General features: G+C 45.1%; 1 protein-coding gene across 1 annotated transcript; it reads right to left on the reverse strand.

Annotated features, from left to right (window-relative positions):
• Nucleotides 1–38,026: 38,026 nt before the first annotated feature.
• Nucleotides 38,027–111,547, reverse strand: LOC115086005 (zinc finger protein 850-like). The gene is given in 4 exon segments (XM_029592586.1): nt 38,027–42,636; nt 61,137–61,277; nt 104,904–107,288; nt 109,124–111,547. Coding segments are annotated over 4 exon segments (4,980 nt in total). The 5' UTR covers nt 109,158–111,547; the 3' UTR covers nt 38,027–40,216.
• Nucleotides 111,548–144,179: the final 32,632 nt, after the last annotated feature.

Below are 144,179 nucleotides of genomic sequence, written 5' to 3' on the forward strand. Positions count from 1 at the left end.
CAATGGATGATTTTAATAATAGGTTACAAATTTTTACTAATAGGTCTGAAATTTCATTTTTTAGTTCCTTTAGAACCCTGGGGTGTATACCATCCAGTCCAGGTGATTTACTACTCTTCAGTTTATCAATAAGGCCTTCCACATCTTCTAGGTTCACCGTGATTTGGTTCAGTCCATCTGAATCATCACCCATGAAAACCTCCGGAACGGGTATCTCCCCAACATACTCTTTAGTAAACACTTCTTAGTCCAGATTTTCTTGTTGTTAAGAGAAACCTAATGAGTAGGGTCAGGTCCTTCCTCGCTATATTTCATGGCAATTCACTGATTTAACTAATATAATCCTGCAGTTGCCACCTCTAATGAAAGGTGCAGGTGATGGATCTGTGAGTTTGAAAAATTAACAAGCGGACTGACCCTGGCCATAGGAGATATCAAAGCATTATTAGCTCGACTCCATGGAGTTGATGTAGATGCATTGTTTCGACAAGCTAGAATGAGGGAAATCACGTTAGCTAATTCAGAATATGATGGCAATCCTTTTAATCACTTCCGTCACAAGCCCTACGTCAAAGCTTCTCTACTCAGAGAGATTTATCAACCCTTATGTCACGTGCATGGGATGGTAAGTCTGACAGGCTGCATGTGCAAGCGATGCAGGAGGAATGGTTTCGGCAAATGGAACATCCATTTGATCAGCCTGGTATGTTACCTTTGTTTTACCCAGCATTATGGAAAACTTTACCAAAAGGAGTACGGCAAAGGTTAGATCATGTGGTAGGACTGGAAAGTAAGATGTGGCCAGAAATGTTTCTCAATATCTGTCATTACAGTGATCTGTATGTCAGAGAGAATGAAAAAGGAGCTGAAGATTTGGCTAAAATCCAAACTAAATTATGTTCTATGCAGATAGAAGAGCTAAGTAAACGAAAAGAGGGAGAGAAAAATAAGGTGTCTTGGACAGCAGGAGTTAAAGTCTGTTCAGATAAGGAATTTGATCCAGAAATAGGATATGGACATGATGGGTGTAATGCGTGGTATCCCCAGAATCAATTAATAGGTGCAGTGATTACACCTAGAGGAAATAATATCCGTGGCAGAGGGATGGTAAGAGGTAGAAGAGGGATAGGTGGAAGAGGCATGTATGGGTGTCCCTCACAAGAAGTTGGTATTGGATCTGATAGACGAGCAGGCATAGATTGTTGGTATTGTGGGAAATGTGGATATTTCGCAAATGAATGCAAAGCTAATCCTGACAGAAATCCCCCATATAACAGACCTGGTGGTAGAGGAAGACGAGGATTTCCTCATTGGGATCCTGCCAACGAGATCCAGAGGTATAGAGCAGGAAATGGGTATGCACAATGACTCCTAGGAATGGTGCAAATTTGGGCAGGAACAGAAGACCCCATGTTGACAGTATATATTAATAAGCAACCTTATACCTTTTTATTAGACTCTGGGGCTACTACTTCAGTGCTAACTACACTTCCAAAGGGAGTTGAATTGTCAGATGAAACATTTTCATTTTTCATTTTTTTCATTTTTATTAATATTTTTTGATTGCCTTTCACAAAAGGTCAAGGCGATTCACAGTGAAAACATACACAAGGAGAGAGTGAGAGAGACGGTGCAGGAGATTTCAACTTGCCGTTCCAGCTGAGGGAATCCCGGGGCGAGCGGTGGCCTGGCAGCCCGACGGTAATTTTACCCAGCTGAGACTCCAGTGACATCAGGGGGTGGATCCGGAGTGAAACAGGAAGCCCTACAAAATCGGGCGGTGTGCGGCGCATCACCAAAGCCGCGCATGCGCCTAAGAGGCGCGCGCTCTTAGGCTTTGCCTGGCTTCGCCTGAATTCTTCTGGGACATACCAATTTGACAAATAACTCTTTAAGGTACTGTGTTTCCTTTCTCTTTCTGACCTTTCACGGACCATCTTTGTGTGATATTAATTTTTGCCAATACAGAAGAGGAGAAGAGGGGTGACCTTTGTATATTTGTTTCTTAATATATATTATGCCTCCTAAGAGGAAAGGGAAAGTGAGGATTTTTCCCTCCCTCCCCTTACCCTCACCTATACAATCAGAGATCACCCGATTCATGTCCTCGCCTGCATTCGATAAGGCAGGTACCGAGGATCCTGGTGCGCTAGATAGTCAGGGAGGACTGTCTATGCCTACAGAGGAGGGCCTCCCTTAGTCCTCATGTAGGACTGCCACCTGTGCAGCGAAACGGTGAAGGGAGTAAAGGAGAAGCTCCTGTTAAGGTCAGCTGTCCTAGCCTTGATGCGGAAACGTTTGCAATCCGCAATATAGGCTTCGATACACAGGTAGCGCTGGGTGATCAAGGAGCAGAAGGAGGAATAGCCCCACTGTCTCCTTATAAAGAGTCATCTGGCCAACGGGTCACCCCCTATCCTGCCCGTACGTCCTGCAGTGGTTACTGTAGACAATCTATGGGAGATGATGGCTGGAGTGTTGGAAAAGAGAAAAGGGTTAGAGGCTAAAGTGGATGGGATAAGTACTGGGAATCAAAAAGAACTTTATCAAACTCAAAAGCAAATTAAAGACTCATTGGAGAAGATTAAGATATTGGAAATAAATGAAAAGAAACATCAAGAATTTCATTTAGCAGTGGCCAAAGATAGAGATAACATTACACGTAGGATTGAAAGCCTAGAAAACAATGCTAAACATTTACATTTAAGGCTTCTGAAGTTCCCCAGGATAATTGGAGAAGGACATTTAATGACCTTAAAAAAGTTTCTTATTGAAAACCTTGGTATTGAAGATCAGTCTCTTACAGTAATCAACTGCTATTTTCTCCCTAAACCCAGAAATGAAGTATTGCAAAGATCTGAACAAATGTTTCAGGGCAATTTAACAAATTTTTTAGAGGATTCTAACGCTCAGGTGATTGATTGAGGCACTTTGCTGGCAACATTTTCTTCCTCGAATGATATTAGTCAGGTCATGAGAAAGTACTTCAGCAAATACCCCATCAATCACCTGGGGAAAGCGATCAAAGTTTTTCCAGACTTATCCTCATCCACACAGGTAAGGCGAAAAGCCTTTTTGGGCTTTCGCCAAAATGTCATTGTGTTAGATTTTTCCTTTCCTTTGAGATTTCCCTGCAAATGTTTAATAAAAAAAGCAAGATGAATTATTTATTTTCTTTCTACCCGAACATTTAAAAAATTTCCTAGAACAGAAAAAATTAACACCTTCATCTCCCTTGCCTAAAGATTAAAACAAAATAGGAATTGCAGGTTTTTGTATTGGATATGTATTATTAGAAGATGTTTTCCTATAATATCTCCCTTAATTTTCAGATATCACACATTCCTCTCATGTTGTTTTGAAATGACAATTGGCTAGACATTATATTAATTAATCATGATTAATTCTTGCAAATTTGGTTTAAATTTCTTGAATGTCAACCATTGTATTTTTTTTCTTTTGAATTTTTGTAAATCATAAATATGTGATTTATTGAAAATCTATAAAGTATTAAAAAAAAATACACAAAATAATTTTGAAACTTACCACATAAAAAAAAAGACATACCATAAATTTCATAGAAACAATGGTTAAAGACATTTGTCAGTATCTGCAAGTATTACTCGTATTCACCATCACAAAGATCAAACTTACTCTTTTAAACAATGATCATTGGCTTCTAAATGAAGAAGTGTATAATTCAGTACGCATATAGTTATATTTAACACGTATCAAAAGCACGATTGAAGCAAAAATTCTTTCAAAGAAGGTCTGAATTTTTTCAAGTTATCAAGGGTTCGAAGTTCAAGTGGAAGAAGATTCCAGACTGCTGGAGCAGCTACCGAAAAGGATGTGTCTCTGGTGGAAGATAAATGCGCTAGACGAACAGAGGGTACTTCAAGCAGACGAAGTTGAGAAGATCTTATACCTTGCGTGGGCTTATAAATGCGAAGTAAAGCATTAGCTCACGTTGGAAAATCTGGACTAAGAAGTTTATAAAATAGCCATGACTATCTTTAATCAATTCGTTCAGGGACAGGTAGCCAATTTAGACTTGATAAAACAGGAGAAATATGATCATACCATTTGGTATTTGACAGCAAACGAGCAGCTGTATTAAGAAGTAGCTGAAGCGAATGAAGTAGAATTTTGGGTATGCCTATTAAAAGTCTATTATGGCAGTCTAAATGAGGGAACAATATCGCTCGTATCACCGTGTGAAAATCATTTACAAACAATAAATGCCGAAGACTAGAAATTAAGCGAAGTTTAAAAAATCCAGATTTTACAATTGCTTTAACTTGAACTATAGGATTTGAAGGGCAGAATAAGCTGGGAGGACAGCCAAGACTACTGTACAGTTAAAAGGAAGAGTAGTGATGAGTCAGTTTTTGTATGCCCTGGATTGTCCAGTACATTTGTTAGGAAAGGATTTGTTACAAGCCCTAGAAATAGAACTTTCATTTGCAACAACCTCCTCAGCAGTGTATTTAGCCTGACAGTATGTTTATCAGACACAACAGACAGGAACAGTTCCCACACGTGCCCGCATCGGTCTGAGCAACTGAAAAAGACCCTTATGGTAAGGTGCGGAGTGTAGACTTAGTGGAAATCCAATTAAAACCAGGATGCATGTGTCCCAGGCATAGTCAATATCCTTTAGCCCAAGAATCACAGGAAGGAATTAAACCGGAAATTGCATCCCTTCTTCAGCATGGTATAATAGAGCCTAGTGGTTCACTTTACAATACTCCTTTATTCCCAGTTTTGAAACCTTCAGGGAAGTGGCGATTAGTGCAAGACTTGCATGCACTTAATGAAATGGTGTTAGCCAAATATCCTAATAAGAACATAAGGACATAAGTGAGACTGCACCTTGAATACTGTGTACAATTCTGGTCGCCGCATCTCAAAAAAGATATAGTTGTGATGGAGAAAGGTACAAGGAAGGGCAACCAAAATGATAAAGGGGATGGAACAGCTCCCCTATGAGGAAAGACTAAAGAGGTTAGGACTTTTCAGCTTGGAGAAGAGAGTGCTGAGGGGGGGGGGGGGGGATATGATAGAGGTGTTTAAAATCATGAGAGGTCTAGAACGGGTAAATGTGAATCGGTTATATACTCTTTCGGATAATAGAAAGACTAGGCACTCCATGAAGTTAGCATGTGGCACATTTAAAACTAATCGGAGAAAGTTCTTTTTCACTCAATGCACAATTAAACTCTGGAATTTGTTGCCAGAGGATGTGGTTAGTGCAGTTAGTATAGCTGTGTTTAAAAAAGGATTGGATAAGTTCTTGGAGGAGAAGTCCATTACCTGTTATTAATTAAGTTGACTTAGAAAATAGCCACTGCTATTACTAGCATCAGTAACATGGAATAGACTTAGTTTTTGGGTACTTGCCAGGTTCTTATGGCCTGGATTGGCCACTGGTGGAAACAGACTGCTGGGCTTGATGGATCCTTGGTCTGACACAGTATGGCATGTTCTTAAATGGCTTCTCTCCTGTGTGGATTCTCTGATAGCACTTGAAGCTTCATTTCTGACTGAAACCTACCACACTCACTACATGTAAATGGTTTCACTCCAGTGTGGATTTTCTGGTGGATGATGAGGCTATACTTCTGCATAAAGCTTTTACAACACTCAATAGATATAAACTGGGTTTCTTCTTTGGGGATTTTCTTCTGTTGTGAAATGTCTACCTTCATACTGAAGCTTTTATTCAGACTGAATACAAGACAATGGTCTCTTACCAGTAAGTTTGTTCTGTCTCCTAAAAATTCTTTCCATTCACAGAAGTTTTCATTGCATTCATTACTTGAAATTGCTCTCCCTCCTGCTTGGCATTTTAGCTGTTCTGTTAATAATCTTTCCCAGAGAGCTGAGGGGGGAGACACTAGCCAAAATCACCAGTACACATGAATAATTCTTCTTCTCTTTGTGTTGTTTGGTTTAGTATTAGGTCTTGCTTGTGAGTGATGTTTTCTCCACTTTCAGACCATGAAAATGTTCTCTCTTCTGTCTCCACTTTCTGATGCTTTAAAAAAGAGAACTCAGAGCTGTAAAATTCCCCATCTTGAGGGCAATGAGAGGGTCTCTGTCCTGTGTGTGTTCTTTGGTGTATTACTAAGGATTCCCTGCTAGAAAACCTTTTCTTGCATTCAATACAAGTGAAAGTGTTCCCTTGAGTGTGCATTTTCTGGTGTAATTTCAGGGTTAACTTATGTTTGAAACATTTTCCACACTGAGAGCATGGAAAAGGTCGCTTGTGGGTTTTCTGGTGCAATACAAAATGGCATTTCCTTTCAAAGGTTTTCACACAGGTGTCACAGTGAAAGGATCTCTTCCCTTTCTCCTCTATTTGCTGGAGGTCAGAAGTCATTTGATTACTGTTTTTACTTTGGAAGGCTCTCTCTGCTCTCAGGTCTCTCTGGTACTCAGGGAATCCTCCCAGTGCATTTCCTGCAGGGTCTCACTGCTTCTTCTCCAATTCCTGCTGACTTTAGCTACCGTCTCCCCCCTCAGCCCTCTGGGAAAGATTCTCACAGACATTTCCTGATTGTCTTTGTGTAAGTGCCAGTACCATAGGGTGTTCTTCTCGATTCTCCTCCCTCTTCTCTTTCTGTACGACCTCATTGTCTGCTGGATATAAAAAGAAGAAATTAAACATGTGTCAGTGACAATGGAGTGGGATCACACTTCTTGAAGGATCATGCAATGACTGCATGGGATGTCTGCTATTAAAGAATTCTGTGACGTAGCAGAAGCTTTAGGAGACACCTGTGAAAACTCCTGTGTGATGTCTTTATAGAGCTCCTGTGGTTTATTTCATTTATTCATATATTTATAAAACTTATACCCAGCCTCCTCCAATGCAATTGTTCAGCGTGGATTACAAAGATACCAGCACATTCAGTTACAAATAAAACAACATAGCATAAAATAAATAAATTAAAAACATCTTTACACAATAAACTTTTCAAACACTCTTAAGTCACCCTCCATCCTGAACTCAGCTGGAAGAGCAGGAGGAAGTAAAGGCTCTCTTATGTGTTAGTGGCAATCAGTACTCACGAGCAGAGGGAACAGAAGCATCCCTGTCCCTTCAGCCCTCAATGATATCAGTGGCTCATAACATCCTAACTTAGAAGACATCAAACCCTTTATTTCTGAATATCACCATCAGTTTCAACTAAGAGCGACTCTGCACAGGAAGCCAGTGAAGATATTTTAATACAGGAGTTCTGATCATACCTTCCACTGTCACTAATGATGTGACATTTTTATCTGAGCAGCAATAAACCTGCTGTAATGCAGGAACGCTGGAGATCACACAGGTCCCTCCTTTAGGATACCTGTGGGTCTGGTTCCTCTGGGCTTATCCACTATTTATTCTTTGAAAAACATTTATTATTATCCACTTATAGTGGACCTGCAAAAGTAAGTGAGTTACAATAATAAATTAAAATAATAAACCACATTTAATATACATACAATAGCACATCTACATCTAAAGCACGGATCACTTAATAATCTCTTGAATCCCTAACATTTCCATCTTCTCTATTACATTATGTAAATAAAATTGTTTTCCAACCTTGCATCAGTCTGTACAAATTTATTTTCTTTTTATTGAAAGAAAGTGATCTCAGGTATCAGCAGAGAGGGGAGTTCCCTCTTTGGAGGTTGCCGGGTGCAAGATCCAGGGCTGCTGTGAGTTCTTCCTTGAACGCCTGTACCAACCATGGTGACTCTCCACCCCCCTCTCTGACATCACCGCTGATGTCATCTTGAAGGACCATCTGCCTCAATAAAACCTCGAGGCCTACATCACGAGCCATCGGCGCACTGCCAAAGCCGCACAGGCTAAAGGGGTGCATATGGCTTGCCTTGATGGGGATAGGGAAATATTAACATCTTCTCCTGCTCCAGCAATTATTCAAGGCCCAATGGACAACCATTTGTTAGACTCTGTGCTTGTCTGTGTGTATGTGGACCCTGCAGCCACGGTGAAATGGAACGACCCACAGGGCGGAGCCCCACTGAGGCTCACCATCAGGTAGGCAAGGTCTCGGCTGCAGGATGAGATACAGCAGGCATGTGAGATGAGAGAGAGCCCCAATAGGTGGGCCAGGGAACGCCAGCCCAGAGGCAAATGGTGAAGTAGATGGCAATACCTGAGGAGCGGGGATACCAAGGTAGGTAGTCACTGTGATGTCTGTGGTCTGTGGAACAAGTATGCCAGCAAGGCAATGGTGGAGTCACGGTAATGGTCTATGGAGCGGGGTACACCATAGGAAGTCCTCAGTGCTGTCATGGTAATGGTGCGCAAAGCGGGGTACACTGGAGATGGTCCTCAGCAATATCCGGACCCGGACGAAATTAAAGTACAGAATAATCATGGAGAACACGGTTGAGGGCACAAACCATGTGGAAAATGTTCCGTGTGTGAACAATCTTTCGATGGGGACAGGTTACCTGTGTTTGCTAGAGGCCAGTTTAGATTGACATCAGCCACTACTTGTGAGTCGAGAGGTGTTATATATGGTTTGTGGTGTCCTTGCCCGTTGTTATATATCGATAAAAACTGGTTTAAAACATTTCTAGAAAACAGAGGATATAGAGTCAAAATTCACAATACAGAATCCCAATATCGCCCTTCCAACCGAGGGGTGCCACAAGGTTCATCGCTTTCACCTACACTCTTTAATGTCTACCTGCTTCCCCTATGTCAACTACTCAGAAAACTAAGCCTGAAACACTTCCTTTTCGCAGACGACGTACAGATCGTGATCCCCATAAAAGAATCAATCTCAAAAACAATGGAATACTGGGATAGTTGCTTATTAGATATCAAACATCTCCTCACCAGCCTAAACCTCGTCCTCAATGCTTTGAAAACGGAACTCCTGCTCATATCACCAGAAAACAACAACACACATCCAAACCCACCAGCCCTCCTTCAAACAACCCACGTAAGAGACTTAGGAGCCCGCTTAGACAACCAGCTTAACCTCAAACCATTCATTAACCAGACCACCAAAGATTGCTTCCACAAATTACATATTCTGAAAAGAATTAAACCACTTTTCCACGCTCAGGACTTTAGAACAATCTTGCAAGCAATAATCTTTTCCAAACTAGATTATTGCAACTCACTACTACTAGGCCTCCCAGCTTCTTATACCAAGCCTCTACAAATGGTTCAGAACACAGCAGCCAGAGTCCTTACAAACTCCAGGAAAATCAATCACATCTCACCTATCCTCAAAGACCTTCATTGGTTACCGATCCACTACAGAATCATGTACAAATCCATCAATATCATCTACAAGGCTATCAACCAACACACTCAACTCGACCTACAAATACCACTTAAAAAACACACATCCGCCAGACCCATCAGGGAATACTACAAAGAGTCACTCCAAATTCCACATGCCAAAACCTACCATCATAAATCATTGAGTCTCAGAGCCTTTTCTTCAGCAGGTCCAACACTATGGAACTCTATCCCACCTGACTTGAGACAAGAACCATGCACTCTAACATTTAGGAAAAGACTAAAAACTTGGCTTTTCAAAAAAGCATTCCCAGGCCCTGATTAAAACCTCCACCCTTCAGCACAAATGTATTCAAAAATTGGATCAAAATAAGAATCCACCAACTACAAACTTATACTCAGCACAATATTATCATCATTCACAACTGTGTCATATTTATTCACTTGGGTGTCATATTTATTCACTTGGTTATATTTATTTACTGCATCATATTTATCCACAGTCATATTTACTCACGTTGTCTCATTTACTCACAACTATGTTACTTGATGCAACTGGCTGATATTTTCTCACTTTGCTATACAACTATGTTACTTGATGCAACTGGCTGATTTGTAAATATCTCTTTGTTCAATTTCTCCCCCTTTCCTGATCCTAGTTAATTTTCCCTGTTTTATTGTAACTTTCTCACATCCTTATTATTGTTTTACTGTATTTAAAGTTTCAATTGGGAAATTTGTTTATTATGTTATGCTTTACCCTACACACATTGTTAGCTGTAAACCGGGTTGATGTGATATTAGTCATGAAACTCGATATAACAAAAATAATAAATAAAATAAAATAAATAAAGAGAAGTCTGAAGACGAGGATGATTGAACATCGTAGCGCGTTAGCAAGGGGCAGATTGGAGGCGCCGATAGTACAGCACTGTTTAGAAAAACACCATACCTTTGCCATGTTGAAATTTGCAGTGATTGAAAAACCCATCCAAGCAATCGAGGTGGGAATTTCGACAATTATCTTACCCAGAGAGAGCAGAAATGGATATATTTTTTTGATTCAGTAATTCCTAAAGGTCTGAACAAAGAAATTGACTGGTCAGTGTTTCAATAGATATGACACTAAATGTGACACAGTTCATAGTATTTTTTCTTTCCACATAGATACATTGTTAGTAGGAGAGCCTTACGACAAATACAATTGGACGCATTGTGATCTGGGAAGTGTAGTCTGTTGTGCAACATTGGACTACTAAGCTTCCGGTGAAGTGGGTGGTCACTGGTTTTTTAAACCCTTTAATGATAGCGGTTAGAACGCTAGAGGCGTTCAGACGCCATGGTGAGGTCTTGAGAGATGTGTGACTCGTCCCAGTAAGTTTATTCATTTGTTAGAATTCTGTTGCGTTTGAAGTTATATTCATATTTAGCCACCAAGACACGTCACTTTGGTTATGGTGATATTAAGCTTTAATATGATGCTTTTGGGTGTGTGGTTTTTAATGTTTTTTATGATCTCTGAACAAGTTGTTCCAGCATTTACAGAACAGAATATTGAACCTAATAGTTTCCCCTGAAGAAGACTTTTTGCTAGTCGAAACATGGCCCATGTCGGGTTGGGCATTTGAATGATCTTACGGCTAAGTATATTTTATTAATTAAAGGTTAACATTAAGCTGTTAAGCCGGGTTGGGTATTAACATACCCTTTAGTAGATGCTATATTAAATAATAAATATATAAAAAATAGGTTTTGGAATTTAAATAGTATTAAAATTTAAAAGTTGCCATTAGAGACGTAGAGACACTAAATGATTAAAACATCGATACTCTGAAGGCTGACTACTGCCTGGGGCCCTGTAAGGGCGAGAGACAGCAGATTAAATCTTTCATTGAGTATTTACCTATGATATTGTCTCGAGTCTGGTTGTAAGTTGTTTTTGAGTGAATAGTATATTGCTATTTCCCAAACATAAGAACATGCCATACTGGGCCAGACCAAGGGTCCATCAAGCCCAGTATCCTGTTTCCAACAGTGGCCAATCCAGGCCATAAGAACCTGGCAAGTACCCAAAAACTAAGTCCATTTCATGTTACCGTTGCTAGTAATAGCAGTGGCTATTTTCTGGTCCGGGAAGACCTCAGGAGCAGAGGTAATGAAGGAATCCAGGCGAAGGCCCTCTGAGGAGCGGATAGCCTGAGAGACGGAAGGGGGCCCCCGAGGAGCGGGTACCCTGGAAGTCTCACGCCACGGAAGCAGGAACTGGAACAATGTCCAAAGAGAGCAGGAATCAGGATGAACTCGTTGCCAAATCATAGGTGCTCTGGTGCAGTGGGTTTAAATACCGAAGTTGAATGATGTCATCTGAAGGGACGCCCTTGAGGTTCACGCCATGACGTGGTTAAAGCTGGCCTGGGAGCACACGCGCTTAGGGAATCCCGGGGTCAAGATGGTGGTTGGCAGCATCCGTGCTGCCTCGGAACGGCCAGAAACGGAGGGAGGAGGGATGACGTAGACTGGCAGAGGCCACGGGTTCCCTTAATGGAGCCAAGGCTGGAAAGAAGGAGATGAGCAACAGGGGTCACAGGCGCCAGCGACCGCGGGGCGTAACAGTACCCCCCTTCTTAGGGCCCCCCCCCCCAGAGGTTTGGGTTTCCTAGGATGAGACTTGTGGAACTGCTTGATCAGTTCCTTATCGAGAATATTTACTGCGGCCTCCCAGCTATTCTCTTCGGGCTCAAAGACCTCCCAGGAGATCATGTATTCCCATCGTCTCCCACACTTTCGCACATCCAGGACATCCTGAACTTGATAAATGATGTCTTTTTCTTCAGGTGGTTTTTTGGAGAACTCTGAGAGGATGAGAGGTTTCAACAATGAAACGTGGAAGGCGTTATGGATCTTGAGCAATGCAGGGAGGCACAGGCTGTACATCACTAGTCCTAGGCGACGTAGTATCGAGAGAGGCCCGATGTATCTGGAAGCAAAGCGAGCGGAAGGCAGCTTCAGGCGAATGAAGTGGGTGCTAAGCCATACCGTGTCACCGGAATTGAATTAAGGGGCTGCTAGATGATGGACATCATAGCATTTCTTCGTCCTCTGGGCAGCTAATTGTAGAAGTCATTTAGTGTCTTCCCAGAGTTGATGCAATTCCTGGGTGGTGGCCTGCGCCGCGGGTAATGAAACTGACCGAGGTAGCAGAAGTGGAGGCAGAGGTTGATGTCCGTACACAATTTGGAAGGGTGAAGTCCCAGAGGATGCGGATACGTGAGACTTTAGAACAAACTCCGCCCAAGGGAGCAACTTGGACCAATCATTTTGTCGTGAATTGACGTATGCTTGAAGAAATTGCTTCAGGGTCCGATTTGTCCTTTCTGTCTGCCCATTGGCCTGCAGGTGATAGGCTGATGTGAGATCCAAGGAGATATCAAATTTCTTGCATAAAGCCCTCCAGAACCTGGCCATGAATTGCACTCCTTGGTCTGAAAGTATATGCCTTGGGAGCCCATGAAGGCAGAAAATGTGGTGGATGAATAATCTTGCCAACTCCAGGGTGGATGGAAGGCCAGGTTAGAGCCACAAAGTAAGCCATTTTTGAAAAGCAGTCCACTGTAACCCAAATGGTGTTCTTGCCACAGGAGGATGGAAGGTCCACTGTGAAGTCCGTGGCTATGTGCATCCACGGTTCACTGGGTGCGGGAAGTGGTTTTAGGAGTCCCCAGGGATGGCCTGTCAGTGGTTTCTGCCGAGTACAGGTGGGTCACGACTCCACGTATGCTTGAGCATCCTTCTTCATGGTTGACCACCAGTAGAACATCTGGAGTGTAGAAAGAGTTCTAGCTTGACCCGGATGGCCTGCCAGCAGGGAATTGTGTGCCCATCGGAGGACTTTTCTGCGAAGTGGACGGGGAACCACCGTCTTCTCAGATGGTACAGTGAACGTGGCGGAGACAAGAACCTTGGTAGGATCAATGATGTAACGCGGGATGTCTGGAGCAGAGGTATGAAGGAATCCAAGCGAAGGCCCTCCGAGGAGCAGATAGCCTGAGAGATGGAAGGGGGCCCCCTGCGGAGCCCCCCATTGTACCTGAAGACTGGAGGATAGCAAATGTAACCCCAATATTTAAAAAGGGCTCCAGGGGCGATCCGGGAAACTACAGACCGGTTAGCCTGACTTCAGTGCCAGGAAAAATAGTGGAAAGTGTTATAAACATCAAAATCACAGAACATATAGAAAGACATGGTTTAATGGAACAAAGTCAGCATGGCTTTACCCAGGGCAAGTCTTGCCTCACAAATCTGCTTCACTTTTTTGAAGGAGTTAATAAACATGTGGATAAAGGTGAACCGGTAGATATAGTATACTTGGATTTTCAGAAGGCGTTTGACAAAGTTCCTCATGAAAGGCTTCTAGGAAAAGTAAAAAGTCATGGGATAGGTGGCGATGTCCTTTCGTGGATTGCAAACTGGCTAAAAGACAGGAAACAGAGAGTAGGATTAAATGGGCAATTTTCTCAGTGGAAGGGAGTGGACAGTGGAGTACCTCAGGGTTCTGTGTTGGGACCCTTACTGTTCAATATATTTATAAATGATCTGGAAAGAAATACGACGAGTGAGATAATCAAATTTGCAGATGACACAAAATTGTGCAGAGTAGTTAAATCACAAGCAGATTGTGATAAATTGCAGGAAGACCTTGTGAGACTGGAAAATTGGGCATCCAAATGGCAGATGAAATTTAATGTGGATAAGTGCAAGGTGATGAATATAGGGAAAAATAACCCATGCTATAATTACACGATGTTGGGTTCCATATTAGGTGCTACAACCCAAGAAAGAGATCTAGGTGTCATAACTCCAACATTACTTAACCTCCTCCAATCAACATTCTTCGCTAGTAATAGCATTAATAGCCAATCAACATTCTTCGCTAGTATTAGCATTAATAGCCACCTCTTATAATGTTATTATATATATATATATATATAATTATTTGATCTTCATTTTCCTTCTTACTCCTAGTTATTGATTCCCTGTTACATGTAACTGCTTTTCTGCACCATTGTTCAAATTGTAAAGTTTATTGCACCCCTGTTTCTTGTGAACCAGCATGATGGGACTACTGTCTTGAATGTTGGTATATAAAAAAACTTAAATAAATAAATAAATAGTGGATAACACATTGAAATCGTCGGTTCAGTGTGCTGCGGCAGTCAAAAAAGCAAACAGAATGTTGGGCATTCTTAGAAAGGGAATGGTGAATAAAGCAGAAAATGTCATAATGCCTCTGTATCGCTCCATGGTGAGACCGCACCTTGAATACTGTGTACAATTCTGGTCGCCGCATCTCAAAAAAGATATAATTGCGATGGAGAAGGTACAGAGAAGGGCTACCAAAATGATAAGGGGAATGGAACAACTCCCCTATGAGGAAAGACTAAAGAGGTTAGGACTTTTCAGCTTGGAGAAGAGACGACTGAGGGGGGATATGATAGAGGTGTTTAAAATCATGAGAGGTCTAGAACGGGTAGATGTGAATCGGTTATTTACTCTTTCGGATAGTAGAAGGACTAGGGGACACTCCATGAAGTTAGCATGGGGCACATTTAAAACTAATCGGAGAAAGTTCTTTTTTACTCAACGCACAATTAAACTCTGGAATTTGTTGCCAGAGAATGTGGTTCGTGCAGTTAGTATAGCTGTGTTTAAAAAAGGATTGGATAAGTTCTTGGAGGAGAAGTCCATTGCCTGCTATTAAGTTCACTTAGAGAGTGGCCACTGCCATTAGCAATGGTTACATGGAATAGACTTAGTTTTTGGGTACTAGCCAGGTTCTTATGGCCTGGATTGGCCACTGTTGGAAACAGGATGCTGGGCTTGATGGACCCTTGGTCTGACCCAGTATGGCATTTTCTTATGTTCTTATGTTCTTAAGTCTCACGCCACGGTAGCAGGAACCATAACGATGTCCAAAGGGAGCAGGAATCAGCAGGATGAACTCATTGCCAAGTCATAGGTGCTCTGGAGCAGTGGGTTTAAATACCGAAGTTGAATGACGTCATCTGAGGGTGTCGTCCCTGAGGTTCGCGCCATGATGTGGTTAAAGCTGGCCCAGGAGCGCTAGGGAATCCCGGGGTCAAGATAGTGGCCGGCAGCGTCCATGCTGCCTCGGAACGCCCAGGACTGGAGGGAGGAGGGATGACGCGGGTTGGCAGAGGCCACGAGTTCCCACAACAGAACCAAGGCTGGAAAGAAGGAGGTGAGCAACTGGGGTCGCAGGCATCGCACTGCAGGGCGTAACACCATGAACTTTGGATTGGTGAGTTGTGCACCACTGACTGCGCTGGAAACTCCTCAATGGGAGTTTCCTTGAGTCTTGCTGATAATAGACTTCCTCCCCAACCAGCAGCAACTCCATTACAAGTTGAGAGTTGGATCTTCCCCAAATTTTGAGACCTACTGAAGGGAATGATCCAAGCCTTGATCAACAGGCACTTGATTTTGTTATGCCTGTTGATATTGTGGGAATAGATAAATCTGGTTTTGAAGATCCCAAGGTTAAATTTATGGTATCATCTATGGACATAGGTAAAGATCAAACTAGTGTTACACTTGCTGATTTATGGAAATTGATCATGAAATTTGATGTGACTCAATCTATCTCTCAGTTTAAATTTTTTATGACTGAGACTAAATCTACTATCATTATACAAGAAAAGAAATTACAAGAGTTGGAAAAAACATCTGCTTTGAATGTACAAATTCCATTGTTGCTTAATGCTGAATCGACACATATTAAGGATAGTCTGTTATTACATAATGAGACTGAGGCGTTAGAAAATCTTGCTAGAGTTAAGAATCTGTGCGTAATGAATTCTCCATATACAAAATTAGTATCAGCATTTGAAATATTTAAAAAATATTTGCAAGAAGTTCTGTCCTTTTCAGAAGTTGATGTACCTTATATTTCTAAAATATTTTATTTGTCTAAGAGGAAAGGATCAGATCAGATAAATCAGCCTCCTACCTTAGAAAGTCCTGGCCTCCCAATATTTCTTGAGGAATCGGCAGATTTGATAAGTAATAGAGCTACTTTATCTTGCTCTGTACAAAAGGAAACAATTAAAGATTTTGGTGTTTTATAGATACTTGAAAAATAAGGATCTTTCCTTTTGCGGGAAAAAGATCTAATATTTCCTGATGTCTCTCGTCCTATGTAGCAGACACTTTCTTTCTTTAAAAAAAAGAAGTTTCTTGCCCTGGGAGCATCCTTCTTCCTCAAGTTTCCTTGTAGATGTTTTATAACTTTGAATTCAAATAAGTTTGTGTTTATTTATTTACATTTATATTCCGCTTTTCGTACCTTTTTTTCAGCGCTTCAAAGTGGATTGCATTCAGCTACTGGAGGTATTTCCCTATCCCCAGAGGGCTCACAATCTAAGTTTACTGTTTACTGATCCCTTACCCTTGGAAACTTTTATTCTTAATAAGAATGCAGAGAAAGGTTCAGAAGACCAGGGTTCATGAGTCATAGCTTGGAGGTAGCTGTGGGGAAGGTCTTCAGAAAGTTTTGATTACCCAGCTATATTCTCCTTTTCTTTTGATAACATTGTTATTGTGGTATAATTTTCTTATTACTCCCCAATTTATAAGGCATACGATTGCTGTATCGTGTTTATTTTTGTTAGCAAGACTAATACCTGTAAATTTTGTTCTTCAAAATTGTATTTCCTTTATCTTATTGTAATTAAATAAGAACTTTAATAAAGATATAATTAAATAATATTTAAAAAAAAGAACTATCAGCAGAGAGAGGAGCTCTTAGGGATGAGAGGACCAGAGGTGGGGAAAGGGGAGGGAGAACCAGGCATGGGGAAGGGAGATGGTAGGGAGGAGCAGGAAAAGGGTGAGGGAGAGGGACTGAGGAGCAGGAAAAGGGTGAGGGAGAGGGACTGAGGAGCAGGAAAAGGGTGAGGGAGAGGGACTGAGGAGCAGGAAAAGGGTGAGCAGAGGGACTGAGGGCCAGGAGAAGGGTGAGGAGAGGGACAGAGGTCAGGCCTCATGCACCTATTGATAAATCCAGGCCTGCTTGCACATCTCTGGTGTGGAGCTGACCCAGGGAAAAATGACTTTTAGTAAAACATCCCCTGTATTTAATAAAAACAGAGATAATGCAATCCTTACCTACAGAGCTCAGGATCTCATAATTCTCCTTCACATCCCTGTAAAGCTCCTTCTGTCCTTCATCTAAACTCCCCACTTCCTCCTGGGAGAAAAAGACAGAGAGGTCCTCAAACATCACCGGCACCTGAAACACAAACCTGAAACGCTCAGGGACACATGGAGGGGCTCAGCTGGCTTTAATCTCTTATCATTTTATCATGGAAGAGGGGACACCAGGACCCCTCATCCCCAGGAACTGCCAGACTTGTTCCCCTGGAGTCTGATTCCTCTCTGGACCTGAGGGTTTGCAAGTCTAACTATGAAAAGATTCTCTGATCCCAGAGACACAGAATATCAAACGCCTCTGCCTGGATAAATCAGTGAATAATAAAACCCAAGATCCAACAGAGCATTACCCAGAACCTCAGGAACATCTGATTCTGTCACATCAGGAGAAGTCACTATGCTCTCATCCTCCTGACTGCTCAGCTCCTAACCTTGGGTCATCTTTGATGCCGTTCCCTCCTTCTGCACATCCAAAATATTGCCAAAGTGCATTTATCCCTTCCTCTCTGAGCCTGCTCCCAAAACTCTCCTCCCCTCTCTTATCTCCTCCTGCTTAGACTTCTGTGACTTGCTCTTTGCTGGCCTCCCGCTGAATCGTTTTTCTTCCCTGCAATCTCTTCAACATTCAGCTGCATGTATTCTCTTTCTTTAACGTCGCTGTCATCATGGAACCCCTCTTCTCAAGTCACTACCTTAGCTCCCTCCACTTCCTAATACAGTTCAAGCTCCTCTTGCTCTCCTACAAATGCATTCACTCTGCAGCTCCTCCCTGCCTTTCTTCTCTTCTCTCTCCCTTCTACACTTTTTTTTTAAATTTTTTATTTATGCAATTTTAGATATATTACATCATATATCAATAGGAAATAAAGGATCCAAACATTAGCTTCATTAAATAGAAACATATACAAGCAATTTTCCCAGTGGATCTCTTAATATCAGGCAATATTGGACCAAGATTTAAGCATTTTATAGAGCTCATCACATAACACATATGTCATGAAAACAAACAGAAATTAAACCGCACACATAGGATCTACCCCTACTAATTTATTACAGCAATTCAAGCCTTCCCGTCTAAATAATCCCTTAGTTGTTCAGGTTCTACAAATATATATTTAGCCTCTTGATATTTCAAAAGACATTTACAGGGATATCTTAATGTCATACTAGCTCCTCTATTAATCACTTCATCTCTCATATGGAGAAATTTCCTCCTTCGCTCTTGTGTACTACGGACCAAGTCCGGATATATCCAAATATTTTGCCCATAGAATTGAACAGATCTATTTCTGAAAAAGAATTTTAAAACAAGATTTCTATCCTGTTCAAAAGCGAAGGATACCATCAATGTCCCTCTAGATTTAATTTCAATATGTGTAGATAGCTCAATCAATTCAGATACATTCATAGATGGTTGATCAGGTGTTTCCACTGGTTCTGACAACATTGACTTTTTTGAAACAAAAAACACTTTAGTGATAACCGGGGTAATTTCTTTTGGAATTTTTAAACAAACCTCCATATACTCTTTAAACATGTCCAGGGGTAACATTTTTTTTTTTACAACAAGGAAATTAACTATTCGAAGATTTAGAAAGTGTAATGAGTTCTCAATGTTTTCAAATCTCCTTTCTGAGATACCTTCAGTTTTTATCAAATTACCCTGAACCTTTTCAATTATTACAACTTTTTCTTCTAGTTTTCCTATTTTCTCTTGGTATTCACTTGCAGCTTTTTCAACCTTCAGCCCTCTTTTATTAAGTTCCAAAAATGCTTGTGTTAAAGTTGTAACTGCCGATTCAATAGAGGTCATAGCATTCCATAAAGACTCTAAAGTAACAACGGGTGGTTTCTGCAGTGAAAATGCCATTTTAGCTTGTAACTGTACCAAGTCCTGAAGTGTTGTAGTCTCCTCGTTGTTCCTTGCCGGACTGGCCGTTTGGGGGTTCGGTGTGGAGGTAACCACATCTCCCGTCACTCCTCCAACTTCTCCGGTCGTCGATGCCCCGTCCTCCTCATCCGCTTCAGGGTGCAGAGACTCTCTCCTCTCCGGGAAAGCTCACGATGTTTCACTCTGCTCCTCCCCCAGACGAGCTTTTGGGGGTGCCGGCGTCTCAGGTGCCCCCGGGCTCAGTGAGATCTCATCGGCCATGGACAGCGATCCAAGCTCCTGGGTCACCGTCCCAGTGGCCCTCGCCTCCGGTGTCCTCGGGGTAGGATCGAAGAATCTTTCAATCTGTGGCTGTTGTAATCCCTTCTACACTTACGCTGCTCCTCTTATCTGTTTCTGTCTCATTCCCTAATTGTTTTCTCTATTGTCCAGGAGCACACGAGGGCTCTGACTGTATCACTACTATGCTTATCACTTCTATAGTGCTCCTCAACATTTGCAGTGCTGGTATTGGAGGCGGGTTACTTTTCCATGGGCCACCCTGTAGAAGAGAGAGTTCAGTATGAGTATGCTTTTAACAAAACTGCTCAGGAGAGTTTACAATCTAATTAAAACAAACAGGCAGGCAAAGAAGGCTTGGGGAATTTCTTTTACTACAAAAATGATTAACAATTAATGAGATGCTAAGAGAGATAATCAGGGAGTAAGATTTAAAAGCAGCCCCAAAATATTGGGTTTTTTCAGAAGACTTAATCAGGCGAGAGAGGGAGTCTGATGCAGCAGCTCCGGAAGTCTATTCCAAGCACACGATGCAGTCAGGAGGAAAGCACGGAGTCGGGAATCGGGGGGAGAAGAGAAGGGCCCAGATAGGAGGGACTTGCATGGTGAGGAGGGTACAGGGAGAGATAAGAGAGGAGAGGCAGTGAGGAGCTGCAGAGGGAAGGCTCTTGTAGGTGAGTAAGAGGAGCTTGAACTGTAAGTGGGAAGGGATAGGAAGCCAATGTAGTGACTTGAGAAGAGGGGTTATCTGGGTGTAGTGACCGTGGAGAGAGAGGAGTCACGCAGCTGAATTTTGGATGGATTGTAGGGGAGAGAGACGGATCACTGGGAGACTTGTGAGGGGCAGGTTGCAGAGGTCTAAGCAGGAGGAGATGAGAGAGTGGATAGGGGTTCAGAAAGGAAGGGACAGATTTTGTGATGTTATAGAGAAAGAAATGGCTCATTTTACAGTGCTTTGGATGTGTGTAGAGAAGGACAGAGAGGAGTGGAAGATGACCCCAAGGTTATGGGCTGAGGGGACTGGGAGGATCACAGCGTTGTCCACGGAAATACAGAAATGAGGAAGAGTGGTAGTGGTGGGACATCTAGTGATGAAGTTCAGAGGCTTTGGTTGTACCTTTCTGTCCAATTTAGCTTACAGTAGCAGATCAATATACCCTACTAAACTAACTGCAAACATGTTTATGAGATTAGAGGCTGGCAGGCTGTAAAAAGAAGCCCGAGTCAGGATCTCCTAATTGGACAAGAATGCATATTTCTCCTTATCAGTAACAAGATGAACTGTGCCGGCTTGTAGAGACAACAGCAAGGCAGGCGATCTAACAAAGCCGTGAGGAAACAACAAAGAAGTAGATGCCCAAGAAAGTCTTTGCCAAATCTTTATTAGGTGGAGACGTGTAATGCTAGTAAAATTGTTTGTTTTAAGAACATAAGAACATAAGAAATTGCCATGCTGGGTCAGACCAAGGGTCCATCAAGCCCAGCATCCTGTTTCCAACAGAGGCCAAACCAGGCCACAAGAACCTGGCAATTACCCAAACACTAAGAAGATCCCATGCTACTGATGCAATTAATAGCAGTGGCTATTTTCTAAGTAAACTTGATTAATAGCAGGTAATGGACTTCTCCTCCAAGAACTTATCCAAACCTTTTTTGAACCCAGCTACACTAACTGCACTAACCACATCCTCTGGCAACAAATTCCAGAGCTTTATTGTGCGTTGAGTGAAAAAGAATTTTCTCCGATTAGTCTTAAATGTGCTACTTGCTAACTTCATGGAATGCCCCCTAGTCCTTCTATTATTCGAAAGTGAAAATAACCGAGTCACATCTACTCGTTCAAGACCTCTCATGATCTTAAAGACCTCTATTATATCCCCCCTCAGCCATCTTATCTCCAAGCTGAACAGCCCTAATCTCTTCAGCCTTTCCTCATAGGGAAGCTGTTCCATCCCCTTTATCATTTTGGTTGCCCTTCTCTGTACCTTCTCCATCGCAACTATATCTTTTTTGAGATGCGGCGACCAGAATTGTACACAGTATTCAAGGTGTGGTCTCACCATGGAGCGATATAGAGGCATTATGACATTTTCTGTTCTATTAACCATTCCCTTCCTAATAATTCCTAACATTCTATTTGCTTTTTTGACTGCTGCAGCACACTGAGCTGACGATTTTAAAGTATTATCCACTATGAGGCCTAGATCTTTTTCCTGGGTGGTAGCTCCTAATATGGAACCTAACATCGTGTAACTACAGCAACGGTTATTTTTCCCTATATGCAACACCTTGCACTTGTCCACATTAAATTTCATCTGCCATTTGGATGCCCAATCTTCAAGTCTTGCAAGGTCCTCCTGCAATGTAGCACAGTCTGCTTGTGATTTAACTACTCTGAATAATTTTGTATCATCTGCAAATTTGATAACCTCACTCATCGTATTCCTTTCCAGATCATTAATATATATATATTGAAAAGCACCGGTCCAAGTACAGATCCCTGAGGCACTCCACTGTTTACCCTTTTCCACTGAGAAAATTGACCATTTAATTCTACTCTCAGTTTCCTGTCTTTTAACCAGTTTGTAATCCATGAAAGGACATCGCCTCCTATCCCATGACTTTTTAGTTTTCGTAGAAGCCTCTCATGAGGGACTTTGTCAAACGCCTTCTGAAAATCCAAATACACTACATCTACCGGTTCACCTTTATCCACATGTTTATTAACCCCTTCAAAAAATTGAAGCAGATTTGTTAGGCAAGACTTCCCTTGGGTAAATCCATGTTGACTGTGTCCCATTAAACCATGTCTTTCTATATACTTTACAATTTTGTTCTTGAAAATAGTTTCCACTATTTTTCCCGGCACTGAAGTCAGGCTCACTGGTCTATAGTTACCTGGATCGCCCCTGGAGCCTTTTTTAAATATTGGGGTTACATTGGCCACCCTCCAGTCTTCAGGTACAATGGATGATTTTAATGATAGGCTACAAATTTTAACTAATAGATTAGAAATTTCATTTTTGAGTTCCTTCAGAACCCTAGGATGCATACCATCTGGTCCAGGTGATTTGCTACTCTTTAGTTTGTCAATCTGGCCTACTACATCTTCCAGGTTCACAGTGATTTCGTTCAGTTCGTCTGACTCATCACCCCTGAAAAGCATCTCCGGAACTGGTATCTCCCCAACATCCTCATTTGTAAATACGGAGGCAAAGAATTCATTTAGTCTTTCTGCAATGGCCTTATCTTCCCTAAGAGCCCCTTTAACCCCTCTGTCATCTAATGGTCCAACCGACTCCCTCACAGGTTTCTTTCTTTGGATATATTTTAAAAAGTTTTTATTATAAGTTTTTGCCTCTATGGCCAATTTCATTTCAAATTCTCTCTTCGCCTCTCTTGTAGAGACAACAGACATCAGGATCTGAGTTATATTTGTGCAATCAAATTTATTTATTTATTTATTTATTGAGAGATTTTTATATACCGCGGTACGTATAGTTATACATCACCTCGGTTTACAGTAAACATTAATTTTAGCAACAGGCTTTACATTAAACAGTTTATACAATAAGTAAACAGAAAAGTAAATATAAGTTAGCAACAGCTTTTACATATAACAGTTTATAGAGTAAGTAAACAATTCGCCGCTTGAGGCTTTACATAAATAATGTTTAAATAGACCAAAATATAACTACTGTAACTATAATCAACCATGTATGTTTAATTAAATAATTAAACGCGAGAGTAACTTAAGCCATTAAACTGTTGGAGGCAAAATTAAAGTCCAGTTCAAGTTGATTCACAGAAATTGCAAACATGGGAAGGATGGGGAAAGAGGAACTGTGGGCTTATGAGGGTGCAGCAAACATGGGGAGTGAGAAGAACATGACCAGAACATGGATCAGGTGAGCAATAATACAAGAAAACTGAATTTTAATGTTAGTCCTTGATCATTGATAGAAAGCCTGTTCAAACAACCATGTTTTGAGGTTTTGTTTGAATGCATGATATACATGCATGATATACTGCCTTTATGTATATACTGATATACATATAATGATATACTGCCTTTATGTAAAAACAATATGTCCTAACGTGTAGCCAGATGGACTCAGGACCAGTGGGTATAGTGCTCTCCTGTTAGCAGATGGGAGACAGAGTCAGACTTCAAAACTGACGTCACTCTACATATACCCGTGCAGGTAGCCTAGCTCTTCAGTATTTCTCCGCCTCCTTAGTGGATGCGGACACTATCCCACACACTAGAATAGTGTTAGCAACTACAACAAAGAAGAAAGAAAATGTACCTTTAAGAAGATCAAGCCCCGCTCTCCTGTGGTGAAACCTAAGGGTCCCTCCCCCAGTCGAGTGATTTCCGAGATCCCTCAGAGGCGAGCCTTGGTCCGGCAGCCTGTTCCCGGCATGGATTTATCCCCCAGTGTGGCTGAAAGGCAGCAGGTGCAGAATCAAGCACGGCGGTGAAGGTATTTCCCACTCCCCCCGCAGCTGGAGACCGCCCGGCACGCGACTGGTAAGCGCCAAGACCAGGTAAGGTAAAAGTCTTTTAAGTTTAAAGCTCCGGTCTCCAGAGCTCGAATAGCCGTACCAATTGTTTCTTCCGATGAGGTAGGGACACCGATTGGGTTGAGCAGCCCGACTTGGGCTAGGCCACGATCCGGTCAAGGGTCCACACATGTGGAGACCCTCGGAGGGCGCCATTTTGCAAGTGGGGTCGTCAGCTACATTCCCTCCTTGATCGGCGGTTCACGCAAGGCAGGCCAGGCAGCCGAGGCACCTAACTTGCACACGTCCATAAGAACACAAATAGAGTTGTGTGCACAACTTTATGATTTCCATGCACATAACTGAGCGCATCCACGTGCACAACTAGGCACAGCTGTACGCATGCTACTACACACACAAAACGATGGCACCGCCACCCAAGAAGGCCAAGGGACACCCCCTTTGCATAGCCTGCCACATAAGAGCTGCGCAGCCTGAATTGGAGTCCTGCCTGTGCCCACAGTGTGAAGAAACCCAGGGGGAACCGAAGCCCGGACCCCTACTGTTGGAGGGGTCTGAAACCACTGAGGATGGCTCCCCAGATATATGTATATCTGACTCGGTTTCCCCACAGGAGGGTACCTCTGGGGCCCCACTCCAACCCCTTAAAGGGGGGCAGGCCTTGGAAGCCCTATACTCTCTGGAACCTGCGGCCAAAGAACGCCTGCGTTTCCCAAAAGTTGACGCTATGGTCCGTGCAGTCTCAAAGCGAACAACGATCCCCGTTGAGGGAGGAGTGGCACTGAAGGACACGTGTCAGTGAATGACAGGGTTGTGCTCTGCTCCTACCCTACCTGAATCACACAACCCTTCTGCCCTTAGGAAGAAATGTGTTATTTATATAGAGATGTGGACTCTTCTTTAGTGATATTTAGAGAAATAAACCAGTCTGAATGTATGAAAATAATTTCTTTTATTTGGGTAAAAAAGGTGATAATCTATTAAAGCATTTGGATAACTTTATGAAGCATTACAGTGTTTAAATCTCATTGTAATCAAACAGTGCAGAGCTATGAGTGTAAATATTGCAACAATAGTGACTGCAACAATAGAAATTAGATAAACATCTACTAAAGACATTTCTCTTTGTAAAATAAATGCATTTCTAATAATTATCTTGCTAATACTTGCTAAAAAGGGTTCTTATATGTAGAAAAATAATCAAAAAAGCTTACCAATATCAATGAAGCTATTAGCCCGCTATTAACTGTCTCTCTCATATGGTCAGTCAGAGATTAATCCTGCCTTGCTCTCTTTCTTTGTTACCAGTGGTTTTTAATAAACAGAAAAGCCAGGTAGGGGCTAGCCTGCTCCTTCTTTTTCAAAAGGTTAACAATTTTCCCCCCTTCCTAAAACAGAGGGGTCTGAAGCTGGAAGGCTTCCTAGTTCAAGAAAATTGACTTCTTTGCCCCACCCCCGACAAGGATAGTCAGGAAGGGCTCTCATTTCTTTTCTAACCACGAGCAAAGATAAGAAATAAAAGTTCTGTTTTTTTATTTTTTCTTCTGAACTTCCAAGGACACAGGTGTCTGTATTTGGAAGCATTTCAAAAAGAGGCCCTCTTCTAGTGCAGGGCATATGAAAAGCAATTATGTTTTAATACTAATTTGGAATAACTGACTACACTGTTCATACATGATTATAAGCACATATTTTAATATATTTACTAACACACGCAGGACAGATGATTGGAGTCCATCCTTAAGCATGCCTTCAATGCAACAGCAATGACAATGCAGATTGCTTCCTGTTGCGCACTGGTGACATGTTCCTGTGTACTCCTCTCAAGAGACGCAAATACGTCCGGAGAAACGATGGAACTGGCGGCATCCTTCCTCACTGATGCAAGCTCAGATCTAGTGTGCACCTCAGCCTGAGGCATTACCTCAGTAGTAGCAGCCAGAAGACAACTATGGCTACGAAATGGGTCTGCGGACGTGACATCTAAAGCGAATCTCAAGAGAATGCCTTTAAAGGATCTCTCTTGTTCGGAAGCGAATTGGAGAAGTTAGCCAACACATGGGGCGAATCTCCAGTGCCCCGACTATCAGAAGATAGGAATAAAAGACCTCAGCGTTTCTCCCCCAGAAGGACCAAGGGCAGAGGATGGCAGCGCTTTAGACCCTACAGGAACACACAGTTCCAGGCACCTTGTCCCTCCAGAAGGCCCCAATCCTTTCAGAGCAGACACACCAAGAGAGGAGCAGGACCGGGGGCAGGCTCCAGCCATACCCCACAATGAGAAGAGGCCAGCCCATCCACAGGAAGAAGCCATAGGGGGTTGACTTACCCTCTTCTACCAAAGATGGGTCGAAATAACGTCGGACAAATGTGTCTTAAACATCATTCGAGAAGGATAGTCTCTGGAATTCCACAGCATCCCTCGAGACAAATTTATGAGATCTCCCTGCCACTCTCACTCCAAGAAACTGGCAGTAGAAACCACATTAACAAGACTACTCCGTCTGAAGGCAATAATTCCGGTGCCCACGCCCCAGCAAAACACTAGGCACTATTCCATCTATTTTATCATTCCCAAGAAGGAAAGTTCATCCCAACCCATCTTGGACCTCAAGAACATCAACCGTCACCTAAGAGTACCACACTTCCATATAGAAACCCTGCACTCCGTCATAATGGCAGTACAGCGGGGGGAGTTTTTAACCTCCCTGGACCTTTCCGAAGCCTACCTTCACATCCCAGTCCATCAAGACCACCAGCGCTTCCTGCGCTTTGTGATACTGAGTCACCATTACCAGTTCCGGGCGCTGCCCTTCGGCCTGGCAACCGCCCCCCAGGACCTTCACCAAAAGCTGCAACACTAAGGAAGGAAGGGATCCTAGTACATCCTTATCTAGACGATTGGTTGATCAGGGCAAAGTCCTCGGAGGAAAGCTAGCAGGTGACCAGCAGAGTCAAGAGCCTACTGCAGGATCTCGGATGGGTCATGAACACGGGCAAAAGCAGTCTTCAGCCCTCTCAGTCACTAGAGTACATGGGGGCCTGTTTCAACACCAAAGAGAACAAAGTATCCCCCCCCCCCCCCCCCCGAGGAAAAGGAAGTTCATGGAACAATTATGACGATTGATGACCAAGGCACGCCCCAAGGTATGGGACTATCTCTAATTCCTCGGCCTCATGGCATCAACTCTGGAAGTCGACCCATGGGCTAGGGCCCATATGCAACCGCTCCAGCGCTCCCTATTGTCACGCTGGAACCCACTGTCCCAGGACTACTCAATTCACCTCCAACTACCAGCATTGGTACGGGCTCAGCTCCAATGGTGACTACAAGAAGACCATCTAAGCAGAGGAGTAAGCCTATCCCCACTGAACTGGATCTTGCTCACCATGGATGCGAGCCTGCGAGGGTGGAGAGCACACTGTCAGGAACTGATGGCCCTAGGACAATGGAACAAGGAAGAGGCGGAATGGAACATAAACCGCCTGGAAGCTCGAGCAGTCAAACTAGCGTGCCTGCAGTTCAGCCACAGACTCCGGGGCGAGTCAATCAGAATAATGTCGGACAACGGTTGCTTACATCAACTACCAGGGAGGAACCAAGAGCCAACAAGTGTCTCTGGAAATAGACCCCCTCATGGCATGGGCGGAGATAAACCTACAAGAGATCTCAGCCTTCCACATCGCAGGAAAAGACAACGTCTTAGCAGACTACCTCAGCAGAGAGAGCCAAGACCTGGGGAAATGGACGCTGTTGACCACAGCCTTCCACCTGATAGCAAATCGCTGGGGCCTCCCAGTCATGGACCTACTGGCAACCCATTCCAATGCCCAAGTTCCCAGGCTCTTCAGCTGCAGACGAGAACCACAATCCCAGGAATCAATGTTCTTGTCCAGACCTGGCCATAAGAACAGTGGTCAATCCAGGGCATAAGAACCTGGCAAGTACCCAAAAACTAAGTCTATTCCATGTTACCGTTGCTAGTAATAGCAGTGGCTATTTTCTAAGTCAGCTCAATTAATAGCAGGTAATGGATTTTTCCTCCAAGAACTTATCCAATCCTTTTTTTAAACACAGCTCTACTAACTGCACTAACCACATCTTCTGGCAACAAATTCCAGAGTTTAATTGTGCGTTGAGTAAAAAAGATCTTTCTCCAATTAGTTTTAAATGTGCCACATGCTAACTTCATGGAGTGCCCCCTAGTCTTTCTATTATCCGAAAGAGTAAATAACCGATTCACATCTACCCATTCTAGACCTCTCATGATTTTAAACACCTCTATCATATCCCCCCCCTCAGCCATCTCTTCTCCAAGCTGAAAAGTCCTAACCTCTTTAGTCTTTCCTCATAGGGGAGCTGTTCCATTCCCCTTATCATTTTGGTAGCCCTTCTCTGTACCTTCTCCATCGCAATTATATATTTTTTGAGAAGTTGCAACCAGAATTGTACACAGTACAAGGTGCGGTCTCAGCATGGAGTGATACAGAGGCATTATGACATTTTCTGCTTTATTCACCATTCCCTTTCTAAGAATGCCCAACATTCTGTTTGCTGTTCTGACTGCTGCAGCACACTGAACCGATGATTTCAATGTGTTACCCACTATGACGCCTAGATCTCTTTCTTGGGTTGTAGCACCTAATATGGAACCTAACATTGTGTAACTATAGCATGGGTTATTTTTCCCTATATGCATCACCTTGCACTTATCCACATTAAATTTCATCTTCCATTTTGATGCCCAATTTTCCAGTCTCACAAGGACTTCCTGCAATTTATCACAATCTGCTTGTGATTTAACTACCCTGAACAATTTTGTATCATCTGCAAATTTGATTATCTCACTCGTCGTATTTCTTTCCAGATCATTTATAAATATATTGAAAAGTAAGGGTCCCAATACAGATCCCTAAGGCACTCCACTGCCCACTCCCTTCCACTGAGAAAATTGCCTATTTAATCCTACTCTCTGTTTCCTGTCTTTTAGCCAGTTTGCAATCCACGAAAGGACATCGCCACCTCTCCCATGACTTTTTACTTTTCCTAGAAGCCACAGGAAGAGCTACTGTATGTCTTTCCCCCATGGCTACTACTGGGCAGGGTCATCCGCAAGATAGAGCATCACAGAGACTAGTTCTGCTAGTAGCCCCGGACTGGCCAAGACGACCATGGTATGCAGACATGCGAAGACTACTGTGCCTACCTCCACACAGGGATCTTCTCCGGCAGGGTCCGATCCTCCATGAAGATCCATCTAAATTCTCTCTTACAGTCTGGCCCTTGAGAGGACTCGCCTGAAGAAGAACGGTTATTCTAAGGCAGTGATTGACACCCTGCTCCGAGTGTGCAAGGTCTCCACATCATTGTCTTACATACGGATATGGAGAGTATTCCCACGGACAGTCAAAATTCCCATGATCCTGGAGTTCCTGCAGGATGGTATGAAGAAGGGGTTGTCACTCAACTCCCTCAAGATTCAAGTGGCCGCGCTGGCCTGCTTCAGAGCCGAAGTGGACGGCATCAGACTATCAACCCATCTACATCTCCCTTGGTGGAAGGAGGATAACCAATGGGACAGTGCTATATCAGGGTACAAATTATATCGCAATGATAGGGAGGATCAACTTGGTGGGGGTGTGGCACTTTATGTCCGGGAGGGTATAGAGTCCAACAGGATAAAGATCATACAAGAGAGTAAATGCTCAGTAGAATCTATATGGGTAGAAATCCCATGTGTGTTGGCTAAAAGTATAGTGATAGGAGTATACTACCATCCACCGGGACAAAATGGTGAGACAGATGATGAAATGCTAAGAGAAATCAGGGAAGCAAACCAATTTGACAGTGCAATAATAATGGGAGATTTCAATTACCGTCAATAACAAGGGCAAACGAATAAGATTTAAATTATAGCCTAAGTGACGGTGTCATCAAGCCAGACATTGTGATTTTAACCCAAAACCCTCCTTGCGGTGAAGAAGAACTTCTGAGACTTCGTGTCCATCTTGAACTGGCAAATACTCCCATGTTAAAACTGTTCAGATGCCCCTGAGGAAGCTTGTTTTGCGAAACACCGGCCGTGTAGGGCTGTGTCCATACTGTGCATTGAGAGATTGCTTATCAATTCTTCTTCACATTGTCAACGGAGTTGATTGTCTATCAAAGACTGTTTTTGAAAGTCCTTCCGACTGACTTTTTAACTTTATGATAAAATCAAAAAATTTCTCAAAAATTCAAAAAAATATATTTTTTCAATTAATAAAATCAAGTTTTTCAGTGATGGTGAATGATTAGAGGACCGGTTGGGTTTTGGGTTAAAATCACAACGTCTGGCTTGATGACATCGTCACTTAGGCTATAATTTAAATCTTATTTGGTTGCCCTTGTTATTGACAGTTTTACCTATTGGGTTACTGTATTGACTCCTTTTGTTGTAAATTTTTAGATTTCAATTACCCCAATATTGACTGGGTAAATGTAACATCAGGACTTGCTAGAGACATAAAGATCCTGGATGTAATAAATGATTGCTTCATGGAGCAATTGGTTCAGGAACCAACAAGAGAGGGAGCTATTTTAGATTTAATTCTTAGTGGAATGCAGGATTTGGTGAGAGAGGTAACGGTGGTGGGGCCACTTGGCAACAGTGATCATAACAGCTCTAACACTAAATTTTAAAAAGGGAAACTTTGATAAAATGAGGAAAATAGTTAGAAAAAAACTGAAAGGTGCAGCTGCAAAGGTTAAAAGTGTTCAACAGGCTTGGACATTGTTTAAAAATACAATCCTAGAGGCGCAGTCCATATGTATTCCGCGCATTAAGAAAGGTGGAAGGAAGGCAAAATGATTACCGTCATGGTTAAAAGGTGAGGTGAAAGAGGCTATTTTAGCCAAAAAAAAACATCCTTCAAAAATTGGAAGAAGGATCCATCTGAAGAAAATAGGATACAACATAAGCATTGTCAAGGTAAGTGTAAAACATTGATAAGACAGGCGAAGAGAGAATTTGAAATGAAGTTGGCCATAGAGGCAAAAACTCATAATAAAAACTTTTTTAAATATATCCAAAACAAGAAACCTGTGAGGGAGTCGGTTGGACCATTAGATGACAGGGGGGTTAAAGGGGCTCTTAGGGAAGATAAAGCCATTGCAGAAAGACTAAATGAATTATTTGCCTCCGTGTTTACTAATGAGGATGTTGGGGAGATAGTCAGACGAACTGAACAAAATCATTGTGAACCTGGAAATCAATAGTATAGTCAGCCACAGAACGCACCCCTTGCCTAAGGTGCAAAAGTTCAGAGGCGGCTGTGGTCTGACGAGCAGGGTCATCAAAAGCCTGGCGGAAGTTAAGAACGAACTCTTGGAGGTTATGTAGAAGAGGGTCCAGCCGCTCCCACATGGGAGAAGCCCGGTCCAGTGCTTTACCGTCCAGTAACGAGAAAATATAAGCTACCTTGACGGAGTCCGAGGGGAACTGTGCTGGCAGCAGGATGAACCGGACGTAGCATTGGTTCAGGAAGCCTCGGCATGCTTTGGTGTCCCCAGCATAGCGAGTCGGAGCAGGCAACTGGGTTACCGACGTAGAGCTGAGAAAAGGAGCGGGAGGCGGAGCTGGGACTGGTTCCGGTGGTCGTGCCTCCAGGAGGGAAACCAGCTGTTCCACAGTGGCAGCAAGAGCGTCAATGCAATGCTGTTGTTGTTGGAGGCGTTGTATCATTCCCGGGATGGCCTGTAGACTGGGAGCCTCCGCCGGGTCCATGGCCTTGCAAACTGTTGTGACTAGGCTGCGGTAAGGCGGGACGTGGACCCTTGGGCCAGCCTGCAGGTAACACAGCGCAGACCGGGGGGCAGAGTCAAGACCTGGCACGGACACCCGGAGCCTGGAATTCCCCCGGGAGGAGCCCGTAGGAACCCAGGCCCTAGGTGGTAGAACAGACAAGATAGTCCAGAGAAAGCAAGTCCAAAGGAGGCCAGGAGAGAGGTCGAGTGGTGCAAGGAGGACTATCAGGAGCAAGCAGGTTGCGTGCTGGCAGGCAGTTCAGAGAATAGGGCGGAGTCAGAGCCAGTGGAGAAACGGAGGCTGGACTGCCGCGGAGCAAGGTAGCGGCGGGCGGCGGGTTAGCAGAGTAGGCCGCGAGGAACCCCGGGATCAGAGCCGGCGGCAGGCTGGCAGAGAAGTCCGTTAGGCAAACTGGGATCAAGGCAGCAGGCTAGCAGAGAAGTCCGTTAGGCAAACCGGGATCAAGGCAGCAGGCTAGCAGAGAAGTCCATTCGGCAAACCGGGATCAGGAACCAGGAAGACAATGAGACACAGCAAGCAGGAACAGGAAGCAACTAGTTAGCAAGGAACCTCGTTGCAAGGCGTCTATGGGAGGGCTGGACGCCGGTTAAATCGGGAGCAGGGCGTGACGTCAGCGGATGGGGCGGAGCCGGACCTCCGGTAGCTGAGCGCTCAAGAGAGCTCTCCTCGCGCGCGCGAGGCCAGATGGGGAAAGGCCTGTAATGGCGTCCTCCTCGTGGGAACTCCTCGGACGGAGACCCTGATGGGCCCGGAACCCAGCGGACTCCTGTGTGGGCAGAAGAGGCGGTAAGCGGGCCTGACCCCGAACATGAGAGGAGCGGTCGGGACCACAACAAAAGAAGCTATTTTAGCCAAAAAAAAAATCCTTCAAAAATTGGAAGAAGGATTCATCTGAAGAAAATAGGAAAAAGCATAAGCATTGTCAAGTTAAGTGTAAAAGATTGATAACACGGTCTAAAAGAGAATTTGAAATGAAGTTGGCAGTAGAGGCAAAAACGCATAATAAAAACTTTTAAAAATATATCTGAAGCAGGAAGCCTGCGAAGGAGTCAGTTGGACCATTAGATGACCAAGGGGTTAAAGTGGCTGTTAGGGAAGATAAGACCATTCTAGAAAGACTAAATGAATTCTTTGTTTCTGTGTTCACTAATGAGGATGTTGGGGAGATACTGGTTTCAGAGATGGCTTTCAAGGGTGATGAGTCAGATCAACTAAACCAACTAAACCAGTCAAATTTAGGATCCTCTATAAGCTTTTATCAATCACCCAAAAAGCCATTTTTAACATCTCTCTGCTGGACCTCTCTACCCCCCTGCAACTTCATACCTCAGCCCGACCTCAGAGATTAGCGCAGAGAGGCACTCTACAAGCACCCACAATCAAAACTTCTTTAAGTAAAAGAGCTCTTTCCTCCGCAGGTCACAAACAGTGGAATTTGCTCCCACCCGACCTTAGGCTTGAACAATGCCCGATTACTTACAAGAAGAGACTTAAGACTCTTCTGTTCAGACAAGCTTTCCCATAATCTACTCGTCCCCGCTACAACCTCCATGGACCATCTCTTCCCAGGCTTTTTTCCTACGTATATTTTTACCGCCTAGGCTTTCATTTTATGCATTTGATTTCCAATAAAGATGTAGTAACCACCTTTCCTCACCTCTCCCACCAGTCAACCTCCCCATCCCAGTTGGCCCACTACCCAAATAATCCAGTTCTTACTAGTTTGATACTTAGTTTTCCCCTTGCTTAAGTTGTATCCAAGTTATTTCCTCCTTGTTCATTGTAAGACAAATTTTTTACTGTCTGTTTTATGGTTGAAATGTAAACCGTAGTGATAAGTAACTCTGTTATTTGAACTTCGGTATAGAAAAGTTATAAATAAATAAATAAATAAATCACTGTGAACCTGTAAGATGTAGTGTGCCAGATTGACAAACTAAAGAGTAGGAAATCACCTGGACCGGAAGGTATGTACTTCAGGGTTCTGAAGGAAGTAAAAAATGAAATTTCAGATCTATTACTTAAAATTTGTAACCTATCATTAAAATTATCCATTTTTCCTTGAAGACTGTTCTGTGGCCAATGTAACCCCAAGATTTAAAAAGGGCTCCAGGCGTGATCCGGGAAACCATAGAATGGTGAGCCTGACTTCAGTGCTGGAAAAAATAGCGGAAACTATTCTAAAGATCAAAATCACAGAGCATATAGAAAGACATGTTTTAATGGAGCAGTCAGCATGGATTTACCCAAGGGAAGTCTTGCCTCACAAATTTGCTTCATTTTTTTGAAGGGGTTAGCAAACATGTAGATAAAGGTGAACTGGTAGCTGTAATGTTTTTGGATTTTCAGAAGGCATTTGACAAAGTTCCTTATGAGAGGCTTCTAAAGAAAACTAAAAAGTCATGGGATAAGAGGCGATGTCCTTTTGTGGATTACAAACTGGTTATAAAATAGGAAATAGAGAGTAGGATTAAATGGTCAATTTTCTCAGTGGAAAAGTGTAAACAGTGGAATGCCTCAGGGATGTTTACTTGAACTGGTGCTTTTCAATATATTTATAAATGATCTGGAAAGGAATATGGTAAGTGAGGTAATCAAATTTGCAGATGATACAAAATTATTTAGGGTAGTTAAATCACAAGCGGATTGTGATAAATTGCAGGAGGACCTTGCAAGACTGGATGATTGGGCATCCAAATGGCAGATGAAATATTATATGGACAAGTGCAAGATGATGCATATAAGAAAAAATAACCCATGCTGTAGTTACACGGAGTTAGATTTTACATTAGGAACTACCAACCAGGAAAAAGATCTAGACGTCATAATGGATAATACATTGAAATTGTTGGCTCAGTGTGCTGCGGCAGTCAAAAAGGCAAACAGAATGGTGAATAAAATGTCATAATGTATCTGAATTAGTCCATGGTGAGACCGCACTGTGAGTACTGTGTAAAATTCTGGTCGCTGCATCCAGTTGCACTGGAGAAGGTATAGAGAAGGGCAACCAAAATGATAAAGGGGATGGAACAGCTCCCCTATGAGGAAAGGCTAAAGAGTTTAGGGCTGTTCAGCTTGGAGAAGATACGGCTGAGGGGGGATTTGATAGAGGTCTTTAAAATCATGAGAGGCCTAAAACGGGTAAATATGAATCAGTTATTTACTGTTTCAGATAATAGAAGGACTAGGGGGCATTCCATGAAGTTAGCATGTGGCACATTTAAAACTAATTGGAGAAAATTCTTTTTCACTCAATGCACAATTAAGCTCTGGAATTTGAGGCCAGGGGATGTGGTTAAGACAGTTAGTGTAGCTGGGTTTAAAAAAAGGATTGGATAAGTTCTTGGAGAAGTCCATTAACTGCTATTAATCAAGTTGACTTAAGAAATAGCCTCTGCTATTACTGGCATCAGTAGCATGGGATCTACTTAGTGTTTCGGTACTTGCCAGGTACTTGTAGCCTGGATTGGCCACTGTTGGAAACAGGATGTTGGGCTTGATGGACCCTTGGTCGGACCCAGTATGGCAATTTCTTATGTTTTTATGTAATTTAGGAATCCTGCCGGGTACCTGTGACCTGGATTGGCCACTGTTGGAATCAGGATGCTGGGCTTGATGGACCTTTGGTCTGACCCAGTATGGCAATTTCTTATGTTCTTATCTTCTTATAGAGATCTTTAAGAACCCAAAGGTTTTTCTTACTCTAAATTTCACATCTCTGTCAGCTCCACCGTGTGCTGAGAGGTGAGAATATAGAGCTGCTTAATCCACAGGGGATAGAGAGAGGCACTGTTATGGAATGTGGACCCTTTGCCAGAGGTGATGTTGGCGCTACCTATGGGGATGAGCACCACAGGTCCCCACCATCAGGAAGCGAGCCAGACAGGAAACAGAGGCCTGCAGGAGCTTCGCCACTACCAGCCCTTGCGTGCCGGGGCTGGCTGTTCTTAGGCGGACCTCTGCATAGCTGGTCCTGGGAGAGTGGCCAGAAGAGACAGATGCCACAGAGTCCAGGGTGAATGAGAGGCAGGTCAAGCCCGGTCCGAGAGGACTGGGGCCGGGACCGGAGATGGACCAGCCTGGGTTAGGTGAAGGAGGCCGAAGGAGTAGTAATCAGGTCCAGTCCGAGGTCAGAGGTAAGCATCAGTAGGTGGTGGTCAGGGCCAGTCTGAGGTCAGAGAAGAGCCCAGAGAGGGCAAAAGCCGGAACCGGAAGAGAGGCTTGGGGACTGGAATCAGAGTGCCTGACTTTCTGACTACCTATTCAAAATAACACAAACTTGATTTTTGCCTTTCTATTTAAAATAAAACACACAAACTTGTTTGTTGCCTATTTAAAATAAAACACACAAAGGGGCGGATTTTAAGAGCCCTGCTCACGTAAATCCAGGCGGATTTACGCGAGCAGGGCCTTGCGCGCCGGTGCGCCTATTTTACATAGGCCTGCCGGCGCGCGCAGAGCCCCGGGACTCGCGTAAGTCCCGGGGTTTTCCGAGGGGGGCGTGTCGGGGACAGGGCCGATTGGCGTGGCGTTTTCGGGGCGGGACGCAGCGTTTCGGCCAAGGGCGGTTCGGGGGCGTGGCCGCGCCCTCCAGAACCGCCCCCGTGTTGCGTCTAGGCGCGCCAGTGGCCTGCTGGCGTGCGGGGATTTACTTCTCCCTCCGGGAGGCGTAAATCCCCCAAAAAGGTAGGGGGGGGTTAGGTAGAGGAAGGGAGGGGAAGGTGAGGGGAGGGCGATAGCGAATTCCCTCCGAGGCCGCTCCAATTTCGGAGCGGCCTCGGAGGGAACGGAGGTAGGCTGCGCGGCTCGGCGCGCGCCGGCTACAGGAAATCGGTAGCCTTGCGCGCGCCAATCCAGGATTTTAGCGGCTACGCACGTATCTACTAAAATCCAGCGTACTTTTGTTGGCGCCTGATGCGCCAACAAAAGTACGCGAAGGCGCGCTTTTTGAAAATCTACCCCAAACTTCTGTTTGTTGCCTGACTTTCTTACTACCTATTCAAAATAACACAAATTTGGGTTTGTTGCCTTTCTGACTGCCTATTTAAAATAAAACACATAAACTTCTGTTTGTTGCCTGACTTTCTGACTGCCTATTTAGAATAAAACACACAAACTTGTTTGTTGCCTAACTTTCTCACTATGTAAAATAACACAAACTTTGGATTGTTGCCTGACTTCTTATTACCTATTCAAAGTAACACAACTTTGGGTTTGTTGCCTTTCTATGTAAAATAAAACACAGAAACCTTTTTGTTGCCTGTCATTCTATTTAAAATAAAACACACAAACTTCTGTTTGATGCCTGACTTTCTGATTACCTATTTAAAACAAAATACACACACTAAATAATATGCCCCAATAGTTTCGTTCTCCCCAATAATTTTAAGTTATAAAAATTTCTCCAAGCAGTACTTACTGATTCTTTCCAGCTGCCAGCAAGGTGATCCTCTCCTCTCAGTACTCCCACTGGATTTAACAGACAATCCAGCTTTATAAGGACCTCTACAGTGTCTGGTAAGAACTGACTACATACTAAAATTCATGCACCTATGACACTTCCTGTTTATAGATGGTAGTGGGAAGGACAGGGGTTAGGAGCTCAGCTAGCACAGCTCTCTTCAACCTTCATGAGGCTCTCTCCTCACCTCCCCTGCTGTGACTGGAAGTATAGGGAGAACCGGTGGGCCCATTGCTCAGTTTCCCCCTCCTCATTGGCAGTAGCTCCCAGCTGCTCTAACTTCTCCACCTCTGTCAGCCCAGAAGAAAAAGTCCTCACTGTCACCTCCACTGTGCGCTGGGAGGTGAGCAGAGAGCTGCTTAATCCACAGGGGAAACAGAGAGGCAGTAAGGGTGGGAACAAGAGGGAAGGATGTTCCAGATTCAGACTGAGACTAGGATCACTCGCCTTATATTAGTGACTGACAGGGCTTGCACCAGTAACAAGGTTTACTTTAATACTCTTCTCTCTCTCTCACACACACACATTGAGTTAGAACACCTGAGTGCCAGGTAAAAGAAATAATGGATTTATTATTAGCTTATAGGAATAATTAGACAAAGGGGATTGGTACAAATAACACTAAAGGGCTGATTACAATAATCAGAGAAGGTAATCAATCAGAATATACATTAGATAATAGAAATGATAATAATATGGCCTGGCCTATCTCTTAGGTAAACAGTCCAGTACAGAGAAGTGCAGGCTGGCAGCGTCTCTTCTGCTTGCTTGGGTCAGTCCTTTTATCTTGTGCTTTGCTGCGTTACTGGACAGCCACGTAGGAAGAAACAACTTGAAAGTGGATTATGTCAGAGGTCACCAAAGCAATTGTACAGGGGTATTAGGTGTCAGGCACAGTCCTCTGCATCCCTGCATATTTGTAATTCAGGTTAAGCGGTTCTGAATTGGCCTGGCCCAGAACTGGTTCTCTATACGCCTCCGTTCATTCTCTCTGTAGCTTTCAGTTCAAGAGTGACATTCAAGCAAAATAATCCCATAACGGGGGCAGTCACAGGGAATGGAGGGGAGAGGGGGAGCATGGGCACATGGGAGAAACAGAGGAGGGAACAGGGCCTGGAGGAGGATAAGAGACAGAGGGGAGAGAGAAGGGCAGAGAGAGCAGATAAGGGAGATAAAACAGCAGAGGGAAGAGACAGTGGTGGCACAAGGAACAGACAGAAGAGTAAAAGAGGAGGCAAATTCAGGGGCTGAGGGGTAAATAAATGTAATTAGATGCAAATAAGGGGAGGCACCCAGTACACAAGCATGTAATCCTGGTTGGTGGAAAAGTTGGCAACCTTTGTCTAACCCGTCCAAAAAACCCCCAAACTCTGAGCTTACCCCTTCATTAGATGCCGACATGATTTCTGACACATATTTGTATATTTATAAAGCAGTTTCATATTTAACAATACCCATTGTTACAGGATTGTACTGAGATGGTAGTGGTGGGTTTCATAATGAATGATGAATTTATCTCAGGGGAGGGTCTAATGAACCTGACATCATTTTGGGAGAAAGAGTAAGGCTAACTTAGGGTATTCAATACTCTTGTACCAGCTCTACCCATAGCACAAAGCCCTTAATACCACACTGGCACCAACCTGCAAGGGTCAGAAGGTGGAAGTAGCCTCAAGCTGCTCTTGCATGGTCCTACGAGGGCTAGAAAAAGGTAGAGATGTGCATGCATTGGCCTGCATGGGCCAGAACGAGGAAGCAGCATGCGACTGCCCTCCCATCAGCCAACAAGGAGTAAAGCTGCAGCAGCATCAGATTAATGGGGCAGGAGAGATGGAGGAGACTGCTGGGTGAAAGTGGCCCTGGCCGAGTCTGATCTTAGTCTCTCCAATTCACTGCTAATCCCTCATAGCACTCACATTGTGTGAAAGGGAATTTCCTGCTGGAGTCCATGGGGAGTTCTATGCACAGGGAGCGTCTCGATACATCAGACCCGTGGCACTCAGTATAATTCAAACAATTTCTGTATCGCTCTGGCACATTTTCTTCGTCTTTGCAGCATTTGTTAAATGTCATCACGTGTCACCTGTGTGCATTTTTGGGAACGGGGAGAGGCGAGCGTTCCTAATGAAGCATCTTCTACATTTATTGCATGGGAATGGTCTCTCTCGGGGCAGGGTCTCCATATGAGTTTCTGCAGACCTTGATCAGAATGAACCTCCTTTGTAAGTCAGGGTTTATTGGGGATGATCTCAGGTCTCCCCTGCGTGAATTTTCATGTCTTCTGTGAGAATGTTTTATTATACTCATTATATGAATAAGGTCTCTCATCTGTTAAAACTTTCCTGTTTGAGATTAATGTAAACTTAGGAAGGAAGCTTTTCCTCCACTTAGGACTCCAGTGTGAACTTTCTGGTGTGGTGAGAGCACAGACTCCCTAATGTACATTTTCCACATTTGGTACATGAGAAGGGTCTCTCTCCTGTGTGGATTTTCGGGTGTTGGGACGTCTGCCGTAGTAAGGAAAGATTTTTCACACTCGCCGTGCATATTTTGCAAGTTTGGCGCATGCGCTGCTGTGAAAATCTACCCCTAAGTGTATGTTTAGCATGAAAGCTTTACCCACACTGAGGTCATGTAAATGGTTTCTAGGGGGGCAAATGGATTTTCTGGTGTTTTGAGAGATTTTGCTTCCTAATAAAGGACCTTCCATATTTAATCCATGAGAATGGCCTCTCTTATGTGTGAGTTTTCATGTGTGTTGTGTGATGACCCTTCTGCATGAAGCTTTTATTACATTCAATGCATGAGAATAGTCACTCCCCTGTGTGGCTTCTCGTGTGTCTTGTGAGGGATGCCTTCACAGGGAAGCTTTTATTACATTCAGTACATGAGAATGGTCGCTCCCCTGTGTGGATTCTCATGTGTCTTGTGAGGGATGCCTTCACAGGGAAGCTTTTATTACATTTAGTACATGAGAATGGTCCCTCCCCTGTGTGGATTCTCATGTGTTTTGTGAGGGTACCCTTCTCAGTGAAGCTTTTATTACATTCAGTACATGAGAATGGTCGCTCCCCTGTGTGGATTCTCATGTGTTTTGTGAGGGCACCCTTCTCCGGGAAGCTTTTATTACATTCAGTACATGAGAGTGGTCGCTCCCCTGTGTGGATTCTCATGTGTCTTCTGAGGGTACCCTTCTCAGGGAATCTTTTATTACATTCAGTACATGAGAATGGTCGCTCCCCGGTGTGGATTCTCATGTGTTGTGTGAGGTTAGCCTTCTGCGTGAAGCTTCTATTACATTCAGTACATGAGAATGGTCGCTCCCCTGTGTGGATTCTCATGTGTGTTGTGAGGGCACCCTTCACAGGGAAGCTTTTATTACATTCAGTACATGAGAATGGTTGCTCCCCTGTGTGGATTCTCATGTGTCTTGTGAGTGCACCCTTCTCAGGGAATCTTTTATTACATTCAGTACATGAGAATGGTTGCTCCCCTGTGTGGATTCTCATGTGTGTTGTGAGGGATGCCTTCACAGGGAAGCTTTTATTACATTCAGTACATGAGAATGGTCGCTCCCCTGTGTGGATTCTCATGTGTATTGTGAGGGTACCCTGTGCCATGAAGCTTTTATTACATTCAGTACATGAGAATGGTTGCTCCCCTGTGTGGATTCTCATGTGTTTTGTGAGGTAAACTTTCACAGGGAAACTTTTATTACATTCAGTACATGAGAATGGTCGCTCCCCTGTGTGGATTCTCATGTGTTTTGTGAGGGAACCCTTCTGGGTGAAGCTTTTATTACATTCACTACATGAGAATGGTTGCTCCCCTGTGTGGCTTCTCATGTGTGTTGTGAGGGCATCCTTCTTAGGGAATCTTTTATTACATTCAGTACATGAGAATGGTCGCATCCCTGTGTGGCTTCTCATGTGTACTGCGAGGGCACCCTTATCAGGGAATCTTTTATTACATTCAGTACATGAAAATGGTCGCTCCCCTGTGTGGATTCTCATGTGTTTTGTGAGTGCACCCTTCTCAGGGAATCTTTTATTACATTCAGTACATGAGAATGGTCGCTCCCCTGTGTGCATTCTCAGGTGTATTGTGAGGGTACCCTGTGCCATGAAGCTTTTATTACATTCAGTACATGAGAATGGTCGTTCCCCTGTGTGGATTCTCATGTGTTTTGTGAGGGAACCCTTCTGAGGGAAGCTTTTATTACATTCACTACATGAGAATGGTCGCTCCCCTGTGTGGATTCTCATGTGGCTTGTGAGCACACCCTTCTCATGGAAGCTTTTGTTACATTCCGTACATGAGAATGGTTTCTCACCGGCGCAGAGTTTCTGGTGGGGGGAGAAGTATTTGCTAATGTAACGTTTTCCACATTCAGTACAGGAGAATGGTCTCTCACCTGGGTGGATGCCCTGGTGTAACTTTAGCTTATCCTTACGAGGGAAGCTTTTCCCACATTCAGCGCAGGTAAATGGTTTTTTTCCAATATGGAGTTGATGGTGATGTGTGAGGTTTTTCTTCCTAATAAAACATTTTCCACATTTAGTGCAAGAGAAGGGTCTCCCTCCAGTGTGGATTTTGTGATGTAAGGTTAGGTTATACTTACTAATTAAACTTTGCCTCCAGTCACGGCAGAAGATGGTTTGCTCTGTTTTATGTATGTTTAGGTGCACTTCTAGATTTTTCTTCTGACTGAAGCTTTTCCCACATTTATTGCAAAGAAATAATGGTTGGAGTGGGTGGGATTTCTGGTGCAATATTAAATGTGATTCCTTACCAGAGCTTTTACCACAGGAGTCACCCGCTAAGGATTTCCTCCCTTTCTGCTCCCTCTGGTGAAGGTCAGAAGCCTTTTGATCACTGTTATTGCTCTGGAAGGGGCACTCTGTGCTCCAGTGTCTCTGCTGCTCAGGGATGACTTTGACCTCCATCTCACATGCAGTGACTCCCTCCCGTGAGTCTCCTGTCGGCTCTCCCTGCTTCTTCTCAGACTCCTGCTGACTATTCCTTGTGTTTCTCCTCTCAGTCCCCTGTGAAACATTCTCACAGACATTTCCTGATTCTCTTGGGATCAGTCCTTCTTCCATAGGATGTTCTTCTTGATTCTCCTCTTTTATGTGCTGTGTGACCTCATCACTTGCTGGTGATAGAAGAAGACATTAATCATGCATTAGTGACCATGCAAATGGATCTGGGTTTCTGATCCTATACTCATTGTTCTGGCAGTGTCACACAGTGACAGAGCAGTGCATTTCTGACCAACCACTGGTGACCATGAAAAACTTCTAACAATCAGGCCTATCCTGTAAAGTGCGGCCGCGTTTACCCTGCTCCTAAGCCGCTTTTAACTCACGTTTCGGCCGCGTTAGCCCTTCCTGCGATCCCGAATCCCCTTTAACCTACTCCTACCGCATCCTAAATTCCCCGGGCAACCCCTTCCACCCGCGGCATGTATATTGCATGCAAACGAGCAAATTAGCGCGATATTGCATGCAAACGAGCCAATTAGCTATTCCCCTAGCATCCCGTAACCCGCGCCCCGACTATCGCTACCTTTCCCTGCCGTTTTGTCGCGCATTTAACCTGCAAACTTACCGCCTACCCTGACCCAGGCGGTAGAGGCATGGGTAAGGGTAGGTGGCAAGCTTTCCCCCAGCCCCCGCTCACCTGCCCCGGCCGCGATCATGGGTGCCGGTCTCCGTGGCAGCCCCAGTCCTCTCCCCTCCTCCCGAAGCCAAAAAAAAGCGAAAAAAACGTTGCAGCCCCCTCCGGACATCGGAGGGGGGCTGCAACGTTTTTTTCGCTTTTTTTTTTTTGGCTTCGGGAGGAGGGGAGAGGACTGGGGCTGCCACGGAGACCGCTTTCCCCCATGCAAGTAAGTTGCTTCGCCGCTTCAGTTCTTCTCCCCCCTCCCGGAGCAGGGCGCGAAAAGCAGCCTTGCTCTGGGACGGGGGAAAATAGAAACTGAGCGGCGAAGCTAAAAAAAAACCAAAAGCAATTTTGGTTTTTTTTTTTCAAAATTGACAATTTTGTTTTTTTTTCAAAAGCGACTTACTTTTGGGATCTGTCAAGATCCCAAAAGTAAGTCGCTTTTGGACGCCGGCAAAACTTATCTTTTTTTGCAGCCATCAGCCATCAGCAGGAACACGATCTGGCTCCCGTAGCTCCTCCCAACAAGATGGCCGCCTGCACGGGGAAAGCGTACAATTGGCCGCTGAAGATGTGGCGTCACATCCCGTGACGCCAAACGTCGTGACGTCACGTCTTCAGCGGCCAATTGTACGCTTTCCCGTGCAGGCGGCCATCTTGTTGGGAGGAGCTACAGGAGCCAGATCGTGTTCCTGCTGATGGCTGCAAAAAAGATAAGTTTTGCCGGCGTCCAAAAGCGACTTACTTTTGGGATCTTGACAGATCCCAAAAGTAAGTCGCTTTTGAAAAAAAACAAAGTTTGCTCCCCTTTTTTTTTTTTTGCTTCGCCGCTGTCACCTCTTCTCCCCCCTCCCGGAGCAGGGCGCGAAAGCAGCCTTGCTCCGGGAGGAGGGAGAACAGACTGACAGCGGTCAGGTCGGGTCCGGGGTCCGGGTTGGGTCCGGGCTGGGGGAAAGCTTCGCCGCTGTCATCTCTCTCCCCTCCTCCCGAAGCAGGCCTTGCTCCGGGAGGGGGGGAGAAGCGCTGTCGGGTCAGATCAGATGGAAAAGTAAGTTGCTTCGCCACTGTCATCTCTCTCTCCACCTCCCGGAGCAAGGCCTGCTTCGGGAGGAGGGGAGAGAGATGACAGCGGCGAAGCAACTTATTTTTTGCATCCGATCGGACCAGACTTCCTGGTATCTGTCATTTCAAATGACATTTGAAATGACAGATACCAGCGTGGCGTGAAGCCTTAGGCCCGTGCACCCAGGATCCTGTATAGGCGCTCTATCCAGTATCCTGGGTTGCGCGGGACTAAGGCTTTTCGGACGCGGCTTACATTTACATATAATTAGGCTTCAGGATCGAGCGGTAGGTGAGCTGCACTGTGCGGGCGGTAACCGCGGGTGCCGTAGGCACTAACGCAGCTCTTCCTACCGCTCGGTACTGGATCACCCTGGATGAGGTTTACACCAAAAGCCTTATGAGATGAGCTCCTAAATACGTATAACCTAGAGGAGAGGAGAAAGGGGGAGATGGATAGAGACACTTACATACCTGAAAGGTAATAATGCTCAAGAAGTAAATGTCTTTTGAATGGAAAATAATTTGTAGAGCAAAGTTCCAAGGGGGGAGACTAGGAAGAATATCAAGAGATATTTTTTGGTCAGAGTGTGGTGGATGCCTGGAATTAGCTCTTGGAAGTGTTGGAGATGAAAACTGTAACAGAATATAAAAAATAACAGCAGGATAAACAGAAGAGAGAGAGAAGATGGAGAGAATGAGAGATAAGAGGTCAGGAACGTAGGCGAGCTTGCTGGAAACAGCAGATACTCCATAGATAAAACCTGAGAGGGAGAGAAGAGGGAGGAGAGTGGGGGGTAGGATAAGCTTAGAGGGGGAAGGATGAGAGTTACCACGGAGGGACAGGACTGAGATTGATATCCAGAGAAGGGCAGGTATGATGACAGTAAAGACAGTGAGATTCTCTTAGGGTGAGAGGAAGAAAACTTTGTAAAGCAATGGACAAGGCCGAAGACAGAATGGCCGAGGAGGTGGAGAATATGGGAGGCTGAGAGGGTACCTGATGTTCCCAATGGACAGAAGTGGGGAATGAGATTGGGTAGGGTTAGCAACAGGAAGGGGAAAGAGAATGGATCCATAGGTAGGGGAGAAGGGAAAAATGGCCATGGGACAGCTAGAAGTATGCAGACAAGCTGAAGCCTCCCTATTATATCAGTGCAAGGCTAAGTATGTCACGGGATAATGACAGTCATGAAGCAAGCTCAGACCTCTTGTATCCTGCTGTTCATATTCAGCTAATTGTAAAACAAGAATGCATGCGACCATATGTGCACATGGGGGCTAATGAGCAAAGATACGCTGGAGTTTTAAATCACGTGCACAAGTACGTGTGTATGATGTAAAATACTCCTAGCATGTGTACTCGAGCAGATGTAAAGCACATTCCTTCCTTAAGAATTTGTCGGCTTTAACGCTTGCAGGGAAGAGGATTTTAAACCCTGCTCAGGTTAAAGCCATTCCCAGTTTTACCCATTAGCCCACCAGTTTGCCCAGTCTCTCTCAGGGTCATCCAGACCCTTCTAGTTTTTCATCCTGCACTCCCCCCAGTTGAGCAAGACCCCTCACCCTATCGTGTTAGTCCTAAAAAGTGATTTCTGCAGACTTACACCTCATCAGGAGCAGCAGGAAATATACGCAGCTAACAGTGCGCCACGAGATGCGGCCGCCGGATTTACACACTTAACTGCTGGCCCTGCCCCTTTTTTGGCACGAGCAAGTAATTAGAATCTTTTGAAATTCATGTCGCTCACGTGTGGCCACGTATTCATCTTTTAGTGCGAGTAACGCTTTTAAAATTTGGCCCATTCAGTTCTGTATCCGGACAGGTGGGATCAGTAGTCCTGGGCCTGCTGCTGAGGGCTCAGTAAAGTCCCTTGAGAAACTTTGTGGATGCTCCCCAGCAAGTGCCTCATGTAAGACATCGGAGATAAATTCCTAGACTGCCTCGTAGGGGCCGGTCTCACATGAGAAGATCCAAACAACCAATCTCAGGTGCCAGCTCAGACACAGAGCAATGCTTGAGCTGGAGTCAGGAGAAAAGTCACAGACGACCTTCAGTAAAACAGCCCCTGTGACTGATAAAGATTCAGATAATGCAATCCTTACCCAGGGAGATCAGGGTCTCATAATTCTCCTTCATCACCTCCCTGTAAAGCTCCTTCTGCCCTTCATTTAAATACCCCCACTCCTCCTGGGAGAAAGAGACAGAGATGTCCTCAAACGTCACCGGCACCTGAAACACAAACCAGAAACAGTCAGTGACACGTGGAGGGGCTCAGCGTGCATTAGATCTCAGCTGGATTTATTCTCCTAACATTTTATCATGGAAAAGAGGACACCAGGACCCCTCTTCCCCAAGAAATGCCAGATATGTTTCCTCTGTGTTGCCCCTAGAATCAGTTTCCTCCCTAGACCCCAGGGTTTTCAAACTGAAAAATATTCTCAAATACCAGAGACAGAGAATATGAAATGTCATTACATGGATAAATCACATTATAATAAAAGGAAGCTAAAAGAGCATTATCCAGAACATCAGGTTCTATTCCATCAGGAGGACTCCCTGTGCTAAATCCTAACAGAGCAGGAAGAGTTTGGTGTCCTGGGCAGTGACATTTCTCCCATTGTGATGTACTAATTCTGTATTCAGGGGTGTTGCAAACCATGGGCACACAGGGATCGTGCCCCAAATCTCAAACAGCTGTTTGGTTTCCTTCTGTGCAGGGAAAAGGAAAGGAGAAATTACACTTACCTGATAATTTCCTTTCTTCTGCAATCAGGCAGGTCAATCCACACAAATGGGTTATGCACCTCTACCAGCAGGTGGAGACAGAGCAAAAGCTGATGGCACAGACCTATAGCCCTGTCCCGACATCAGCCTGCAAGTATTCTCTGGAAAAGCCAAACTGTGGACAAACTGATTATTCTTGAATATAACCACTTATGCTTCCAACCAAGTGAGAACACTGAGCTCAGTCGAGCTGGTCATGACACTTACCAGTCCTCAAACGAGTAACAGATATAACACTCGTCGTTTGTACCTAAAGGACAAACTGAAAGCAAGACGGCAGCCGAGGATGGACTGTGGATCAGCCTGCCTTCCTTAGAGGAAAGGAAATTTTTATTTTATTTTAATTTTATCAGGTAAGTAGAAATTCCTCCTTCCTGTTCACTCAGGCAGGCCAATCCACACCAGTGGGATGTACCAAACTGCCCAGGGACCCAGCAACATCGCATATGCCAAGGCCGGTGTCCTCCTGTGCCCAAAATTCAATAATGGACTATAGCTGCCCGCGCCGCTGGCTCAACCTGTTTACATCCACCATGGAGCATAGTTGACCAGACTTACTGAGAGAAATAATTACCTCCAAGTACTGCATCAGATGCCACTTGACAGCCAGAGCATGCAAGAGACGATATTCACTCTCCTCTGTATTCCTTTCCAGTGTGGCCAGGGAAATAAACAGAGTCAAATAAAATTCTGAAACCAATTTCAGCCAAAAGAAGGTAGAGTCCGAAGCTGTACCATCCTCAGAGTCACAGGCAGGAACGGCTCATGGCAAGAAAAAGACTGGAGCTCAGAAACTCGACGTGCTGAGCAGATTACCCCTAGAACAAACAGTCTTCAAGGTAAGTACCTTCAAGAAGAAGCTATGTTGCAGTTGAAAAGTAGGACTTGAAAGGAATCCACAATCAGATTAAGTTACCATAAGGACACTGGTAGCCACAAGGGAGGACGAAGATGCTTAACTTCCTTCAAGAACCGAGACACATCCGGATGGGGAGACAAAAACCAACGAAGAACTCGGCTCCTATTATAGGTGAGTGCTGCCACTTGAACCTTCAAGGAGTTAAGGTCCAAGCCTTTAAGCAATCTGTCCTGAAAAACTCCAAAATTAATCAAGATTTCCACTTTGGGAGGCTGAGAACCTTGCTCCTTACACAAGGCCTCGATAATTCACCCAACTCTCACATGAACTAGAGATATAGAAATTAAGATATATATATTTTTATTTTAGCCTGATGCACAGTGAAAGCACTGCAGCAGAATAACCATGCTTCAATAACTTGAGCCCTCTCAAGGGCCAAAGTGTAAAAGAAAATCGACCCGGATTGTCATGTAGAATGGGTCCCTACAGCCGTACATCCTTCCCGGGCGGTAGCCTAAGAGGTCTGCCCACCAGCAGCTACTGCAGATCGGTATACCACAGACATTGGGCCCAATCCGTAGCAGGGTTTCTATTGCAATCTTTCAAACAATCATCCCATTCAAATCCAACCCCAACAAAACAGGATCCTCTGTTTTGCCTGAGTCTCAGGATTTGAATGATGATAATTTTAGTATGTACGGTGTGAGTGGGGTCAATGATGGATATGTCCTTTATATTTATTTATAACTTTTATATACCAAGGTTCAATTAACAAGATTAATTATCACTTCGGTTTACATTACAACCAGCAAAAAATAACAGAGACAAGTCTTGTTTTACAATGAACAGGGTGGAATAACCTGGAAAAACATAAAATAGGTGCAGAAAGTATAGAGAATTGGGACTGTGAAACTTGGGCAAAAGCAGGGACATTAAATGGGGGGGGGGGGGAACTATAAAGGCAACACGTTGGATAGAGTCCTCATGATGTGGATAAGAGCCAAGGCTGAAGTGAGTCGTTATGGGAAGGCTTGTTCGAACAACAAAGTCTTAAGTCTCTTCTTAAAGGTGATTGGACATCGTTCCAGCCTCAGTTCAGGAGGGAGCAGGTTCCATTGCTTGGGGCCCGAGACGGATATAGCTCTCTTACTGAGGGAGGTCTTGGTGGTAGGTGCTTGAAGAGTGCCTCTCTGGGCCAGTCTAATTGGACGGACCGAGGTGTGGAGTTGCAGAGGTATTGTAAGATCTAGAGGAGTAATATTGTGAATGGCTTTGTGGATGACTGTTAGTAGTTTATGAAGGATTCTGAACTTAATTGGTAGCCAATGAAGATTCTTTAAAATTGGAGTTATATGATCCCTCTTATTGGATTTTGTAAGGATCCTGGCTGTGGCGTTCTGTAGAAGCTGGAGAGGTTTAAGTGAAATATCAGGCAGGCCGTGAAGTAGAGAGTTGCAATAGTCTATTTTGGAAAATATGATGGCTTGTAAAACTGACCTAAAATCATGGAAATGGAGGAGGGGTCCTAGTCGCTGAGTTGTTGATGAAGCCAGAGAAGTTCATTTGGCTGTCTATGATTACCCCGAGGTTTCTTACCTTGGGTGAGAAAGTAGGGGACATAGGCTGTTGAGTGATGTTTAGTGGTACGCTGCCATCTTGTGTGATTAGGATGTATTCTGTTTTTTCAGTGTTGAGTAACAAATTCAGCTTTGAAAGGAGGTTGTTAATGTGGGTGAGGCAAGCATTCCAGTAGAGAAGAGCTTTTTGCAGCGAATCAGTGATCGGTATCAGAATTTGAACATCATCAGCATACAGATAATGAGTAAGTTTCAGATCGGAGAGTAGATTGCAAAAGGGGTGAAGATAGATATTGAATAGTGTCGGGGATAAAGAAGAACCATGAGGGACTCCTAGGGAGGAGATGAAAGGGGGGGATTCTTTGCTGTTAATCTTGACTTTATAATGCCTATTTTGGAGGAAGGATTTGAACCAGTTTAGTAATGTAGTAACTAAACTACATTACTAAACTACATTTAGTAACAGTTTATATGTATTTTAAGTGGTGTAAAGAATTAAATGAGTAATATATTTGAGGTTTGTAAAATTTTCTAATAAATATACAGTGTGAAATAAATGATACATTATTGCTTTTTGTGAAATATTTAGTTGGAAGTGTTTCCTTAGGTTTTGAGATTAATTGGGTTTAGGAAACAAGATATACCTTCTGTTATTTATTTAATGTTTTTTTTATATCCCGGTGTTCATGTTGACATCATACCAGTTTACATAGAACTTATAACAAGAGAGAAAATACATTTAACAGAGGGAATGCAACCAGGTGGGGGAATAGAAGGGCTTAAGATAATAAGGCAACAAGTATTTACAGTATTAACATTTGGCATGCAACAAAAATTTACAGTATTTACAGTTGGTGGCTTCTATTCTTTTTTTTCTGGTATAAGGGTGAAAGGGGGTGAGAGGGAGGGAGTGGAAGGGCGGCAGGGCTTGGGGGGGTAGTGAGATTCTAGGTACTGCTATGGTAGAGGGAAAGCTTGCTTAAAGAGCCATGTTTTTAGCTTTTAATTGAATTTTTGCATACAGGTTTCAAGACGAAGGTCCAGGGGCATAGAATTCCAGAGGGTAGGTCCTGTTATAGAGAAGGCTCACTTTTTTGGATATCAGGCGATAGGTCCTGTGTGGGGGGATGCGTACGGTGCCTTTATAAGCTGCTCTAGTGGGGCGTGAAGGGACGTATAGGCGAAGGGAATTATCGAGCCAGTTCATATTGTCGTTGTGAATGGTTTTATGTATAGTACAGAGTGTCTTGTAGAGCAGCGATTCTCAACTAGTGTGTCGCGAGCTCCCGGTCTCTCCCGCTGCTCTTTCTGCCCTGCTGCCGTTGCCGCCGGGCTATCAGCACGTTCAAGCCCAGCAGGAACGGCAGCGATGGTAGAAGAAGCAGTGGCACCCGCGGCTGGCCTTTTCTTCTTCCTGCACCCACCCCCCCCCCCCCCCGTGACCCGGAACTGATATGCGGTGCGTGGGAAGGAGAAAGACCGTGCCGCGTGATAAAGTAGCAGCAGCAGCTGCAGCATCGGCCCCCGAGCAATTGAAGCAGCCGTTAATCGAGAAAGGAGACAGCAGCATGAGCCTCCCGCGGCCGATGGGATTCTTCTTTCTTGGCCTGCGGGGGCTGGAGGAGGAGGCTGCTGCAGCTACCATTTCTGCTTGGGGGGGGGGGGAGTAGAGGAAGTGAGTGAGAGAAAGAGAGAGAAGCAGCCAGCCAGCCTGTGTGTAAGTGAGAGAATGTATTTGATTGAGAGCATGTGTGTGATTGAGAGAAACTGGTCAGAGAGCTGATGTGTGTGTGTGTGTGTGAGAAAGCATGGGAGTAAGAAGCCTGGTGTTGCGGGGGGGGGTGTGTGAAAAAGCATGGGAGTGAGAAGCCTGATTATGTGAGAGAGAGCATGGGAGTGGGAAGCCTGTGTGTGTGTGCATGCACGAGCGAGAGACTGCTTGGTAAGGTGACTGTGTGTGTGAGAGAAAGAGACTGGTGTGTGTGAATGTGAGAGAAATAATGAGATTCAGGGAATGAGAAGCCTGTGCAGTGGAGAGCGAGCATGGAAATGAGAGAGAGACTGGTGTGTGTGTGTAACAGAGAGAAAGTGATTATGGGAATGAGAAGCCTGTGCATGTGAAGAGAGTGAGCATGGGAGTGAGAAACCTGGGTGTGTGTGAGACACAGCAAGGGAGTGAGAAGCCTGTATATCTGAAAGAGAACATGGGAATGGGAAGCTTGTGTGTGTGTATGCATGAGAGAGATCAGGTGACTGATGTGTGTTTGTGTGTGTCTGTGAGAGAAAAAAAGTGATTATGGGAATGAGAAGCCTGTGCATGTGGAGAGAACAAGCATGGGAGTGAGAGACTGGTGAGTGTGTGTGTGTGAGACAGAGAAAGTGATTATGAGAGTGAGAAGCCCGTATATGTAAGTAGAACACAGGAGTGGGAAGCCTGTGTGTGTGTGTATGGCATGAGAGAAACTGTTCAGGAAGGTGACTGGTGTGTGTGTCAAAGACTGGGAGATGATTGGTGTGTGAGAGACAGAAACTGGTCATGGGGGCATGACTGGTATGGTGCGTGTGTGAGAGACATGGGACTAAGGAAGAGGACCATGAGTATAGAGCTTAGCCTCTACTGCTGCTTCTGCTGTGTGCTATGGCCTGCATGGAAGAGGAGTAGGAGAGCTGCTGGAGGGGGTAAGTAAAGGTGGCTTTTTAAGTTTATTTTTCTTGATTGACTGCCATTTTAATTATTTAATATTATGTGATGTGTCTGCTTTTTTTGAAATATTTTATTGTGTTTGGAGAATTTTTAATAGTTTTTATGAGTTTTTAATTGTTGGATGTTATTCTGTTCATAGCTGTTTTGAAACATTTATTCTGCTTATTAGTGTAGTTTTACAATTATTTCTGTGTGGGGATCTATAGCTGCTTGCTAGTTCTGTTTTCCTAATAAGAGGTGTATTGGTTTTTAGAGCCTGATTTAATATTTGTAGTGTTGCCTTTTCATAGATAGGGTTGCTCCTGTTTGAGTGTATTCCATAATACAGGTGTAACTGTGTGCGGATTAGTTTATGTGCATTACTACAGATCCTGGGAGTATGTTAGGTCGGTTCTGTGTCTGGTACGGAGATGAGATATTTTACTAGCATGTAAGCGTTTTATCAGTCTTATTTGTTGTGTTTTCTCAAGAGGACATGCATTGGTGGTAAACTGCTGTCTTTTCATAAGTAGGGCTATTGAGCCTGGAAGTAGAAGGAGTTTGAGTTGCTGTTACTGCGATGACACCAGAACCAGAATATCTTTTTTGTAGGGTGAGTTGTATGGGGAATGTCGTAATTCTGCTTTACATCCATTATTGTGGGTCAGGGGGGTTCCCGTGGATGCAAATTGTGCTTTTACATCTAGCCCCTTGATGATTATGGGTCAGTGTGTCACGCATGTGAGAACCATCTGTCAGGTGTGTCCCGACAGAAAAAAGGTTGAGAACCACTGTTGTAGAGTATACGGTCAGGAATTGGGAGCCAGTGTAGTTCCTTAAGGGTCGGGGTGATGTGATCTGATTTGCGAGAGTTGGTTAGAATTCTGGCTGCTTCATTTTGAAGGATTTGTAATGGTTTAATGGTGGAGGCGGGGAGGCCAAGGAGTAATGAGTTGCAGTAGTTGATTTTTGTGAGGATCGTGGCTTGGAGGACAGTGCGAAAATCGTTGAAGTGGAGGAGGGGTTTTAGTTTTTTTAAAGACATGGAGTTTGAAAAAGGAGTCTTTTATGGTGGTATTGATACATTTTTTAAAGATAAGTTGGGTATCTATGGTAACTCCAAGGCTTCGTGTGTTTTGAAGGAAGGAGGTTGTAGTTGTGTGTGTGTGTGGGGGGGGGGGGGGGCGGTGTTCTTGTCAGGAGGGCGATTGGAGATGTTGTGTGGAGAGATGATGATGAGTTCAGTTTTTGTTGTGTTAAGGGCAAGTTGGAGGTTGGTGAGGAGGTGGTTTATTGTGTTAAGGCAGTTCTCCCAGATTTTAATAGGGATTCCTTGATGGGAATGAGAATCTGTACATCGTCCACGAAGATGAAGTGTGGGAGGCCGAGTTCTGTGAGGAGCTGGCAGAGAGGAAGAAGGTAAATGTTAAATAGGGTGGAGGGTAGAGAGGACCCTTGCGGGATGCCTTGGGTGAGTAGTTTGGGGGGAGGACTCTGAGTTTCCATTTTTGACTATGTAATGTCTGTTGTGTACTGTGTGGAATTTATTATCTTAGTGGTGAAGGGGAAGAGGTTATTGGCTATGCTGGTTGTAATGGTGGTCCAAGAGGAGAAGGCTACATCAGGGTTGGTGAGGTTTCATTTGTGGAGAGAGTTTGTGAGGGCAGCGATTAGGCCATCTTTATTGCAGGGTTTCCTAAATTGTATGCTATTGTTGTGCTTGGATGGGGTTGTAGAGGAGGTCTTTATGGATACGTGTGCTTTTATAAGTGAATGGTCGGACCAGAGAACGGGCGTGCAGCAAGGGGGCTGCTGGGCGAGAATAGAGGAGTTGAAGAGCAAGTCGAGTGAATGTCCTGCTTTGTGTGTTAGGGTGTTGATGAGTTGCTGAAAACCTAGACCTTTCAAGGAGTTGAGTACTGCATCGCAAGATGAGGAGGGATGGAGGTCGTCTACGTGGAGGTTAAAGTCTCCTAGGATGATAGTAGGGGTGTCTGTATTCAGGTTAACTAATGTATTCAATGAGTGGGGAGGGATTTTGTTCAAGTAGTTTGGGGAGGCGTATTCTAAGCATATTTGTAGCTCTCGGGATTTAAAGAGACCAATTTCTAGTTTGGGTGGGGAGTCCGTGCTTAAGTGTTTAATTTAAGATATTTTTCGGCAGCAAGTAGTAGGCCTCCGCCTTTTTTTTTGGGTCTTGGTATAGAGTAGAGGTCATATAGGTGGGTGGGAAGTTGGTTACATAGAAACATAGAAATGATGGCAGAAGAAGACCAAACGGCCCATCCAGTCTGCCCAGCAAGCTTCACACATTTTTTCTCTCATACTTATCTGTTTCTCTTAGCTCTTGGTTCTATTTCCCTTCCAAGGTCTCTTAGCTCTTGGTTCTATTTCCCTTCCACCCCCACCAATAATGTAGAGAGCAGTGATGGAGCTGCATCCAAGTGAAATATCTAGCTTGATTAGTTAGGGGTAGTAGGGGTAGTAACCGCCGCAATAAGCAAGCTACACCCATGCTTATTTGTTTTACCCAGACTATGTTATACAGCCCTTATTGGTTGTTTTTCTTCTCCCCTGCCGTTGAAGCAGGGAGCTATGCTGGATATGCGTGAAGTATCAGTTTTTCTTCTCCCCTGCCATTGAAGCAGAGAGCTATGCTGGATATGCATGAAGTATCAGTTTTTCTTCTCCCCTGCCGTTGAAGCAGAGAGCTATGCTGGAAATGCGTGATGTATCAGTCTTCTCCCCTGCCGTTGAAGCTATGCTGGATATGCGTGAAGCATCAGTTTTTCTTTTCCCATGCCGTTGAAGCAGAGAGCCATGCTGGATATGCATCGAAAGTGAAGTATCAGGCACATTTGGTTTGGGGTAGTAACCGCCGTAACAAGCCAGCTACTCCCCGCTTTGTGAGTGCGAACCCTTTTTTCTTCTCCCCTGCCGTTGAAGCAGAGAGCTCTGCTGGATGTGTGAAGTATCAGTTTTTCTTCTCCCTGCCGTTGAAGCAGAGAACTATGCTGTATATGCATTGAAAGTGAAGTATCAGGCTTATTTGGTTTGGGGTAGTAACCGTTAAGGTTAAGGAGGACTATGTCAGTAGGTTTTAACCAGGTTTCAGTGACTGCACAAATGTCGTGCTTACAGTCGATGAATAGGTCATTAAGGATGGGGGCTTTTTTATCAAGTGATTTTGAGTTGAATAGGATGATGGAGAGTGTGGTTAGGCTGAGTAGTTGTGTGAGAGGGGAGATTGTGATGGATATGAGGGATTTGCGTTGCGTAGTGGGAGTGTTGATGTGGAGCGGTATGTGTTGGAGAGTTCTTTGCTTGAGAATTGGAATGGGGTATGCTGCCATGGTTGTTTGCATGTGGGGGGAGGGGAAGGGGGTTACTTAAGATAAGTAGGGCGGGTAGGGGTAGAGCTTATTGGACAGGCTGTAGTGCGTGGGAAGTCTTTTACTGGTCATAACATCCTAGAATGGCAACTGCAGGAACAACAGTTGTTCCCTGCGAATGGGAATATGCAGAAATACCTGCAGCAGATCCAGAGACACGAAAATTCCCCCAATTGCACTGCCAGTAATACAGAGCGCAGGGTTTCCAAACAGAAATGAGTCACCCGCAAATGTCGATTGAATCCTTTGCAGGGAGAAATCGTAAAGGCCTCCGGAAGAAAACAAAAACAGACCAAAGTGTAGCCTTCTCTTATTACTTCCCAAAGGCCCGACATGATCTGGACCTACCTCTGAAGTCAGCGAGATAGATGTCCGTCTATCTCTGCCCCAGTAGGTGAGACTGCAGATCTTCACTGTGAAGATCAAGGTGCACTGTTCTGGAGTCCGCATTCTTCAGAGGCTTTCTGGGCCAAAAGTTCGAGACCTCTGAAAAGTCACTCCCCTATAAGGAGGAATACACCGGTAGTCTCTAGCGCAGCCTCTTGCCCCAAAGGGACATGCTGCCTGCTTGATATTCTCTGGCATGAGGGACCTGGGACTCCTCTGATCTAAATGCCATTTTCTCCAACTCACTGCCAATAAGAGAACCCTTAAAGGGTAGCGTCACAAGAGCGGACTTAGAAATTGTGTCCGCCGGTCTCTCGGGGAGGAGCCAAGATGGCGGCAAGACATTGATAAGACAGGCTAAGAGAGAATTTGAAAAGAAGTTGGCCGTAGAGGCAAAAACTCACAGTAAAAACTTTTTAAAATATATCCAAAGCAGAAAGCCTGTGAGGGAGTCAGTTGGACCGTTAGATGATCGAGGGATTAAAGGGGCACTTAGAGAAGATAAGGCCATCGCGGAAAGATTAAATGATTTCTTTGCTTCGGTGTTTACTGAAGAGGATGTTGGGGAGGTACCCCTAATGGAGAAGGTTTTCATGGGTAATGATTCAGATGGACTGAATCAAATCACGGTGAACCTAGAAGATGTGGTAGGCCTGATTGACAAACTGAAGAGTAGTAAATCACCTGGACTGGATGGTATACACCCCAGAGTTCTGAAGGAACTAAAAAAATGAAATTTCAGACCTATTAGTAAAAATTTGTAACCTATCATTAAAATCATCCATTGTACCTGAAGACTAGAAGATAGCAAATGTAACCCCAATATTTAAAAAGGGCTCCAGGGGCAATCCAGGAAACTACAGACCGGTCAATTTGAGTGAATGGTGCTGTTTGACGGCACTTGTTACAGACCCCGATCTGATCGTTGCAGAAGGCTGCAGAGTGAAATTCACTTGCGGTCTTACAGATGTTTGACGTGCTCACAACTCTTAGACCAACTATCAAACATAGGAATTAAAGGCACTGCTCTCAGTTGTGACGTGCTCACAACTCTTAGACCAACTATCAAACATAGGAATTAAAGGCACTGCTCTCAGTTGGTTTAAATCGTTCCTATCAAACAGGTTCTACAAGGTCAGAATAAACTATAAGGAATCTGAACCCATCCTATCAGACCAAGGCGTACCACAAGGTTCATCTCTCTCACCCACCCTGTTCAACATTTACCTCCTCCCCCTCTGCCATCTGCTATCAAATCTCAAGCTTACGCACTACCTCTATGCAGACGACATCCAGATCCTCATACCCATCACAGAATCTATTCAAAAAACCTTCTCCTTCTGGGAGGATTGTTTACAACCAATTAAACAACTCCTCTCCAACCTTAACTTGATTTTAAACTCCAGCAAAACAGAGATGCTACTTATCTCACAAGACCCACGTATCTACTCACCCAGCCTTTCGCAACCCTCCTCATTAAACATTTATCTCTCCTCAAACGTCAGGGATCTAGGAGCATGGCTTGACAATCAACTTAACTTAAAAAAAATTTATAAATACCACCACCAAGGACTGTTTCTATAAACTACAAGTCCTCAAAAAGTTAAAACCACTCCTTCACTTCAATGACTTTCGCCTCGTCCTACAATCCATTATTTTTTCAAAACTAGACTACTGCAACGCAATCCTACTTGGCCTCCCTGCCAACAGTATCAAGCCTCTACAGATGGTACAAAACGCCGCAGCCAGAATCCTAACTAACACTAATAAAAGAGAACATATTTCCCCCATTCTGAGCAACCTCCACTGGCTACCCATCAAACAGAGAATCCTTTTTAAAACCCTCACCATTATTCATAAAGCAATACACAACATCGCACCTATCTCACTCCAAACTCAACTTCGTCCACACCTATCCTCCAGACCCATCAGAAGCGCTTACAGAGGCACATTGTTCGCCCCTCCAGCAACATCATTACTAAGAAAAAGAGCACTTTCAACTGCAGGACCACACCATTGGAACGCTCTCCCCCCAGACCTACGCCTCGAACCCAGTCTACCAGAGTTAAAAAAAAAGTTAAAAACCTGGCTCTTCAGGCAAGCGTTCCAATCTCCAGAATGTAACTAAGCGCCTTATCCTGACTGAACTTGGGAATATTCTGTATTACAGTTAATAATATACAATTTTATCCAAAATTAAATTTCAATTTAATGTTACGTTTAATTTAAGTTCAACATGCTAATTGGCCTAATTTTATTTAATTTATGAAAATATTTAAGGATTTATTGTTATTGTTCTATGTTCTTTGTAAAAAAAAACCCGGTCTGACCTCCCAGACCAGGGCAATCCTTTCGTTTCATGTAAACCGGACTGATTTGTACTGTATACAGGAATTCCGGTATATAAAATTAAAAATAAACAAATAAATATACTTTTGAGACGATAACATTACAGACAATAGCCCTGCTTCAACTGATTGCCCCTGAGGCAGCTCTGTGAGAAAGAGCGAAACTCGGCCAGAGTCGGGCATCATCTAATAAAGGGCGTTTTCAACTACCGATTCTCTTTGTTTCTATTGGAACTAAAAAAATGAAATTTCAGACCTATTAGTAAAAATTTGTAACCTATCATTAAAATCATCCATTGTGCCTGAAGACTGGAGGATAGCAAATGTAACCCCAATATTTAAAAAGGGCTCCAGGGGCGATCCAGGAAACTACAGACCGGTTAGCCTGACTTCAGTGCCAGGAAAAATAGTGGAAAGTGTTCTAAACATCAAAATCACAGAACATATAGAAAGACATGGTTTAATGGAACAAAGTCAGCATGGCTTTACCCAGGGCAAGTCTTGCCTCACAAATCTGCTTCACTTTTTTGAAGGAGTTAATAAACATGTGGATAAAGGTGAACCGGTAGATATAGTATACTTGGATTTTCAGAAGGCGTTTGACAAAGTTCCTCATGAGAGGCTTCTAGGAAAAGTAAAAAGTCATGGGATAGGTGGCGATGTCCTTTCATGGATTACAAACTGGCTAAAAGACAGGAAACAGAGAGTAGGATTAAATGGGCAATTTTCTCAGTGGAAGGGAGTGGACAGTGGAGTGCCTCAGGGATCTGTATTGGGACCCTTACTGTTCAATATATTTATAAATGATCTGGAAAGAAATACGACGAGTGAGATAATCAAATTTGCAGATGACACAAAATTGTTCAGAGTAGTTAAATCACAAGCAGATTGTGATACATTACAGGAAGACCTTGTGAGACTGGAAAATTGGGCATCCAAATGGCAGATGAAATTTAATGTGGATAAGTGCAAGGTGATGCATATAGGGAAAAATAACCCGTGCTATAATTACACAATGTTGGGTTCCATATTAGGTGCTACAACCCAAGAAAGAGATCTAGGTGTCATAGTGGATAACACATTGAAATCATCGGCTCAGTGTGCTGCAGCAGTAAAAAAAGCAAACAGAATGTTGGGAATTATTAGAAAAGGAATGATGAATAAAACGGAAAATGTCATAATGCCTCTGTATCGCTCCATGGTGAGACCGCACCTTGAATACTGTGTACAATTCTGGTCGCCGCATTTCAAAAAAGATATAATTGCGATGGAGAAGGTACAGAGAAGGGCAACCACAATGATAAGGGGAGGGAGGTGGGGACCTCAGGGTGTAGAGAGTGAGCCAGTCCCCTGGCTATCAGGAGACCCAGAAACAGTGGGCTGAAACAGCCAGAGGTATCCAACCCCCAGTTCGCCCGGCTCGACCCAAGGGATGGCCCCGCCGCCAGAACCTGACACATCGGGGAGCTGCAGCACTTCTCAAACTTCCAGATCAGTCAGGATTGCAGGTTTGCACCTCTACCATCTGCTGGAGACAGAGAATACGGAGGGACTGCAGGCGGCAGTCTCGCTTATGTAGCAGTCCCTCGAGGGTTTGTCCTCTGCCTCCATCTGCTGGAGAACAGAGAATATGGAGGGACTGCAGGCGGCAGTCTCGCTTATGTAGCAGTGCCTCGAGGGTTTGTCCTCTGCCTCCATCTGCTGGAGAACAGAGAATATGGAGGGACTGCAGGTTTGCACCTCTACCATCTGCTGGAGACAGAGAATACAGAGGGACTGCAGGCGGCAGTCTCGCTTATGTAGCAGTGCCTCGAGGGTTTGTCCTCTGCCTCCATCTGCTGGTAGGGAGGTATAAACCCACTGGTCTGGCATGATCTGGGTAAGTCCAGGAAAGTTGCATCAACAGTATAAAGGCTTACTGGTTAAGGGTAGTAACCACTGCACCAGCAAGTTACCCCCATGCACTTTTCTCCTTTCTGGCCTACAAAAAACAAACTACACCCAGGAAAAGTTATCTGGGTTACTTTAGGGCAGAGATTTCTCCAATCAGACTAACTTTATCCAGGTATCACCAAACATCAAGTCTCTCCAGCTAAAGTTTACCCTATCCAGAGCACCTCCACCAGCTAAATATTCTACAAATAATGAGCTATGAGCAACCCCAACAAAGTTCGCAGGAGAGTAGGGGGAGAAATCTGTATCTCCAGTTATCTAAAGACAACTAGAAAGGTTACCCAGACAAGCCCTTCAAGTATCAACCTCTCAGTGTAAAAAGGCAAAGGTGCGAGGGGGAAGGTAAAGAGATTACAGGAAGCAGAAACTGAGAGGGTCCTTAAGAATGAGGAGCTGCTGCTGCTGCCTTATGAGGAGGAGAGAAGCATGAAGGAGAGCCTGAGCGGATGCAGAGAATAAGGAGCCCAAAGAATGGATTCAGTGACTGGCTGGGGGGATGGGAACAGAAAGCCCTGCAGCCATTCTCCTGCCCCTTCTCCAGAGCAGGATTTCCAGCCCCGGCTCCCTCCCTGCACGGTCCCTGGGGTGGGAGATGGGAGCAGTCCCAGGCTGCATCCCCTGCCCCCCTCCTGCCCCCCTCCTACCTGCTGAGCAGAAAGCCCTGCAGCCATTCTCCTGCCCCTTCTCCAGAGCAGGATTTCCAGCCCTGGCTCCCTCCCTGCACGCTCCCTGGGGTGGGGGATGGGATCAGTCCCAGGCTGCATCCCCTGCCCCCCTCCTGCCAGTCTCCTACTTGCTGAGCAGAAAGCCCTGCAGCCATTCTCCTGCCCCTTCTCCAGAGCAGGATTTCCAGCCCCGGCTCCCTCCCTGCACGCTCCCTGGGGTGGGGGATGGGATCAGTCCCAGGCTGCATCCCCTGCCCCCCTCCAGCCAGTCTCCTACCTGCTGAGCAGAAAGCCCTGCAGCCATTCTCCTGCCCCTTCTCCAGAGCAGGATTTCCAGCCCCGGCTCCCTCCCTGCACCGTCCCTCGGGTGGGGGCAGATTCAGGCTCTGCTGCTGTCTCAGGGTTTTCAGCTTCCGCTCTCAGCACCACGTTCTGTACAGGGAGCACCGCCCCCTTCCAGCAGGAAGTGACATCACCAAGGAAGAGGAAGTGGGAACTGCAGCCGCGGCACAAGGAGCTGTTAGAAACCGAAACTTGACGGTAGGAAAAGACCCCATGGCCCATCTAGTTGGGATGGACGCTGGGAAATGTAGTCCTGCACTGCCTTTACTGAGTTTTTTGGGAATTGTGGGAAATGTAGTCCTAGGGCGTGGGTTGTTGCAATTGGCTGATTAATAAAGCCAAGTCCTGTTCCCTTTATAAAAACCAAAATGGGTAACTCTGCAGCCTCTGAGAGACTGGGGGGGAGGGGAAAAGAAAGGAGGAGGGGAGAGCAGGGAGGTGGGAGAAGGAAGGAGGGAAAAGGGAGGGATTGTGGGGAGAGAGCAGGGTGAGGAGGCGCTGGAGGGAGGGAGACTGGGAAGGATCAGGGAGAGGATGTTATGGTTTAAGGGTGTTTGGTGGATTCTCAGGGGCGGCAGTGATGGTTTCTCCCAGGGGGAGAAGCCCCGAGGGGAACTGCAGCACCGGGCTAGACTCAATAGCACAGATCCAGGAAGTGCATTTTATTGTGCAGCTTGCAGAGTTCGCCAGAGATGGCGATAGTGAGCAGAATCCTGTAGAGCATTAGTCTCACCAGAGGTGGCAGCAGAGAGCAGATAACTGCAGCATCAGTCTCACCAGAGGTGGCAGCAGAGAGCAGATAACTGCAGCATTAGTCTAACCAGAGGTGGCAGCAGAGAGTAGATAACTGCAGCATCAGTCTCACCAGAGGTGGCAGCAGAGAGCAGATAACTGCAGCATCAGTCTCACCAGAGGTGGCAGCAGAGAGCAGATAACTGCAGCATCAGTCTCACCAGAGGTGGCAGCAGAGAGTAGATAACTGCAGCATTAGTCTAACCAGAGGTGGCAGCAGAGAGCAGATAACTGCAGCATCAGTCTCACCAGAGGTGGCAGCAGAGAGTAGATAACTGCAGCATTAGTCTAACCAGAGGTGGCAGCAGAGAGTAGATAACTGCAGCATCAGTCTCACCAGAGGTGGCAGCAGAGAGTAGATAACTGCAGCATTAGTCTCACCAGAGGTGGCAGCAGAGAGTAGATAACTGCAGCATCAGTCTCACCAGAGGTGGCAGCAGAGAGTAGATAACTGCAGCATTAGTCTCACCAGAGGTGGCAGCAGAGAAGGCAAAACGATTACCGGCATGGTTAAAAGGGGAGGTGAAAGAAGCTATTTTAGCCAAAAGATCTTCATTCAAAAATTGGAAGAAGGATCCAACAGAAGAAAATAGGATAAAGCATAAACATTGGCAAGTTAAATGTAAGACATTGATAAGACAGGCTAAGAGAGAATTTGAAAAGAAGTTGGCTGTAGAGGCAAAAACTCACAGTAAAAACTTTTTTAAATATATCCGAAGCAGAAAGCCTGTGAGGGAGTCAGTTGGACCGTTAGATGATCAAGGGGTTAAAGGGGCACTTAGAGAAGATAAGGCCATCGCGGAAAGATTAAATGATTTCTTTGCTTCGATGTTTACTGAAGAGGATGTTGGAGAGGTACCCGTAATGGAGAAGGTTTTCATGGGTAATGATTCAGATGGACTGAATCAAATCACGGTGAACCTAGAAGATGTGGTAGGCCTGATTGACAAACTGAAGAGTAGTAAATCACCTGGACCGGATGGTATACACCCCAGAGTTCTGAAGGAACTAAAAAATGAAATTTCAGACCTATTAGTAAAAATTTGTAACTTATCATTAAAATCATCCATTGTACCTGAAGACTGGAGGATAGCAAATGTAACCCCAATATTTAAAAAGGGCTCCAGGGGCGATCCGGGAAACTACAGACCGGTTAGCCTGACTTCAGTGCCAGGAAAAATAGTGGAAAGTGTTCTAAACATCAAAATCACAGAACATATAGAAAGACATGGTTTAATGGAACAAAGTCAGCATGGCTTTACCCAGGGCAAGTCTTGCCTCACAAATCTGCTTCACTTTTTGAAGGAGTTAATAAACATGTGGATAAAGGTGAACCGGTAGATATAGTATACTTGGATTTTCAGAAGGCGTTTGACAAAGTTCCTCATGAGAGGCTTCTAGGAAAAGTAAAAAGTCATGGGATAGGTGGCGATGTCCTTTCGTGGATTGCAAACTGGCTAAAAGACAGGAAACAGAGAGTAGGATTAAATGGGCAATTTTCTCAGTGGAAGGGAGTGGACAGTGGAGTACCTCAGGGTTCTGTGTTGGGACCCTTACTGTTCAATATATTTATAAATGATCTGGAAAGAAATACGACGAGTGAGATAATCAAATTTGCAGATGACACAAAATTGTGCAGAGTAGTTAAATCACAAGCAGATTCTGATAAATTGCAGGAAGACCTTGTGAGACTGGAAAATTGGGCATCCAAATGGCAGATGAAATTTAATGTGGATAAGTGCAAGGTGATGCATATAGGGAAAAATAATCCATGCTATAATTACACGATGTTGGGTTCCATATTAGGTGCTACAACCCAAGAAAGAGATCTAGGTGTCATAGTGGATAACACATTGAAATCGTCGGTTCAGTGTGCTGCGGCAGTCAAAAAAGCAAACAGAATGTTGGGAATTATTAGAAAAGGAATGATGAATAAAACGGAAAATGTCATAATGCCTCTGTATCTCTCCATGGTGAGACCGCACCTTGAATACTGTGTACAATTCTGGTCGCCGCATCTCAAAAAAGATATAATTGCGATGGAGAAGGTACAGAGAAGGGCTACCAAAATGATAAGGGGAATGGAACAACTCCCCTATGAGGAAAGACTAAAGAGGTTAGGACTTTTCAGCTTGGAGAAGAGACGACTGAGGGGGGATATGATAGAGGTGTTTAAAATCATGAGAGGTCTAGAACGGGTAGATGTGAATCGGTTATTTACTCTTTCGGATAGTAGAAGGACTAGGGGACACTCCATGAAGTTAGCATGGGGCACATTTAAAACTAATCGGAGAAAGTTCTTTTTTACTCAACGCACAATTAAACTCTGGAATTTGTTGCCAGAGAATGTGGTTCGTGCAGTTAGTATAGCTGTGTTTAAAAAAGGATTGGATAAGTTCTTGGAGGAGAAGTCCATTACCTGCTATTAAGTTCACTTAGAGAATAGCCACTGCCATTAGCAATGGTTACATGGAATAGACTTAGTTTTTGGGTACTTGCCAGGTTCTTATGGCCTGGATTGGCCACTGTTGGAAACAGGATGCTGGGCTTGATGGACCCTTGGTCTGACCCAGTATGGCATTTTCTTATGTTCTTATGTTCTTAGATAACTGCAGCAACAGTCTCACCAGAGGTGGCGGCAGAGAGTAGATAACTGCAGCATTAGTCTCACCAGAGGTGGCAGCAGAGAGTAGATAACTGCAGCATTAGTCTCACCAGAGGTGGCGGCAGAGAGTAGATAACTGCAGCATTAGTCTCACCAGAGGTGGCGGCAGAGAGTAGATAACTGCAGCATTAGTCTCACCAGAGGTGGCGGCAGAGAGCAGATAACTGCAGCATTAGTCTCACCAGAGGTGGCGGCAGAGAGTAGATAACTGCAGCAACAGTCTCACCAGAGGTGGCGGCAGAGAGTAGATAACTGCAGCATTAGTCTCACCAGAGGTGGCGGCAGAGAGCAGATAACTGCAGCATTAGTCTCACCAGAGGTGGCGGCAGAGAGTAGATAACTGCAGCATTAGTCTCACCAGAGGTGGCGGCAGAGAGTAGATAACTGCAGCATTAGTCTCACCAGAGGTGGCGGCAGAGAGCAGATAACTGCAGCATTAGTCTCACCAGAGGTGGCGGCAGAGAGTAGATAACTGCAGCATTAGTCTCACCAGAGGTGGCGGCAGAGAGTAGATAACTGCAGCATTAGTCTCACCAGAGGTGGGCGGCAGAGAGTAGATAACTGCAGCAACAGTCTCACCAGAGGTGGGCGGCAGAGAGTAGATAACTGCAGCAACAGTCCTCACCAGAGGTGGCGGCAGAGAGTAGATAACTGCAGCAACAGTCTCACCAGAGGTGGCGGCAGAGAGTAGATAACTGCAGCAACAGTCTCACCAGAGGTGGCGGCAGAGAGCAGATAACTGCAGCAACAGTCTCACCAGAGGTGGCGGCAGAGAGCAGATAACTGCAGCATTAGTCTCACCAGAGGTGGCGGCAGAGAGTAGATAACTGCAGCAACAGTCTCACCAGAGGTGGCGGCAGAGAGTAGATAACTGCAGCAACAGTCTCACCAGAGGTGGCGGCAGAGAGTAGATAACTGCAGCATTAGTCTCACCAAAGGGGGCGGCAGAGAGTAGATAACTGCAGCATTAGTCTCACCAGAGGGGGTGGCAGAGAGCAGATAACTGCAGCATTAGTCTCACCAGAGGTGGCGGCAGAGAGCAGATAACTGCAGCATTAGTCTCACCAGAGGTGGCGGCAGAGAGTAGATAACTGCAGCATTAGTCTCACCAGAGGTGGCGGCAGAGAGTAGATAACTGCAGAATTAGTCTCACCAGAGGTGGCGGCAGAGAGTAGATAACTGCAGCATTAGTCTCACCAGAGGTGGCGGCAGAGAGTAGATAACTGCAGCATTAGACTCACCAGAGGTGGTGGCGGCAGAGAGGAGATAACTGCAGCATTAGTCTCACCAGAGGTGGCGGCAGAGAGGAGATAACTGCAGCATTAGTCTCACCAGAGATGGCGGCAGAGAGCAGATAACTGCAGCATTAGTCTCACCAGAGGTGGCGGCAGAGAGCAGATAACTGCAGCATTAGTCTCACCAGAGGTGGCGGCAGAGAGCAGATAACTGCAGCAACAGTCTCACCAGAGGTGGCGGCAGAGAGGAGATAACTGCAGCAACAGTCTCACCAGAGGTGGCGGCAGAGAGGAGATAACTGCAGCATTAGTCTCACCAGAGGTGGCGGCAGAGAGGAGATAACTGCAGCATTAGTCTCACCAGAGGTGGCGGCAGAGAGGAGATAACTGCAGCATTAGTCTCACCAGAGGTGGCGGCAGAGAGGAGATAACTGCAGCATTAGTCTCACCAGAGGGGGGCGGCAGAGAGTAGATAACTGCAGCATTAGTCTCACCAGAGGTGGCGGCAGAGAGTAGATAACTGCAGCATTAGTCTCACCAGAGGTGGCGGCAGAGAGTAGATAACTGCAGCAACAGTCTCACCAGAGGTGGCGGCAGAGAGTAGATAACTGCAGCATTAGTCTCACCAGAGGTGGCGGCAGAGAGCAGATAACTGCAGCATTAGTCTCACCAGAGGTGGCGGCAGAGAGGAGATAACTGCAGCAACAGTCTCACCAGAGGTGGCAATAGAGAGTAGATAACTTTAGCAGCAGTCATAGAAACATAGAAACATAGAAATGACGGCAGAAGAAGGCCAAACGGCCCATCCAGTCTGCCCAGCAAGCTTCACACATTTTTTTCTCTCATACTTATCTGTTTCTCTTAGCTCTTGGTTCTATTTCCCTTCCACCCCCACCATTAATGTAGAGAGCAGTGATGGAGCTGCATCCAAGTGAAATATCTAGCTTGATTAGTTAGGGGTAGTAGGGGTAGTAACCGCCGGAATAAGCAAGCTACACCCATGCTTATTTGTTTTACCCAGACTATGTTGTACAGCCCTTGTTGGTTGTTTTTTCTTCTCCCCTGCCGTTGAAGCAGGGAGCTATGCTGGATATGCGTGAAGTATCAGTTTTTTTCTCCTCTGCCGTTGAAGCAGAGAGCTATGCTGGATATGCGTGAAGTATCAGTTTTTCTTCTCTCCTGCCGTTGAAGCAGAGAGCCATGCTGGATATGCATTGAAAGTGAAGTATCAGGCACATTTGGTTTGGGGTAGTAACCGCCGTAACAAGCCAGCTACTCCCCGCTTTGTGATTGCGAATCCTTTTTTCTTCTCCGCTGCCGTTGAAGCTATGTTGGATATGCGTGAAGCATCAGTTTTTCTTTTCCCCTGCTGTTGAAGCAGAGAGCTATGCTGGAAATGCTTGATGTATCAGTCTTTCTCCCATGCCGTTGAAGCAAAGAGCCATGCTGGATATGCACGGAAAGTGAAGTATCAGGCACATTTGGTTTGGGGTAGTAACCGCCGTAACAAGCCAGCTACTCCCCGCTTTGTGAGTGCGAACCCTTTTTTCTCCTCCCTTGCCGTTGAAGCAGAGAGCTCTGCTGGATGTATCAAGTATCAGTTATTCTTCTCCCCTGCCGTTGAAGCAGAGAACTATGCTGTATATGCATTGAAAGTGAAGTATCAGGCATATTTGGTTTGGGGTAGTAACCGCCGTAACAAGCCAGCTACTCCCCTCTTTGTGAGTGCAAATCCTTTTTTCACATTTCCTCTTGCTGTTGAAGCTTAGAGCGATGTTGGAGTCACAGTAAGCATGTGTATGTTTATTGAATAAGGGTATTGTGTCCAGGCAGTAGCCATCATTCTGGCGAGTCACCCACTCTTCATTGGCGGCCTCTTGACTTTATGGATCCACAGTGTTTATCCCACGCACCTTTGAAGTCTTTCACAGTTTTGGTCTTCACCACTTCCTCCGGAAGGGCATTCCAGGCATCCACCACCCTCTCCGTAAAGAAATACTTCCTGACATTGGTTCTGAATCTTCCTCCCTGGAGCCTCAAATCGTGACCCCTGGTTCTGCTGATTTTTTTCCTACGGAAAAGGTTTGTCGTTGTTTTTGGATCATTAAAACCTTTCAAGTATCTGAAAGTCTGTATCATATCACCTCTGCTCCTCCTTTCCTCCAGGGTGTACATATTTAGATTCTTCAATCTCTCCTCGTATGTCATCCGATGAAGATCCTCCACCTTCCTGGTCGCCCTTCTCTGTACCGCTTCCGTCTTGTCTTTTTGTAGATAAGGTCTCCAGAACTGAACACAGTACTCCAAGGTGAGGCCTCACCAAGGACCTGTACAAGGGAATAATCACTTCCCTTTTCTTACTCGATATTCCTCTCTCTATGCAGCCCAGCATTCTTCTGGCTTTTGCTATCGCCTTGTCGCATTGTTTCGCAGACTTCATATCATTAGACACTATCACCCCAAGGTCCCTCTCCTGCTCCATGCACATCAGCCTTTCCCCCCCATCGAATACAGTTCATTCGGATTTCCACTCCCCATATGCATGACTTTGCACTTCTTGGCATTGAATCTCAGCTGCCATATCTTCGACCACTCTTCGTTTCCTTAGATCCCGTCTCATTCTCTCCACTCCTTCCGGCGTGTCCACTCTGTTGCAGATCTTAGTGTCATCCGCAAAAAGACAAATCTTACCTTCTATCCCGTTCGCAATGTCGCTCACAAAGATATTGAACAGGACCGGCCCCAACACCGATCCTTGCGGTACACCACTTAAAACCGCTCTCTCTTCAGAGAAGGTTCCATTTACCATCACACATTGTCTTCTGTCCGTCAACCAATTTGCAATCCAGGTCACCACCTCGGCACTCACTCCCAAGCTTCTCGTTTTATTCACCAGTCTCCTGTGCAGAACCGTATCAAAAGCTTTGCTGAAATCCAAGTATATGATATCGAGCGCTCTTCCTTGATCCAATTCCTTGGTTACCCAGTCAAAAAAGTCAATCAGATTTGTCTGATAGGATCTTCCCCTGGTGAATCCATGCTGCCTCTGGTCCATCAATTCTCCAGACTGTAGATAGTTCACTATTCTCTGTTTCCGCAGTGACTCCATTACTTTTCCCACCACAGAAGTGAGGCTAACCGGTCTGTAGTTGCCAGCCTCCTCCCTGTTCCCACTCTTGTGAAGCGGGACCACCACTGCTCTTCTCCAATCACTCGGCACCACTCCCGTTTCTAGGGATCTATTGAACAGGTCACACAGCGGACCCGCCAGAACATCTCTGAGCTCCCTCAATATCCTTGGATGAATCCCATCAGGCCCCATGGCTTTGTCCACTTTCAGGTTCTTTAGTTCTTCCCACACATTTTCTACTGTAAAAGGATTTTCATCTATTCATCTATCCAGCATAGCTCCCTGCTTCAACAGCAGGGGAGAAGAAAAACAACCAATAAGGACTGTATAACATAGTCTGGGTAAAACAAATAAGCATGGGTGTAGCTTGCTTATTGCGGCGGTTACTACCCCTACTACCCCTAACTAATCAAGCTAGATATTTCAATGGTGGGGGTGGAAGGGAAATAGAACCAAGAGCTAAGTGAAACAGATAAGTATGAGAGAAAAAAATGTGTGAAGCTTGCTGGGCAGACTGGATAGGCCGTTTGGTCTTCTTCTGCCGTCATTTCTATGTTTCTATGTTTCTATATTCCACTTCCCTCCAGTTTCATGTTGTGTAGAGATGGTCCTTCTCCAGGGTCTTCTTTAGTGAACACAGAGCTGAAGTATTCGTTTAATATTTCTGCCATTTCTTCGTCTCTCTCCACACATTGATCATTACTACCTTTCAATTTCACTATACCACTTTGGACCTTTCTCTTTTCGCTGATGTATCTGAAAAATGTTTTGTCACCATTTTTTATCTCCTTGGCAATCCTCTCTTCCGCTTGACTTTTTGCCAACTTGATTAATTTCTTTGTCTCCCTCAGTTGATACAAATATTCTTCTTTGTGCTCCTCCCTTTGGGATCCTTTATATTTCTTGAATGCTGTTCTTTTAGCTTTAATTTTGTCAGCCACCTCCTTTGAGAACCAGATAGGTTTCAATTTTCTTTTGCTTTTCTTTACATTTCTAACATATAGAGCAGTCTCACCAGAGGTGGCAGCAGAGAGTAGATAACTGCAGCAACAGTCTCACCAGAGGTGGCAGCAGAGAGTAGATAACTGCAGCAACAGTCTCACCAGAGGTGGCGGCAGAGAGTAGATAACTGTAGCATTAGTCTCACCAGAGGTGGCAGCAGAGAGTAGATAACTGTAGCAACAGTCTCACCAGAGGTGGCAGCAGAGAGTAGATAACTAGCAACAGTCTCACCAGAGGTGGCAGCAGAGAATAGTAAACTGTAGCAGCAGTCTCACCATGCAGCAGCAGTCTCACCAGTGGTGGCGGCAGAGAGTAGATAACTGCAGCAACAGTCTCACCAGAGGTGGCGGCAGAGAGTAGATAACGGTAGCAACAGTTTCACCAGAGGTGGCGGCAGAGAGTAGATAACTGTAGCAGCAGTTTCACCAGAGGTGGCAGCAGAGAGTAGATAACTGTAGCAGCAGTCTCACCAGAGGTGGCAGCAGAGAGTAGATTCCTGCAGGCAACAGTCTCACCAGAGATGGCAGTAGGGAGCAGATTCCTACAGCAGCACTGAGGAGTCCTATTCCACAATGGTCATATAGGGAGCTCCGATGCAGATATTCAGTGAGTAGCTGTAGGTGAGACAGACTGGAGATGTTAGTAATTACTCACTCTCTTGTAGCTGTATTGATGGAGTTCCCAGCAGGTAGTAGAGATGGAAACAGGCACCAAGGTAGACACACACAGGCCCTCGAGGAGCGAGTACCTGGATACTGGATATGTACCTGGAATAAGCATAGGGCCCCCAAGGAGCAGGTACCCAAGTTAGAAGAACCCCGGAGGATAGAGAGAGCTTCTAGTGGCAGCGAGAAGCGGCAGAGTAGCTTACATCGAACGAATCACGTCCTTGCTAACTCAAAGTCAGTCAGCAAATAGGCAACCTAAATATCCGGGAAGTGTAATGTCGCGCCAACCTCAGCATAAGACGTGGGATGTGCACGCGCGTGTGCGTGCGCCATAGAAGGCCCTCAGGTGAATCATGGCGGGATGCCCCGCCACAGCCACTCCGGGGATTCCCGAGGGCGCGGCAAGAAGACGTCACGGCCGCCACTCTCCCGAGGCTGGTGGAGAAAGCAGCAACAGAGGTGAGGCATGTCGGGTGAAGCCGTCTGAGACCGATGGACGCAACAGTACCCCCCTTCCAAGGGCCTCTTCCAGACTCCCTACCTGGTCTTGGTTTCCAAGGATGTGAACGATGATACTGGTTCAGCATCTCTTTGTCCATGATATTAGCCGTAGGTTCCCACGAGTTATTTTCTGGTCCATAGCCTTCCCATGACAGGAGTTATTCCCAAACTCTGCCAGCCGGACATCCCAGTCGGACATCCGAAGCCCTCTGCCCGCGCTACCGGCGCTGACCCGCCGGGGTCCCGGGCAGACACGAGGGCTCCTCACCCCGGATAGCCAACCAGACGCCTGCATCCACCATCGAGTGAGGCGCACAGCTCCACGTCACTCGTGCGACCGGAGCTCCCTGACCCTTAAAAGTCAAGTCCCAGGTGCCCTGTGGCTGCCTCTTAGTGTGCCCCTTTGTGCTGCCCCAACTAACTTACTCCTAACCTCGAATCCCATCAACCCCGTGCTACCACAGCCAGACTCCCACACCGGCTTCCCCTTCCACTCCCCTCCACACGCAATATACCCCCCCCCCCTCCGCAACTACCTCCTCTATCTCCTCATCCCTTTCCCTTTTCAAAACCGGTCCCACTATCTATTTGCCGCTCAGCCCTACTCAAAGCTCAGCAAACACTTGCAGCTGTTTTCACAATCTACCCATACACCTCCACCTCCAATATGCAATACCACAACATACATATACTCCCTACAATCTATGGCACCGCTCATACCTTAAACCCATCCTCCCTACCACGATCTCCCCTCCTCTCACCCAAATCTTCAGTATCGCTGCCCTCTCACTCATCCTACTCAATGCACAGTCTCTAAGTAAAAAAACTCCCATACTTAATGATCTCCTTGATGAGAACCCGGACATCTGTGCAATAACAGAAACCTGGTTTAAGGAAACCAACACCGTACTTCTAAACCAGCTCCCCATCAGCTCATACAATATTTTCTCCATACCAAGGCCCAAAAAAAGAGGAGGAGGAATCCTACTATCCATGAAAAAAGAACTCAACATGACACACCAAGCTATCACCTCCCCGCCTAAACTTGAAATTGGCTTCTTTAAATCCCCATCTCTTCAAATCTGTTTAATATACGCCCCCCCCCCCCAGGAACTCTTGACAATAACCCATCCCCTGTTATTGAATATATTGCCAAAAACATATCCATAGACACCCCAGCAATCATTCTAGGTGATCTAAATCTACATGTTGACAGCACACCTCTAACTCCCTCATGCAACATCATACTCGTATCTTTGAACGCATTAGGATTCAAGCAGACCATCAACTCCCCAACATACAAAGTGGGTCATACCCTTTACCTAATTTTCACCAAATCCCAGATACAGGCGGACCCCCCAACTTGCATGCCCATCTCCTGGTCCAATCACTACCTTATAAGAATATCCTGCTCCATAAAGAAGCCTCCTAGCTATCCTACCTCAGGCAACACTATACACTACAGAAAAACATGTAAAAGAGAAGACCTCATCTCGGCCCTCTCTAACACGCTAGACAACCTAGATCTGTCGAATGCCAATGCTGCCCTATCATCATGGCACAACATTACAAATACTGTGGCCAACAAGATCTGCCCTTTATAATCAAGACAAATAAACTCACAGCATAACAAAAGAAAAAACCCCTGGTACACACTAGAACTAAAAGACATGAAACACAATCTTAGAAAAGTAGAAAAGGCCTGGCGCAAAGATCCGACCCCCACACTCCTTGCCCGATTCAAATCCTCTTTACATTGCTACAGGGAAAGGTTAAATAATGTCATCTTTTCTTCCATAATTCACCAATTTCAATATAATCCACGAGCCCTCTATGACTTCGTTGCTTCGCTAACCAAATCAGCACCCTCAGACATACCGGAGGAAGTAGCCAAAACCAAATGCAAGGAACTCGCAATACACTTCCAAGACAAAATCAATAAACTGCTTACACGATTCCACTCCTCCTCCTCCTCATCAAACCAATCCTCACAAGAAGCCTACCCAGCCCTTTCAAAAAACCCCTCCAAAGGCCTGAACTCCTTAGAATTCACCACTGCTCTGGAAATTGAATCTCTTCTTAAGAAAGCCAGAACTTCCTCCCACCCCTCAGACACAATCCCCACAAAACACCTCCTCTCCATCCCTAACATAATAGCCCAACCCATAGCCAACATTATAAATGCCTCCATCACTTCAGGCTTTGTACCCAATCCCCTCAAACAAGCAATAGTCAAGCCAATACTGAAAAAACCTAAGCTTGACCCCACCGATCTGTCTAATTACCGCCCCATCTCAAACCTCCTGTTCATCTAAAAAATTCTTGAAAAAACGATCAATAAGCAACTCACTGAATACCTTGATGACCATCACATCCTCTCTCCATCTCAGTACAGATTCCGTAAATTCCACAGCACGGAAACCCTCCTCCTTTCCTTGTCAGACCAACTCATTAAAGGCCTAGATAAAGGACAAGTGTATATCTTAGCCTTCTTAGACATATCCTCAGCTTTCAACACCATCAGTCACAATATCCTCCTGCAGCGACTTAATGAAATTGGAATAACAGGTGTTGCCCACAGCTGGTTCAAATCCTATCTCAGTAATCGAAACTTTAAAGTCAAAATCGGAAACCATGAGTCCAAAGCAATACCCCTTGACCAAGGAGTCCCACAAGGTTCCTCCCTGTTTTCCACCCTCTTCAGCATTTACATCCTACCGCTCTGTCACCTCCTATCCACCCTAAATCTTCCCCACTATATTTATGCAGACGATGTGCAGATACTTATTCCAATATCTGACACCCTTCCTAAAGCCATGAACATCTGGGAATCTACACTACTTTCAATCAACAAGCTCCTATCCAACATTCACTTTGCCCTTAACATGGCAAAAACTGAAATTATGCTTATCTCCTCACAAAGTTACCCCAATACCCTTCCCCTACTTCACTCCCTATGTCCACCAATCTCGTTCTCCCAGCAGGTATGAGATCTAGGGGTCATTCTAGACAATCATATCAACCTCAAGAAATTCATTAACAATACATTGAAAGAGTGTTTTTTTAAAATGCCCATCCTAAAGAAATTAAAACCTTTGCTCCACCCTCCCGACGTTCGTACAGTACTACAAACTACAACATTTTCTAGAATCGATTACTGTAACTTCTCCTAGGCTTACCCAAAAACTCCATCCACTCACTCTAATTTCTACAAAACACAGCTGCTCGGATCCTTACTAACACACACAGAAATGAACACATCTCACCCGTACTAAAGGAATTACACTGGCTCCCCATCGCATCTCGAATCCAATATAAGACCCTCTCTATCATACATAAGGTTCTTCACAATCCTGAGATGAATTGGTTCAATGATTCACTCATATTCCATGAGTCATCTAAACCAACCAGAAACCAATACCATTAGTACACCTTCCCCTAAAAGCACCAACCTTCCTTCCACAAGAGCACGTGCACTCTCCATAGCCGGTCCCACCTTATGGAACATATTGCCTGTAGATTTACGCCAGGAGGACTGCCATAAAACGTCCAAGCATAAACTGAAGACGTGGCTTTTCACACAAGCTTACACCTAATCCTACCCATTCTTGTCACCCAGCATCCGCCTCTGTTACATCCTCATGTTGATATTTATATACTTGAGACATTTTGTATATATTCTTGATACATGTGTAATAATCTCTATCTCCTAACTGCTCTTACCTAATCTCTAAGCTATACTCTGCACCATACCTCTCTCTATCCTATACCATACCATGCTCCATTCTGTACCTCACAACTTCAATCCACTTTCGCTACGGCAACTAATTGATAACTTCCCCCTAGTGTATTATAAGCAACCTTGTAAGTAATTTTAGTGCTGTATATATAGGTCCCTTTATATTTACTCTCCATGTTTGTCTCCCCATATATATACATATTTATATAATCATATAGACATATATATTGTTCTTGGCATTGTATGTATTTGTTCTTGGCATCGTATGTATTTGTTCTCCGGTTACCTGTCAAACACCACTTAAGCATAGTTTCTCGTTTATTGTAAACCGATGTGATATCCATAATGAATGTTGGTATATAAAAACCGTTAAATAATTAAATAAATACAGCGAGTATAGCATCGACTTTGTACTCAATGTCCTCTTCTCAACAGGAGGTTGATCTGGTGTCTTGGTGCTGAATTTGTTGAGAATGAGCGGTTTCAATAAGGAGACATAAAATGCGTTATGGATCTTCATTGGTGGGGGAAGTTTGAGACTGTAGGAGAGATTGCCCAGATGTCGGAGGATGGGAAATGGTCCGACATACCTTGGAGCGAAGCGAGCAGACGGCAATTTAAGTCTAAGGTGCTTGGTAGATAGCCAGACTTTATCACCAGGCCTTGTCGTGATGAGTGTCATAGTCTCTTTTAGCTCTTGAACCAGCTTTGATGAGCATCTCCTTGGTCTTCTTCTAAAGTTGTTGAATCTCATCGGCAGTGGCTTGAGCTGTCAGGGACGACACGAATAGTGGAAGCGGTAAAGGTGTGAAGGAAGTTGTCCATATACCACTTCGAATGGTGTTGATCCAGTAGATGTTGCTGGATGGGAGTTGATGGAAAACTCGGCCCATGGTAACAGTTCGGCCCAATCATTCTGACGAGATGACACATAGGTACAGAGGAACTGCTTAAGGGTACGGTTCATCCTTTCAGTTTGACCATTTGACTGAGGATGAAGTGTAGTCCAGAGTGATTTCAAACTTCTTACATAGGGCCTTCCAGACGTTCGCTGTGAATTGTAACCCCTCGATCTGAAACAATGTATTCCGGTATTCTGTGCAGTCGGAATATGTGGCTGATGAAAAGTTTCGCCAGTTCACTAGCAGATGGTAGGCCAGGAAGCGCCACAAAGTGAGCCATTTTAGAGAACCTGTCCACAGTTACCCAGATGGTATTGTTGCATAAGAACATAAGAATAAGCCATACTGGGTCAGACCAAGGGTCCGTCAAGCCCAGCATCCTGTTACCAACAGTGGCCAATCCAGACCATAAGAGCCTGCCAAGTACCCAAAAACTAAGTCTGTTCCACGTTACCGTTGCTAGTAATAGCGGTGGCAATTTTCTAAGTCAACTTAATTAATAGCAGGTAATGTTCTTCTCTTCCAAGAACTTATCCAATCCTTTTTTAAACACAGCTCTACTAACTGCACTAACCACATCCTCTGGCAACAAATTCCAGAGTTTAATTGTGCGTTGAGTAAAAAAGAACTTTCTCCGATTAGTTTTAAATGTGCCACATGCTAACTTCATGGAGTGCCCCCTAGTCTTTCTATTATCCGAAAGAGTAAATAACCGATTCACATCTACCCGTTCTAGACCTCTCATGATTTTAAACACCTCTATCATATCCCCCCTCAGCCGTCTCTTCACCAAGCTGAAAAGTCCTAACCTCTTTAGTCTTTCCTCATAGGGGAGTTGTTCCATTCCCCTTATCATTTTGGTAGCCCTTCTCTGTACCTTCTCCATTGTAATTATATCTTTTTTGAGATGCAGCGACCAGAATTGTACACAGTATTCAAGGTGCGGTCTCATCATGGAGCGATACAGAGGCATTTTGACATTAAGGACTGTTTTTCAGCGGGTAGTAGGAATGCACCTTCAGACAGCTTTATGATCTAAAAGGCAAATTTATTGATAGCAATACATGACAATATAAAAGAAGAAACAAGGAAAAGAGGAAGTCGTTGTTTCCTGGAGACGCAGGTCTGTGTCAACTGGGTAATCAGCTTGCTTCTCAGATGCGGAGCTCTTCGGCTGGAGTTTTTAAACTTTTTGCAATGTCCAATAGAAATACATTGATGCGCATCCTGGGTGTATTATCTTCTTCTAATATCCAATTATGAACGTAGCTTTATAGTCCAATCAAGTACCGTCTCTGGGGTGTTGGCTTCTTCCGGTATTGAGCTTGCCAAAGCACATGGTTGTGAAATATGTTGCCAGCAGAATCAGGAAATACATAGCTCAGGCCTAAGGCCTATATACATTCCCCCCCTTGAATCGTTCGGGAACGATTCACTAATGAAAGGCTGAGATTGTATTTCCTGTATTGAAATGGTCATAGCATCAATTTAGTATGACCCACCTTTTTGTACTGTTAAAAATGGCTTCCATAATCTTTATGGCGTTGAATCATTCTTTAATATAACTCACATCCACAATCACAATCACAATTGCTCACGCATACTCATTTTGTACTTTGTTTTATTGTCATTCAATCTCACATTCATTCTTCATTCAGGAATAGTTCTGGCCTTCTTCCAGTTGATCCAAGATTCTGTAGTGTGGTCCTATTAGCAGCATATAAATCAATTAATCCACTTAATGATTGATTATTGATTGTCAATGAATGGTTAGAATGGTTGAAGCAATAATCCATCATTCTACTCAGGGTTAATGCCACTGTCTTAGGTTGCCCACGGTACGCAATCCTAATGATTTGCTACCTGGTGCTTACCCGTCATCGTTAAGCATAACAGCCTGAGGAGATAACATTGCTGCTGTTAAATAAAAGACCTTCTGCTGTCTTCACCGATGATGATATCCTAGGCCATTAAAATAACAAACTTCATTCATTCTCACAATTAACCATTGCAAACTCACTTAGAAATGTAAGCCACTTTAAACTGTGTTTCCCGTCAATTAAACCAAATTCTGTGAAAATACAACCTTATCCTTAAGAAAATCTCACTCATTAGTTTCAGAAGGAGATTCAATCATGCTCATCATTAAATGTTGACGAACTGCAGCAACTTGAGAGTGTACTTCAGATTTATTTATTTATTTATTTATTTAACATTTTTATATACCGGCATTCGTAGGACACATCATGTCGGTTCACAATTAACTGAGAAAGGAAATTACATTGAACAAGGGGGGTTTAACTGGGAGAATTGGATAATAATTGGATAAAAGGAACAAGGTAAAAAGCGAAGAACGAGAGAAAAGAGAAAGCAAGCATGGATAACTTAATTGGGAAGATATGGGTTTAAAATTACATATTACATATGTGAACTTATTTACAACGTTGGGGGGAGGGGGGAGGGGAGAGGGAAAGGGGGGGAGAAAATATGCGAGAGGGGAGGTAAAGGTAAAGGAGAGATTGATATGGTAGAGAAGGCGGGGGGGGGGAGGCTGAAGAGGCTAAGAGGCGGGGGGGGGGGGGGGTGGGGGCGTGGAGGGGGGGAGTTAGGGGGAGCATGGGGTGTGCTGGAAGGGTTACCAGGGTGGGAAAGGTGGGAAGGGCTGTATGGAGAATGCAGGTTCCTGTATGCGTGGGAGGCCTAGGGTTGAGAGGAGTTGGGGTAGGCCTGTTTAAACAGCCATGTTTTTATTCCTTTTTTGAAGTGGCTCAGGGATGGTTCTAGTCGGAGTTTGGCCGGGAGGGAGTTCCAGAGGGAGGGGCCTGCGATAGAGAAGGCTCTTTCCCTGGTGGCGGTGAGGTGCCCAATTTTGAGTGAGGGGGTTTGGAGGGTGCCGGCGAGGGCGTTTCTGGTGGGGCGGTTCGATTGTCGGAATTGAGGCATATCTTCAAGCCAGGGGGAGCTGTTTTTGTATAGAGTGTTATGTAGGATGGTAAGTGTTTTGTATTGGGAACGGAATGCAATGGGGAGCCAGTGGAGATTTTGTAGTATGGGAGTGATATGATCGGATTTTCTTGTGTTTGTTAGGATACGTGCCATGGCATTTTGGAGGATTTGAAGAGGTTTAGAAGTAGAGGCTGGGAGGCCTAGGAAAAGGGCGTTGCAATAATCGAGTTTGGATAACATGGTGGTTTGCATGACGGTGCGGAAATCATGGGCGTGAAGGAGGGGCTTCAGTTTTTTGAGGGTTTGGAGTTTAAAGAAGCCTCCTTTTAGCAGTGATTTAATGTGGGATTTCAAATTTAGTTGGTTGTCTAGGTAAACTCCTAAGTCTCTGACGCTATGTGGTAGTGATTGAGCTTGTGAGGCGTTTTGGATCGTATGGTGGATCGAGTCGGAAGATTGATTTGTTAGGATAAGGATTTCAGTTTTGGAGGTGTTGAGTGCAAGGTGGAGATTGGAGAGGAGTGAGTTGATGGAGGTCAGACAAGTTTCCCAGTACTGCAGGGTTTCGTTGAGGGATTTTCGAATGGGAATCAAAATTTGTACGTCATCTGCGTATAGGAAGAATTTCAGTCCTAGTTTAGAGAGTAAGTGGCAGAGTGGGAGTAAGTAAATATTGAAGAGGGTGGATGATAGGGAGGAGCCTTGTGGGACGCCCTGCGTGAGGGGAATGTGAGCGGATTCGAAGTCATCGAGTTTGACTAAGTACATTCTATGATCTAGGTATGAGGAGAACCACGATAGGGCTGTGTTTGATATGCCTATCTCGGATAAGCGTGATACTAGGATTTGATGGTTCACAGTATCAAATGCGGCTGAGATATCTAGGAGGGCAAGGATGTAGGATTGGCTGTGGTCCATGCCCTTAAGGATGGTATCTGTTATGGCGAGTAGGAGTTTTTCGGTGCTTCGGTCTTGGCGGAAGCCATATTGGGAAGGGTGTAAAATATTGTTTTCTTCTAGGAATTCTGTGAGTTGGGTGTTGACCACCTTCTCCATGATTTTGGAGATAAAAGGTAGATTCGATATGGGTCTGTAGTTTGCAGGATCATTGTGGTCAAGGGTGGGTTTTTTTAGTAGGGGCTTTACAATAGCAAGCTTAAGGGGGTCGGGAACTTTGCCGGTGGTGATGGAGCAATTTATAATGTCTGCTATTGGTTTTGCAATGGCGGTAGGAATGGTAAGGAGGATTTTTGATGGGATGGTGTCTGCGGTGTGGGTGGCTGGCCGCATCTTTTTTAGTATGGATTCAATTTCCTTCAAGGAGGTGAGGTCAAGGGAGCTGAGGGTACCTCCATTGTGGAAAGGTAGTGGGTCTGTAGGGGCAGGGTTGGATGGGAGCCGAGTTAAGATTTTGGAGATTTTATTTTTAAAATAGTCGGCAAGCTTCTCACATTTCTCTAAGCTGTTTTCATCTTGGGGGGAGGGAAAGGGGGATTTTGTGAGATCTGAAACGAAGGAGAATAAGGCGTTGGGGTTGAAAGTGTAGTTATGGATTTTGGCTGCATAATAATCACGTTTGGCGAGGAGAATAGCTTGCCGGTATGTATGCAAAGTATGCTTGTAAGCCATATTGAGGGAGGGTGTGGGTTGTTTACGCCAGGTGCGTTCCTTGGATCGGAGCTCTTGCTTTAGTGTTCTTAGTTCATTTGTGTACCATGGTTTTTTTTTTTCAGTGCGTGTCGGTGTTATGGTTTTGTGGATGGTGGGGCAGAGGGCATTAGCGATGTCGGAGATGGACTTATCCCAGGACTGTAGAGCAGTATCTGGATTGGTGAGGTCGAGATATTCACTAATATTGTTGAATGCTAGGGAGAGTTGCTCAGAAGGACATGGTTTACGGAAGGAGATCGTTTTCTTTTTTAGTGGATTTGAGATCGGTGTGTTGGTGTTGATAGTAAGGTGGGCATTGATGAGAAAGTGGTCGGACCAGGGGATGGGGGTGGTGGTGGGTGCGTGTGGTACTATGATGTCTGTATTTACGAAAAGGAGGTCGAGTGTGTGACCAGCTTTGTGTGTAGGCTTGGAGATAAGTTGTCTGAAACCCAGGGCGTTTAAGGTGACGAGTAGGGTTTCACAGGCAGGCGTTGCGGGGAGGGTGTCAATATGGAGATTGAAGTCTCCGAGAATTACTGCGGGTATATCTGATTTTATGTTTTCAGTGATGTATTCGATGAAGGGGGATGGGTCCTGTTCGAGTATTCCAGGATGTAGAATTCCAGGATGTAGAATTCCAGGATGTAGAATTCCAGGATGTAGAATTTACCATAATATTGAGTCCTGGCTTTTCGGCATAGCAGAAGCAATAGTTAGAATTAATTAATAGAAGCAGAACCATGCTTGGGAGTACTATTGCTTATGTCTTAGCCTACCATACATTTGAGCGTTATAGGAATATAAACAAATGCTTCAAATCTAAATTAAGAATAGGATGTCGAAGGAGACATCCATATGGATGAAGGATAAGATATCTCTGTAACCAATGGGATGGTATCTACAAGCTCTACTAAATGTGATGTTTAAGAATAGGGAAATCAAATGAAAGTCATAATTCTGTCTTCAATTACCAAGAATAACTATATAAACATTTGGGGACTACATTAAACCTTTAAACTTACTAAATGTACTCGAATTGAAGAGGACATACTTGTCTGCGCAGCCTATTCACATGAGCTGCCCAAGAACGGTGTGAAGGCTGAACTGACAAACTATGCTGCAGCACATTGCGCCGGTCTGCCACTGGCTCGCAGACATCTGAACAAGTCTGGACTAGAAAGGGCAGAGTGTAGCAACTGGAGATGAATACAACGTGGAAAGTAACATTGAAATCATAGATGGTAAGTCAAACCAGTTATCTATGGGACCTAGGGATGAATGATCATCTTAATTAATCATATAATGGATATGAGAGAACTGGGAATAGCAGCAAAACTTTAGTGTTTTTAGGGTAATGTAATGTGTAACGTGTAGGTGTATGTAGATGTATGTAGATATCCAAATCATGGCATTTGCAGAATGGCATATGGGCTTGGCAATCAATTATTACTAGCATTCGACAAAACATAATGTGGTGTAATGCATAACAGTTAATCTTTGTGTAAAGAGATGACAATAATTGAGAATGGATCTAATCTGATCAGGGCAATATGATCACACAATCATGAGAACTGCATTAATGTAGAGTACAACAACATAAAGACAAAATATAATCAAGCAAGAGTAGTAAAGTTCAATGATGAGTGGAAGATGAATTCTGTGTTAAGGCTGAGACTTCCGTAGAAGGGATGGGAAGAATGGAGTGAGTCCCATAAATGTTGTTTTCAAGCTTTCAGTAAGGTGTAACAGCTTTTCATTCATCACGGCCTAATGGGGATATGTGCTTCTTTAATGGTTTCAGATACCTAATATGGTAAAGTAGCATAAAAGCAAATTAAGCATTTAAAAAAAGTCATCTGTGGTAAGCTAAACCACAAATAACACGTATTTCAGACATGACATTGAACATATGTTACACTAAACTGACACATACTCATCCATCCAACAAATATACATTCCTTGTCTTCATCACATAGGACAAACAACAGATAACATATAATTTGAGCTCGAAATTCATATCAAAATATGGACCAAAAGAAAAGTGGATCAAAAATCAAAAATCAAAAATGTGTAATAAAAGTTCAGAATTCTGTCCAAAAGGTAGAAGTCATTGAAGACCTGAAAAGTAAATACTAGCATACAATTGAAATATCAAATTAGCAAATATTGTACATGTAGATTTCCAACCAATAATATTAAATAAATTTAATCAATAATGTTCTGAGCTTATAGTCAATGTGTCATACCAAATAATTATAATAATTAGAACTCAAATATCAAATAATTAATTACTTAAATATGCTACATTTTAAACTAGAAACTATTTCTCCCCTTTTTTTTTTCTCTTCCGTTCACAGCACAGCCGGTGCTGGCAGAACAGATAAGCTGTACTCTGCAGGTTTGCAACACAGACAACTTCCCCTTTTTTTTGTTAAGATACAGTTTAACTCTTTAGCTAAAATGTCTTGTCAAACTCATAATTCTCTTCTCAGAATCATAATTCAGCAGCTCAGATTCTAAATTTTAACACTAGTATATGTTCTTGTCAGTACTCCAGTTCAGTATTAAAGGAATGTGAAGTCAGTAACGTAATAAAGGATCAGTATGTAAAGTTGAGAGCAAAGGGGATTTAAATTGGTGGGAGATGTATCTCGCTCCCCCCCTTGATCCCTCTTTTACCACAAACGTACAGTTTAGAGCAGAAAGGAAATAACATGTTGTAAGAGGAAAATATCGCAAGCGCTTGGTGATCACCTTAATAAAAATGCATTCACATTGAAAAGAGGAACTTACACTTAAAACTTAAAACTATACGGTACCATTTAAAAATTAACTTACTTATACTAAAAATCCTTATACTAAAAATATACCTGCAAACAATAACATAACTAAATCTTAATAACTTGAACAATAAGACCAGTAAATACATTAACATGGAAAGCCTAGCAACCCGTTATATCTGTCCACAAACCCATTAATTCTAGGGCGTTAAACGTCTGTGATGGCATTAAAAAAGTTCTTCAATCTGATAAAACTGACCACATGCAACTGATCCCAGTGCATGGCTGTTGTCCCTATTACAGAAGACAGGGAAGCACGTAATTAGTCAGCCAAAGTCTGTAGAGACATATCTATTTATTTTTGGATTTTATATACCGGAGGTTCCTGTATGCTACGTGTATCACTCCGGCTTACATGACAGACATCGGGAAGGCTGGCAAGGATTTACTAGTCTCTATGTACACAAATATCCTAGGTAAGCAAATTCTTATCTTAGCTTCTTTGTCCTGAAATGAATATTGCAGTAAAGCAAGCAATAGCTATAAAAATAAGGCTCAGAATAAGGAGATCATCCTAAAGGATGGTCGTGCTAAATGTGGTTCCATTTAAAACTGTGTTTCATATTAAGTTCACACTGTGTCCTGTCCAAGCTTCACTAGAGTGGCAATGTAAGGTCCTACATACGCTGATACCTTCTCTGATAGGTGTGAACTCACTGTATCTGGGGACATGCTCTCTAAAAACTCAGGTTTCCTGTAACGGAATACAAGGGCCCATGAAAGGCACTTCTTCCAGATGTTTTCTGCTTGTCCCATTACTTGGCGTAATCTGGTTTGAAACAGGCCATTATATTGTCTTACCAAATCATTTATTTCACGCCGACACTGTTTCTGTTTATTATGCCACTGTAATGTCAGTAGTGAAGCTACCTGGCCCAAAGTCATGCATCTGGTCATGCATTTGGAAGCATGGTTACGGCTTCCAGCACTCTGAACAGTGTTCAGTGCAATTGCAGTCAGGGATCCTTCTAGAGGACAGACTCTCTTTTGAGGGCATAAAGCAAGTGTCCATCCATGAAATGAATCAACCCAAATAGTGACATAAAAAATTGAATGATCTAATTTAGCAATTTTGGCTGCTGGAGGACCAGCGGCAGCTGAAGTCACAGTGACTAGTTCAATTTCCTCACTACTTTCTGTATTCTCATCGCTATCTGTAATCAAAATAGGCATAGGTCGGAGGCAGGGAATGGGTGACAGGTCAAAAGGTTCAGGAATTTCAGAAGGTGGTGACAATACTGGAGGAGGCGGTGTAGGAGGAGGTGAAGGAAGAGGAGTGGGAGGAGGTAATGGACGAGGGGGTGATGAATCTTCTGGCACAAGAATAGTACTCGGTGCAGAATCTACTGGCATTCCAGTGTCTGCTGAATTGTGCACATCTACAATTACTGGGCTTTCTACTGGGTCTACTAGCCATGTGCCGTATTCCTCAAATGCAGGAACAGCATCTTCAAAAAGGTCATCTTCAATTTCAACTGTACTGAGTTTGGGTGTGTTTGTGTGAACTGTGGGGCTTACTCGGGGTTCTCCTTCCCTTTCTGAAAGTACAGCAGGATCTGTATGTAAATTACCCACTGCAGTCACTGTTTCTTCAGGCACTAAACAATCACGAACATATAGTGAATCATATGGGGGTGGTGACACTTCTCTATCACCAGTAATAGCTACTAAATATGTTCCTGTCATAGCGAACCATCTGGACACTTGTATATGGTCCGCTAGCCTCTTATTGTCTTTTGCCCTTGGCTTGCTATACCTGTTCTTAAAATAGGCTATTAGCTGTATGAGCGTGGACGGGTCAAAGGAGCACCCTACTGGCCATTCTAGGGAACTATCCCTTGCTGCCCACGCAACCCACTTAGAGTGGCATTTGCGAATTAATTTCTCATTGGGCTTATGCAGAGCAATGACTCTGCTCAGGGGACATGACGGACAGACCTCCCCTGCTATCTTGGGACCTCTTAATATTGCAGACCAAAACTTCGACATATTTATTAATAATAAATTTCGTGTAGCCACTCTCTTATGAGAAAGAGTGGTTCAACCTTACCTTAATTGTAGTTTTCACCGTACCGTGAATTCACGCTTCCGGTGTGCTGTACTTCTTCAAACGCGAAGGTATTCACAGCGGGGCAGGGAGAGACAGCCTGCAGACAACTATCTAACTATCTAACTATCTAACTATCTAACTAAAGACCTATCTACTCCTTTCCGTTTGCCCGGGTTACCGGAATCCACAAGCTCCCGGGGCGGCGTCGCCGAAACAACCGGGATAGGGCCAGAAGGCAGCGTCAAGTCTGCCAACTGTTTTCGAACTTATTGGCGCACGAACGGAAAAAACATATGACTCACTCGTATAAGACAAGTTTTTTACTTACCTTTCCAGACAGCTCCACGTACGTATTCCGTGGAATGCTCGGTAAGCTTTTTATTTCTTGCGGTACGTATTCCCGCTTCGGGATCCACCTGACTAGTTCCTACTCCGTCCCTGTACGTGTTCCCTCGGGGGTTCCAGGCAACAAAAGCCCCAGGTGGTGTGTCGCAGTATTCAACTTGGGCTAATTGATTGGTACTGTACAAGATCTGCCAGATAGCAGTGCGCGCCAAGGTCTAGGAGATATAAGGTCTAGGAGATAATAAAAGTTATTGGACAGTTTTTTTTTCTTTTCTTTGAGAGTAAGACTTACTTCCTCAAACGTGGTTTCTGAAGTGCTTCAGGGCTCAAAAATCTCAAAGTAGATTCTGGATGCTTCAGGGTAGGTTCCCACTCCCGATCAACGGCACCCTTTCTTCCTTCGATGCTGGCAATGAGTATTCCTGAAGGTGTGCTGGTCCGCGATGCCCGCATTAGGCCATCCAACCATCCTCTGCTACCATTATGTTTTTCAGCGGGTAGTAGGAATGCACCTTCAGACAGCTTTATGATCTAAAAGGCAAATTTATTGATAGCAATACATGACAATATAAAAGAAGAAACAAGGAAAAGAGGAAGTCGTTGTTTCCTGGAGACGCAGGTCTGTGTCAACTGGGTAATCAGCTTGCTTCTCAGATGCGGAGCTCTTCGGCTGGAGTTTTTAAACTTTTTGCAATGTCCAATAGAAATACATTGATGCGCATCCTGGGTGTATTATCTTCTTCTAATATCCAATTATGAACGTAGCTTTATAGTCCAATCAAGTACCGTCTCTGGGGTGTTGGCTTCTTCCGGTATTGAGCTTGCCAAAGCACATGGTTGTGAAATATGTTGCCAGCAGAATCAGGAAATACATAGCTCAGGCCTAAGGCCTATATACAGGACATAAGAACATAAGAATATGCCATACTGGGTCAGATCAAGGGTCCATTGAGCCCAGCATCCTGTTTCCAACAGTGGCCAATCCAGGCCATAAGAATCTGGCAAGTACCCAAAAACTAAGTCTATTTCATGTTACCGGTGCTAGTAATAGCAGTGGCTATTTTCCAAGTCAACTTAATCAGTGTTTTATTCACCATTCCCTTTCTAATAATTCCCAACATTCTGTTTGTTTTTTTCACTGCCGCAGCGCACTGCACCGACGATTTCAATGTGTTATCCACTATGATGCCTGGATCTCTTTCTTGGGTGATAGCTCCTAATATGGAACCTGGCTCTTTAAACAAGCTTTCTATAAAAACAAAGAGAAGGAGAAAAACAATTGATTGATAAGGACACACCGAAGAAGCAGTTGTTGTTTTTTTTTAAAACCTACAAGTGCACTTTAATGTTAAATTTCAACCGCTTAAAAAATTTCCTACCAAACAGATAAGCTCAACTTTAACAAATAGCTTAGTGTACTATATTGTTACTGTACAATGATGGCACATGTTTAATTCAAAAAATATACCACTCATATTTTTTATCGTGCCTATATGTAAACCATTGTGTTGGTTATCTAACTTAACAACGGTATAGAAGAGTTTTTAAATAAATAAATAAATAAATACATAAATAACATTGTGTAACTATAGCATGGGTTATTTTTCCCTATATGCATCACCTTACACTTATCCACAATAAATTTCATCTGCCATTTCGATGCCCAATTTTCCAATCTCACAAGGACTTCCTGCAATTTATCACAATCCACATATGATTTAACAACTGTGAATAATTTTGTTCCTTCAGAACCCTGGGGGGTATACCATCCGGTCCAGGTGATTTACTACTCTTCAGTTTGTCAATCAGGCCTACCACATCTTCTAGGTTCTCCATGATTTGGTTCAGCCCATCTGAATCATTACCCATGAAAACCTTCTCCAGTACAGGTACCTCCCCAACATCTTCTTCAGTAAACATTGAAGCAAAGAAATCGTTTAATCTTTCCACAATGGCCTATCATCTCTAAGTGCCCCTTTAACCACTCGATCATCTAACAGTCCAACTGACTCCCTCAAAGGCTTTCTGCTTCAGATATATTTAAAAATGTTTTTACTGTGAGTTTTTGCCTCTATGGCCAACTTCTTTTCAAATTCTCTCTTAGCCTGTCTTAATGAATGTCTTACATTTAACTTGCCAACACTTATGCATTATCCTATTTTCTTCTGTTGGATCCTTCTTCCAATTTTTGAATGAAGATCTTTTGGCTAAAATAGCTTCTTTCACCTCCCCTTTTAACCATGCCGGTAATCGTTTTGCCTTCTTTCCACCTTTCTTAATGTGTGAAATACATCTGGACTGTGTTTCTAGAATGGTATTTTTTAACATTGACCATGCCTCTTGCACACCTTTTACCTTTGTAGCTGCTCCTTTCAGTTTTTTTCTAACTATTTTTCTCATTTTCTCAACGTTTCCCTTTTGAAGGTTTAGCACAAGAGCCATGAATTTACTTACTGTCCCCCTTCCAGTCATTAATTCAAATTTGATCATATTATGATCACTATTGCCATGCGGCCCCACCACCGTTACCTCTCTCACCAAATTCTGTGCTCCACTGAGAATTATATCTCTTGTCAGTTCCTGAACCAATTGCTCCATAAAACTGTCATTTATTCCATCCAGGAACTTTATCTCTCTAGCATGTACCAACGATACATTTACCCAGTGTTACGATCCCCCCTGTTGCTGCGCTACAGGAGGTATCTCACTTTTCCACTGGAGGCCGCTCCAAAGCCAGGGCATTGCCTGCGCTCTATGCAGGATGTGCTCCAGGGCCTGGGAGGCCTAGCTGTTCCTGAGGCCTGCCTGTGGTTTGCTTGTGCTCGCTTGGACTTCCTGGTTTGGCCACGCCCTTCTCTAGGGGCCGGCCTGCAGCTCTCCACTTCAGTTATAGGGCCAGCAAGGGGCGGTCCTGGTAAACTCCTCCCAGGGAGTTGCCTGCATACAGCAGTATAAAAGGACTTTCATTTCAGTTCATGCTTGCCTTCAGATTGGGTTCCACAGCTCCCTGTGGCTGTCCCGATCCAAGTCCTCCGTGACCCCGCTTGTCTTGATGGCTCCCTGTCCTGTTTCTGCATGTTACCTTGTTGTTTGTTCCAGATGTTCCTGATGCCTGTACCTGATTCAGTTCCTGATCCAGTTCCGGATGTTCCTGCCGTAAGCTGCCAGGAGTGCTGTAAGCTGCCAGGAGTGCCGTAGGCTGCCAGGAGTGCAACAGGCCTTCTGCTCTGGTCCCGCTCCCACGGCCATGGGACAGGGTGGTCCACGACCAGCCCATGGAGTCTGCCAGTGTCGATGGGCTGTGTAGGGCGCCCTGAGGGACAGTGCCATTACCATCTTTACCAGCCATTGCCTCTGTTGCCTCTGCCGGTTTCCCTGATGTTGGCTCCCGAAGTTGCCTGGTTGTTTGCCTATCCGGTTCCTGATGTTCCTGTCCGCTTCAGACTGCCAGGAGAGCAGTATCTCGCTTCAGACTGCCTGGAGAGCAGTATCCCGCTTCAGACTGCCAGGAGAGCTGTACCTCGCTTCAGATTGCCAGGAGAGCAGTATCTCGCTTCAGACTGCCTGGAGAGCAGTATCTCGCTTCAGACTGCCAGGAGAGCAGTATCTCGCTTCAAACTGCCAGGAGAGCAGTATCCCTCGCTCAGTCTGCCTGGAGAGCAACACCCCGCTTCTTCCCTGCACTCTCCCATTCTCAGCGTGGTCCGCGACCAGCCTTTCTGGGCTGTGTAGGGCGCGTATGGGACAGGGTGGTCCGCGACCAGCCCCTGAAGTCTGCCTGTGTTGGTGGGCTGTGTAGGGCGCCTGATGGACAGTGCCTATATCTCCGCTTCAGCCCTCGTCTATGATGTCTCTGCCTAAACCCTCGTCTATTATGTCTCTGCCTAAGCCCTCATCTGTGATGCCTCTGCCTAAGCCCTCGTCTATGATGTCTCTGCCAAAGCTCTCGTCTTGATGTCTCTGCTAAAGCCCTCGTCTATGATGTCTCTGCCTAAGCCCTCGTCTATGATGTCTCTGCTAAAGCCCTTGTCTATGATGCCTCTGCCTAAGCCCTCATCTGTGATGCCTCTGCCTAAGCCCTCGTCTATGATGTCTCTGCCAAAGCCCTCGTCTTGATGTCTCTGCCAAAGCCCTCATCTATGATGTCTTTGCACCAGCCCTTGTCTATGATGTCTTCAGTGTTCCATGGACTCTGTCTGCCCTTGTCCTCTGTCCAGCCTGCCGCCCCATGCCGTTACCCAGCGGCAGGTCCAAAAGGGCTTGGAACAGTCGGAGGACCGTTCATCAACCAACATTGCGTTGCTGGTTGCCATGGGCTTGCAGGTCCGGCTGAGGGTCAGACTCCGTTCCTTATCCCTGCTTCAGTACCTGCCCGGCTCACCTCCCACGGTGTGGCTTGGGGCTCCTCCCTGGGTCTCGCCGTGGCCCAAGGGCTCACCATCTGCTCCAGAGACGGCCATGCTCCTCACGCCTACAACAGTCCCCGAGGGCCTCCAAACCCTCGGCCTGTCGGCGGCGTGGTGGACGCGCCCGTAACACCCAGTGAATATTAGGGTAATTGAAATCTTCCATTATTACCACACTACCAATTTGGTTAGCTTCCCTAATTTCTCTTAGCATTTCACTGTCCGTCTCACCATCTTGACCAGGTGGACGGTAGTATACTCCTATCACTATAGATTCCCCAACACACAAGGGATTTCTACCCATAAAGATTCAATTGTGCATTTAGTTTCATGCAGGAGGTGTATCCTGTTGCACTCTATGCCATCCTGGACATAAAGTGCTACACCGCCTCCTGGGTGCTCCTCCCTATCATTGTGATATAATTTGTACCTCGGTGTATAGCAATGTCCCATTGGTTGTCCTCCTTCCACCATGTCTCTGAGATGTCTATTAAGTCTATGTCATCATTCACTGCTATACATTTTAATTCTCCCATCTTACTTCTTAGACTTCTGGCATTAGCATACAAACATTTCAAAGTTTGTTTTTTGTTTGTGTTTTCATTCTGCTTTTTAATTGATAGGGATGTTAGAATTTTTTTTACCTCAGGTGAGTTTTTAGTTACAGGTATTGGACTACTTTTCTTATTATAGGAACCTCTCTGTTGGGATGCCCTAATTCTAATGCATCATTAGTATCCTTTGAAGATACCTCTCTCCCAACCATGCACTGCTGAGCGACTGTCAGAGGTAGTGAGGGGAGGGGTTTTGGCAGGAATAAAGAGTAAATAGTCACTGCAGGGGAAGCGGCAGGTATTGAACGGTACAGCCCAAGCATGGGCCTCTACCCTCTGGCAGCATAGGAATCCCATTTTGCACAACTTGCAACAATTCACCAAACCATTTTTGAGGAGCCTGGTCGAATGGCTGCCATGGCTTCCGAGTTACTTCACCTCGCCAAGGCTCTAGAACCCTGACGGCGTATACCATAGAATTCTGGACGTTGGCCACAGAACTCAGCTGGAGAGAAGATACTCTTGATGCAAGCTTTCTCAAGGGCGTCTCCTCAAAAATCAAGGATGAGCTTGTTGCTCAGGATCTTCCCGCCTTCTTGGAAGAACCCATTGTGTTAACTGGGAAAATTGACCATCTTCAGCAGAGGACACGAGAAATCCGCTACCTCAAAGGAATATCACATTGGCACCTCTTTTCCAATGCCCACTGTTGCCTCTGACCCTTGCTCCCTCAACCTCTACTCTTCCCAAAAAGCCCATACAATTGGGCCGTAGCTGTTTGGCCCTAGAGGAGAGGCTCCATTGCCAGCAGCAGAGCCTTTACTTATACTGCGCTGGCCGGGGCCATCTGTTGGCTCAATGCCTAGGATCCTGTGGGGAGATGACTTTAGGCCTTACTGTTCCAGCTCCCCAACTACTACTTTCCATGACCCTGGAGTTCGGTTCCACATGCTTCTCCACACAAGCTTTTGTGGATTTGGGCTCAGGAAGGAAATTTATTCTGATGGAACTTATTGACCAACTCCTCATTTCCATAGTCCAGAAGACCTCCCCCTTGGTAATTTCTTCCATCTATGGAGTCCCTCTTCCAGGTCAAGTTGCCCTGACCATGGTACCAGTGACCTTACGTATTGGCCAGACCGATGCCTTGGAAAGGAAATGTATTAAATACAATAATGTCCGACTCCGGCCGAGTTTCGCCTTTTCGGCTGCATCAGGGAAGTGCATAAGATAACATATCTGATAGCAGAAGCACCAGATTATTTCCATGATTTAAGTCAGTTTTGTGTTTCTCCCGTCTTACCAAACTGTGTGGATCAGAGGCCAATGAGAAAGCTCCTTCTGAATTCTAAGCAGATGATGCTGAATTAGGCAGAATAAATAAAGAAATCCATAAGATCACTATCCCACTAACAGCAGGGATCCAAGAAGAGGACCAGTGACTGAAGCTGCAGAATAACCTTGATTAATCAACAGGAAGAGATTTTATGTGTTTGTCAAATTAACATTCTAATCATTCTAAGCAGCTGAGACTCACACCTTTATACAAATATGAATGGTGATATATTTGTAGAGTGTGCAATTATAAGCCCCTGATGCAGCCGAAAAGGCAAAACTCGGCCGGAGTCGGGCGTTATTGTATTTAATAAATTGTCTCTCCAAGGCATCGGTCTTGCTTTTGTTTTTTCACATCTGTGGCTACCCTAGACCGACTTCCATTTTGTTTTTGGGTCCTTACGTACTGGCCTCCTGCATCTGAAAAGAGGTAGCCTGCATTTGATCTCCCGGGCCATTCACCCCATTATCTTGGGCTACCGTGACTCCAACAGCATCATCCACACTTTGACTGAGCTACCCTACAACTCACCCACTGGGACTGTGAGTGATGGATTCATGGCTGGAGCATGTGGAACCTCCTCCGCCTATAACCGTGGCTACAACTCTTCTGGGGTTTCCTCCTCAGTATCTGAAATATGCAGATGGCCCCTTTATGGATGTTTTTACCCTTTGCCACTTCCTGAGACTCAGGCTATGTCTGATTTATATCCAGGAAAACTTGAAAAATGTATTTATCCATCCTTTATCTTCTCTGGATGGGGAAAGTTTCTTCTTCATTGTGAAGAACGATGGCTCCCTCAGTCCATGCATAGACTACCGCAGACTGAACACCATCACAAAGAAGGACTGGTTATCCACTACCACTAACCATAGAACTCTTCAACTGCATTTAAGCACTAAGATTTTCAAAAGGTTGGACCTCAGAGGTGCATACAACCTTATTTGTTTCAAAGCTGATGACGAGTGGAAAACTGCATTTAACACTTGTGACAGACACCAGGGGTATCTAGTTATGCCCTTTGGCCTTTGCAATGCTCCAGCAGTATTCCAGAAAAATGACCAATGAGATTTTTCATGACCTACTCTACACCTGTGTAGTCATGTATTTAGTCATATATTTACTGTATAACTTGTTACTTGTAAAGCATTGTGCTATGTTATTGTTTTCTGTAAACCGAGGTGATGTAGACCTTTACGTACCGCGGTATATAAAAATCTCAAATAAATAAAAATAAATAAATAGATGACATTCTGATCTTTTCATAAAACTAAATGCTCACTGCTGAGATATCCGCAGCATCCTGCAGTGCCTGCAAGAGAACAATCTATACGCGAAGATGGAACAATGTCTCTTTGAATAAGAGGAAATTCCTTTCCTGGGATACATTGTCTTTCGTGATTGATTCTATAAGGATCCTGACAAGATAAAGTCCATCAGGGACTGGCCCCATTGAGTGGGGCTTTGGGCTCTACAGAGATTCCTTGGATTTGCTAATTATTATCATCAGTTTATTCCAAACTACTCTTCAGTGGTGGCTCCCCTTACCTGCAAAGGCGCCAACACCAAAGACTGGGCATCTGAATCTTTAGATGCATTTCAGGATTTGATGAACGCTTTGGTAATCGAGCCCTTCCTACATAATTCAGATCCTGAGTGACCTTTCATCTTCGAAGTTGATGCCTCTACTCTAGTCGTGGGGGCGGTCCTGATCAATACACTCCAGAAGGGGTACTCCGTCATTGTTCCTTCTTCTCGAAGAAGTTCTCCTCTGTGGAACAGAATGACAGCAGCACAGATTGATAGCTTTTGGCTGTCAAAATAGCTACCAACACTGTGTTACAATATACATGGATCACAAAAACCTTGAACATCTACATCAAGCTCAGCAGCTAAATTCAAGGCAGGACCGCTGGTCTTTGTTCTTTGCTTGCTTCAACTTCAAACTGCAGTATCATCCAGCACTCAAGAATCAACAGGCAGGCACACTCTCTTGCTTCTTTCACATCCAGGATGTCCCAGAACCTCCCAGACACATCATAAATCCCATTGAGATACTCCTGGCTATCATGGCCACTGTCCCTCCAAGGAATATGGTTGTATTTTCCAGATAATGTGAGAAAGTGTTGAAATGACCCCGTGACTCCCATGTTGTAGGTCATGCTTGGCAGGCACAAACCCTTGAATTGCTTCAGCAACTCTACTGCTGGCCCCATATGAAGCAAAACATCAAGGCCTGACTCATGCCCTACTTGTGCACAGCAAAACAAAATGCTGCATGGCCAACCCTGGGTTCTCCTTCAGCTGTTATCAGCCCTTTCCACTTGGCAATTGTTATACAATGGCCTCAAAAGGCCTTGCATTCTGTTATACATCGGTGGTTTAGTGTGTCCTTGGGCCTCAGCCCGACCCAGGCCATCCTAGGACGAACCAAGGGTTGACAGTGGCTCCGCGTGGCAGGACACTCTACCCTCTGCCAGGCCGGCAAGCTCCCAAGGCCAAACATCTAGGGATGTTGGAAGGTGAATGGTCCTCAGACCATTCCGGGCCCTTTCGGACCTGCTGCGAGCAGCATGGAGCAGCAGGCCTGGCCTGAGGTTGAGGGCAGACGGGCCTTGACATGGAAACATGGAGTTGATGCGACAGCATCACATGGCACGAGGACACTTGGCAGACAACGTGACACTAGGCTGTGGATACAAGACACCAGGAACGATGCGGACAGCATCACAGACAAGACCCTTGACAAGGTTGATGCAGACGGCATCCAAGGCGAAGATACATGCCTGGGATGATGCAACGGCATCCGAGGCAAGACACATGGCTGGATAAGGAAGACGAAGACACATGGCATCGAAGCAAGACACAAGGCATGGACATTGGCACTGTCTCTCAGGGCGCCCTACTCAGGCCACCCGCGGGACTGAGTCGCGGACCACCCTATCCATTACGCGCCCTACACAGCCCCAAGGCTGGTCGCGGACCACGACGGGAGCGGGACAGCACAGGAAGACACATCAGGCTTCACGGCTCAGGAGCACAGGACAACCATCCACCGGCAGCCTAGTTCACCCAGGAACTACATCTAGGGGACCCCCGGCCTACCGGTACCAGAAGGCTCCAGAGCGAGGACGAGGCGGAATGCAGGAAGGAACATCAGGAAGGCAGGAACACCAGGACGAGGCGAAGAAACCTGGACATGGACCTCAGGCGAAGACGTGGACATGGCATGGCATGACGAGTCAAGAAGACATCACAGTGAGGAGCTCCACAGGATGAGAAGAAGACCTTACATGGGCCCTGGCAGGCAGGAGCCTCCAGGGTGAAAACTGACCACGATGCAAGGCCAAGCACAATGAACGGAGCAGCCCTTTATAGGCTGAAGCCAGGAATCAGTCATTAGGTGGGGCCCAGACACTTCCTGTGTCTGACCCTTTAAATCCTGTAGAGAGACGCGGCCGCGCTCCTAAGCAGGAGCAGAGCAGGGCTGTGCAGGTCCCTGGACAGCGGCCTGCACAGCGTCTGCACGTCGGCAGCGTCCGACGCTGCAGAGAAGGCAGGAGAGAGCCTGAACGCAGGCTCCAGCGTAAACAGCGGCTCCAGCCGCCACTCCAGCCCGGGTCTTTTGCGGCCTCCAGCCACGAAGGTGTAGATGACGTCGGGGGCGTCCCAGTCCCGAAGACAGCGGCGGCTCCGGCCGCGGAGGTGGAGGATAGCAACAGGAGGCCTCCGGGCCGCGTGGGCAGGCCGAGGGCGTCATCGATTGCTGAAAGGGTGAGTCAGCTTGCTCACGGAGGGGGGGGGACCCCGCGGGCAGCGTATTCATAACAGCAATAGTGACAATAACATGATCATATTTGAACTAATGACTGGAAAGGGGACAATATGTGAATCTACAGGTCTAACACTAAATTTTCAAAAGGGAAATTTTGATAAATTGAGGAAAATAGAAAAAAAAGTAAAGGTGCAGCTGCAAAGGATAAAAGTGAACAATAGATGTGGACATTGCTTAAAAATACCATCTTAGAAGTGCAGTCCCGATGTATTCTATGCATTAAAAAAGGTGGAAGGCAGGGAAAATGATTACCAGCATGGATAAAAGGTGAGGTGAAAGAGGCTATTTTAGCCAAAAAAAACATCCTTCAAAAATTGGAAGAAGGATTCATCTGAAGAAAATAGGAAAAAGCATAAGCATTGTCAAGTTAAGTGTAAAAGATTGATAACACAGTCTAAAAGAGAATTTGAAATGAAGTTGGCAATAGAGGCAAAAACGCATAATAAAAACTTTTAGAGAACCTTACCCAACATCATAAACACGTTATCAAAAATGGATTTAATAAGAAAACACTAACTTCCCAATCTTTCCTATTACCGTGTTATTAATGTCATTTGTTATATGTTTGCACTCTATTGGATTCAATTCTGCTACCCTGTACATTTTATATTGGAATAGATTTTGCTACTCTGTACATATTTTGCTGCTCAATTATCTCCCCCTTTCCTTTCCAAATCCTAGTTTTTACCACCCTTTTTTATTGTAACTGCTACACTCTCCCAACCTTGTTCTTGTTACTGTGGTTTGAGTTCTCTCTACTTTACACATATTGTTAAATGTAAACCGGTTTGATGTGATTCCTGTCATGAAAGCCGGTATAACAAAATAATAAATAAAATAAATAAAATAAAATAAAATATATCTGAAGCAGGAAGCCTGCGAAGGAGTCAATTGGACCATTAGATGACCAAGGGGTTAAAGTGGCTGTTAGGGAAGATAAGACCATTCTAGAAAGACTAAATGAATTCTTTGTTTCTGTGTTCACTAATGAGGATGTTGGGGAGATACTGGTTTCAGAGATGGCTTTCAAGGGTGATGAGTCAGATCAACTAAACCAAATCAACTAAATCAACTAAACCTGTCAAATTTAGGATCCTCTACAAGCTTTTATCAATCACCCAAGCCATTTTTAACATCTCTCCGCTGGACCTCTCCACCCCCCTGCAACTTCATACCTCAGCCCGACCTCAGAGATTAGCGCAGAGAGGCACTCTACAAGCACCCACAATCAAAACTTCTTTAAGTAAAAGAGTAGGGATGTGAATCGTTTTTGAACGATTAAAATTATCGTCAGATAATTTTAAAATCGTCCAAAATCGTTAGAGTGCACAATACAATACAAATGCTGGACCCCCAGGGACTTTTGGCCAGCTTGGGGGGGCCTCCTGACCCCCACAAGACTTGCCAAAGGTCCAGCGGGGGTCCGGGAGCGACCTCCTGCACGCGGGCCATATTGCCAATCTTCAAAATGGCGCCGGCGCTACCTTTGCCCTCACTATGTCATACGGGCAACGGTGCTGTATGACATAGTGAGGGCAAAGGTAGCTCCCGGACCCCCGCTGGACGTTTGGCAAGTCTTGTGGGGGTCAGGAGGCCCCCCCAAGCTGGCCAAAAGTCCCTGGGGGTCCGGGAGCGATCTCCTGCACGCGTGATGTTTGATACTTAGTTTTCCCCTTGCTTAAGTTGTATCCAAGTTATTTCCTCCTTGTTCATTGTAAGACAAATTTTTTACTGTCTGTTTTATGGTTGAAATGTAAACCGTAGTGATAAGTAACTCTGTTATTTGAACTTCGGTATAGAAAAGTTATAAATAAATAAATAAATCACTGTGAACCTGTAAGATGTAGTGTGCCAGATTGACAAACTAAAGAGTAGGAAATCACCTGGACCGGAAGGTATGTACTTCAGGGTTCTGAAGGAAGTAAAAAATGAAATTTCAGATCTATTACTTAAAATTTGTAACCTATCATTAAAAATATCCATTTTTCCTTGAAGACTGTTCTGTGGCCAATGTAACCCCAAGATTTAAAAAGGACTCCAGGCGTGATCCGGGAAACCATAGAATGGTGAGCCTGACTTCAGTGCTGGAAAAAATAGCGGAAACTATTCTAAAGATCAAAATCACAGAGCATATAGAAAGACATGTTTTAATGGAGCAGTCAGCATGGATTTACCCAAGGGAAGTCTTGCCTCACAAATTTGCTCATTTTTTTGAAGGGGTTAACAAACATGTGGATAAAGGAGAACTGGTAGCTGTAATGTTTTTGGATTTTCAGAAGGCATTTGACAAAGTTCCTTATGAGAGGCTTCTAAGAAAACTAAAATGTCATGGGATAGGAGGCGATGTCCTTTTGTGGATTACAAACTGGTTATAAAATAGGAAATAGAGAGTAGGATTAAATGGTCAATTTTCTCAGTGGAAAAGTGTAAACAGTGGAGTGCCTCAGGGATGTGTACTTGAACTGGTGCTTTTCAATATATTTATAAATGATCTGGAAAGGAATATGGTGAGTGAGGTAATCAAATTTGCAGATGATACAAAATTATTTAGGGTAGTTAAATCACAAGCGGATTGTGATAAATTGCAGGAGGACCTTGCGAGACTGGATGATTGGGTATCCAAATGGCAGATGAAATATTATTTGGACAAGTGCAAGATGATGCATATAAGAAAAAATAACCCATGCTGTAGTTACACGGAGTTAGATTTTACATTAGGAACTACCAACCAGGAAAAAGATCTAGACGTCATAATGGATAATACATTGAAATCGTTGGCTCAGTGTGCTGCGGCAGTCAAAAAGGCAAACAGAATGGTGAATAAAATGTCATAATGTATCTGAATTAGTCCATGGTGAGACCGCACTGTGAGTACTGTGTAAAATTCTGATCGCTGCATCCAGTTGCACTGGAGAAGGTACAGAGAAGGGCAACCAAAATGATAAAGGGGATGGAACAGCTCCCCTATGAGGAAAGGCTAAAGAGTTTAGCGCTGTTCAGCTTGGAGAAGATATGGCTGAGGGGGGATATGATAGAGGTCTTTAAAATCATGAGAGGTCTAGAACTGGTAAATGTGAATCAGTTATTTACTCTTTCAGATAATAGAAGGACAAGGGGGCACTCCATGAAGTTAGCATGTGGCACATTTAAAACTAATTGGAGAAAATTCTTTTTCACTCAATGCACAATTAAGCTCTGGAATTTGAGGCCAGGGGATGTGGTTAAGGCAGTTAGTGTAGCTGGGTTTAAAAAAAGGATTGGAGAAGTTCTTGGAGAAGTCCATTAACTGCTATTAATCAAGTTGACTTAAGAAATAACCTCTGCTATTACTGGCATCAGTAGCATGGGATCTACTTAGTGTTTGGGTACTTGCCAGGTACTTGTAGCCTGGATTGGTCACTGTTGGAATCAGGATGCTGGGCTTGATGGACCCTTGATCTGACCCAGTATGGCAATTTCTTATGTTCTTATGTAATTTAGGAATCCTGCAGGGTACCTGTGACCTGGATTGGCCACTGTTGGAATCAGGATGCTGGGCTTGATGGACCCTTGGTCTGACCCAGCATGGCAATTTCTTATGTTCTTATGTAATTTAGGAATCCTGCAGGGTACCTGTGACCTGGATTGGCCACTGTTGGAATCAGGATGCTGGGCTTGATGGACCTTTGATCTGACCCAGCATGGCAATTTCTTATGTTCTTAAGTAATTTAGGAATCCTGCCGGGTACCTGTGACCTGGATTGGCCACTGTTGGAATCAGGATGCTGGGCTTGATGGACCCTTGGTCTGACCCAGTATGGCAATTTCTTATGTTCTTATGTAATTTAGGAATCCTGCCGGGTACCTGTGACCTGGATTGGCCACTGTTGGAATCAGGATGCTGGGCTTGATGGACCCTTGATCTGACCCAGCATGGCAATTTCTTATGTTTTTATGTAATTTAGGAATCGTGCTGGATACCTGTGACCTGGATTGGCCACTGTTGGAAACAGGATGCTGAGCTTGATGGACCCTTGGTCTGACCCAGCATGGCAATTTCTTATGTTCTTATGTAATTTAGGAATCCTGCCGGGTACCTGTGACCTGGATTGGCCACTGTTGGAATCAGGATGCTGGGCTTGATGGACCCTTGATCTGACCCAGCATGGCAATTTCTTATGTTCTTATGTAATTTAGGAATCCTGCCGGGTACCTGTGACCTGGATTGGCCACTGTTGGAATCAGGATGCTGGGCTTGATGGACCCTTGGTCTGACCCAGTATGGCAATTTCTTATGTAATTTAGGAATCCTGCTGGGTACCTGTGACCTGGATTGGTCACTGTTGGAATCAGGATGCTGGGCTTGATGGACCCTTGATCTGACCCAGTATGGCAATTTCTTATGTTCTTATGTAATTTAGGAATCCTGCCGGGTACCTGTGGCCTGGATTGGCCACTGTTGGAATCAGGATGCTGGGCTTGATGGACCTTTGGTCTGACCCAGTATGGCAATTTCTTATGTTCTTATAGAGATCTTTAAGAACCCAAAGGTTTTTCTTACTCTAAATTTCACATCTCTGTCAGCTCCACCGTGTGCTGAGAGGTGAGAATATAGAGCTGCTTAATCCACAGGGGATAGAGAGAGGCACTGTTATGGAATGTGGACCCTTTGCCAGAGGTGATGTTGGCGCTACCTATGGGGATGAGCACCACAGGTCCCCACCATCAGGAAGCGAGCCAGACAGGAAACAGAGGCCTGCAGGAGCTTCGCCACTACCAGCCCTTGCGTGCCGGGGCTGGCTGTTCTTAGGCGGACCTCTGCATAGCTGGTCCTGGGAGAGTGGCCAGAAGAGACAGATGCCACAGAGTCCAGGGTGAATGAGAGGCAGGTCAAGCCCGGTCCGAGAGGACTGGGGCCGGGACCGGAGATGGACCAGCCTGGGTTAGGTGAAGGAGGCCGAAGGAGTAGTAATCAGGTCCAGTCCGAGGTCAGAGGTAAGCATCAGTAGGTGGTGGTCAGGGCCAGTCTGAGGTCAGAGAAGAGCCCAGAGAGGGCAAAAGCCGGAACCGGAAGAGAGGCTTGGGGACTGGAATCAGAGTGCCTGACTTTCTGACTACCTATTCAAAATAACACAAACTTGATTTTTGCCTTTCTATTTAAAATAAAACACACAAACTTGTTTGTTGCCTGATTTTCTATTTAAAATAAAACACACAAAGGGGCGGATTTTAAGAGCCCTGCTCACGTAAATCCGCCCGGATTTACGCGAGCAGGGCCTTGCGCGCCGGTGCGCCTATTTTACATAGGCCTGCCAGCGCGCGCAGAGCCCGGGGACTCGTGTAAGTCCCGGGGTTTTCCGAGGGGGGATGTCGGGGGCGTGGCCGATCGGCGCGGCGTTTTTGGGGCGGGACGCGGCGTTTCGGGGGTGGGCCCGGGGGCGTGGTTTCGGCCAGGGGCGGTCCGGGGGCATGGCCGCGCCATCCGGAACCGCCCCCGGGTTGCGTCTACGTGCGCCAGCGGCCTGCTGGCGCGCGGGGATTTACTACTCTCTCCGGGAGGCGTAAATCCCCCAACAAAGGTAGGGAGGGGTTAGGTAGAGGAAGGGAGGGGAAGGTGAGGGGAGGACGATAGCGAATTCCCTCCGAGGCCGCTCCGATTTCGGAGCGGCCTCGGAGGGAATGGAGGTAGGCTGCGCGGCTCGGCGCGCGCCGGCTACACGAAATCGGTAGCCTTGCGCGCGCCGATCCAGGATTTTAGCGGCTACGTGCGTATCTACTAAAATCCAGCGTACTTTTCTTGGCGCCTGATGCGCCAACAAAAGTACGCGAAGGCGCGCTTTTTGAAAATCTACCCCAAACTTTTGTTTGTTGCCTGACTTTCTTACTACCTATTCAAAATAACACAAATTTGGGTTTGTTGCCTTTCTGCCTATTTAAAATAAAACACATAAACTTCTGTTTGTTGCCTGACTTTCTGACTGCCTATTTAAAATAAAACTCACAAACTTCTGTTTGTTGCCTAACTTTCTCACTATGTAAAATAACACAAACTTTGGATTGTTGCCTGACTTACCTATTCAAAGTAACACAACTTTGGGTTTGTTGCCTTTCTATGTAAAATAAAACACAGAAACTTTTTTGTTGCCTGACATTCTATTTAAAATAAAACACACAAACATCTGTTTGATGCCTGACTTTCTGATTACCAATTTAAAACAAAATACACACACTAAATAATATGCCCCAATAGTTTTGTTCTCCCCAATAATTTTAAGTTATACAAATTTCTCCAAGCAGTACTTACTGATTCTTTCCAGCTGCCAGCAAGGTGATCCTCTCCAATCAGTACTCCCACTGGATTTAACAGACAATCCAGATTTATAAGGACCTCTACAGTGTCTGGTAAGAACTGACTACATACTAAAATTCATGCGCTTGTGACACTTCCTGTTTATAGATGGGAGTGGGAAGGTTAGGGGTTAGCTCAGCTAGCCCAGCTCTCTTCAACCTTCATGAGGCCCTCTCCTCACCTCCCCTGCTGTGACTGAAGTATAGGGAGTCATTGCTCAGTTTCCCCCTCCTCATTGGCAGTAGCTCCCAGCTGCTCTAAATTCTGCATCTCTGGCAGCCCAGAAGAAAAAGTCCTCACTGTCACCTCCACTGTGCGCTGGGAGGTGAGCAGAGAGCTGCTTAATCCACAGGGGAAACAGAGAGGCAGTAGGGGTGGGAACAAGAGGGAAGGATGTTCCAGATTCAGACTGAGACTAGGATCACTCGCCTTATATTAGTGACTGACAGGGCTTGCACCAGTAACTGACAAGGTTTACCTTAATACTCTTCTCTCTCTCTCTCACACACACACATTGAGTTAGAACACCTGAGTGCCAGGTAAAAGAAATAATGGATTTATTATTAGCTTATAGGAATAATTAGACAAAGGGGATTGGTACAAATAACACTAAAGGGCTGATTACAATAATCAGAGATTGTAATCAATCAGAATATACATTAGATAATAGAAATGATAATAATATGGCCTGACATATCTCTTAGGTAAACAGTCCAGTACAGAGAAGTGCAGGCTGGCAGCGCCTCTTCTGCATGCTTGGGTCAGTCCTTTTATCTTTTGCTTTGCTGCGTTACTGGACAGCCACGTAGGAAGAGACACCTTGAAAGTGGATTATGTCAGAGGTCACCAAAGCAATTGTACAGGGGTATTAGGTGTCAGGCACAGTCCTCTGCATCCCTGCATATTTGTAATTCAGGTTAAGCGGTTCTGAATTGGCCTGGCCCAGAACTGGTTCTCTATACGCCTCCGTTCATTCTCTCTGTAGCTTTCAGTTCAAGAGTGACATTCAAGCAAAATAATCCCATAACGGGGGCAGTCACAGGGAACGGAGTGGAGAGGGGGAGCATGGGCACATGGGATGTAGGAGGGAGAAACAGAGGAGGGAACAGGGCCTGGAGGAGGATAAGAGACAGAGGGGAGAGAGAAGGGCAGAGAGAGCAGATAAGGGAGATAAAACAGAGCAGAGGGAAGAGACAGTGGTGGCACAAGGAACGGACAGAAGAGTAAAAGAGGAGGCAAATTCAGGGGCTGAGGGGTAAATAAATGTAATTACATGCAAATAAGGGGAGGCACCCAGTACACAAGCATGTAATCCTGGTTGGTGGAAAAGTTGGCAACCTTTGTCTAACCCGTCCAAAAAACCCCCAAACTCTGAGGTTACCCCTTCATTAGATGCTGACATGATTTCTGACACATATTTGTATATTTATAAAGCAGTTTCATATTTAACAATACCCATTGTTACAGGATTGTACTGAGATGGTAGTGGTGGGTTTCATAATGAATGATGAATTTATCTCAGGGGAGGGTCTAATGAACCTGGCATAATTTTGGGAGAAAGAGTAAGGCTAACTTGGGGTATTCAATACTCTTGTACCAGCTCTACCCATAGCACAAAGCCCTTAATACCACACTGGCACCAACCTGCAAGGGTCAGAAGGTGGAAGTAGCCTCATGCTACTCTTGCATGGTCCTGCGAGGGCTGGAAGAAGGTAGAGATGTGCATGCATTGGCCTGCATGGGCCAGAACGAGAAGGCAGCATGCGACTGCCCTCCCATCAGCCAACAAGGAGTAAAGCTGCAGCAGCATCAGATTAATGGGGCAGGAGAGATGGAGGAGACTGCTGGGTGAAAGTGGCCCTGGCCGAGTCTGATCTTAGTCTCTCCAATTCACTGCTAATGCCCTCTTAGCACTCACATTGTGTGATAGGGAATTTCCTGCTGGAGTCCATGGGGAGTTGTATGCACAGGGAGCATCTCGATGCATCAGACCCGTGGCACTCAGTATAATTCAAACAATTTCTGTATTGTTCTGGCACATTTTCTTGGTCTTTGCAGCATTTGTTAAATGTCATCACGTGTCACCTGTGTGCATTTTTGGGAACGGGGAGAGGCGAGCGTTCCTAATGAAGCATCTTCTACATTTATTGCATGAGAATGGTCTCTCTCGGGGCAGGGTCTCCATATGAGTTTCTGCAGACCTTGATCAGAATGAACCTCCTTTGTAAGCCAGGGTTTATTGGGGATGATCTCATGTCTCCCCTGCGTGAATTTTCATGTCTTCTGTGAGAATGTTTTATTACACTCATTATATGAATAAGGCCTCTCATCTGTTAAAACTTTCCCGGTTGAGATTAATGTAAACTTAGCAAGGAAGCTTTTCCTCCACTTAGGACTCCAGTGAGGACTTTCTGGTGTGGTGAGAGCGCAGACTCCCTAACGTACATTTTCCACATTTGGTACATGAGAAGGGTCTTTCTCCTGTGTGGATTTTCGGGTGTTGGGAGAGGTCTGCCGTAGTAAGGAAACATTTTTCACACTCGCCGTGCATATATTGCAAGTTTGGCGCATGCGCTGCTGTGAAAATCTACCCCTAAGTGTATGTTTAGCATGAAAGCTTTACGCACACAGAGGTCATGTAAATGGTTTCTAGGGGGGGCAAATGGATTTTCTGGTGTTTTGAGAGATTTTGCTTCCTAATAAAGGACCTTCCATATTTAATCCATGAGAATGGCCTCTCTTATGTGTGAGTTTTCATGTGTGTTGTGCGATGACCCTTCTGCATGAAGCTTTTATTACATTCAATGCATGAGAATAGTCACTCCCCTGTGTGGCTTCTCATGTGTCTTGTGAGGGATGCCTTCACAGGGAAGCTTTTATTACATTCAGTACATGAGAATGGTCGCTCCCCTGTGTGCCTTCTCATGTGTCTCGTGAGTGCACCCTTCTCAGTGAAGCTTTTATTACATTCAGTACATGAGAATGGTCGCTCCCCTGTGTGGATTATCATGTGTCTTGTGAGGGATGCCTTCACAGGGAAGCTTTTATTACATTCAGTACATGAGAGTGGTCGCTCCCCTGTGTGGATTCTCATGTGTCTTCTGAGGGTACCCTTCTCAGGGAATCTTTTATTACATTCAGTACATGAGAATGGTCGCTCCCCGGTGTGGATTCTCATGTGTTGTGTGAGGGTAGCCTTCTCCGCGAAGCTTCTATTACATTCAGTACATGAGAATGGTCGCTCCCCTGTGTGGATTCTCATGTGTCTTGTGAGGGCACTCTTCACAGGGAAGCTTTTATTACATTCAGTACATGAGAATGGTCGCTCCCCTGTGTGGATTCTCATGTGTTGTGTGAGTGCACCCTTCTCCGGGAAGCTTTTATTACATTCAGTACATGAGAATGGTCGCTCCCCTGTGTGGATTCTCATGTGTATTGTGAGGGTACCCTTCTCAGGGAATCTTTTATTACATTCAGTACATGAGAATGGTCGCTCCCCTGTGTGGCTTCTCATGTGTTTTGTGAGGTAACCTTTCACAGGGAAACTTTTATTACATTCAGTACATGAGAATGGTCGCTCCCCTGTGTGGCTTCTCATGTGTTTTGTGAGGGAAGCCTTCTGGGTGAAGCTTTTATTACATTCACTACATGAGAATGGTCGCTCCCCTGTGTGGCTTCTCATGTGTGTTGTGAGGGCACCCTTCTCAGGGAATCTTTTATTACATTCAGTACATGAGAATGGTCGCACCCCTGTGTGGCTTCTCACGTGTGCTGTGAGGGCACCCTTCTCAGGGAATCTTTTATTACATTCAGTACATGAGAATGGTCGCACCCCTATGTGGATTTTCATGTGTTTTGTGAGTGCACCCTTCTCAGGGAATCTTTTATTACATTCAGTACATGAAAATGGTCGCTCCCCTGTGTGGATTCTCATGTGTTTTGTGAGTGCAACCTTCTCCGGGAAGCTTTTATTACATTCAGTACATGAGAATGGTCGCTCCCCTGTGTGCATTCTCAGGTGTATTGTGAGGGTACCCTGTGCCATGAAGCTTTTATTACATTCAGTACATGAGAATGGTCGCTCCCCTGTGTGGATTCTCATGTGTTTTGTGAGGGAACCCTTCTGGGTGAAGCTTTTATTACATTCACTACATGAGAATGGTCGCTCCCCTCTGTGGATTCTCATGTGTCTTGTAAGGTCACCCTGTCCCATGAAGCTTTTGTTACATTCAGTACATGAGAATGGTCTTTCACCTGTGTGGATTCTCATGTGTTTTGTGAGCACACCCTTCTCATGGAAGCTTTTGTTACATTCCGTACATGAGAATGGTTTCTCACCGGTGTGGAGTTTCTGGTGTGGGGAGAAGTATTTGCTAATGTAACGTTTTCCACATTCAGTACAGGAGAATGGTCTCTCACCTGGGTGGATGCCCTGGTGTAACATTAGCTTATCCTTATGACGGAAGCTTTTCCCCCATTCAGCGCAGTTAAATGGTTTTTTTCCAAAATGGAGTTGATGGTGATGTGTGAGGTTTTTCTTCCTAATAAAACATTTTCCACATTTAGTGCAAGAGAAGGGTCTCCCTCCAGTGTGGATTTTGTGATGTAAGGTTAGGTTATACTTACTAATTAAACTTTGCCTCCAGTCACGGCAGAAGATGGTTTGCTCTGTTTTATGTATGTTTAGGTGCACTTTTAGATTTTTCTTCTGACTGAAGCTTTTCCCACATTTATTGCAAAGAAATAATGGTTGGAGTGGGTGGGATTTCTGGTGCAATATTAAATGTGATTCCTTACCAGAGCTTTTACCACAGGAGTCACCCAGTAAGGATTTCCTCCCTTTCTCCTCCCTCTCGTGAAGGTCAGAAGCCTTTTGATCACTGTTATTGCTCTGGAAGGGGCACTCTATGCTCCCGTGTCTCTGCTGCACAGGGATGACTTTGACCTCCATCTCACATGGAGTGACTCCCTCCCGTGAGTCTCCTGTCGGCTCTCCCTGCTTCTTCTTAGACTCCTGCTGACTATTCCTTGTGCTTCTCCTCTCAGTCCCCTGTGAAACATTCTCAAAGACATTTCCTGATTCTCTTGAAATCAGTCCTTCTTCCATAGGATGTTCTTCTTGATTCTCCTCTTTTATGTGCTGTGTGACTTCATCACTTGCTGGTGATAGAAGATGACATTAATCATGCATTAGTCACCATGCAAATGGATCTGGGTTTCTGATCCTATACTCACTGCTCTGGCAGTTTCACACAGTGACAGAGCAGCGCATTTCTGACCAACCACTGGTGACCATGAAAAACTTCTAACAATGGGGTTTACACCAAAAGCCTTATGAGATGAGCTCCTAAATACGTATAACCTAGAGGAGAGGAGAAAGGGGGAGATAGGATAGAGACACTTACATTCCTGAAAGGTAATAATGCTCAAGAAGTAAATGTCTTTTGAATGGAAAATAATTTGTAGAGCAAAGTTCCAAGGGGGGAGACTAGGAATAATATCAAGAGATATGTTTTGGTCACAGAGTGTGGTGGATGCCTGGAATTAGCTCATGGAAGTGTTGGAGATGAAAACTGTAACAGAATATAAAAAATAACAGCAGGATAAACAGAAGAGAGAGAGAAGATGGAGAGAATGAGAGATAAGAGGTCAGGAATGTAGGCGAGCTTGCTGGAAACAGCAGATACTCCATAGATAAAACCTGAGAGGGAGAGAAAAGGGAGGAGAGTGGGGGGTAGGATAAGCTTGGAGGGGAAGAATGAGAGTTACCACAGAGGGAGAGGACTGAGATTGATGTCCAGAGAAGGGCAGGTGTGATGACAGTAAAGACAGTGAGATTCTCTTAGGGTGAGAGGAAGAAAACTTTGTAAAGCAATGGACAAGGCAGAAGACAGAATGGCGGAGGAGGTGGAGAATATGGGAGGCTGAGAGGGTACCTGATGATTCCAATGGACAGAAGTGGGGAATGAGATTGGGTAGGGTTAGCATCAGGAAGGGGAAGGAGAATGGATCCATAGATAGGGGAGAAGGGAAAAATGGCCATGAGACAGCCAGAAGTATGCAGACAAGCTGAAACCTCCCTATTATATCAGTGCAAGGCTAAGTATGTCACGGGGTAATGACAGTCATGAAGCAAGCTCAAACCTCTTGTATCTGCTGTTCATATTCAGCTAATTGCAAAGATACGCTGGAGTTTTAAATCATGTGCACAAGTACGTGTGTATGATGTAAAATACACCTAGCATGTGTACTCGAGCAGATGAAAAGCACATTCCTTCCTTAAGAATTTGTCGGCTTTAACGCTTGCAGGGAAGAGGATTTTAAAACATGCTCAGGTTAAAGCCATTCCCAGTTTTACCCATTAGCCCACCAGTTTGCCCAGTCTATCTCAGGGTTATCCAGACCCTTCTAGTTTTTCATCCTGCACTCCCCCCAGTTGAGCAAGACCCCTCACCCTATCGTGTTAGTCCTAAAAAGTGATTTCTGCAGACTTACACCTCATCAGGAGCAGCAGGAAATATACGCAGCTAACAGTGCGCCACGAGCAGCGGCCGCCGGATTTACACACTTAACTGCTGGCCCCGCCCCTTTTTTTAGCACGAGCAAGTAATTAGCTGCCTCTGAAATTCATGTCGCTCACGTGCGGCCACGTATTCATCTTTTAGTGCAAGTACCGCTTTTAAAATTTGGCCCATTCAGTTCTGTATCCGAGCAGGTGGGATCAGTAGTCCTGGGCCTGCTGCTGAGGGCTCAGTAAAGTCCCTTGAGAAACTTTGTGGATGCTCCCCAGCAAGTGCCTCATGTAAGACATTTGAGATAAATTCCTAGACTGCCTCGTAGGGGCCGGTCTCACATGAGAAGATCCAAACACCCAATCTCAGGTGCCAGCTCAGACACAGAGCAATGCAGGAGCTGGAGTCAGGAGAAAAGTCACAGACGACCTTCAGTAAATCAGCCCCTGTGACTGATAAAGATTCAGGTAATGCAATCCTTACCCAGGGAGATCAGAGTCTCATAATTCTCCTTCATCACCTCCCTGTAAAGCTCCTTCTGCCCTTCATCTAAATACCCCCACTCCTCCTGGGAGAAAGAGACAGAGATGTCCTCAAACGTCACCGGCACCTGAAACACAAACCAGAAACAGTCAGTGACACGTGGAGGGGCTCAGCGTGCATTAGATCTCAGCTGGATTTATCCTCCTGTTTTATCTTGGAGGAGGGGATACCAGGACCCCTCTTCCCCAAGAAATGCCAGATTTGTTCCCTCTGTGTTGCCCCTAGAATCAGTTTCCTCCATAGACCCCAGGGTTTTCAAACTGGAAAAATATTCTCTAATACCAGAGACAGAGAATATGAAATGTCATTGCGTGGATAAATCACATTATAATAAAAAGGAAGCTATAAGAGCATTATCCAGAACATCAGGTTCTATTCCATCAGGACGACTCCCTGTGCTAAATCCTAACAGAGCAGGAAGGGTTTGGTGTCCTGGGCAGTGACATTTCTCCCATTGTGATGTACTAATTCTGTATTCAGGGGTGTTGCAAACCATGGGCACACAGGGATCGTGCCCCAAATCTCAAACAGCTGTTTGGTTTCCTTCTCTGCAGGGAAAAAGGAAAGGAGAAATTACACTTACCTGATAATTTCCTTTCTTCTGCAATCAGGCAGGTCAATCCACACAAATGGGTTATGCACCTCTACCAGCAGGTGGAGACAGAGCAAAAGCTGATGGCACAGACCTATAGCCCTGTCCCGACATCAGCCCGCAAGTATTCTCTGGAAAAGCCAAACTGTGGACAAACTGATTATTCTTGAATATAACCACTTATGCTTCCAACCAAGTGAGAACACTGAGCTCAGTCGAGCTGGTCATGACACTTACCAGTCCTCAAACGAGTAACAGATATAACACTCGTCGTTTGTACCTAAAGGACAAACTGAAAGCAAGACGGCAGCCGAGGATGGACGGTGGATCAGCCTGCCTTCCTTAGAGGGAAAGACATTTTTTTATTTTAATTTTATCAGGTAAGTAGGAATTTCTGCTTCCTGTTCACTCAGGCAGGCCAATCCACACCAGTGGGATGTACCAAAACTGCCCAGGGACCCAGCAACATCGCACATGCTAAGGCTGGTGTCCTCTTGTGCACAAATGATCAAGCAGAATGCCTGGAAAGGTGCGTAAGGACGACCACTGATGACTTCCAAAATTCAATAACTGACTATAGTTGCCTGCGCCACTGGCTCACCCTGTTTACCTCCACCATGGAGCATAGTTGACCAGACTTACTGAGAGGAATAATTACCTCCAAGTACTGCATCAGATGCCACTTGACAGCCAGAGCATGCAAGAGACTATATTCACTCTCCTCTGTATTCCTTTCCAGTGTGGCCAGGGAAATAAACAGAGTCAAATAAAATTCTGAAACCAATTTCAACCAAAAGAAGGTAGAGTCCGAAGCTGTACTACCCTCAGAGTCACAGGCAGGAATGACGCATGGAAAGAAAAAGACTGGAGCTCAGAAACTTGACGTGCTGAGCAGATTACCCCTAGAACAAACAGTCTTCAAGGAAAATACCTTCAAGAAGAAGCTATGTTGCAGTTGAAAAGGTAGGACTTGAAAGGAATCCACAATCAGATTAAGTTACCATAAGGACACTGGTAGCCACAAGGGAGGACGAAGATGCTTAACTTCCTTCAAGAACCGAGATACATCCAAACAGGGAGACAAAAACCCAAGAACTCGGCTCCTATAATAGGTGAGTGCTGCCACTTGAACCTTCAAGGAGTTAAGGTCCAAGCCTTTAAACAATCTGTCCTGAAAAATTCGAAATTATTCAAATTTCCACTTTGGGAGGCTGAGAACCTCGCTCCTCACACAAGGCCTCAAAAACTCGCCCAACTCTCACATAAACCAGAGAAACAGAAATAAAGATATATTTCTTTTTATTTTAGCCTGATGCAAAGTGAAAGCACTGCAGCAGAATAACCATGCTTCAATAACTTGAGCCCTCTCAAGGGCCAAAGTGTAAGAGAAAATCGAGCCGGATTGTCATGTAGAATGGGTCCCTACAGCCATACATCCTTCCCGGGTGGTAGCCTAAGAGGCCTGCCCACCAGCAGCTGCTGCAGATCAGTATACCACAGACATTGGGCCCAATCCGTAGCAGGGTTTCTATTGCAATCTTTCAAACAATCATCCCATTCAAATCCAACCCCAACAAAACAGGATCCTCTTTGTTTCGCCTGAGTCTCAGGATTTGAATGATGATAATTTTAGTATGTACGGTGTGAGTGGGGTCAATGACGAAAATGTCCTTTATATTTATTTATTTATTTATAACTTTTATATACCGAGGTTCAATTAACAAGATTAATTATCACTTCGATTTACATTATAACAGCAAAAACAACAGAGACAAGTCTTGTTTTACAATGAACAGGGTGGAATAACCTGGATAAATAACAATGAACAGGGTAGAATAACCTGGAAAAACATAAAATAGGTGCAGAAAGTATAGAGAATTGGGACTGTGTAACTTGGGCAAAAGCAGGGACATTAAATGGGGGGGGGGGGGGGGGGGACTATAAAGGCAACAAGTTGGATAGAGTCCTCATGATGTGGATAAGAGCCAAGGCTGAAGTGAGTGGTTATGGGAAGGCTTGTTCGAACAACAAAGTCTTAAGTCTCTTCTTAAAGGTGATTGGTCATCGTTCCAGCCTCAGTTCAGGAGGGAGCAGGTTCCATTGCTTGGGGACCGAGACTGATATAGCTCTCTTGCTCAGGGAGGTCTTGGTGGTAGGTGCTTGAAGAGTGCCTCTCTGGGCCAGTCTAATTGGACGGACCGAGGTGTGGAGTTGCAGAGGTATTGTAAGATCTAGAGGAGTAATATTGTGAATGGCTTTGTGAATGACTGTTAGTAGTTTATGAAGGATTCTGAACTTAATTGGTAGCCAATGAAGATTCTTTAAAATTGGAGTTACATGATCCCTCTTATTGGATTTTGTAAGGATCCTGGCTTGGGCGTTCTGTAGAAGCTGGAGAGGTTTAAGTGAAATATCAGGCAGGCCGTGAAGTAGAGAGTTGCAATAGTCTATTTTGGAAAATATGATGGCTTGTAAAACTGACCAAAAATCATGGAAATGGAGGAGGGGTCTTAGTTGCTGAGTTGTTGATGAAGCCAGAGAAGTTCATTTGGCTGTCTATGATTACCCCAAGGTTTATTACCTTGGGTGAGAAAGTAGGGGACATAGACTATTGAGTGATGTTTAGTGGTACGCTGCCATCTTGTGTGATTAGGATGTATTCTGTTTTTTCAGTGTTGAGTAACAAATTCAGCTTTGAAAGGAGGTTGTTAATGTGGGTGAGGCAGGCATTCCAGTAGAGAAGAGTTTTTTGCAGCGAATCAGTGATCGGTATCAGAATTTGAACATCATCAGCATACAGATAATGAGTAAGTTTCAGCTCGGAGAGTAGATTGCAAAGGGGGAGAAGATAGATATTGAATAGTGTCGGGGATAAAGAAGAACCTTGAGGGACTCCTAGGGAGGAGATGAAAGGGGGGGATTCTTTGCTGTTAATCTTGACTTTATAACGCCTATTTTAGAGGAAGGATTTGAACCAGTTTAGTAATGTAGTAACTAAACTACATTTAGTAACAGTTTATATGTATTTTAAGTGGTGTAAAGAATTAAATGAGCAATATATTTGAGGTTTGTAAAATTTTCTAATAAATATACAGTGTGAAATAAATGATACATTATTGCTTTTTGTGAAATATTTAGTTGGAAGTGTTTCCTTAGGTTTTGAGATTAATTGGGTTTAGGAAACAAGATATACCTTCTGTTATTTATTTAATGTTTTTTTTATATCCCAGTGTTCGTGTTGACATCATACCAGTTTACATAGAACTTATAACAAGAGAGAAAATACATTTAACAGAGGGAATGCAACCAGGTGGGGGAATAGAGGGGCTTAAGATAATAAGGCAACAAGTGCTGCTATTCAATCCTCGCTGGATCCTCGTTGGAGCGCTGCATCGGGGGAAGGCCTGCGCGATCGGCGCCAAGCCCCGTCGGGGGAAGGTCAGTAAAATTAACCCCCACCCGGACGGGCTCTGCCCCGATCGCGCGACCGCTCCGGCTCCGGCAGAACCTACAAAATTAAAACCTGAAAAAAAGAAAAAAACCGCGCCGAGGCCCGCCCACCACCCAGCGGCCACCAATCAGAGCCAGCCCCGCTGGGATTTAAACGGGGCTCTGCGGGCGCCATTCCTCCTCTTCTGCTATTCAATCCTCGCTGGATCCTCGTTGGAGCGCTGCATCGGGGGAAGGCCTGCGCGATCGGCGCCAAGCCCCGTCGGGGGAAGGTCAGTAAAATTAACCCCCACCCGGACGGGCTCTGCCCCGATCGCGCGACCGCTCCGGCTCCGGCAGAACCTACAAAATTAAAACCTGAAAAAAAGAAAAAAACCGCGCCGAGGCCCGCCCACCACCCAGCGGCCACCAATCAGAGCCAGCCCCGCTGGGATTTAAACGGGGCTCTGCGGGCGCCATTCCTCCTCTTCTGCTATTCAATCCTCGCTGGATCCTCGTTGGAGCGCTGCATCGGGGGAAGGCCTGCGCGATCGGCGCCAAGCCCCGTCGGGGGAAGGTCAGTAAAATTAACCCCCACCCGGACGGGCTCTGCCCCGATCGCGCGACCGCTCCGGCTCCGGCAGAACCTACAAAATTAAAACCTGAAAAAAACCGCGCCGAGGCCCGCCCACCACCCAGCGGCCACCAATCAGAGCCAGCCCCGCTGGGATTTAAACAACCCTCTGCTAGGCGCCGCGCGCCGAGCGTCGCGCGCCGAAGGAGCACGACAAAGGGGCCTGCCCCTTTGTGCGCCCCTTAGTGCAGCCCCGCAGGGCAGCACCTCCAACTTTAAATCGAATCCAGAGTTCTTACCCTCTCTCCTAGAGCCAGAGCTCAGGCCCTGGTAGGAGCTTTAGGTCCTCACTCAACATCCCCACATTTCAGGCCTGCACATCTCATCCTTCCTCCGTCTGTGGAAGCACATATCCCGGGACATCCAATCACATTGGATACAACCTCTTTCAAGACACAACAACAAGGAGCCATCCGCATACACATACGACGTCTCCAGCCACAATGCAACTCCTTACAATTCCCATTATCCATAAACACATGTGGAGAGCACCTAAGCCCCCTCCCCCACCTCCCATCCGACAACAGAGGCTCAGGCCCATCTTACTGACACCCGTAACACAACTACTGGGCATGTCTTTGATTTCGCTTACCCTATTCAATGCACAATCCATCTCCAAGAAAACTCATATCCTCAATGATTTCCTATCAGATTCAAAACCAGACATCTGTGCCATCACAGAAACCTGGCTAAAAGCCTCAGACACTGTCCTAATAAACCAGCTACCCACTCAGGTCTACGACTTCCTATCTATCCCTAGACTCAAAAAAAGAGGAGGAGGTCTTCTCCTCGCAGCTAGAAAAGGCCTAGGTCTAACCTTGCAGACTTCCAACAACCTAGGAAATATAGAATTTGCCCTATTCAATTCAAAACACCTGACAATCGGACTAATTTACGCTCCTCCTGGAGCACTAGAAGCAGACCCATCACCAATCATAGAACATGCAGCAAAACACCTTAACACCGGTAAACCAGCAATACTGATGGGAGACTTCAACCTTCACGTCGATGTACAACCACACTCTTCTAATTGCAAAACACTAATCTCCTCCCTCAGCCATATGGGCTTTAGACAAATTGTGAAAGAGCCCACTCACAAAGCAGGTCATACCTTAGACCTTATCTTCATTAACGAAGGAATACTACCCCACACCACTCCCTCCTGCTTACCGGTTCCGTGGACAGACCACCAAATCATCTCCTCCGTACTAGAGATCAAGGAGCACCCTCCACAAACAACTCAAACAATTACTATCTCCAGCAGGAAACCGTGCACCGGAGATCGCCTCAGTGAATACCTCTCCAAAGAACTAGAGCATCTGGACCTATCGGACGCCAACACGGCCACGTCATCTTGGATCAACATCACCAACAAAATTGCAGATCAAGCATGCCCCTTGATGACAAAATCACATAATCCAGAAAAAGATAACAGGAAACCATGGTTCACTCAGGAACTGAAAGCACGCAAACAGGAACTCAGAAGCAAGGAAAACAAATGGCGGAAAAACCCCTCTAAGACAGCCCTACTTACATTTAAAGAGTGCCTAAATGCTTATAGAAAAGACATCAACAAAACCAAGAAAGAATTCTTCTCCAAAAAGATACATCACTTCATTTTCGACTCAAGAGCACTTTTCTCCTACGTATCAGCCCTCACCAAACCATCCACACCCATTATACCAGATGATCAAGCGCTCAACAAAGCCAACGAACTGGCTGTCTTCTTTGACAAAAAAATCTCCACTCTGGTCGCCCCCCTCAAGGTTCCCTCACCGCACTCTAATCACTCAGCTTCCTACAGTACCCAACCATCGGACCCATCCAACCAACAACCTAATACTACCCAAGTCACACTTGATACATTCGAACACACTTCCACCATAGAAATAGAAAACATACTCAAGAAGATCAAGCCTTCATCCCATCCTTTGGATCACATCCCCTCCAATCTGCTGAGCTCCATCCCCAACATCATTGCCAAACCATTGGCAGACATCATCAACTGCTCCCTCACTGAAGGCCATGTCCCTAATCAACTCAAGCTGGCAATGCTCAAGCCTCTCCTCAAAAAACCTAACCTTCCCACTACTAACCCAGCCAACTTCAGACCTATAGCAAACCTACCAATGATCGCAAAAATTATGGAGAAAATTGTAAATAGACAACTTTCAGAATTCCTCGATGATAACAACATCCTCACCACAAACCAATTCGGTTTTCGTAAAACCCGGAACACCGAATCCCTACTAGCTTCACTATCAGACACCATTATATTCAATCTGGAGAAAGGTCAACCCTGCCTCCTCGCTCTACTGGATCTATCCGCAGCGTTTGATACAGTGAGCCACCCATGCCTACTTCAGCGTCTTTCAGATATAGGCATTACAGGATCAGCATTCAAATGGTTCAAATCATTTCTAGACAACAGGTTCTACAAGGTCAAAGTGAACAACAAAGAGTCTCACCCCATAGAATCCAAGATGGGAGTACCGCAAGGATCCTCATTGTCACCCACACTTTTCAATATCTATCTGCTCCCACTCTGTCACCTACTTACCAATCTCAAGCTAACACATTTCCTTTATGCGGATGACATTCAAATACTCATTCCTATAGCTGAATCTCTTCACATAACTATGGCGTACTGGAATAAATGCCTCACAGCAATCAATAACCTACTCGCCAGCCTCAACCTGGTACTAAACACGAACAAAACAGAAATCCTACTCATAGCTCCTGAAAATCACTCTCCACCCATCGCTCCAACGGCTAGCCAAGGTCCAGTCACTTCTTCCGCCCCACAAGTAAGAGACCTGGGTGTACTGCTGGACAACAGATTCAACCTCAACAAATTCGTAAATAACACCACGAAAGAATGCTTCTTTAAATTGCAGACACTAAAGAAACTAAAACCACTACTAAACTACAGAGACTTCCGCCTGGTCCTACAGGCCATCATACTCCCAAAACTGGACTACTGCAATTCTCTCCTTCTGGGACTTCCCGCCTGCACCACCAAACCACTCCAGATGGTAATGAACGCCACGGCCAGAATTCTCTCAAACACCAAAAAAAGGGAACATATCACCCCCATCCTTCAGCAGCTCCATTGGCTACCGATTAAATATAGGATTCACTTCAAAACCATTATGATGATACACAAAGCCCTTCACAACATCGCGCCTCTCAACTTAACTTACCAACTCCAACTACATACTTCCAAGAAACCGACCAGAAGCGCATACAAGAACCTGCTAACCACCCAGCCGGCAAAAACCGCTCTAAGGAAACGCGCAATATCCACAGCGGGCCCCACACTCTGGAATTCACTCCCTACAGACCTTCGCCTTGAATCCTGCCATAATACATTCAAAAAGAAACTAAAGACTTGGTTCTTCACACAAGCTTTCCCGGAGAACTAAGAGCAGGATGAGCTAATACTATTTCAGTTTAGCCTTTGACCAGACCCACTTGTTGCCCATAGTCCTTGAAGAGCTCATCATTGAATCTTAATCAACCCCGATGGTTTACTGTAACCTCTCCTCTATTCTTTATGTTATCTGTTAAAAATATTAAATGTATTTATAATGTTATTTAAAATGTTAATTGTTATTTGTTATAATGTAAGCCGCCCACGTGGCGACAGTTTTTACTTCACTGTACACCGGTGTGATATGTATTTTATACAGGAACGTCGGTTTATAAAAACTAAAAATAAATAAATAAATAAAGTATTTACAGTATTAACATTTGGCATGCAACAAAAATTTACAGTATTTACAGTTGGTGGCTTCTATTCTTTTTTTTCTGGTATAAGGGTGAAAGGGGGTGAGAGGGAGGGAGTGGAAGGGCGGGGGGGCTTGGGGGGGTAGTGAGATTCTAGGTACTGCTATGGTAGAGGAAGCGGCTAATCTGGGAAAGCTTGCTTAAAGAGCCATGTTTTTAGCTTTTAATTGAATTTTTGCATACAGGTTTCAAGACGAAGGTCCAGGGGCATAGAATTCCAGAGGGTAGGTCCTGTTATAGAGAAGGCTCACTTTTGTGGATATCAGGTGATAGGTCCTGTGTGGGGGGATGGGTACGGTGCCTTTATAAGCTGCTCTAGTGGGGCGTGAAGGGACGTATAGGCGAAGGGAATTATCGAGCCAGTTCATATTGTCGTTGTGAATGGTTTTATGTATAGTACAGAGTGTCTTGTAGAGCAGCGATTCTCAACCGGTGTCTCGCGACACACTAGTGTGTCGCCAAGCACCGGCAGGTGTGTCGCGAGCTCCCGGTCTCTCCCGCTGCTCTTTCTGCCCTGCTGCCGTTGCCGCCGGGCTATCAGCACGTTCAAGCCCAGCAGGAACGGCAGCGATGGTAGAAGAAGCAGTGGCACACGCGGCTGGGCCTTTTCTTCTTCCCGCGCCCCCCGTGACCCGGAACCGGAAGTGATATGCGGTGCGTGGGAAGGAGAAAGACCGTGCCGCGTGATAAAGTAGCAGCGGCGGCTGCAGCATCGGCCCCCGAGCAATTGAAGCAGCCGGTAATCGAGAAAGGAGACAGCAGCATGAGCCTCCTGCGGCCGATAGGATTCTTCTTTCTTGGCCTGCGGGGGCTGGAGGAGGAGGAGGAGGCTGCTGCACCTTCCATTTCTGCTCGGGGGGGGGGGGGGGGGAGTAGAGGAAGTGAGTGAGAGAAAGAGAGAGAAGCAGCCAGCCAGCCTGTGTGTAAGTGAGAGAATGTATTTGATTGAGAGCATGTGTGTGATTGAGAGAAACTGGTCAGAGAGCTGATGTGTGTGTGTGTGAGAGAAAAAGCATGGAAGTGAGAAATCTGGATATGTGAGAAAGCATGGGAGTAAGAAGCCTGGTGTTGCGGGGGTGTGTGTGAAAAAGCATGGGAGTGAGAAGCCTGATTATGTGAGAGAGAGCATGGGAGTGGGAAGCCTGTGTGTGTGTGCATGCATGAGCGAGAGACTGGTTGGTAAGGTGGCTGTGTGTGTGAGAGAAAGAGACTGGTGTGTGTGAATGTGAGAGAAATAATGAGATTCAGGGAATGAGAAGCCTGTGCAGTGGAGAGCGAGCATGGAAATGAGAGAGAGACTGGTGTGTGTGTGTGTAACAGAGAGAAAGTGATTATGGGAATGAGAAGCCTGTGCATGTGAAGAGAGTGAGCATGGGAGTGAGAAACCTGGGTGTGTGTGAGACACAGCATGGGAGTGAGAAGCCTGTATATCTGAAAGAGAACATGGGAATGGGAAGCTTGTGTGTGTGTATGCATGAGAGAGATCAGGTGACTGGTGTGTGTTTGTGTGTGTCTGTGAGAGAAAAAAAGTGATTATGGGAATGAGAAGCCTGTGCATGTGGAGAGAACAAGCATGGGAGTGAGAGACTGGTGAGTGTGTGTGTGTGAGACAGAGAAAGTGATTATGAGAGTGAGAAGCCCGTATATGTAAGTAGAACACAGGAGTGGGAAGCCTGTGTGTGTGTGTATGGCATGAGAGAAACTGTTCAGGAAGGTGACTGGTGTGTGTGTCAAAGACTGGGAGATGATTGGTGTGTGAGAGACAGAAACTGGTCATGGGGGCATGAATGGTATGGTGTGTGTGTGAGAGACATGGGACTAAGGAAGAGGACCATGAGTATAGAGCTTAGCCTCTACTGCTGCTTCTGCTGTGTGCTATGGCCTGCATGGAAGAGGAGTAGGAGAGCTGCTGGAGGGGGTAAGTAAAGGTGGCTTTTTAAGTTTATTTTTCTTGATTGACTGCCATTTTAATTATTTAATATTATGTGATGTGTCTGCTTTTTTTGAAATATTTTATTGTGTTTGGAGAATTTTTAATAGTTTTTATGAGTTTTTAATTGCTGGATGTTATTCTGTTCATAGCTGTTTTGAAACATGTATTCTGCTTATTAGTGTAGTTTTACAATTATTTCTGTGTGGGGATCTATAGCTGCTTGCTAGTTCTGTTTTCCTAATAAGAGGTGTATTGGTTTTTAGGGCCTGATTTAATATTTGTAGTGTTGCCTTTTCATAGATAGGGTTGCTCCTGTTTGAGTGTATTCCATAATACAGGTGTAACTGTGTGCGGATTAGTTTATGTGCATTACTACAGATCCTGGGAGTATGTTAGGTCGGTTCTGTGTCTGTTACGGAGATGAGATATTTTACTAGCATGTAAGCGTTTTATCAGTCTTATTTGTTGTGTTTTCTCAAGAGGACATGCATTGGTGGTAAACTGCTGTCTTTTCATAAGTAGGGCTATTGAGCCTGGAAGTAGGAGTTTGAGTTGCTGTTACTGCGATGACACCAGAACCAGAATATCTTTTTTGTAGGGTGAGTTGTATGGGGAATGTCGTAATTCTGCTTTACATCCATTCTTGTGGGTCAGGGGGGTTCCCGTGGATGCAAACTGTGCTTTTACATCTAGCCCCTTGATGATTATGGGTCAGTGTGTCACGCATGTGAGAACCATCTGTCAGGTGTGTCCCGACAGAAAAAAGGTTGAGAACCACTGTTGTAGAGTATACGGTCAGGAATTGGGAGCCAGTGTAGTTCCTTAAGGGTCGGGGTGATGTGATCTGATTTGCGAGAGTTGGTTAGAATTCTGGCTGCTTCATTTTGAAGGATTTGTAATGGTTTAATGGTGGAGGCGGGGAGGCCAAGGAGTAATGAGTTGTAGTAGTCGATTTTTGTGAGGATCGTGGCTTGGAGGACAGTGCGAAAATCGTTGAAGTGGAGGAGGGGTTTTAGTTTATTTAAGGACATGGAGTTTGAAAAAGGAGTCTTTTATGGTGGCATTGATACATTTTTTAAAGATAAGTTGGGTATCTATGGTAACTCCAAGGCTTCGTGTGTGTTGAAGGAAGGAGGTTGTAGTTGTGGGGGGGGGGGGGGCAGTGTTCTTGTCAGGAGGGCGATTGGAGATGTTGTGTGGAGAGATGATGATGAGTTCAGTTTTTGTTGTGTTAAGGGCAAGTTGGAGGTTGGTGAGGAGGTGGTTTATTGCGTTAAGGCAGTTCTCCCAGATTTTAATAGGGATTCCTTGATGGGAATGAGAATCTGTACATTGTCCACGAAGATGAAGTGTGGGAGGCAGAGTTCTGTGAGGAGCTGGCAGAGAGGAAGAAGGTAAATGTTAAATAGGGTGGAGGGTAGAGAGGACCCTTGCGGGATGCCTTGGGTGAGTACTTTGGGGGAGGACTCTGAGTTTCCATTTTTGACTATGTAATGTCTGTTGTGTACTGTGTGGAATTTATTATCTTAGTGGTGAAGGGGAAGAGGTTATTGGCTATGCTGGTTGTAATGGTGGTCCAAGAGGAGAAGGCTACATCAGGGTTGGTGAGGTTTCATTTGTGGAGAGAGTTTGTGAGGGCAGCGATTAGGCCATCTTTATTGCAGGGTTTCCTAAATTGTATGCTATTGTTGTGCTTGGATGGGGTTGTAGAGGAGTTCTTTATGGATACGTGTGCTTTTATAAGTGAATGGTCGGACCAGAGAACGGGCGTGCAGCAAGGGGGTTGCTGGGCGAGAATAGAGGAGTTGAAGAGCAAGTTGAGTGAATGTCCTGCTTTGTGTGTTAGGGTGTTGATGAGTTGCTGAAAACCTAGGGCTTTCAAGGAGTTGAGTACTGCTTCGCAAGATGAGGAGGGATGGAGGTCATCTACGTGGAGGTTAAAGTCTCCTAGGCTGATAGTAGGGGTGTCTGTATTCAGGTTAACTAATGTATTCAATGAGTGGGGAGGGATTTTGTTCAAGTAGGTTTGGGGAGGCGTATTCTAAGCATATTTGTAGCTCTCGGGATTTAAAGAGACCAATTTCTAGTTTGGGTGGGGACTCCGTGCTTAAGTGTTTAATTTAAGATATTTTTCGGCAGCAAGTAGTAGGCCTCTGCCTTTTTTTTTTGGGTCTTGGTATAGAGTAGAGGTCATATAGGTGGGTGGGAAGTTGGTTAAGGAGGACTGTGTCAGTAAGTTTTAACCAGGTTTCAGTGACTGCACAAATGTCGTGCTTACAGTCGATGAATAGGTCATTAAGGATGGGGGCTTTTTTACCAAGTGATTGTGAGTTGAATAGGATGATGGAGAGTGTGGTTAGGCTGAGTAGTTGTGTGAGAGGGGAGATTGTGATGGATATGAGGGATTTGCGTTGCGTAGTGGGAGTGTTGATGTGGAGCGGTATGTGTTGGAGGGTTCTTTGCTTGAGAATTGGAATGGGGTATGCTGCCATGGTTGTTTGCATGTGAGGGGAGGGGAAGGGGGTTACTTCTTAAGATAAGTAGGGCGGGTAGGGGTAGAGCTTATTGGACAGGCTGTAGTGCGTGGGAAGTCTTTTACTGATCATAACATCCTAGAATGGCAACTGCAGGAACAACAGATGTTCCCTGCGAATGGGAATAGGCAGAAATACCTGCAGCAAATCTGGAGACACGAAAATTCCTCCAATTGCACTGCCAGTAATACAGAGCACAGGGTTTCCAAACAGAAATGAGTCACCCGCAAATGTCGATTGAATCCTTTGCAGGGAGAAATCGTAAAGGCCTCCGGAAGAAAACAAAAACAGACCAAAGTGTAGCCTTCTCTTATTACTTCCCAAAGGCCCGACATGATCTGGACCTACCTCTGAAGTCAGCGAGATAGATGTCTGTCTATCTCTGCCCCAGTAGGTGAGACTGCAGATCTTCACTGTGAAGATCAAGGTGCACCGTTCTGGAGTCCGCATTCTTCAGAGGCTTTCTGGGCCAAAAGTTCGAGACCTCTGAAAAGTCACTCCCCTATAAGGAGGAATACACCGGTAGTCTCTAGCGCAGCCTCTTGCCCCAAAGGGACATGCTGCCTGCTTGATATTCTCTGGCATGAGGGACCTGGGACTCCTCTGATCTAAATGCCATTTTCTCCAACTCACTGCCAATAAGAGAACCCTTAAAGGGTAGCGTCACAAGAGCGGACTTAGAAATTGTCCGCCGGTCTCTCAGGGAGGAGCCAAGATGGCGGCAAGACATTGATAAGACAGGCTAAGAGAGAATTTGAAAAGAAGTTGGCCGTAGAGGCAAAAACTCACAGTAAAAACTTTTTAAAATATATCCAAAGCAGAAAGCCTGTGAGGGAGTCAGTTGGACTGTTAGATGATCGAGGGATTAAAGGGGCACTTAGAGAAGATAAGGCCATCGCGGAAAGATTAAATGATTTCTTTGCTTCGGTGTTTACTGAAGAGGATGTTGAGGAGGTACCCGTAATGGAGAAGGTTTTCATGGGTAATGATTCAGATGGACTGAATCAAATCACGGTGAACCTAGAAGATGTGGTAGGCCTGATTGACAAACTGAAGAGTAGTAAATCACCTGGACTGGATGGTATACACCCCAGAGTTCTGAAGGAACTAAAAAAATGAAATTTCAGACCTATTAGTAAAAATTTGTAACCTATCATTAAAATCATCCATTGTACCTGAAGACTAGAAGATAGCAAATGTAACCCCAATATTTAAAAAGGGCTCCAGGGGCAATCCAGAAAACTACAGACCGGTCAATTTGAGTGAATGGTGCTGTTTCACGGCACTTGTTACAGACCCCGATCTGATCGTTGCAGAAGGCTGCAGAGTGAAATTCCCTTGCGGTCTTACAGATGTTTGACGTGCTCACATATACTTTTGAGGCGATAACATTACAGACAATAGCCCTGCTTCAACTGATTGCCCCTGAGGCAGCTCTGTGAGAAAGAGCGAAACTCGGCCAGAGTCGGGCATCATCTAATAAAGGGCATTTTCAACTACCGATTCTCTTTGTTTCTATTGGAACTAAAAAAATGAAATTTCAGACCTATTAGTAAAAATTTGTAACCTATCATTAAAATCAGCCATTGTGCCTGAAGACTAGAAGATAGCAAATGTAACCCCAATATTTAAAAAGGGCTCCAGGGGCAATCCGGGAAACTACAGACCGGTTAGCCTGACTTCAGTGCCAGGAAAAATAGTGGAAAGTGTTCTAAACATCAAAATCACAGAACATATAGAAAGACATGGTTTAATGGAACAAAGTCAGCATGGCTTTACCCAAGGCAAGTCTTGCCTCACAAATCTGCTTCACTTTTTTGAAGGAGTTAATAAACATGTGGATAAAGGTGAACCGGTAGATGTAGTATACTTGGATTTTAAGAAGGCATTTGACAAAGTTCCTTATGAGAGGCTTCTAGGAAAAGTAAAAAGTCATGGGATAGGTGGCGATGTCCTTTCGTGGATTGCAAACTGGCTAAAAGACAGGAAACAGAGAGTAGGATTAAATGGACAATTTTCTCAGTGGAAGGGAGTGGACAGTGGAGTGCCTCAGGGATCTGTATTGGGACCCTTACTGTTCAATATATTTATAAATCATCTGGAAAGAAATACGACGAGTGAGATAATCAAATTTGCAGATGACACAAAATTGTTCAGAGCAGTTAAATCACAAGCAGATTGTGATACATTACAGCAGAGCTTTCCAAACTTTTCATGTTGGTGACACACTTTTTAGACAAACATAATTTCGGGACACAGTAATTCAGTCTACTAGCAAACCAGAGGTTAAAGGTTAAACGAACGAAATGTATTTCGACAATTTATGTATATTTCCTTAAATATATACATAATAAAATGTTTCACGACACAACCTATCTTGTGAAAACCTTTCATTTATATTAAAAATATATAATATTCCAAGATTAATGTTATTGTTATAATTTATGAATAACAATAATAAAACAACGTTATTGTGTTATTCAATTTACCTCTATAATGAGATATATGAGCTTGATGGGATGAACACAGCTTTTGAATATTTGGGGTTAATAAGAAAGTCCAAAGGGTCTTCTGCATAATTTTAAAAAGCTGGCCAGTTTCACACTATAAAATTATTTGATAGCCTCATTCAACTACCGTATTTTTCGCTCCATAAGACGCACTTTTTTTCCCCAAAAAATGGGGGGAAAATGTGGGTGCGTCTTATGGAGCGAATGTAGTGTCTCTCCCTCTCGCGCGCCATTCCCCGACCCCTCCGAACTCCTCCCAAACAGCATGGTGACGCGGGTGTGTCGTATTCTGCCGGCGGAACTTGAGCTCCCTGCCGGTCTGCTGTTCCCGGGGTGCATCTCGCTGCGAGGGTCGGCGCGGCGCAGGTCAGACATCAGCTGTTTGAATTGCGTGGGCTCCAGAGGCCCCTCCAGTTCGGACGGCTGGCGTTTGACCTGTGCCGCGCCGGCCTTCGCAGTGGGATGCACCCTGGGAACAGCAGACCGGCAGGGAGCTGTTTGAACTGGAAGGGCCTCCGTAGCCCATGCGGTTCAAACAGATGATGACTGACCTGCCCACGCCGATCTTGCAGTAAGATGCACCCCGGGACCGGCGGGGAGCTCGGGCTCTGTCGTCGGAAGACGTCTCTTGCAGTGAGATGCACCCCGGGACCGGCAGGGAGCTCGGGCTCTGTCGTCGGAGGACTTCTCTTGCAGTCCAGAGTAAGAACTTTGGAGCAGTCATGAAAGTTTAAAATAACTGGTGTGAGAGAGCTGTGCGTATGAAGGAGAGAGTCTGAGTGAGTAATTGTCTGTGGGTATGTGCATACGTGAGGGAGAGCCAGTGAGTTGAGTGGGGGAGAGAACTAGTGAGTGTGAAAGAGCCTATGTATGATTGTGAGGGAGAGAAAACCAGCAAGTACCTGTGTGGATGTTCTCTGCCTTACTATAAAAAAACAAAACCAAAAAAAATCCCATGGACGGCCACCAGGGGAGCTCCGGATAGAGCTCATTATGGGGACAGAATTTTTTTCTTAATTTTCCTCCTCCAAATCCTAGGTGCGTCCTATGGTCAGGTGCGTCTTATAGTGCGAAAAATACGGTAATTCTATATGGCTATGAGAGTGAAGTCTGGAATATATAGGAAGGGACAGAATGTCAATATAAATCCTGCGCCTCCAGTTCTGTAACTCTGTGCATCCACTGAAATTCCCCCAAACAAAGGAGCTTGGATGTTTCCCTTACAGTTCATCATAGTAAAAGATTTTTAAATGCTGGTGTCACCTCACAGTAACAGCAGCACAAACACCTTCCTCTGCCAGGCACATTGTGAACTAAAATAAAACCTCGCAAAAAAGACACTCAAAATCTATACTGCAGTCCCATCATAACATAACAGTAATAACACCAAGGACTCAAACAACAATAACCCTACCTGTGAAAAAGCAAGGGTAAATATTACACTGGGTCCTAGAATACCAATACACCACCTACTGAGGAAACAAAACAAACCCGATTGCTATAGATCCCTATGCTAGTAGAATCATGGTCACACACACACAGAGCAGAGACAGACCCTCACCAAATACAGAATACAAAATAAAGGAGCACAAATTAAACAAAAACTGAAATGGAAACCCCAAGAAGCCAGACTCTGTGTATTAACAATGGAAAAACAGAACCACCATTCCTCATAAAACATAAAATCAAGAAACATAAAGCATCAGTTATAATAGTAAAACCATACTAATAAAAGAATATTTTAAAACTACTGATAAATAGAATTTCTATTAATTAAAATCATATACATTTTTTACAATTTCCCAAACACCAATAAAATATTTCAAAACAGCACATATATCAAATAACACCCAATAATTAAAACTAATAAGGATTTTAAAAAGACCCTGCTGTCCATATGTGGGAGCTCTTGATTTCCAGTCACTCTGATATTGTCCAGGATTAGGAGGTTATCCTCTCTCACACAGACTCACATGTCCATTCTCTCTCACACATACACTGTCACATACATACACCATAACCTCTCGCTCTCACAGACACTGACACACTCTCAGGTTCTAAGACACTCTCTCCCCCTCCACACACAAACTCTTACTCCCCTGGATTTTCTCATACACACTTGCTCTGGCTCCCTCACATACACACACACACCCAGGCAAGTTCCCAATCATTCTCACACACTGAAACTGACCCCCAGGCAGGCTCCCATTCATTTTCACACCACTCCCTCACCATCCCGCAGGCATGCACACATTCATTCTCACACACACACATATACTACACACACTGGCCGGCATCTATTCTCACACATACAAACCCCAGGAAAACACCCATATATTCTCATGCACTGACACACCCTCAGGCAGACTCCCATTCATACACATGCACACACTAAAGGCAGACCCCCCTCTCTTTCTTTTGCCAGCAACCTCGGAGCCTCTCTCATTCCTCTGCTGCCACTGTCACTGCTGCCACATGGCTATTTGGGAGGCGCTGATTGCTGCTATTGGCACTGAAGCCCATTCTGCTGCCTCCTCTGTGCAGGCCCCGTGGGTTTCCACTTCCTCCATGTTGATCTCGTACATTGTGAGATCCGCATAGAGAAAGTGCTACTCTTGCACATTACCAAAGATTACATGTGCCAATCAGTAAAAAGTAATTTATTTATTTTTTTTTACCTTTGCTGTCTGAACTTAGTTTTCTAATCGGTTGGTCCCAGGCTTTTTTGTTCCACCTCCCCCTTCTTATTTTTTTGCCAGTTCCTTTCATATTGTCTTTTTTTCTATTTCTTTTCTCTCCATCTGTCTTCTTCCCTCAAACATTGTCAGGTTTTCATTCTCACATGCTTTCTCTCTCTCTCTCTCTCTCACACACACAGGCTCTCACTCTCACATGCTCTCTCATACAATCATTCATACACAGTCTCTCTCTTGCACATGCTGTCTGACTCTCACACACCCAGGCTCTCTCTCACTCCCTCATGCTGTCTTGCTCAAGCACAGGCTCTCATTATCACATGCTGTCTCTCGCACACACATACAGGTTCTCACATGCTGTCTCTGCAAACATTCAGGTCCTCACTCCCACACCCAATCTCTCAACGCACCTCATACACGCACCCAATCTCTCAACGCACCTCATACACGCACCCAATGTCTCAACTCATCTCATACACGCACACAAGCTCTCAACTCATCTCATGCACACAGTCTACGGGCCCTCAACCTCTCTCTTACCTCTGGGCCTCCTCTTCACGGGTCGCTGCAGGACAGGCTCTGCAGCGGCCCTGATCTTTTCGGACCAATCCGCGGTGGGGGCCTCCTCCCACTTGCCGGTGTGTCACGTGCACCGGGCTTGCGCGACACACCGGCGCACCTCAGGCGACACACTGTGTCGCGACACACACTTTGGAAAGCTCTGGTATAAAGGCTTACTGGTTAAGGGTAGTAACCACTGCACCAGCAAGTTACCCCCATGCACTTTTCTCCTTTCTGGCCTACAAAAAACAAACTACACCCAGGAAAAGTTATCTGGGTTACTTTAGGGCAGGGATTTCTCCAATCAGACTAACTTTACCCAGGTAGCACTGAATATCAAGTCTCTCCAGCTAAAGTTTACCCTACCCAGAGCACCTCCACCAGCTAAACTTTCTACAAATAATGAGCTATGAGCAACCCAAACAAAGCTCGCAGGAGAGTAGGGGGAGAAATTTGTATCTCCAGTTATCTAAAGACAACTAGAAAGGTTACCCAGACAAGCCCTCGGAGTATCAATCTCTCAGTGTAAAAAGGCAAAGGTGCGAGGGGGAAGGTAAAGAAATCAAAGGAAGCAGAAACTGAGAGGGTCCTTAAGCATGAGGAGCTGCTGCTGCTGCCTTATGAGGGGGGAGAGAAGCATGAAGGAGAGCCTGAGCGGATGCAGAGAATAAGGAGCCCAAAGAATGGATTCAGTGACTGGCTGGGGGGATGGGAACAGAAAGCCCTGCAGCCATTCTCCTGCCCCTTCTCCAGAGCAGGATTTCCAGCCCCGGCTCCCTCCCTGCACGCTCCCTGGGGTGGGGGATGGGATCAGTCCCAGGCTGCATCCCCTGCCCCCCTCCTGCCAGTCTCCTACCTGCTGAGCAGAAAGCCCTGCAGCCATTCTCCTGCCCCTTCTCCAGAGCAGGATTTCCAGCCCCGGCTCCCTCCCTGCACGGTCCCTGGGGTGGGGGATGGGATCAGTCCCAGGCTGCATCCCCTGCCCCCCTCCTGCCAGTCTCCTACCTGCTGAGCAGAAAGCCCTGCAGCCATTCTCCTGCCCCTTCTCCAGAGCAGGATTTCCAGCCCCGGCTCCCTGCACCGTCCCTGGGGTGGGGGATGGGAGCAGTCCCAGGCTGCATCCCCTGCCCCCCTCCTGCCCCCCTCCTACCTGCTGAGCAGAAAGCCCTGCAGCCATTCTCCTGCCCCTTCTCCAGAGCAGGATTTCCAGCCCCGGCTCCCTCTCTGCACGGTCCCTGGGGTGGGGGATGGGATCAGTCCCAGGCTGCATCCCCTGCCCCCCTCCTGCCAGTCTCCTACCTGCTGAGCAGAAAGCCCTGCAGCCATTCTCCTGCCCCTTCTCCAGAGCAGGATTTCCAGCCCCGGCTCCCTCCCTGCACTGTCCCTGGGGTGGGGGCAGATTCAGGCTCCGCTGCTGTCTCAGGGTTTTCAGCTTCCGGTCTCAGCCCCACGTTCTGTACAGGGAGCACCGCCCCCTTCCAGCAGGAAGTGACATCACCAAGGAAGAGGAAGTGGGAACTGCAGCCGCGGCACAAGGAGCTGTTAGAAACCGAAACTTGACGGTAGGAAAAGACCCCATGGCCCATCTAGTTGGGATGGACGCTGGGAAATGTAGTCCTGCACTGTCTTTACTGAGTTTTTTGGGAATTGTGGGAAATGTAGTCCTAGGGCGTGGGTTGTTGCAATTGGCTGATTAATAAAGCCAAGTCCTGTTCCCTTTATAAAAACCAAAATGGGTAACTCTGCAGCCTCTGAGAGACTGGGGGGGAGGGGAAAAGAAAGGAGGAGGGGAGAGCAGGGAGGTGGGAGAAGGAAGGAGGGAAAAGGGAGGGATTGTGGGGAGGGAGCAGGGTGAGGAGGCGCAGGAGGGAGGGAGACTGGGAAGGATCAGGGAGAGGATGTTATGGTTTAAGGGTGTTTGGTGGATTCTCAGGGGCGGCAGTGATGGTTTCTCCCAGGGGGAGAAGCCCCGAGGGGAACTGCAGCACCGGGCTAGACTCAATAGCACAGATCCAGGAAGTGCATTTTATTGTGCAGCTTGCAGAGTTCGCCAGAGATGGCGATAGTGAGCAGAATCCTGTAGAGCATTAGTCTCACCAGAGGTGGCAGCAGAGAGCAGATAACTGCAGCATCAGTCTCACCAGAGGTGGCAGCAGAGAGTAGATAACTGCAGCATTAGTCTCACCAGAGGTGGCAGCAGAGAGCAGATAACTGCAGCAACAGTCTCACCAGAGGTGGCGGCAGAGAGCAGATAACTGCAGCATTAGTCTCACCAGAGGTGGCAGCAGAGAGCAGATAACTGCAGCAACAGTCTCACCAGAGGTGGCAGCAGAGAGTAGATAACTGCAGCATTAATCTCACCAGAGGTGGCAGCAGAGAGCAGATAACTGCAGCATTAGTCTCACCAGAGGTGGCGGCAGAGAGCAGATAACTGCAGCATTAGTCTCACCAGAGGTGGCGGCAGAGAGCAGATAACTGCAGCAACAGTCTCACCAGAGGTGGCGGCAGAGAGCAGATAACTGCAGCAACAGTCTCACCAGAGGTGGCGGCAGAGAGTAGATAACTGCAGCATTAGTCTCACCAGAGGTGGCGGCAGAGAGTAGATAACTGCAGCATTAGTCTCACCAGAGGTGGCGGCAGAGAGTAGATAACTGCAGCATTAGTCTCACCAGAGGTGGCGGCAGAGAGTAGATAACTGCAGCATTAGTCTCACCAGAGGTGGCGGCAGAGAGTAGATAACTGCAGCATTAGTCTCACCAGAGGTGGCAACAGAGAGTAGATAACTGCAGCATTAGTCTCACCTGAGGTGGCGGCAGAGAGTAGATAACTGCAGCATTAGTCTCACCAGAGGTGGCGGCAGAGAGTAGATAACTGCAGCATTAGTCTCACCATAGGTGGCGGCAGAGTAGATAACTGCAGCATTAGTCTCACCAGAGGTGGCGGCAGAGAGTAGATAACTGCTGCATTAGTCTCACCAGAGCTGGCAGCAGAGAGTAGATAACTGCAGCATTAGTCTCACCAGAGGTGGCAGCAGAGAGTAGATAACTGCTGCATTAGTCTCACCAGAGGTGGCGGCAGAGAGTAGATAACTGCAGCAACAGTCTCACCAGAGGTGGCAGCAGAGAGTAGATAACTGCAGCAACAGTCTCACCAGAGGTGGCGGCAGAGAGTAGATAACTGCAGCATTAGTCTCACCAGAGGTGGCGGCAGAGAGTAGATAACTGCAGCATTAGTCTCACCAGAGGTGGCAGCAGAGAGCAGATAACTGCAGCAACAGTCTCACCAGAGGTGGCAGCAGAGAGCAGATAACTGCAGCAACAGTCTCACCAGAGGTGGCAGAAGAGAGTAGATAACTGCAGCATTAGTCTCACCAGAGGTGGCGGCAGAGAGTAGATAACTGCAGCATTAGTCTCACCAGAGGTGGCGGCAGAGAGTAGATAACTGCAGCATTAGTCTCACCAGAGGTGGCAGCAGAGAGCAGATAACTGCAGCAACAGTCTCACCAGAGGTGGCAGCAGAGAGTAGATAACTGCAGCAACAGTCTCACCAGAGGTGGCGGCAGAGAGTAGATAACTGCAGCATTAGTCTCACCAGAGGTGGCGGCAGAGAGTAGATAACTGCAGCATTAGTCTCACCAGAGGTGGCGGCAGAGAGTAGATAACTGCAGCAACAGTCTCACCAGAGGTGGCGGCAGAGAGTAGATAACTGCAGCAACAGTCTCACCAGAGGTGGCGGCAGACAGTAGATAACTGCAGCATTAGTCTCACCAGAGGTGGCGGCAGACAGTAGATAACTGCAGCATTAGTCTCACCAGAGGTGGCAGCAGAGAGCAGATAACTGCAGCAACAGTCTCACCAGAGGAGGCGGCAGAGAGTAGATAACTGCAGCATTAGTCTCACCAGAGGTGGCGGCAGAGAGTAGATAACTGCAGCATTAGTCTCACCAGAGGTGGCGGCAGAGAGTAGATAACTGCAGCATTAGTCTCACCAGAGGTGGCGGCAGAGAGTAGATAACTGCAGCATTAGTCTCACCAGAGGTGGCAACAGAGAGTAGATAACTGCAGCATTAGTCTCACCTGAGGTGGCGGCAGAGAGTAGATAACTGCAGCATTAGTCTCACCAGAGGTGGCGGCAGAGAGTAGATAACTGCAGCATTAGTCTCACCAGAGGTGGCGGCAGAGAGTAGATAACTGCAGCATTAGTCTCACCAGAGGTGGCGGCAGAGAGTAGATAACTGCAGCATTAGTCTCACCAGAGGTGGCGGCAGAGAGTAGATAACTGCAGCATTAGTCTCACCAGAGGTGGCGGCAGAGAGTAGATAACTGTAGCATTAGTCTCACCAGAGGTGGCAACAGAGAGTAGATAACTGCAGCAACAGTCTCACCTGAGGTGGCAGCAGAGAGTAGATAACTGCAGCAACAGTCTCACCAGAGGTGGCAGCAGAGAGTAGATAACTGCAGCAACAGTCTCACCAGAGGTGGCGGCAGAGAGTAGATAACTGCAGCATTAGTCTCACCAGAGGTGGCGGCAGAGAGTAGATAACTGCAGCAACAGTCTCACCAGAGCTGGTGGCAGAGAGTAGATAACTGCAGCATTAGTCTCACCAGAGGTGGCGGCAGAGAGTAGATAACTGCAGCAACAGTCTCACCAGAGGTGACAGCGGAGAGTAGATATCTGCAGCATTAGTCTCACCAGAGGTGGCGGCAGAGAGTCGATAACTGCAGCATTAGTCTCAACAGAGGTGGCAGCAGAGAGTAGATAACTGCAGCATTAGTCTCACCAGAGGTGGCGGCAGAGAGTCGATAACTGCAGCATTAGTCTCACCAGAGGTGGCGGCAGAGAGTAGATAACTGCAGCATTAGTCTCACCAGAGGTGGTGGCAGAGAGTAGATAACTGCAGCATTAGTCTCACCAGAGGTGGCGGCAGACAGTAGATAACTGCAGCATTAGTCTCACCAGAGGTGGCGGCAGAGAGTAGATAACTGCAGCATTAGTCTCACCAGAGGTGGCGGCAGAGAGTAGATAACTGCAGCATCAGTCTCACCAGAGGTGGCGGCAGAGAGTAGATAACTGCAGCATCAGTCTCACCAGAGGTGGCGGCAGAGAGTAGATAACTGCAGCAACAGTCTCACCAGAGGTGGCGGCAGAGAGTAGATAACTGCAGCATTAGTCTCACCAGAGGTGGCAGCAGAGAGTAGATAACTGCAGCATTAGCCTCACCAGAGGTGGCGGCAGGGAGTAGATAACTGCAGCATTAGTCTCACCAGAGGTGGCGGCAGAGAGGAGATAACTGCAGCATTAGTCTCACCAGAGGTGGCGGCAGAGAGTAGATAACTGCAGCATTAGTCTCACCAGAGGTGGCGGCAGAGAGTAGATAACTGCAGCAACAGTCTCACCAGAGGTGGCAGCAGAGAGTGCAGAGAGTAGATAACTGCAGCATTAGTCTCACCATAGGTGGCGGCAGAGAGTAGATAACTGCAGCATTAGTCTCACCAGAGGTGGCGGCAGAGAGTAGATAACTTCTGCATTAGTCTCACCAGAGCTGGCAGCAGAGAGTAGATAACTGCAGCATTAGTCTCACCAGAGGTGGCAGCAGAGAGTAGATAACTGCTGCATTAGTCTCACCAGAGCTGGCAGCAGAGAGTAGATAACTGCAGCAACAGTCTCACCAGAGGTGGCAGCAGAGAGTAGATAACTGTAGCAACAGTCTCACCAGAGGTGGCAGCAGAGAGTAGATAACTGCAGCATTAGTCTCACCAGAGGTGGCAGCAGAGAGTAGATAACTGCAGCAACAGTCTCACCAGAGGTGGCAGCACAGAGTAGATAACTGCAGCATTAGTCTCACCAGAGGTGGCGGCAGAGAGTAGATAACTGCAGCATTAGTCTCACCAGAGGTGGCAGCAGAGAGTAGATAACTGCAGCATTAGTCTCACCAGAGGTGGCAGCAGAGAGCAGATAACTGCAGCAACAGTCTCACCAGAGGTGGCAACAGTCTCACCAGAGGTGGCGGCAGAGAGTAGATAACTGCAGCAACAGTCTCACCAGAGGTGGCGGCAGAGAGTAGACAATTGCAGCAACAGTCTCACCAGAGGTGGCGGCAGAGAGTAGATAACTGCAGCAACAGTCTCACCAGAGGTGGCGGCAGAGAGTAGATAATTGCAGCAACAGTCTCACCAGAGGTGGCGGCAGAGAGTAGACAACTGCAGCAACAGTTGAATCAAGAGAAACCGTCAATGATTTTAGGCGATTTTAACGTATATGTGGATAATATCATGTTAGATTCCACGAGTTCCATATTATGTGACTCATTAACTGCTCTTGGCTATAATCTTGCATCACGTGCTCCTACACATAGAGCAGGGCACGCTTTAGATTTCATTTTCGTAAACTTTAAGTTATGCACAAATATAGACATAAACATAACCCCAGTCCCATGGTCCGATCACTATTTGATCCATTCTGAAGCTCATTTTAATCTATCAAATATTAGTAAGGAAGAAAAAAAAATATCTCAGTTTACGTTCCAGTTGAAACCAAAAACAGAAGATTTAATAATAGAATTCCAAAATATTAACGATAACCCACAATCTCCCAATGTAAATAATCTAACTTCTACCTGGTTATCGAACTGTGCACAAATAGCAACGACATTATGCCCAACAATAACTAAAACATTAAAGCCAAAACAAATTAAGAACCCTTGGTTTAATAAGGAACTCAAGAAACAAAAACAGAAGGTAAAAAAACTAGAAATAACATGGAGAAAAAACAAAATGATCCAAACATTAGCAGCATATAGAGCAGCACTACATCAATATAAGAAACTCATTGAAAAAGCAAAAAAAGATTTATTTAAGAAAAAATTAGAGTTCTCATTATATAATCCAAAAGCCCTTTTTGGTATCGTTAACAGTTTAATAAAAACCTCAAGTAGAGTGGAAAGCCTACCTGAAAATAAATGCAACGAAGTAGCCATTTTTTTAAGGAAAAAATAGATTCACTAATTCAGAATAATAATTTTAATCAGAGTCAGGAAATTAAAATGTCAGAAAAACCAGATATTAAGTGGGATCAGTTTGAGGACCTATCCTCAATAGAAATTGAAGGTTATATCAAAAAATTAAATTCTGCTAAGCACTCCCTAGATCCCATTCAAGTAGTATCTCTAAAAACTATTGCCGACGTCATAGCCTCAATCATCACTAATATAGTGAATGCTTCATTGAACGAAGGCATAGTACCTGAAATACTGAAAAATGCTATAGTTAGACCAATCTTAAAAAAAAACAAAATTAGATAACACCTTATTGAGCAACTATACGCCCATATCCATTTTACCTTTTTTAGCAAAAGTTTTAGAAAAGGTAACACAAAAACAATTAGACGCCCATCTGGAAACCAACAACATTTTATTTCCAAACCAATATGGTTTTAGAAAAAATTTTAACACTGAAATACTTCTTATTGCATTGATGGATTCGGTTTTGAGAGGTTTCGATGCCGGAAAAAGCTATTTTTTAGTATTATTAGACTTATCGTCTGCGTTTGATACGGTAGATCATCCAATCTTATTGAAACGACTATCAGAAATCGGAATAAGTGGTTTAGTCTTTGACTGGTTTTCTTCTTTCCTTAGCAATAGATCATACCAAGTAAAAATTAATACCATTACCTCAGAAAAAGTACCTTTAACAACAGGTGTCCCTCAAGGATCAACCTTATCCGCAACTCTTTTTAATGTATACGTTTTACCCATTTGCCATTTTTTAAATGGTTTAGGTTTGCAATTTTATGTATATGCGGATGATATACAGTTTTTAGTCCCGATAGATAATACCATAGAAGATGCCTTAGAACTTATAAAAATGTATATTCTAGCAATAAAAAAATTACTTCAACAATTAAAGTTAGTTTTAAACACTGATAAAACTGAAATTTTATTGCTTGAACGCAAATGCCATCTGAGCAACATTCCATTATTAAATTTCTCGGGTAATGTAAAAATAAATCCTTGCTTTAAGGTATGTGATCTCGGTGTTGTTATAGATACTGAATTTTCTCTTAAAAAACATATTTCAGCAAAATTGAAGGACGGTTATTATAAATTATTGACTTTACATAGACTCAAACCATTCTTATACTTTTCAGATTTCAGAGCCGTTTTACAGTCACTTATTTTTGCTAACTTAGACTATTGTAATTCTCTGTTACTTGGTCTGCCAATGTCCAGCATTCGGCCACTTCAGGTCTTACAGAATGCCGCCGCACGAGTCTTAACCGGCTCAAAAAAGAGGGACCATATCACTCCAATTTTGATTAGTTTACATTGGCTCCCTATTCAAAACCGTATCCAATATAAGGTTGCATCTATAATTTACAATGTCATCTATGGAGAACATATAGAATGGATAAACACATCAATAAGACTACACGTACCACAGAGGAATCTACGATCCGCTGACAAAGGTCTCCTGTCAGTCCCTACGATCAGATCGGCTAGGTTAAGCAATGTAAGAGAGCGGGCTTTATCTGTGGCAGGATCAAAGCTTTGGAACTCCCTTCCAACTGACCTGAGGCTGACTACAGATAAGAAACAATTTAAATCAAACTAAGACATGGCTATTTAAGTGCGCATTTGAGAATGAAAATTCAGATAAAAGCATGATGTAATAACTGAACAGAAACAGCACGATATTTTTATTTTCATTTTATTTTATTTTATTATTTTAATTTATTTTATTGTAAAGGCTACCAATATTTTATTGTAATATTTCATATGTCATAGCTAATTCTAAGTTGTTTTATGTAGAAGTTTATATTTTGTTTTAACAGCTATTTTAATTTGTATTCTTATTCTATGTAATTTTAGCTGTTATTCTTTTTATGAATTATTGTATTTCCTGTATCTAAATTGTAAACCGGTGAGATGGTTAGTCTGAGTCATCGGTATATAAACAACAATAAACATAAACATAAACATAAATAGTCTCACCAGAGGTGGCAGCAGAGAGTAGATAACTGCAGCAACAGTCTCACCAGAGGTGGCAGCAGAGAGTAGATAATGGTAGCAACAGTCTCACCAGAGCTGGCAGCAGGGAGTAGATAACTGCAGCAACAGTCTCGCCAGAGGTGGCAGCAGAGAGTAGACAACTGTAGCAACAGTCTCACCAGAGGTGGCAGCAGAGAGTAAATAATGGTAGCAACAGTCTCACCAGAGGTGGCAGCAGAGAGTAGATAACTGCAGCAACAGTCTCACCAGAGGTGGCAACAGAGAGTAGATAACTGCAGCAACAGTCTCACCAGAGGTGGCAGCAGAGAGTAGATAACTAGCAACAGTCTCACCAGAGGTGGCAGCAGAGAATAGTAAACTGAAGCAGCAGTCTCACCATGCAGCAGCAGTCTCACCAGTGGTGGCAGCAGAGAGTAGACAACTGTAGCAACAGTCTCACCAGAGGTGGCGGCAGAGAGTAGATAACGGTAGCAACAGTCTCACCAGAGGTGGCAGCAGAGAGTAGATTCCTGCAGGCAACAGTCTCACCAGAGATGGCAGTAGGGAGCAGATTCCTACAGCAGCACTGAGGAGTCCTACTCCACAATGGTCATATAGGGAGCTCCGATGCAGATATTCAGTGAGTAGCTGTAGGTGAGACAGACTGGAGATGTTAGTAATTACTCACTCTCTTGTAGCTGTATTGATGGAGTTCCCAGCAGGTAGTAGAGATGGAAACAGGCACCAAGGTAGACACACACAGGCCCTCGAGGAGCGAGTACCTGGATACTGGATATGTACCTGGAATAAGCATAGGGCCCCCAAGGAGCAGGTACCCAAGTTAGAAGAACCCCGGAGGGTAGAGAGAGCTTTTAGCGGCAGCGAGAAGCGGCAGAGTAGCTTATACCGAACGAATCACATCCTTGCTAACTCAAAGTCAGTCAGCAAATAGGCAACCTAAATATCCAGGAAGTGTGATGTCACTCAAGGGGGACGCCCCCGAGGTTCGCACCAACCTCAGCATAAGACGTGGGATGTGCACGCGCGCGTGCGCCATAGAAGGCCCTCAGGTGAATCATGGCGGAACGTCCCGCCACAGCCACTCTGGGGATTCCGGAGGGCGTGGCAAGAAGACGTCACGGCCGCCATTCTCCCGAGGCTGGTGGAGAAAGCAGCAACAGAGGTGAGGCATGTCGGGCAAAGCCGTCTGAGACAGATGGACGCAACAGTACCCCCCTTCAAAGGGCCTCCTCCAGACTCCCTACCTGGTCTTGGTTTCCAAGGATGTGAACGATGATACTGGTTCAGCATCTCTTTGTCCATGATATTAGCCGTAGGTTCCCATGAGTTATTTTCTGGTCCATAGCCTTCCCATGACAGGAGTTATTCCCAAACTCTGCCAGCCGGACATCCCAGTCGGACATCCGAAGCCCTCTGCCCCGCGCTACCGGCGCTGACCCGCCGGGGTCCCGGGCAGACACGAGGGCTCCTCACCCCGGATAGCCAACCAGACGCCTGCATCCACCATCGAGTGAGGCGCACAGCTCCACGTCACTCGTGCGACCGGAGCTCCCTGACCCTTAAAAGTCAAGTCCCAGGTGCCCTGTGCCTGCCTCTTAGTGTGCCCCTTTGTGCCGCCCCAACTAACTTACTCCTAACCTCGAATCCCATCAACCCCGTGCTACCACAGCCAGACTCCCACACCGGCTTCCCCTTCCACTCCCCTCCACATGCAATATACCACCCCCACCCCCCCCTCCGCAACTACCTCCTCTATCTCCTCATCCCTTTCCCTTTTCAAAACCGGTCCCACTATCTATATGCCGCTCAGCCCTACTCAAAGCTCAGCAAACACTTGCAGCTGTTTTCACAATCTACCCATACAGCTCCACCTCCAATATGCAATACCACAACATACATATACTCCCTACAATCTATGGCACCGCTCATACCTTAAACCCATCCTCCCTACCACGATCTCCCCTCCTCTCACCCAAATCTTCAGTATCGCTGCCCTCTCACTCATCCTACTCAATGCACAGTCTCTAAGTAAAAAAACTCCCATACTTAATGATCTCCTTGATGAGAACCCGGACATCTGTGCAATAACAGAAACCAACACCGTACTTCTAAACCAGCTCCCCATCAGCTCATACAATATTTTCTCCATCCCAAGGCCCAAAAAAAGAGGAGGAGGAATCCTACTATCCGTGAAAAAAGAACTCAACATGACACACCAAGCTATCACCTCCCCGCCTAAACTTGAAATTGGCTTCTTTAAATCCCCATCTCTTCAAATCTGTTTAATATACGCCCCCCCCCCCCCCAGGAACTCTTGACGATAATCCATCCCCTGTTATTGAATATATTGCCAAAAACATATCCATAGACACCCCAGCAATCATTCTAAGTGATCTAAATCTACATGTTGACAGCACACCTCGAACTCCCTCATGCAACATCATACTCGTATCTTTGAACGCATTAGGATTCAAGCAGACCATCAACTCCCCAACATACAAAGCGGGTCATACCCTTTACCTAATTTTCACCAACTCCCAGATACAGGCGGACCCCCCAACTTGCATGCCCATCTCCTGGTCCAATCACTACCTTATAAGAATATCCTGCTCCATAAAGAAGCCTCCTAGCTATCCTACCTCAGGCAACACTATACACTACAGAAAAACATGTAAAAGAGAAGACCTCATCTCGGCCCTCTCTAACACGCTAGACAACCTAGATCTGTCGAATGCCAATGCTGCCCTATCATCATGGCACAACATTACAAATACTGTGGCCAACAAGATCTGCCCTATATAATCAAGACAAATAAACTCACAGCATAACAAAAGAAAACCCCCCTGGTACACACTAGAACTAAAAGACATGAAACACAATCTTAGAAAAGTAGAAAAGGCCTGGCGCAAAGATCCGACCCCCACACTCCTTGCCCGATTCAAATCCTCTTTACATTGCTACAGGGAAAGGTTAAATAATGTCAAAAGGGACTTCTTTTCTTCCAGAATTCACCAATTTCAATATAATCCACGAGCCCTCTATGGCTATGTTGCTTCGCTAACCAAATCAGCACCCTCAGACATACCGGAGGAAGTAGCCAAAACCAAATGCGAGGAACTCGCAATACACTTCCAAGACAAAATCAATAAACTGCTTACACGATTCCACTCCTCCTCCTCATCAAACCAATCCTCACAAGAAGCCTACCTAGCCCTTTCAAAAAACCCCTCCAAAGGCCTGAACTCCTTAGAATTCACCACTGCTCTGGAAATTGAATCTCTTCTTAAGAAAGCCAGAACTTCCTCCCACCCCTCAGACACAATCCCCACAAAACACCTCCTCTCCATCCCTAACATAATAGCCCAACCCATAGCCAACATTATAAATGCCTCCATCACTTCAGGCTTTGTACCCAATCCCCTCAAACAAGCAATAGTCAAGCCAATACTGAAAAAACCTAAGCTTGACCCCACCGATCTGTCTAATTACCGCCCCATCTCAAACCTCCTGTTCATCTCAAAAATTCTTGAAAAAACGATCAATAAGCAAGTCACTGAATACCTTGATGACCATCACATCCTCTCTCCATCTCAGTACAGATTCCGTAAATTCCACAGCACGGAAACCCTCCTCCTTTCCTTGTCAGACCAACTCATTAAAGGCCTAGATAAAGGACAAGTGTATATCTTAGCCTTCTTAGACATATCCTCAGCTTTCAACACCATCAGTCACAATATCCTCCTGTAGCGACTTAATGAAATTGGAATAACAGGTGTTGCCCACAGCTGGTTCAAATCCTATCTCAGTAATCGAAACTTTAAAGTCAAAATCGGAAACCATGAGTCCAAAGCAATACTCCTTGACCAAGAAGTCCCACAAGGTTCCTCCCTGTCTTCCACCCTCTTCAGCATTTACATCCTACCACTCTGTCACCTCCTATCCACCCTAAATCTTCCCCACTATATTTATGCAGACGATGTGCAGATACTTATTCCAATATCTGACACCCTTCCTAAAGCCATGAACATCTGGGAATCTACGCTACTTTCAATCAACAAGCTCCTATCCAACATTCACTTTGCCCTTAATATGGCAAAAATTGAAATTATGCTTATCTCCTCACAAAGTTACTCCAATACCCTTCCCCTACTTCACTCCCTATCTCCACCAATCTCGTTCTCCCAGCAGGTACAAGATCTAGGGGTCATTCTAGACAATCATATCAACCTCAAGAAATTCATTAACAATACATTGAAAGAGTGTTTTTTTAAAATGCACATCCTAAAGAAATTAAAACCTTTGCTCCACCCTCCAGACGTTCGTACAGTACTACAAACTACAACATTTTCTAAAATCGATTACTGTAACTAACTTCTCCTAGGCTTACCCAAAAACTCCATCCACTCACTCCAAATTCTACAAAACACAGCTGCTCGGATCCTTACTAACACACACAGAAATGAACACATCTCACCCGTACTAAAGGAATTACACTGGCTCCCCATCGCATCCCGAATCCAATATAAGACCCTCTCTGTCATACATAAGGTTCTTCACAATCCCGAGATGAATTGGTTCAATGATTCACTCATATTCCACGAGTCATCTAAACCAACCAGAAACCAATACCATTAGTACATCTTCCCCTAAAAGCACCAACCTGGCTTCCACAAGAGCATGTGCACTCTCCATAGCCGGTCCCGCCTTATGGAACACATTGCCTGTAGATTTACGCCAGGAGGACTGCCATAAAATGTCCAAGTATAAACTGAAGACGTGGCTTTTCACACAAGCTTACACCTAATCCTACCAATCCTTGTCACCCAGCATCCGCCTCTGTTACATCCTCATGTTGATATTTATATACTTGAGACATTTTGTATATATTCTTGATACATGTGCAATAATCTCTATCTCCTAACTGCTCTTACCTAATCTCTAAGCTATACTCTGCACCATACCTCTCTCTATCCCATACCATACCACGCTCCATTCTGTACCTGTTATGACCTGGAAGGTGGACCCTTGGCTCGGCGAGGGGTGAGGTCCTCTCGTCGATGGGCGAGGCTAATACGAAGGTTTCTGGAGGTAATTGATGATAATCTGGATGCAGGCGCCTCCTGCGGGTCGTTTACTCCAGATAGCTGGCGCCTCCAGCAGGTCGTGAAAGTAGAAGCTGGCGCCTCCAGCGGGTCGTGAAAGCAGAAGCTGGAACAGAGTCAGTCTGGAAAAACCAGAACCAGCGTATACCTCCGTCAGGCTAAGAATCAAGATCCAGCGTCCTCCGCAACCAGTCCAGGGATTGAGAGTCAGAAGAATCCGCAGCCAGTCCAAGGGTCGAGCGCCAGAAGAATCCGCAGCCAGTCCAAGGGTCGAGCGCCAGAAGAATCCAAAACCAGTCCGAGATCAGGAGCCAAGCGGGAACGACAGCCAGTCCGAGGGTCACCAAACAAAGCAGAACAGGAACCAAGAGACAGGAACACCACTAGAGCCAAAGCCAGGGCAAGGTCTGAAGATTCAGACCTTGCCTTAAATAGTGGATCGAGGCTGAAGGCAGGCAGGAAGGAACCCCCTACTTCCTGTAGGGGGTTCCTTTAAGGCCGGGCTCTTGCCGCCCGCGCGGCCTAAGAGATCTTCAGGGGGCGTGGCCTCGGCTGCTCCGCGGAGACGCCACGGCCATCTTACAGGGCAGGAGCCCTGCCGTCGACGCGGCTGCTGATGCCGGCCCTGCCGACCTGCGGCCGGCCCTGCCGAGGGTAAGTGGTCAGTCCCTGGTCGTGGCTACCTGCGGCCGGTCCCCGGTCGCGGATACCGCGGCCGGGCTCGTAACAGTACCTCACAACTTCAATCCACTTTCGCTACGGCAACTAATTGATAACTTTCCCCCTAGTGTATTATAAGCAACCTTGTAAGTAATTTTAGTGCTGTATATATAGGTCCCTTTATATTTACTCTCCATGTTTGTCTCCCCATATATATACATATTTATATAATCATATAGACATATATATTGTTCTTGGCATTGTATGTATTTGTTCTTGGCATCGTATGTATTTGTTCTCCGGTTACCTGTCAAACGCCACTTAAGCATAGTTTCTCGTTTATTGTAAACCGATGTGATATCCATAATGAATGTCGGTATATAAAAACCATTAAATAATTAAATAAATACAGCGAGTATAGCATCGACTTTGTACTCAATGTCCTCTTCTCAACAGGAGGTTGATCTGGTGTCTTGGTGCTGAATTTGTTGAGAATGAGCGGTTTCAATAAGGAGACATGAAATGTGTTATGGATCTTCATTGCTTGGGGAAGTTTGAGACTGTAGGAGAGATTGCCCAGATGTCGGAGGATGGGAAATGGTCCGACATACCTTGGAGCGAAGCGAGCAGACGGTAATTTAAGTCTAAGGTGCTTGGTAGATAGCCAGACTTTATCACCAGGCTTAAATTCAGGAGCCTTGTCGTGATGAGTGTCATAGTCTCTTTTAGCTCTTGTACCAGCTTTGATGAGCATCTCCTTGGTCTTCTTCTAAAGTTGTTGAATCTCATCGGCAGTGGCTTGAGCTGTCGGGGACGACACGAATAGTGGAAGCGGTAAAGGTGTGAAGGAAGTTGTCCATATACCACTTCGAATGGTGTTGATCCAGTAGATGTTGCTGGATGGGAGTTGATGGAAAACTCGGCCCATGGTAACAGTTCGGCCCAATCGTTCTGACGAGATGACACATAGGTACAGAGGAACTGCTTAAGGGTTCGGTTCATCCTTTCAGTTTGACCATTTGACTGAGGATGAAATGTAGTCGAGAGTGATTTCAAACTTCTTACATAGAAACATAGAAATGACGGCAGAAGAAGTCCAAACGGCCCATCCAGTCTGCCCAGCAAGCTTCACACATTTTTTCTCGTACTTATCTGTTTCTCTTAGCTCTTTGGTTCTATTTCCCTTCCACCCCCACCATTAATGTAGAGAGCAGTGATGGAGCTGCATCCAAGTGAAATATCAAGCTTGATTAGTTAGGGGTAGTAGGGGAAGTACATAGGGCCTTCCAGAAGTTTACTGTGAATTGTAACCCCTCGATCTGAAACAATGTATTTCGGTATTCTGTGCAGTCGGAATATGTGGCTGATGAAAAGTTTCGCCAGTTCACTAGCAGATGGTAGGCCAGGAAGCGCCACAAAGTGAGCCATTTTAGAGAACCTGTCCACAGTTACCCAGATGGTATTGTTGCATAAGAACATAAGAATATGCCATACTGGGTCAGACCAAGGGTCCATCAAGCCCAGCATCCTATTACCATCAGTGGCCA

This window comes from Rhinatrema bivittatum, chromosome 2, assembly GCF_901001135.1.
Source record: "Rhinatrema bivittatum chromosome 2, aRhiBiv1.1, whole genome shotgun sequence".
In the NCBI taxonomy this organism is placed as follows: Eukaryota; Metazoa; Chordata; class Amphibia; order Gymnophiona; family Rhinatrematidae; genus Rhinatrema; species Rhinatrema bivittatum.